At 38.4% G+C, this 144,179-nt stretch overlaps 6 protein-coding genes and 2 pseudogenes across 13 annotated transcripts in view; 3 read left to right on the forward strand and 5 right to left on the reverse strand.

Moving 5' to 3' along the window:
- LOC308395915 (F-BAR and double SH3 domains protein 2-like) overlaps positions 1 to 6,232 on the reverse strand; it is a 52,298-nt pseudogene extending 46,066 nt beyond the window's left edge. The window contains exons 1-2 of the transcript in view: positions 6,200 to 6,232; positions 4,886 to 5,020 (exon numbers count right to left, since the gene is read on the reverse strand). The product of the transcript in view is annotated as an F-BAR and double SH3 domains protein 2-like (transcript). The remainder of the gene's footprint in view (positions 1 to 4,885; positions 5,021 to 6,199) is intronic.
- An 8,294-nt stretch (positions 6,233 to 14,526) lies between these two features.
- Positions 14,527 to 17,688, forward strand: LOC308395917 (lysosomal alpha-mannosidase-like; the record flags this gene model as incomplete). The annotated part of the gene is made up of 5 exons (XM_080880967.1): positions 14,527 to 14,625; positions 16,362 to 16,535; positions 16,612 to 16,805; positions 17,242 to 17,374; positions 17,480 to 17,688. Exons 1-5 carry the CDS (start codon positions 14,547 to 14,549, stop codon positions 17,686 to 17,688), a joined length of 789 nt encoding a protein of 262 aa, XP_080737093.1. The 5' UTR covers positions 14,527 to 14,546.
- A 33,514-nt stretch (positions 17,689 to 51,202) lies between these two features.
- Positions 51,203 to 74,445, forward strand: LOC308395318 (serine protease 1-like; the record flags this gene model as incomplete). The annotated part of the gene is made up of 6 exons (XM_080880119.1): positions 51,203 to 51,251; positions 68,837 to 69,029; positions 69,162 to 69,338; positions 69,696 to 69,757; positions 70,022 to 70,164; positions 74,290 to 74,445. 6 exons carry the CDS (start codon positions 51,203 to 51,205, stop codon positions 74,443 to 74,445), a joined length of 780 nt encoding a protein of 259 aa, XP_080736245.1.
- Positions 62,422 to 65,006, forward strand: LOC308395618 (putative nuclease HARBI1). Its single transcript, XM_080880535.1, has 4 exons — positions 62,422 to 63,077; positions 63,154 to 63,266; positions 63,352 to 63,463; positions 63,544 to 65,006. Exons 1-4 carry the CDS (start codon positions 62,645 to 62,647, stop codon positions 63,924 to 63,926), a joined length of 1,041 nt encoding a protein of 346 aa, XP_080736661.1. The 5' UTR covers positions 62,422 to 62,644; the 3' UTR covers positions 63,927 to 65,006.
- Positions 70,735 to 74,119, reverse strand: LOC308395329 (uncharacterized protein). 6 transcript variants are annotated; one of them, XR_013971372.1, is made up of 4 exons: positions 73,906 to 74,119; positions 72,346 to 72,396; positions 71,990 to 72,085; positions 70,735 to 71,446 (listed from the first exon to the last, which is right to left on the reverse strand). XR_013971372.1 is itself a non-coding variant. In XM_080880123.1 (4 exons), exons 1-4 carry the CDS (start codon positions 73,567 to 73,569, stop codon positions 71,129 to 71,131), a joined length of 480 nt encoding a protein of 159 aa, XP_080736249.1. In that variant the 5' UTR covers positions 73,570 to 73,819; the 3' UTR covers positions 70,735 to 71,128. The 6 variants fall into 6 exon arrangements, 1 of the variants encoding a protein (XP_080736249.1); XR_013971373.1 differs by having other exon boundaries at positions 72,342 to 72,396; positions 73,906 to 74,096; XR_013971374.1 differs by lacking the exon at positions 73,906 to 74,119 and adding an exon at positions 73,568 to 73,820.
- Positions 74,446 to 81,595: 7,150 nt separating the features above from the next.
- LOC308395332 (ras-related C3 botulinum toxin substrate 2-like) lies at positions 81,596 to 83,581 on the reverse strand (annotated as a pseudogene). Its single transcript has 4 exons — positions 83,181 to 83,581; positions 82,987 to 83,049; positions 82,429 to 82,588; positions 81,596 to 82,122 (listed from the first exon to the last, which is right to left on the reverse strand). The product of its transcript is annotated as a ras-related C3 botulinum toxin substrate 2-like (transcript).
- A 25,486-nt stretch (positions 83,582 to 109,067) lies between these two features.
- On the reverse strand, positions 109,068 to 111,014 carry LOC308395918 (serine protease 1-like; the record flags this gene model as incomplete). Its single annotated transcript, XM_080880968.1, has 6 exons — positions 109,068 to 109,226; positions 109,307 to 109,449; positions 109,747 to 109,808; positions 110,258 to 110,431; positions 110,526 to 110,721; positions 110,975 to 111,014. The coding sequence occupies 6 exons, from the start codon at positions 111,012 to 111,014 to the stop codon at positions 109,068 to 109,070; spliced, it is 774 nt and encodes a 257-aa protein (XP_080737094.1).
- A 10,636-nt stretch (positions 111,015 to 121,650) lies between these two features.
- Positions 121,651 to 130,543, reverse strand: LOC308395026 (uncharacterized protein; the record flags this gene model as incomplete). Its single annotated transcript, XM_080879680.1, has 5 exons — positions 130,203 to 130,543; positions 127,360 to 130,101; positions 121,963 to 122,014; positions 121,754 to 121,837; positions 121,651 to 121,659 (listed from the first exon to the last, which is right to left on the reverse strand). The coding sequence occupies exons 2-5, from the start codon at positions 128,166 to 128,168 to the stop codon at positions 121,651 to 121,653; spliced, it is 954 nt and encodes a 317-aa protein (XP_080735806.1). The 5' UTR covers positions 128,169 to 130,101; positions 130,203 to 130,543.
- Between the last annotated feature and the right edge of the window lie 13,636 nt (positions 130,544 to 144,179).

A 144,179-nucleotide genomic window follows, 5' to 3' on the forward strand; every position in this document is an offset into this window, starting at 1 on the left:
AAAACAAGTCAAAGATATTTGCAATAAACAGACCTCAGTGCAAGAAAGTTACTTACCAGCAATACAAGACATAAGTACAAATATAAACATTATAAGACATAAAAAAAGGGTCAAAGATATTTGCAATAAACAGACCTCAGTGCAAGAAAGTTACTCACGAGCAATGCAACACATAAGTACAAATATAAACATTATAAGACATAAAAACAGGTCAAAGATATTTGCAACAAACAGACCTCAGTGCAAGAAAGTTACTTACCAGCAATACAAGACATAAATACACACATAAACATTATAAAACATAAAAACAAGTCAAAGATATTTGCAACAAACAGACCTCAGTGCAAGAAAGTTACTTAACAGCAATTGAAGACATACATACAGACATAAACATTATAAGACATAAAAACAAGTCAAAGATATTTGCAACAAACAGACCTCAGTGCAAGAAAGTTACTTACCAGCAATACAAGATATAAGTACAAATATAAACATTATAAGACATAAAAACAGGTCAAAGATATTTGCAATAAACAGTCCTCAGTGCAAGAAAGTTACTTACCAGCAATACAAGACATAAGTACAAATATAAACATTATAAGACATAAAAAAAGGGTCAAAGATATTTGCAATAAACAGACCTCAGTGCAAGAAAGTTACTCACGAGCAATGCAACACATAAGTACAAATATAAACATTATAAGACATAAAAACAGGTCAAAGATATTTGCAACAAACAGACCTCAGTGCAAGAAAGTTACTTACCAGCAATACAAGACATAAATACACACATAAACATTATAAAACATAAAAACAAGTCAAAGATATTTGCAACAAACAGACCTCAGTGCAAGAAAGTTAGTTAACAGCAATTGAAGACATACATACAGACATAAACATTATAAGACATAAAAACAAGTCAAAGATATTTGCAATAAACAGACCTCAGTGCAAGAAAGTTACTTACCAGCAATACAAGACATAAATACACATTTAACAGCAATACCAGACATAAATACACACATAAACATTATAAGACATAAAAACAAGTCAAAGATATTTGCAATAAACAGACCTCAGTGAAAGAAAGTTACTTACCAGCAATGCAACACATAAGTACAAATATAAACATTATAAGACATAAAAACAGGTCAAAGATATTTGCAACAAACAGACCTCAGTGCAAGAAAGTTACTTAACAGCAATTGAAGACATACATACAGACATAAACATTATAAGACATAAAAACAAGTCAAAGATATTTGCAACAAACAGACCTCAGTGCAAGAAAGTTACTTACCAGCAATACAAGATATAAGTACAAATATAAACATTATAAGACATAAAAACAGGTCAAAGATATTTGCAATAAACAGACCTCAGTGCAAGAAAGTTACTTACCAGCAATACAAGACATAAGTACAAATATAAACATTATAAGACATAAAAAAAGGGTCAAAGATATTTGCAATAAACAGACCTCAGTGCAAGAAAGTTACTCACGAGCAATGCAACACATAAGTACAAATATAAACATTATAAGACATAAAAACAGGTCAAAGATATTTGCAACAAACAGACCTCAGTGCAAGAAAGTTACTTACCAGCAATACAAGACATAAATACACACATAAACATTATAAAACATAAAAACAAGTCAAAGATATTTGCAACAAACAGACCTCAGTGCAAGAAAGTTAGTTAACAGCAATTGAAGACATACATACAGACATAAACATTATAAGACATAAACACAAGTCAAAGATATTTGCAATAAACAGACCTCAGTGCAAGAAAGTTACTTACCAGCAATCCAAGACATAAATACACACATAATCATTAGAAGACATAAATACACACATAAACATTAGAAGACATAAAAAAAGGTCAAAGATATTTGCAACAAACAGACCTCAGTGCAAGAAAGTTACTTACCAGCAATACAAGACATAAGTACAAATATAAACATTATAAGACATAAAAACAGGTCAAAGATATTTGCAATAAACAGACCTAAGTGCAAGAAAGTTACTTACCAGCAATACAAGACATAAGTACAAATATAAACATTATAAGACATAAAAACAAGTCAAAGATATTTGCAACAAACAGACCTCAGTGCAAGAAAGTTACTTAACAGCAATTGAAGAAATACATACAGACATAAACATTATAAGACATAAAAACAAGGCAAAGATATTTGCGACAAACAGACCTCAGTGCAAGAAAGTTACTTAACAGCAATTGAAGACATACATACACACATAAACATTAAAAGACATAAAAACAAGTCAAAGATATTCGCAATGAACAGACCTCAGTGCAAGAAAGTTACTTACCAGCAATGCAACACATAAGTACAAATATAAACATTATAAGACATAAAAACAGGTCAAAGATATTTGCAACAGACAGACCTCAGTGCAAGAAAGTTACTTAACAGCAATTGAAGACATACATACAGACATAAACATTATAAGACATAAAAACAAGTCAAAGATATTTGCAACAAACAGACCTCAGTGCAAGAAAGTTACTTAACAGCAATTGAAGACATACATACAGACATAAACATTATAAGACATAAAAACAAGTCAAAGATATTTGCAATAAACAGACCTCAGTGCAAGAAAGTTACTTACCAGCAATACAAGACATAAATACACATTTAACAGCAATACCAGACATAAATACACACATAAACATTATAAGACATAAAAACAAGTCAAAGATATTTGCAATAAACAGACCTCAGTGAAAGAAAGTTACTTACCAGCAATGCAACACATAAGTACAAATATAAACATTATAAGACATAAAAACAGGTCAAAGATATTTGCAACAAACAGACCTCAGTGCAAGAAAGTTACTTAACAGCAATTGAAGACATACATACAGACATAAACATTATAAGACATAAAAACAAGTCAAAGATATTTGCAACAAACAGACCTCAGTGCAAGAAAGTTACTTACCAGCAATACAAGACATAAATACACACATAAACATTACAAGACATAAAAACAAGTCAAAGATATTTGCAACAAACAGACCTCAGTGCAAGAAAGTTACTTAACAGCAATTGAAGACATACATACACACATAAACATTGAAAGACATAAAAACAAGTCAAAGATATTTGCAATACAAGACATAAATACACACATAAACATTACAAGACATAAAAACAAGTCAAAGATATACGCAATAAACAGACCTCAGTGCAAGAAAGTTACTTACCAGCAATAAAAGACATAAATACACACATAAACATTATAAGACATAAAAGCAAGTCAAAGATATTTGCAATACACAGACCTCAGTGCAAGAAAGTTACTTACCAGCAATCCAAGACATACATACACACATAATCATTACAAGACATAAATACACACATAAACATTAGAAGACATAAAAACAAGTCAAAGATATTTGCAACAAGCAGACCTCAGTGCAAGAAAGTTACTTAAGAGCAATTGAAGACATACATACACACATAAACATTAAAAGACATAAAAACAAGTCAAAGATATTTGCAACAAACAGACCTCAGTGCAAGAAAGTTACTTACCAGCAATACAAGATATAAGTACAAATATAAACATTATAAGACATAAAAACAGGTCAAAGATATTTGCAATAAACAGACCTCAGTGCAAGAAAGTTACTTACCAGCAATACAAGACATAAGTACAAATATAAACATTATAAGACATAAAAAAAGGGTCAAAGATATTTGCAATAAACAGACCTCAGTGCAAGAAAGTTACTCACGAGCAATGCAACACATAAGTACAAATATAAACATTATAAGACATAAAAACAGGTCAAAGATATTTGCAACAAACAGACCTCAGTGCAAGAAAGTTACTTAACAGCAATTGAAGAAATACATACAGACATAAACATTACAAGACATAAAAACAAGTCAAAGATATTTGCAACAAACAGACCTCAGTGCAAGAAAGTTACTTACCAGCAATTGAAGACATAAATACACACATAAACATTACAAGACATAAAAACAAGTCAAAGATATTTGCAACAAACAGACCTCAGTGCAAGAAAGTTACTTACCAGCAATTGAAGACATAAATACACACATAAACATTACAAGACATAAAAACAAGTCAAAGATATTTGCAACAAACAGACCTCAGTGCAAGAAAGTTACTTAACAGCAATTGAAGACATACATACAGACATAAACATTACAAGACATAAAAACAAGTCAAAGATATTTGCGACAAACAGACCTCAGTACAAGAAAGTTACTTACCAGCAATTGAAGACATACATACACATTTAACAGCAATACAAGACATAAATACACATATAAACATTATAAGACATAAAAACAAGTCAAAGATATTTGCAACAAACAGACCTCAGTGCAAGAAAGTTACTTACCAGCAATACAAGACATAAATACACACATAAACATTACAAGACATAAAAACAAGTCAAAGATATTTGCCACAAACAGACCTCAGTACAAGAAAGTTACTTACCAGCAATTGAAGACATACATACACATTTAACAGCAATACAAGACATAAATACACATATAAACATTATAAGACATAAAAACAAGTCAAAGATACTTGCAATAAACAGACCTCAGTGCAAGAAAGTTACTTACCAGCAGTACAAGACATAAATACACATATAAACATTATAAGACATAAATACACACATAAACATTACAAGGCATAAAAACAAGTCAAAGATATTTGCAATAAACAGACCTCAAAGCAATAAAATGACTTTCCAGCATTGATTCCTCATTTTCAGGGAGGGTTTTTTCATCTTGCACTTCGCTGACACGCATCAGCATCCAGTTCTTTATGAGAAAAGGGGAAGACTGAGGGAGGGATATACTCACCGTCACCGACACGCTGGGCATCAGTTTCCTGTGCTTCATCAGAAGAGATGGCGTTCGGGAGACTGTCATCCAGGATCCTGATGACTTGAGGAAGGCCTTCTTCTGCAGGACGCTCAACCACATAGTCAAGACAGTCTGTAAGGAAACAAGTTTAAAATAACATTAGGAATGTAATAAACAGCCAGTGCTAAAGCAACAGACCTACATTTATTAGTTTGAGCAGATGATGACAGAAGAGCATTTTAGGCTACATTTATGTCAGACTGAGTGACACTTCGACTTTTTCATGTGAGATCAAAAGATGTCAACTAAGTTCACATCATTAAGTGAAGCATCCATTTTTAATAGAAGAGCACCAAACCTCCACCAAGGCAGCTCACTCTGTGCACACTACACTTTTATGGTAACACTATTTTATTTTGTATACATTCATTTCTTTTTATTTGTCCTTTTTAAACCTTTATGCAAACACTACGTTGGAGTAGGTAATGGATAATAGGTACTCATTTGTAAATAACTGGACATAAATAGCTTGTTACATAAATATACTACAGGAAATGTATAACTAACTAGGCAGCTCATTCTCTTATTTATTTATTTATTTATTACGATTCTTTCATTAACAATGTAACACATTTTGAAACAGCATCAGAGGTTTAATGTACCAATTTCATGTCCTAAATGTTCCCAATACAAACAAAGGCAGTGGAACTCCAAGCACATATTTTTAAAATAAAACACAAAATAAAACACACACATAAAGGTTTAACTTCATGATTATTTTGACTATGCTTAATGTTTTCAATATTATTTTTATATTATTTTGTTTTGATTATTTTTTTTATCACTGCGTTATGTAGCTGGGAAAAAACGTTATAGTTTACCTAATGAAGCTTTTGATCCAGAGAAGAAAATGATGTCAGGAGCTACAGGGGATCTGGTGTGTTCACCTGCATGTTCTATCATTGTGACAAAATGCTGTTACCATAGAAACTGATTTTATTTTTATTCTTTTTTTGGGGAGTATTTTACTAATCTTTGTCCATTAAGCTAGTTTAACCATTTTATTGGGGGGCAGTGTCAAATTTGAAGCCTTCAATCAAAGTAACACCTTTTTTCACATTCATAGGCCAGTCGGTAATAAATTCTACAGCTGTCCCGCAAAATTTAAAGCATACAAACTATTTACCGGGAAAAATCTTGGAATACACATATTTTGATCACATTAAAAATTTGATATTCACACTGGAACTTGTTAAATTATTATAGTTGTCTAGTGACTCTTAAAATAATTGAAGAATCTTTGAAACGTACCAGCCAGGTGACTTTCAATGAGTCCGGATCCATGATGAGCCAGCCAGCTTTGCTGTTATGACGAAACACAAGTACAAACGACTCAGAAGTCGTTTGTACTGTCGCTTTCTAGTAAATTCCGCTTTCTGTAGAAATATTCTCCAAAAGTTATCTTTCCACAAGCTGAGTTTGGAGCAGGTCAAGACAAGTTCACGAGCCAGCACAAAAGAACGAATGGAACGTTGTGGAAGTGCATTTAAACACTCGCCTTGGTTACGGTTGCCAACTGCGTGTGCACGTAATAAAACTATAAGAATGGAGCTCACTGCAATGTAATTTACAGTTAATTTATGGTCATTTATAGTTACTGCCTTATCACCCTTTATGTGGGATGTAATATAAGCACGTAGGTATAGGTATATCCAGAAATAAACATAGATATTAGAAAGCAGCAAATCCGTAACTGAGATGTTTGCTTGAGTGAATAACATTAGCATATAGCTCATGGTAATATTACATCTTCACATTTTTCTTATCGAAGCTAACAATAACTTAGCGTTCTCGCTACTCACCATGCTGTAAAACAGGTATATGTTAGCAATGACAACATTTAACAGATATTAAAATGCTAGCCGCGCTAATTAGCCTTAGGATTGCTTGAGGTCTTGTTTTCAGCTCTAGTGGTCATAAGCGAACTTAGGCCTGTGCCAACCTTGAGCACGAACATCAATCTTGTAAAGCTCACTATTAAACTGACAAAAAGCCTTAGAGCCTAGAAACTATGATACTTACAACTCTGCTATGTTTGTGTCATAGCATATAGCAAGACCCCATAACGATAACTGACCTTTGACCTCTTCTCAAGATTAATCTTCAGGTCAAAGAGATAATGCTATATACAGCTATTTTAACACTATGTTTCTTACTGCCATTGTCTGACATAATATCCTTGAATCTTTTTCTAATTCAACACTTAATATAAACACTGTATGTTTATTTAAAAATTAAGAATTAAAAACGCTCCTTGTAATGCCAACTTTTGTTTTCAAATGTAAATAAAGTATATCAACTAACATACTGGACACTGTTCTGCTGAACAACACACATATTACGAATATTGTAGCTGGTGTTTTTTAGTAATTTATTATTTTATTTGTCATACAATTTAAAACTTTAATAACCTTTTCAATAAAACAAAGTATCAGATGTAATTATTCTGAAACTAAGTCTAAGCTTCCCATAACTTTTTATTGCAAGTTACATTACTGACATAATAAACATAAAATGTTTGTATTGTTCATCCACAAGTGCAGTCTCTGGCTCAAACAACACAGAAGCTTGGTGTGTTTGTTTCTCAGTCCAGGCATTACTGCTTGAATGCCTGTCATGAATTTAGGTAATTCAAATGCAATTGCCTAAAGAAAGTCTTTTACATTGTCCCAACTTCCCTTAAGCTGTACTGGGCTGGAGATGCAATGAAAGTAAAGAAGAGAAAACAATGTACAACGAGGGAAAAAAATAACCAACTATATACATGGTGTATGCGTAAGAAACATTGAAACAGAAACATTGTGGGTGTATACAAGGGCAGTTATATAATAAAATAAATAGGGGTGAAATGGTAAATGGTCTGTATTTGTATAGCGCTTTTCTAGTCCCTAAGGACCCCAAAACACTATACATCCAGTCATCCACCCATTCACACACTGGTGATGGCAAGCTACATTGTAGCCACAGCCACCCTGGGACGCACTGACAGAGGCAAGGCTGCCGGACACTGGCGCCACCGGGCCTTCTGACCACCACCAGTAGGCAACAGGTGAAGTGTCTTGCCCAAGGACACGACGACCGAGCCTGTCTAAGCCAGGTCTCGAACCGGCAACCTTCCGATTACAAGGCGACCTCCCAACTCTTGAGCCACGATCGCTGGCTGGATGGAGGGGCTATGGTCGTTTAGGGTGGTAATACCACTGAGATACCACTGAGACCAAAATATTGCACAGGACCATAAATATTGCACACACTAGAGATATGGCACATGAGCCTAAAATATTGCACAAAACATGGAAAGACTGAGATATTGCACATAGCTAATCAATAGCAGCATCACAGTGGATGAACTGGGGAAGTCAGTTCATACTTTTAGTTTGCATTAAGAGTTCTGACAGCACATGGGAAGAAGCTGTTCTTATTTTCTTCAATCAGTAATGAATAGTAAGATGTTCTAGCTTTATGGAGGGCTTTTTTAATAAAGCAGGCTAAATGATGATCTACTACATTTTTGCACACCATTTCATCTCCAGCTTACGAGTTATCTGTTAAATGTTCCGTTTCTATGTCGTATGTTAAAACAAGATCTAGAGTGTGATTAAAGTGGTGGGGGGGCTTATTTTACTTTTTGAGAGAAGCCAGTTGAGTCTGATAACAGATTACACGCTGTCATTTTGAGCAATACAAATAATAAAACATTTTAACTGTCAGATAATTTCAAATGCAACAAACATCAGTATCATTATTTCATATTCTGTATAGTTTTTCATATTTATATCCTGTTCATAGCTTGTACTCACTACAGCCTGTACATACTTATAGTTATAGAATATTCACAACATACTTCATACCGTGTACATTATAACATACCATAATAGACCCATTTCTGTAATATACTTACATATCTATCCATCCATCCATCCATTCGCTTATCCTTTTCAGGGTCGCGGGAGGCGCTGGAGCCTATCCCAGTTGTCATAGGGCGAAAGGCGGGGTACAACCTGGACAGGTCGCCAGTCTGTCGCAGGGCCAACACACAGGGACAGACAACCATTCACACCTAGTGGCAATTTGAATTATCCAATTAACCTATCCCCACAAGCTGCATGTCTTTGGACAGTGGGAGGAAGCCGGAGTACCCGGAGAGAACCCACGCAAACACGGGGAGAACATGCAAACTCCACACAGAAAGACCCCAGCCTGATGTTGGAATTGAACTCAGGACCTTCTTGCTGTGCGGCAACAGTGCTAACCACCGTGCCACCGTGCTGCCTCTTTTTTTTTTTTACCCATTCACACACACATTCACACACTGGTGATGGCAAGCTACATTGTAGCCACATATCTATATTATTGCTATTATATATTGTAATATATCTATATCACTAAAGCACTTCTGGATGGATGCAAACTGCATTTCGTTGCCCTGTACCTGTGCATGTGCAATGACAATAAAGTTGAATTCTAATTCTAATTCTAATTCTAAACACGAGCCCCACCCCCCACCCCCATCCCTATGTGATTGTGGAATATATATGCAGATGATGTTGTTTTGGTCCTGTCAAATCCTGAGCGATCTGTTCCTGTACTATTAGATCTGGTGAGGTTGTTTGTTATACAATTAACTGGTAGAAGATTGAGTTTGTGGCTTTAACTGCAAACCTGGATGTTGATTTCTTGAAAACTTTGCTTTTTAAAATTACAGACAGTAATAATTAAATGCACTTAAGAACAGGACGCAGCAACACTACATATGAGCGGGTGGAGGGAGGTTTGGGGTCTTCACTCACCCCCGTTCTGTTAACCGTCTGGGCAGGGGGACTGGGAGGAGGTGCTGGCCGTCAGATTGGGGTCTGGGATGCGGGGCCTCCCTGCTGCTGCAGATAAGGAGGCGGTTTGCTTTCCTCCACCCCAGAGAGAAGGGTTACATCTCCTGGGTCCGGGTCCGGTTTGCCCCTCTGAGGGCGGGGGTACCTGGACCTGAGATATAGAGTTAGACTCTTTGTGTCTGTCTCCACGTCGGGTGAGTTTGTGTATATGGGGGTGGGAATGCACCGTCTGTGTTTATATGTCAGCTTGGGTCTTAGACTCCACCTCTCTGGGAACATCTCAGGCTCTCCGAGGTTTGGAGGCCTATCTCCCCTCACTGCACTCCCTGCCAGTGGCTGATGCCCTCAGACGTTGGTGTGTTGGTGGTTCTTGGTGTCTGGGGCTGAGCGCTCATGTATGTGCCGACTCACTCCTGGTGGCCAACTGGCAGGGCCTGGTGCCCGTGGCCCGGCTGGGCCCCTTCCGGGAGGTGGGGTGCACTCAGGCCTCTAGCCTCTGGGCCTGAGGCCCAATTCTCTCTGGCACAGCTGGCTGCCGGCAGATCCCGCGGGCACGCCACTGCAACTCCCTCTGGCCTCTGCTCTGTGGCTGCTGGGTGACCTCTCGTTTAGGGCTCTCCTCAGCTCTTCCCAGGAGGGTGGCACGGTTGCACCCCTGGTGGTCCTCCTTGGGTCCTCGTATTCTGGGGCCTCTGAATGTCTGGGGGCTCCCCACACTCCCTAGCAGATCGTTACATGGAGAAACCTTTTGAATAGACTGTAAAATATTCATTAAGTTAAATGGAACACCAGAGCAGGCTAAGGTTCTAGTCATCAAAGAGATGACTGAACTAGAAAAATATAACTGATAAATGCAAAGCAGTGCTAAATATGATGTGACCGTCCAAGTGCACAACCAACGCAGATGTCTGACAATTTTCAACTAACAACTCATATAGATATTGAAAATAAGACATTGATGTATGACAGCAACATAGATCCTGATTGTAATTTCTTTAACAATAAGACAAATGAATGCAATTATTATACAAATGAGCAACTTAAAAAGGAATTCAAGGTAGAACAGGGTATAACAATGGTTCACTTTAATAGTCGAAGCTTATATGCAAACTTTCAATCCATCAAAGACTACATAACACAGTTTGAACAGCCATTCAATGTGATAGCCATATCGGAGACCTGGATAACTCCTGGAAAAGAAGAAGACTTTAAAATAAATGGATATGAATTCCTTCATGTAGACAGGATCAACAAGAAAGGAGGTGGGGTGGCACTTTACATTGATAAAAACCTAAAGTACAAAAGAATGGGAAGAATGACAACTGTTATTGATGGAGTGATGGAATGTTTATCAGTGGAAATAAGTATAGAAAAAAGGAAAAACCTAATTGTCAGTTGTATATATAGAACACCAGGATCTAAGATTGAGATATTTAAGGATAATATGGAGGACTTATTTACAAATATAAATCAGAAAAGAATGTTTATTTGTGGGGACTTTAATATTGACTTATTGAATCCAAATCATAATAAGAGTACAGAAGAATTTATTGATTCCATGTACAGCATCGGTTTATTTCCACTGATAACAAGACCGACCAGAATAACATCTCATTGTGCAACTCTATTAGATAATATATTTACAAATATAATAGAAGGAAAGATAAAAAGTGGGCTGTTAATCAATGATATAAGTGACCATTTACCAGTCTTTGCATCGTATAATTGCCATTATAAAGTGAACAACGATGGACATAAGATTATTTACAAAAGAATAAGAACAGAGAAGACCTTAAATTGTCTTAGAAATGAACTTTTAAAGCAAGATTGGAATATTGTATATGAACAAACAGAAGTTAATAAAGCTTACGAAGGATTTTTAAGAACATTTAACACATTACTTGATAAAAACTGCCCAGTAATTGAAATCAATAGGAAACACAACTATGCAGGAAGACCATGGATGACAAAAGGACTACAAAATGCCAGCAAAAAAAAGAATACCTTATATCGAGAATTCATAAAAAAGAGAACAATAGAAACTGAAATGAAGTATAAAACTTACAAAAATAAATTAACTAATATAATGAGATCCTGTAAAAGAGAGTATTACATTAAAAGGTTAGAACACAATAAAGATAACACAAGAGATATATGGAATGTATTAAACAGAATAATCAAAAATGAAACAAGGAATAATGATTACCCTGGGTACTTTATAGAAGGGACAAGAAGTATTAATAACATGGAGGAGATAGTAAATGGCTTTAATGAATTCTTCGTAAACATAGGGCCAAAACTGGCAGAAGAAATAAAGGTTGATGGAATAGAAAGGGACACTGGTGAAAATATTGAAAGGAATAGTAGCTCAATGTTTTTAAGAGCAGTGGAAGAGAAAGAGATTTATGACATGGTTAGAGGACTTAAGAACAAAACCAGTACAGACTGGAATGATATTGATATGGTAACGGTAAAGACAGTTATTGATGGTATCGTAAAACCATTAAAATATATATTCAACTTGTCGTTTCAAAAAGGAGTTTTTCCACAAAAAATGAAAGTTGCTAAAGTTATTCCCATTTACAAAACCGGTGAAAGACATCATTTTACAAACTATAGACCAGTGTCAATACTCTCCCAGTTCTCTAAGATACTGGAAAAACTCTTCATAAAAAGATTTGACAGTTTTGTGGAAAAATATGAATTAATGACAGATAGTCAGTATGGGTTCAGAAACAACAGATCAACAGCTTTGGCACTGATAGATCTAATGGAAAAGATAACGGAATGTATGGATAATAAGAGGTATGCGCTCGGAGTTTTCTTAGATCTAAAGAAGGCGTTTGATACTGTTAATCATGAAATTCTATTAAAAAAACTGGAAAAGTTTAGGGGAGTGGTTTTGGAATGGTTAAAAAGCTATGTAGGGAATAGGCAACAATATGTACAAATAAATGAATATAAATCTAATTTGATGGATATAGCTTGTGGAGTACCGCAAGGTTCAGTACTGGGTCCAAAAATGTTTATTATGTACTTAAATGATATCTGCAGAGTATCGGAGATTTTAAAGTTTGTAATATTTGCAGATGACACAAATATACTGTGTGCAGGTGGGGAATTGCCACAGGTTTTGGAAATGATCACACAGGAATTAACGATATTAAAGAAGTGGTTTGATATAAATAAATTATCATTGAATCTCGATAAAACCAAATTTATGTTGTTTGGAAACCAAAAGAAAAACATCGAAGTAGAAATATGTGTTGACAATGTATATTTAGAAAGAGTAAATGAAATAAAATTTCTTGGGGTGATCATTGACCACAAGCTCTGTTGGAAGCCACACATTACTTATGTTCGGGGGAAATTGGCACGGGGCATTGCCGTCCTGGGAAAAGCAAAGCATATGTTGGATCAGAAAGCACTGCACATTTTATACTGTGCTTTACTACTGCCATATATGAGCTACTGTGTAGAGGTCTGGGGAAACACATACAAAAGTAACACACAAACAATAACTATAATACAGAAAAGGGCCATTAGATTAATAAATAATGTAGGGTACAGGGACCATACAAATGCACTCTTTGTCAAAATGCAAGCTATTAAATTCCAAGACTTGGTGAAGCTTAAAACAGCGCAAATAATGTATAAAGTCAGAAATAAATTGCTTCCCAAAGAAATCTGTAAATTGTTCATAGAAAGAGAAGGTGGGTATAACTTAAGAGGGAAATGGAATTTAAAAATACAAAGTGCTAGAACAACTTTAAGAACTATGTCAATCTCAATTTCAGGAGTTAAATTATGGAACAGTCTAACAGAAGAAATAAAAGACAGTCAAAACATAAAACAGTTTAAAGTAAAATATAAAAACCTAATTTTAAATAAGTATAAGAATGAAGAAAACGGGGTTAACCCAGGATGGTAATGTTGCTGGTAATGGTGTTGCGGTTCTTTTTTGGTTGTTTTTTTGTTTTTTTGTTTTGTTTTGGTTTGTTGTTTTTCCATAACTTGTGTATCTGCAAATATACACATTCTGTATTTTTCATATGAAAGAAACTATACTGTGGTGGGGCTTGCTAATTTCTTGTTTTTGATTTATGTATGTTATGTTTTGTTTTACTTCATATGTTTATATGTTTCATATGTTGTTTGTTTAATTTAAGACAAAAAAAAAATTAAATGAATGACAGGTAAAACTTGAGGGGGTAGGGACAAATAAGTAAATACTTCAGCCTACTCCTTTTCAAACAAATAATGGAATGATATTTTGTAATGATTGTGAAGGCACATGTTTGAAATGTTTGAAATAAAAATGAACTGAACTGAACTGAACTGAATACAAGCATGCTGATCCACACAGGTGTGCACACAGGTGTGCACACAGGCGGACACACGGGTTTTCACAGACACAAACTACACCTTTCTTGGCTGCTACCTCAAAGCACATTGTGCGCTGTCGATCTTGCGTACCTTTCTCACCATCTCTTCTCCCCTCTATTTTTCTTTCTCCCCCTCTCTTTCTTTCATTCTTTCTCCCTGTCTTATCCCCCAGTCATGTCTGTCCCGTCTGTAACAACCGAAAATCAAATCAAATAAATACATATTTATAATTTAAAAAGAAAGAAAGAAAGAAAATATTTTTGGCAGACGATCACTTTTTGGAGTGAATATTTGTCGACATTATGACTCTTCCGACAGAGCAGTACAGCTGTATTCATAGAGTGTGTGTCTGTGTGCAGTCATGTCATGCCACCAAGCCGGGCATGTTGAATGTCCACCTGGTCCCGCACACACATGATGACGTTGGCTGGCTCAAGACTGTGGACCAGTACTTCTATGGAGGTCAGTGTGACACATACAGAAAAAACACTGTGAAGCTATTAGCCAACCTCCTGCTCTGTGTTTACTCTGTCAAATGTTTGCATATGTTTCTATTTACTCTAGTAGTTCTGCTGATGCAAGTTAATCTGCTCTATTGACTGGTACTAAATATCTTCCTGATTGCTGCTACAAGTGATTGTGGGTCTTGTGACCAGCAGCGTTATCCTCCTGCTTTAAAGCCCTATGATGTGTTTTAATGGTGGTTCATTCACATGATCTCTGGATTTGATTTGAATGTGAACTGGAGTGACAGCCATCACTCATGTTCGAACTACTGTCTGTTGTTGGGGCTGTGCGAAATGTGGAAATGTATCTTTTTTTTTCTTTTTTTTTGTGTCCTGTCTGGCACTGTAGCAATCAGAATTATTGTCTGAAGGCCAAGAAAAATGCCCAACAGATTTACTTTCCCAAGTGGGCCTTTTGCTATACTGGCCCACTTGATTGTCATAGTTTATTTGATCTTTATTAGTTATTTTTATTCTAAGATATTGTAATCAGGCCAGACTGGACTCGGGGATGGGAAAGAAAAACAAGAAGAAAAGTTCAGAAGAAAGTTAACAGAAGGAGAGGGAAAGAAAAAGGAGAAAAGAGATAGAGAGAAAAGACAATGAAAATCTGCTTCATCACCTTTTTTTTCTCTTTTTCTTTTCCTGGATCACCTGTTGAGAAAGAAAAAAGAAAACAAGCAGAAGAAGACTAGAACAATAGAATAAACAACATCACGATGATCTATGGGAATATAACAGTAAATACTAAATGTTAAACAATTTTTGTGCAGCACGTAAGATCGACAGCACACAGTGTGCTTTAAGGTAGGAGCCAAAAAGGGTGTAGTTTGTGTGTGTGAGCACTCGTGTGTACACCTGTGAGCATGAGCGCGCTTGTTTTTAAAAGGTTCCTTCATGTAATGATCTGCTAGAGGGTGTGGGGGGCCACAGCCCCGTCCTCCAGGGCATGAAGCAGGTATGGAGGAGATCAAGACTCCAGACATCCAGAGGCCCTCAGAGCACAAGAGACCAAGGAAGACCAACAGAGGGGCAGCTGTGCCACTGTCCCAGAAAGAGCTGAGGAGAGCCCCAGATGAGGGGTCACTCAGCAGCTGTGGAGCAGAAGCCAGGGGGGTTTGCAGTGACCTGCCCGTGAGCTCCGCCGGCAGCCAGCTGCGCCAGAGTGACCGAGCCCCAGGCCGAGAGGCCGAGGGCACCCCACCCCCGAAGTGGCCCGAGCCACTGTCGAAATGTACCAGAAGACGATATTAAAACACCTTCGTTTAATTTTATACTCTGTCGTGTATTTCACGCTGCCTCATAATGTACTGTTTACTGCAACAGTTTACTTCTTCATTGCTTTAGAGTTTTATGCTTTTAGTGGAATTGATTGTCGAGCTTGCATATTTTAATGTCACATGTTGTTTATAGTAAGTTGTAAGGCCAGGTGTTGTGCAGGTGACCGTCATCTGATATTGATTTCCAGTCTGGGTTAATATGTAAGCAGAACTCATCTGCAATGAGGGTGGTTTGATTGGGCATATGCATGAATGCAGATGAGCACATATACTTTCTTGCTGTTAAGATACGTTAGTGTAAATAAATATTTTTCAAACTGTGACACACAGCAACTAAATTCTGACCACTTCTTGAAGCATTGACAAAATAACGTCTCTTTTGTCCTAAATCTGTGCACATTTGTGCGCGTAGATCGTAATGACATCCAGCACGCTGGTGTTCAGTACATCCTGGACTCAGTTGTGGATCAGTTGTGGAAGAATCCAGATAGGAGGTTCATCTATGTGGAGACGGCCTTTTTCTACCACTGGTGGAAGAGTCAGAGCTCCAGCATGCAGCAGACAGTCAAACAGCTGGTTAATGAAGGTAAATACCCATTCAGTACTATACAGCTGCGTTAAGTGTTTCAGTGCATCCTTACCAAAAGCTGCTCCTCCCGCAGGCCGTCTGGAATTTGTGAATGGTGGTTGGTGTATGAGCGACGAGGCTGCCACACACTACAGCGCCGTCATTGACCAGATGACCATTGGTCTGAGGTTCCTTAATGAGACTTTTGGAGCCTGTGGCCGTCCCCGCGTCGCCTGGCACATCGACCCCCTTGGCCACGCCCGGGAACACGCCTCCATGTTTGCACAGGTAGCATAGCTCTTTATGTTTATTCTTCGAGTTTTGCACGAGTCACACTTCAGAATTGCTCAGCTCATTCACTGTCACACTTTCAAACGTTGGCCATGTTTAATATCAGCAGTATAGGGCAGAATAGAAGGATGAGCATAATTGGTCACCTTAAGGAAGGCCTGATTTCTAGTGAGACTTAAAATGGGAGAATTTATCAGTTAAAGAAGAGAGTTGAGGCTAATTAGAGTTAGAAGGTAGCACTCACGTCGAGAAAGACTCTCCGTTTTCTCATTACAAATTTTTGGCTGTATCGTCATTATCAGATTTGCTGCTCTGCAATGAATCAAATGGGCTTATTTCCAGAATGCTGCATTATTACATGAAGGCACACTTTAGTTCACTGGCTTTCCATTTGACTTTCCTTTAACCATTAACTGTCTGTCTTTTGCTGCAGATGGGATTCGATGGCTTCTTCTTTGGTCGTCTAGACTATCAAGACCGGGCTCGCAGGATGAGGAATAAGGAGCAGGAGCTTCTATGGAGAGCCTCCGACAGCCTCACTCCTCCAATGGCTGACCTCTTTACTGGTATGCAAAGTTTCTTTCTTCATCCCTTTATGTTAATGACTTCTGGACTCAGCAACAGGACGGTGTCACATTATTTTTTAACCGCTTGCCCCCGTTAACCAACAGGGATCCTTCCTAATGGCTACAACCCTCCTGAGGGCTTCTGCTGGGACCAGCTCTGCAGTGACCCACCTATCAGAGACGATCCTGATCTTGAAGACTATAATGTTGATGATGTGGTGGGACGCTTCCTCGTCATCGCCAACAGTCAGGTTGGACACAACTCCACACTGGCGCACAGAGACACTGATTTATCAGTCACGTGGTGTTCTTAACACCGCATGTTTAACTAACACTACGAAAAAAATGCTCATGTTAAATCAAAAGACATCAAACAACGCTTTCTGATTTAGAAAAAGAGGAAGCAGAAGGGATGCTGTGCTTTTTATCCCAGCCCATATACAGCTGTGACTAGCTAACATGACATGTAAAATTTCAGTAGGAACCTCTTGTTTCAAGTAATGTCAGCATATCTTCATGCAGGTCCCCATAATTTTTTTCTCAACCTGTCTGGTTTTATTTTATGAACCTGTCATGATCACAATAATAAAGACATCTACAGATAGTGTAATGCAATGTCCTCCTTTAATAATCCACATTCACCACTTTAGCCATCATATAAATGTGCTTTGAATAGTGTGAGGTGACGGAGCCGGTTGGGAGTTCGGTTTCAGGTTCGGTGGAGTTGCTGGAGGACTGGGATCGGGCGTCCAGCGCGGCCAGCGACTGCAGCATGCTCAGCAGGCTGTTGGAGGAGGGCAGCTGCAGGTATTTCTCCGGGACGTAGCCCACCTGTCCGCTACGGTTTCTGGCCTGGAAACACAGACAATGCACACAGACGATGACAACAGCCAAAAATGTTTCAACAGGAAAACTCCTAATGAGAAAAAATAAAATCAGATGTAAAGAGTAGGGCTGTAACAATATCACTGCATCGTCGCCAGAATTTAATAACAGCCACAAAGAGAATAATAGGAGAGCTTTTGTTCTCTCTTCCTGAATTAACGAGAAATCTAAAATCCTAAACAAGCCTCTGCTGAATTCATGAAGCTTGATTTCATGAACACCGGTGGCCTCCCCTTCCGCTGCTTACTTATTTTCATTCAGATTGAAAACACTCAGAGGTATTGGGATCTCTGTTGGGGCATGCTGTGGGGAATCACAGCACTAAAACAGATCTATATAAATGATATTGCTCACATTTTTATGTATGATTATATTCATTAAAATAAATACCCCATTAAAACACTATATCTGTATATGAAAAGATAATCACCTAAGTAAATATACATAAAATATTGGCTCAACACGTGGAGATGGTCTGTGCCTCCTGAGCCACTGCTCATAAAGGCTAACAGGGACAAAAACAAATACAGTAGCAGCGTTAAGTTCAAGCATTGAGTGCAAATGTACGGTTTTCTGTGTTTTTGTTTTGTTTTTTTTCATAGAAATGTTTTGTTTTGTTTTTGTTTGTTTTTTTTGTTGTCCGGTTTGGATCTTTAGCAATCAGAATTGTTGTCTGAAGGCCAAGAAAGATGCCAAGTGGATTTACTTTACCAAGTGGATCATCATGGCCTTGCCATATTGGTCCATTTGACTGACCTTTATTATAATTATGTATTTATTTTATTTTTGTTTTTTAAAGACGGGACAGACATGACTGGGGGATAGGACAGGGAGAAAGAATGACACAATAAATAAACAATAAACAATAAACTAGCTAACAATAGATACTTTTTTAATTTCACCTGCTGAGAATGAAAAAAGAAAACAAGCAGAAGAAAACGAGAGCAATAGAATAAACAACATCACAATGATATATGGGAATATAACTGTAAATACTAAATATTAAACATTACTGTGCAGCACGTAAGATCGACAGCGCACAGTGTGCTTTGAGGTAGGAGCCAAAAAGGGTGTAAAACACCAGTCAGTGTCACGCCGCCGGGTATATCAACTTCTCTTTTAAGCTGTGCTTTCTGCTTCATGCTCCGTGCCCACGCATGTAACAAGGGCTGCTACAAAGCCCTTTAAAACAGGAAGTAGCATGTGCTGCAGTGAGCTTGAATGGTGTCCCAATGCGCTGAGCAAGCACAGTGCAAGCATGCTAGCCAGGTGTGGTGCGTGATGATAAAGTGGTGACTAAAACTCTATAAAGGACATAACTAATATAACAGCAGGTCAGGGTTACTCTTACAATTTTCTCTGGTAAGAAGTCAAAATCCTTCATATAGAACTCTGAAGTTACCTGGAGAGATGAGATCCTGCTTCATAGTACAGGCCTCAGGGCAACATTTCAAAGTTAACGTGCAAAACAATCAATATATGTATTTGTATGTAACTGACAAAAAAAAGGAGAGAAAAGCGTCCAAACACTTCTTGTGTCATTCCAGAGTTGAGGACGCAGGTTATGGTGCCACCACTGGACTAGCTAATGAGAAAAGAAGTAAGATGATTTTTAACAAATTTGTTGTATTAAGAAAAAAGAAAACAAACCATCCAAACTGTTACTTTATTAGTAAAGAGATGTTGCAGATATTTGTACTGAAATTGTATTTTTCTTCATTTCTAATGTGTTCAAAGCAAAAACAAGCTTTTCCTGTGAGCTCAGACCATTTTATTTCTTTCTGCTGCATTTCTGCATAAAATACAAATCTGCATCATTTTTTAAAAAAGTGCTTTAAGCTGAACTAATTGTCCCTTTTTTCTAGAACCTGGTGAATCACCCTCTCTTCACTGTGCAGAGACTGAGGTTGTCAGCTGTACAGAGCTCAATGATATTTTACAGAAATAATTCCCCGAGGTCCACCGAGTCAGGAGCTATCAGCACTGGTTCTGTGGACAAAGTCCTGGGAAAGATATATGTCGAGTGAGTTTGCATGATCCCTCAGCTCACAGCTGCATTTATTAAACATTCAAAATACAGAAAGATTTTATAAACCTGGGAAACTGTATTTCTGTCTTGCAGGGAGACTCTGGTGGAGGAGTGGTTCATAATGGCAGGATTTATGGGGTCTCTTCTTTTGTGGGAGATCCAGACTTTGTATGCAGAGCACCGGCTGCCTTCATGGACCTCTGTGATCCTGAGTATGCAGATTGGATCAGGAAAACTATCAACCCATAAAAAGCTGTGAGGTGTGGATAACTGTAAACAAGCTGAAATAAATAATCTTTTAGAGTTTAGCTTTGGTTTCTTTTATTCTCTTTGATATAAGCAGTAGAGGATTTCAGAATTTCTGTGTTATTTGCCAAAAGACGTTTTTTCAGCTGCACCCACACACAGTTTCTTTAGATAACTTCAACTGCAGAAAGTAAAAGCTCAGCATTAAGTTTCAAATGCAGTTTTAAAGATAATAATATGGAGTCCCTGAAGAAAACACCCGTCAATAGAAAAAGCTGCAAAATCCTGCAAAATGTAACAGAAGTTGAATAAAACACAACGGAAATAGAAAAAAATGCAACAAGGCTGAAAAACTGAACAAACAAACAAAAAACAAACACAAATTACAACAGAAATAATAACAACGATATAAAAAAAATAGAAGTAGAAAAAAAACATTCTCATCCTAAAACTTGGTGACAAAGTGGAACATGGTAAGGAAACACTCACTTAAGTGCTGTCATTACTCAAAGGTTCCTGATAATCATGCATGAAGTGATTTCTGGAGGGGAATGAAACTTAACTGAACTGCTCCCTGTGACATTTTGACCTGTCAAACGCAGGCGTAACTCCTGTTATTCATCGTTGTATTGCAGGTCTGCTGTGCACGACGTCTGTGAATCTGAGTAATTTGGTACAGATGAAGGAATAAGACTGCTCAGATGCTTTGGGTGTCACGTAATGATCCCTCAGGTTTGGGTGTCTTTGGTGCCCTTTGATTTCAATCTACCTGCACATTGAACAGAAATCCTGCCATGACAGAACACACTAATGCCTTTTCAAGGGAGAACCGATCCGAATCTGAGCTGTCAGCCCCAAGTTCTCTGCAGTCATCAAATCAAGCATAATCTGGTTTGAACAGGCTCCCTGCCTCACTGCAAAAGCCTTTTTACCAGCTGCTGTTTGACAAATTGCAAAGCCTCTGAAGAGACTTTAGAAAGGGGGAAAAAGGATACGAAGAAAAAGCTGAACAAAAAGCTATCCATGCACTGTTTAACATTTCACTTGGAGTTTGACTGTATTCTATCTGTGGATTGCATTATAGCTTCTCTGAGAGCTTTGCTCCCTGAAGATTTTATGATCTGTGAACACTGAGTCTCTCTTGTGGCTGTAAACCAGTCTGCTCAGCATGGCACTGCATGGCAGAGTTTCTCTCCATTTTTTTGAATCACCTTTGCTCAGTTGTGCTCCTAACTGATCTCCTGAGTTTGGCTGTATTCCTGGACTTTGCCCTTTAGTTACTCTTCAGTCTCTTTGACACACAGGCTGCCAAATTTGAAATAACATTTTTAGTTTTGGAAAAAGAAGAGCGTGTCTAGCAAATTCTTGCACATCCTTGTTCTTAAATAGCACTTTTCTACTCAAGCACTCAAAGTACTTTATACACCTCATTCACCCACTCATACAAGCACTTTTCTGTACCTAAGTTCTTTCTATCTAACATTCATACTCTGATGGACACATGAAAGAGCAGTTTGGGGTTCAGTATCGTGTCCAAGGATACTTTGAGATACAGATCAGATCAGGCAGCGATCGAACCTCCAACCTTCTGATCGGTACTAATTGGACGTTTGCTGCTGCACATGTAGCATCACAGCTTAGAAGATGGTGGTGTGGAAATGTGTTTCCCATTAACAATTGACTAAGAAACTCTTAGTCAAGGGTTAACGTCACTAATGTCAGTATTTTCACTGACTCTAAAAAGGCACTGATCTTCATTAGATTAGATAAACATTGTGCCTTAAACCTGAGCTGTACAGGAAAATAGATTTCTGATACACATGTACATAAACAAATAAAGAGAGATGTTTCCCACCTGCTGAGAAGACAACAAATGCATAACCTGATTACCACCATTAATCTCACATCCACTGATTTCTGGCACCTATAAGTGAGATTGAGTTCACTGTCCTGCTGTCTTGGCCTTTAGGAGAACACAGTGAGACAGATGAAGCTTGCACCAGATGGTGGAAACACAATGATCGTGGTCTTAGACACAGCATCCACACTCTGTACATGATAGTGTGTGTGTGGTGCTGTTTGCAGGAACTTGATGAGGCTTTGCTTAAGTGGAAATCCACTGATGTTCAAGCCCCAGGGAAGTGGGCGGGGGGGATAGGACCTCTGGGGCCCTCTTCCTGATGGAGCCCTACCTGACTCCTTTCACTGCTAAAGCAAGAATGGTGCCACAGCTCATTGAAACAATACTTCATTTCATCAGAATCATCAAATGATTCTGTTAAAAACAACCGTCCAGTGTACTTGCATGGCAAACATCGTGATTAGATATTCAAGAAGAGCCTCTTAAAGATGAAGGTCTGTGTCTCTTGACCTAAACACATAATCCAGTTAAATCTGATTTATGTTCATTAATGCCCCTCACACTGTAACTTAAAGTAATAAATCGGTCACTGATTAATTACAGAAGTACGTCTGTGAGCATAAAGATTTAAGCCTTGGACCATCAGGATAAAATGTGGTTGGGAAACTTAACAAGCTTTGATAAAACTTCATCAGTAGCTCAAGCAAGACCTCAAAACCTTCGATCACCACGGGTGGTTAGCAGACTGTGGTTGTACCATGCAGCCTAACAACATGCAGTAAATTGCAGGTTAAAGCAGTCTGCTTACACATTGTTAAACGAGGGAAGGGAACTAATGTGGCTGTCACATTACCCTTTTGTCCCATTTCATCCCAGGACTTGATTAAATTGCTGCTCACTTTCTACAATACTTAAAACTGATCAGTAGGACCTGAAACTGCAAACATTCAAACATTCAGGCCAACAATCAGTTGGTGAACATATTAATCTACTACAATTAGCAAAAATGAATAAATAAACAGAAGAAAGTTGGAGTGATATCAGAGTCATGCAAGTTTTTGACCAGCAGGTTAAACTCATGCAAATTAGCTTCATCCAGGCTCATGAAAACACTGTCCTGCTTATAAACAGCAGATCATTTGTGTCAGTGTCAGGATGGTTTATATTTGAGCTTTTAGTTCACACAGAACAATTTTTATTAATTGTTTTTAGCGATTACGAAAGTCTGTGAATCCCCAAATTGTTCAGTTGTTCTCTTTGCTCCCCATGAGGTCACTTTCACCATGTGACAAAAACAACACCCCACTCTACACACTCGGGCCACCAGCAACTTTCTAAATCCTCAATAAAAAGCTGACAGGTTGCAATGATGTTCCAAAGAACTTATTAAGAAAACCACTAAATACATAGAAAATGTTATGAAACTTGGTTTATTTTATATCTCATAGTTTTAAATGATGCAATAAAAATATGTATAAAACATCACAAACTCTAATATTTTACAAATGCTTACGTCCTGCTGATGCAATGGAGACATCTTCCAGTGACAGTCTTCATCAGTGTGAGTGTGAGGAGGATCCTAAACCCACCGACACAGAAGTGCATGTTCACAACTCCCTCTGTGCAGGCGGGGTCAGGACCCTCCTCACCCTGGGTGAGGAGGGTTGGTGCTGTGGCCAGTCAGATATGAAGTGCTGAGAGTGGATCTTTGGTCCTCTGTGCAGCTCTGTCCACTCTCAGCTGCCCTGCAAAGCAATAACACAAGAAAGACGTCATTTTAACACAAAACAGCATTTTCATTGTTGGTAGCTGCAGTATGTTGTTAAAAAACTATTTTAAACCCAACGTATACACATGAAAAATATAAATAAAGCTAAACCTACAGTGCTGCTGACATAGGATGATGATTTATACCAACTATTGGAAGAATTTTGTCTTCAATACAGTTTGTTGTCAATGTGAGGTGATAACTTACATAGTTGGAACACAGCACCACTCTCCCGTTTTTCACTTGGTCATCCATCCTTCTCATCGGGTTGGTTGGGGTAAGGCTGTCTTCTGGGTGGGGTGTTTGCTCCATCTTGGACGTAACTGGAAGTAATAACAACTAAAAAACGACCTTTAATTCACAATGTAATATTAATATTAATGTCACATATCAAGAAAAAAAGAAATACATTTCACATGTGCGAGTCACATGTTCATATATCTGTAAAAACAAAAACACAAAGGCAAAGTTTAAAAACACGTTCTAACATAAACTAATCAGAGTCACTGTCATCCATGGAAAGGTTAAAAGGCCTCTCCCAGAAACGTCTGACTCCAAAACTACCTGAGGATGTTGAAGGGGCATCAAACTGGTCACTCACCTTGCACCTCTTTGCACTTACCTCTTCGGTGCAGATGTCTTCTCTGCTTCTCTTTTCTGAGGAAGGAGCAGCAGAGAGATCAGCTGAGGAAGCAGATGACAGAGCAGCTGAGAAAGGAGCAGCAGAGGGAGCGGCTGAGGAAGGAGCAGAAGAGGGAGCGGCTGAGGAAGGAGCAGCAGAGGGAGCAGCTGAGGAAGGAGCAGCAGAGGGAGCAGCTGAGGAAGGAGCAGCAGAGGGAGCAGCTGAGGAAGGAGCAGCAGAGGGAGCAGCTGAGGAAGGAGCAGCAGAGGGAGCAGCTGAGGAAGGAGCAGCTGGGGGAGGAGCAGCTGGCGGATCACCAACCTGGGCAACAACTCGAGGGAAGAATGGGGCATTGGCCTGGCCGAAAGGCGGCATGGGGATGGGGGCAGCACCTGGAGCAATAGGACGTTGCCAATCGTGCCAAAACGGCTCTGGAGGGTGCTCCCGGATGAGAGGGGAATCATCTCTCTCATCCATGGTGTCATACCCAGAGTCATCGCTAAGCCAATCCCCCCACTCTTCTGAGTCGCTCCAGTCAGATGAATTGTCAGTCTGTTCACTCACCTCTTCATCGTCTATAGGTAGGTAGGGGGGGTACTCACCATACTCACCTTGCTGTTCACCGTCATCAGCATCTGGTGCTTCATGAGAAGAGGGTGAGGGTGAGAAAGGGATAAAATACCTACCATACTCACCTTGCTGTTCACTGTCATCAGCATCTGGTGCTTCATGAGATAAGGGTGAGGATGAGAGAGGGATAAAATACTCACCATACTCACCTTCGCTGATACGCTGGGTATCAGTGTCCTGAGCTTCACCAGAAGAGGTGGTGCTCTGGAGACTGTCATCCAGGATCCTGATGACTTCAGGAAGGCCTTCTTCTGCAGGGCGTTCAACCACATAGTCAAGACGCCCTGTGAGGAAACAATTTTTAAAATAACATTAGGAATGTAATAGACACCCAGTGTTAAAGCAACAGACCTACATCTGTTAGTTTGAGCAGAGGATGAGAGAAAAGCATTTTATGTCAGACTGAATGACACTTCTACTTGTTCAATCTTTAAGTGAAGTTTTTTAATAGAAGACCACCAAACCTCCACCAAGGCAGCTCACTCTGTGTACTTTTAAGGTGACACTATATCAGGAGTGGGCAATCTCAGTCCACGAGGGCCGGTGTCCCTGCAGGTTTTAGATGTGTCCTCGAACCAACACAGCTGATTTAAATGGCTAAATTAGCTCCTCAACATGTCCTGAAGTTCTCCAGAGGCCTGGTAACGAACTAATCATGTGATTCAGGTGTGTTGACCCAAGGTGAGATCTAAAACTTGCAGGGACACCGGCCCTCGTGGACTGAGATTGCCCACCCCTGCACTATATTGACACTATAAATGTCACTGTATTTTGTGTACATTCAATTTGTTTTATTTGTTCTTTGTAAGCATTTATGCAAACACTATGTTGGAATAGGTAATGGATAATAGGTATTGATTTGTAAATAGCCGGACATGAGTAACTTATTATATAAATATACTACAGTACATTTATAACTAACCATGCAGCTCATTCTCCTGTTTTATTTACAATTCACGATGTCACACATTTTGAAAAAAGCTCATAGGTTAAATATGTGGATGCAAACCATAATGTAACATTTAGACCACATGTACCAATCGCATGTCCTAAATATAAAAAAAACAAAAACAAACAAATAAATATATATATATATATATATGTGTGTGTTTTTTTTATTTGTTTTTTTTTAAATAAAAACACAACCTCCTTGGCAAGAGTAAAAATTGCACACACAAAGCTCTGCAGGTATGTCTGAAAATGATGGTCAAGTGAAAAACAAACAAACAGAAACTCTTAACCCAGAATCCACATTTTTAGAAATGTGCACAAGGACTGTATCTGCCATAAGGACAGGTACATCTAATCTGTGGTAAACATGCTATCCCTGTGTAAATATCCCTGTGTACAATATCTCTCTCTGCTATCTAATAAGGTTAAAAGCATTACCGTAACAGAAGATGGGTCTTAATGCCATTATTACTACTGTTTTCATATTCTTTTGATATTATTTTATTTGCATTTTTTTATCTTTGTGTTTTGCAGCAGAGAAAAAATATAGTTTATGTCAATAAAGCCTTTGATCCGGAGAAGAAAAGGATGTCAGGAGGGGACCTGGATCTGTGTGTTTACGCCTGCGTGTTCTGACCCGTGACATCTTGAAGATGCCGTTACCACAGAAACTGATTTTTGGGCATTTTACAAATTTTAGTCCATTAAGCTATTTTTAACCATTTCATTTTAAAGAAAAGTGTCAAATTTGAAGCCTTCAAGTCAAAGTAACACCTTTTTTTCATATTCATACACCAGTCGTTAATAATTTCTACACCTCTCCCGGAAAATTTAAAACATACAAACAATTTACAGGAAACAGACTTGAAATACACATATTTGATCACGTTAAAACTTGATATTCACACTGGAACTTGTTAAATTATTACAGTAATTTACATTTAAAGAAATTTTCACACTTACCTGCAGCGAAGTCCAGGTGACAGTCGGGGAGTCCGGGTCCACGGCGAGCCATCTTCAAACTTGAAAAACAAAAACAAGTACAAACGATGAAGTACTTGTTCTGCTCTCAAGTTATATCCGCTTTTAGTGAAATAGTTTGCAAAACTTAGCTTTCCACAGGCTGAGGTTGGAGCAGGTCGAAACAAGTCCACGAGCAAGTGTAAACAGACGTTTGGAACCTTGTGCAGCATTTATATACCCTCGGCGGCCATGGTTACGGTTGTCAACGTGTACACGTGCACGGCATAGAACTATCCGGTTGTCCAGTCTGACCTCACTAGCCGTGTCTGGGTCTAAACTCCGCTGCAGGTCCATATATCAAACGATCACTATGGCATTACTGAGAGTTGAAAAACTGTCTAAAGTCTTTCATCTTTAATAAAATGATCAGCGTTCTGCTCTACCAGGTGTAACAATTGAGTTTAACATCCAGGCATCCATGAAAACGGAATTTATGGCATTTAACAGAGAAGTTAGCAGGGAGTTAGCTCGCTAGCTTCTATCTAAATACAATATAGCATGTCCTGACTGCAGGTTTTGGAAACAAATTCAAACGTACAGCTCTGCTATCACTTCCAGCATAAATGAAGACAGAAAACTAAACAGCAGTGACGTTTGTAGGGTTACTGAAGTTGGGCTAGCTGGTATATAATGATGTGCTACGTGACCGCTAGCGACACAGCTATGTTAGCATAATATAAACAAGCTAACTTTTTTCCACTCGATAAAAGTTAATGTGAGTGTTCTCGGTGGTCAGGAACAAATGTAATCGCATGGCAGGATGCTGTAAAAGGACCAAACTTCAGCCAGGAGGACAACTGAGATAATCCATCCACAATACGAGGTTAGTCATTCATATACTGCTGCATGGGCTGGGCTGTAGTTACATCCTAAGGTTTTAAAAACTGAGCTTAAATAAATGATTAGCGGTAATAAAAGCCGAGGGAGGTCAACAGTGATCACTGACTGTTTTAGGAGCTTTTTGAGATCAAATAGAAGAAAATACATAACATTAAACATGTTAACAATACAAAAGCCATATTAAACGCAGACTACTTTAGACCCGGAAGTACGATTCGTGTGTCATCACTGAACAGCTAAATTCGTAGGAATGTTTTAGCTTATTATTTGGATAACGACCGTCATTACAATAAATTAAATTTGTAGTCATTTAAAACACACAGGCCTACAATCAGCTGGCCTATATAAAAAACAAAAACAAAACTTGAACACAGTGCTGAGCTGCATCTCAAATGAATCTTCCAGCTCTCAGCTGACATGTATCAGAGCCCGATTGATGGATCAGTTGATCAGGATCATTGGCCTGATATAGGTCTATCATAGTGACGTGGCTCTTAATCAGTAGGGTTATATGTTTCCCAATATGATTTTTTTTTTTAAAGAACATAATGTGGATTGTTTTTATTTGTTAGCTGTATGGGCAGCATTTTTGTGTATGTGATCCCTTTTCTTAAATTACATTTGCTATATACACATATTTTGCTCTCTTAGTATTTTTAGAACCTGACTAATACTGAAAACTTTAGGGTGATACTGATAAAAAGGAGTTAAAAATTTAGATACTGATACATTGGTCGATACTCTTTTTACAGATAGTATACAGATTACAGAACTTAGAATGTATACAGAAATTCATGTTTTTTGCAATGATCGTTCAAAATTGGTTTACATTTGTAAATAAATACAGCAATATATCTGCAAGATTTGACCAAATTCACCACTCTTTTATACTATGCTAAACAATCAAAGATTAGCTCATGTCTAGTTGAATGATGTTTTAAAAATGTGTTTTCCTGTAGTGTTAATCACAGTGATGTTATGAAGTAATGTATGAACCTGACGTATGATAATATTTATCTCTACAGAGGAAACATCCATCGAAGATTGAGCAGTACAATATCACTGTGGCATCAACATCTCGTCAGCGAAAGACCACAGCCACACCAAACAAGCTCTCAGCAAATACACAAGCCAAGTTACCAGACCTGATGTTGAGAGCTGCAAACAAACATGTTCCACAAGCAACTGTTGACATGCTTGTCATCAATTTCATATGTGAGGGTCTACAGCCAGTGGTAGAACAGCCATCTTTCAAAGAATTGGTTACCACATTACAACCTCAAGCCAAAGTCATCTCCAGACCCACTGTCTGTGCCAGAATCTGTGAAGCTGCTGATCACATGAAGATGACTTTGGTTGCAGCATTGGATAAAGTCAAATTTGTTGCTACCACTACTGATTGTTGGTCAGCTCATCAGAAAAGTTACCTTGGAGTCACATGCCATTGGAGGAAGAGTCCCTGGAAAGAAGATCTGCAGCACCAGCATGCAAAAGATTGAGAGGGTCTCACACATTTGACATGCTTGCTGGTGCGCTTGATGATATCCATTGCCAATACAAGATTAGAGGCAAAGTTGTAAGAACCACAACTGATAGTGGATCCAACTTTGTCAAGGCCTTCCACATGTTTGGGGCACAAAATGATGCAGATGAAGCTGAAGATGAAGCAGACCCAGAAACTATTGACCTGACTGACCATATTGACTACCATGAGGCAAGTGCAATTCTTGATGAAGACTCTGGTTTGGAGTATCAACTCCCGCCTCATCAGCGATGTGCATGTCACCTGCTAAACCTTGTGGCAACATCTGATGCTGCCCTAGCAGAGAGCATGAATGAAACCTACAAGAGGCTCTCCCGTGCAAGCTTTGCAAAATGCCAGGCCATTTGGAACAAAACTCATTTGGCTAATGAAGTGGTAGAGGACAAGTGTGAACTACAGATCATTCGTCCCAATGCAACACAATGGAATTCAACCTACCTTGCCATTGAAAGGATAATACGCATCATTGATGAGAAGGGGGAAAATGCCATCAGGAGCATTTGTGAGGAGTTCAAGGTGAAAATGTGAGTAAAATTGGACACCTACCAATATGGTTGCAAATTTTGTGAATTTTCCTTAATGGATGGTTAAAAACGTGAGCAGACTCTTAATATTAAATCAGAAGATCCCTATTATAGTCATGGTGGGTTTTGTTGTTGTGTCTTACAGGTTGAGTCCTGCAGAAGTTGCATTCCTTAGGGAGTACTGTACCACCATGAAGCCACTGGTGAAAGCTTCAAACATTCTTCAGTCTGAGTCCACTTCCTTTATGGGATGGCTCCTGCCAGTAATCCAACAACTACTGTCCAAACTTAGCAGGCTGGAGACATCAAGCAAGACATGCGTGCCACTCATCAGAGCCCTGCAAAATGGCCTTCAAAAGCGTTTTGGAGCGATGATGGAGGATCCAGAGTTGGCTGCAGCTGCAGTCCTCTTACCCAAGTTCAAGACTTCCTGGACTGACAGAGCAGATGTAACAGAGGCTGGTAAGGATTCATGTGATCCCATTTTTGTGTGTTTTTACATTTGAACACATGCTTAAGTGAGTATTTCACCTAATACATTGTAAGTTATTGATGGTCTGTCCTGAATACTAAACAATCCTTTTTGAGAATTTGCCGTTTTTAAATTTGTGTTCAGGAATAATCACTGAAATGTAAATAACAAAATTGTGTTATCTACTTGCAATTACAGCCTTGACATACATCAAACAACATCTTGAAACGACAGAGCATGAGAGTGAGGATCAGCAAAGAGAGTCATCTGATGAAGATGAATTCTTCTCCAGACCAATCTCCAGAAGGCTGCAAAGTGCAGTTGAGCTTGATGGTTATCTTGCTTGTGCCACAGACACCATGGAGCTGCTGCACTCCTTCTCAGGTATCAAAAACCTCTTTCTTAAACTGAACACAGCTCTGCCTGCTTCTGCTGCGTGTGAACGACTTTTTAGCTGTGCTGGTCTACTCTTCACAGCCAAACCAAGTCGGATTGCCTCTGTTAATTTAGAAAACCAGCTCTTTCTGAAACTGAACAAAAGGTTCAAGTGTGACAGAAATGCTAAGAGTTTAAGACACTCACCTGCCTGTTGTTCAGTGTATGGGGAAAAGTTTAAACGGTTCTACGCATATTCAGAAACATATTTGTCATTGTTTTAACAAACAAAATTCCTTCTTTTATATCTACATTTATTTACAAAACAAGTTACCTTTCTATACCTTGTTCATCTGAGAAATGTGCTTTGAACATAAATATTTATACTGGTGAATCGAGTTGAATGCCTGCTATTGACGACAGAATAAAACATCAGTCTGTTAAAAAGTAATTAATACTCTGAGTAGTTTTTGAGAAGAGTACTTTGTACTTTTACTCAAGTATTTTTTAACACCAGTACCTTTTACTTGTAATTGAGTACAATTTAAGCAGTGTAACAGTACTTGTACTTGAGTACAAATTTTGAGTCACAGCAGGTGGATGAGGGAAAGGGGAGGAAGGAGGAGGAGAGACCCGCGGACCGGCCGCGCTTCGTATTGAAAAGGAACCCGATTTGTCCCGGACTTCAGCTTGAATGGAAAACAAATACACAAAGCTGGAGTTCTTCTGTGTCTTTACGTGGCCAGCTGCCTCTTCTTCTCCCATTCTCTCTCCCTCTCTCTCCTGTTGCTACTTAAATCATGAAACTGATCAATGATCAGCTGATCGCTTTTCTCTTGGAGATACTATATAGCTCATGCTTACGGAGCCCCTCTGATGACATCCTCCAAAAAATAAATAGATTGTGGTGACAAAATACTACTTCCTGCCCTCGAAATAGTATAAGTGCCCACGAAATACTTATTTGTGGCCACAAAATACTATTTCGAGGGCACGAAATAACGTGCGCACGAAATGCTAATTTGTGGGCACGAATTGGGTATAACGTGGCAACGAATTACGCATTTGTGGCAACAAATAGATGACGTGCGCACATCATATTGATACATTGGACAGCTGTGTAGAGACATAAGCATAAGAGTAGGCTAAACCTGTACAACATGGCCAGAGACAGTATGATTGAGTTTTATTTTTGTCATGGTCTGCGTGGCAGACCTTGGGTGTGTGGGGAAGGAGGACCCAAAATGCGTTTATTTACAGTGGAGTAAACAATACACAATAATAGGTCTATGTCCCTCAGACCCAGATCCCTGACAATTTTAGGCTGGGAATGAGCTACACATGCATTTTGAAAAGCCTGGCACTGAAAGGAACCATTATTATGGAGAGACAGTTAAACAGGATATTAAGAGCCCAGTTGCATTGCAGACGTAAGTACGACCCGGACGTTGGGATAGATTCTATTGTCAACCAACTGCAAGGGCCTGGGAAGGATCACGGTTATTGGTCAAGTGTTTCGTGCTCACAAATAAGCATTTCGTGCGCACGTTATACCCATTTCGTGGCCACGAAGTAGTATTTTGTGGCCACAATTTATTTATTTTTTGGACCATGTCATCAGAGGGGCTCCGTACATGCTAATATCACATCTTCACATTTTTTTTTAGAGGTAACAATAACTTTGCATTCTCGCTACTCACCATGCTCTAAAACAGGTATATGTTAGCAATGACAACATTTAACAAATGTTTTTAAAATTCTAGCCGTGCTAATTAGCCTTAGGATTGGTTGAGGTCTGTGAAAGCCTTTGGAACAAAATCAGTCTTGTAAAGCTCACTATTTTCCAGCTGAGCCTATAGCACATTTGTTAAAGTCAGTCCGGATTGTACAGCTTCTAATCAGAAACAATTAAAGTTTGTTTCTTTTTTTCTGCTCATCAATCTTTTTCTGTAACCAGGATACCTGTAAAGTCTTAAATAACTCATGTTAAAATGTTGCAGTGCTGTAGAGTGGGGTCATGTTAACAATCCATTCAAACTTGTGGTCTTCAAGGTCAACTTTAAGATTTATTGGTTGAAAATTGACAAAAAGTTTTAGAACTTAGAAACTATCATTCCTACAACTGTGCTGTGTATATGTCACAACATATAGCAGGAACCTATAAAGGTAACTGACCTTTGACCTCTCCTCTAAGAAGGTACATGTAATGTCTACAGTGATTAGACATACTTAATAAAACAGTGTGGGGCCCAGAGTATTGTTGTGCATCAGTGTGGAACATGTCAGTAACACTGAGGGTTACACACACTTTGCCAGGTACACCTGTTCACCTGCTCGTTAAACACAAATGTCTAGTGAACCAATCAGACGTCAGCAAATTAAAGTATTTAAGCATACAGACATGTTCATGATGACCTGCTGAAGGTCAAAGCAAGTATCAGAATGGGGGAAAGAGATTGCGTGGTTGTTGGTGCCAGATGGGCTGGTCTGAGTATTTCAGAAACTGCTCATCCAATGAGCTCACAAAATTACCTCCACAGTTTACAGACTGTAGTGGCAATCCAACCAGCAAAAGGCCACCTGAGGGAATTTGAAGTATTTCCAACTCATCCTGGTGATGAGGTCAAACACAACCAGTACTTTTAACATTTTATCAATTATTTACCAAATTAAAAAACAACTTGTGGTAACTTATTTTTAATTTTGCTGCAGACAAGTTGAATGAATGCTTACTGGATCTAGAACACCATTTAGATCATAACAGCTCCTGATCAGGATGAATTTCATTTTCAAATCAAATTTCATGTCGCAGTTTCACAATTTTGTAACATATTATTTCAAAGCTTGCTTATGGGCTCGTTTTGGAGCAGACCAACAGTCAGGCTCGTCTTCACCCTTACTGTCAGACTCTGAATTGATGGTTCTCCTATATCTCACCTGGCTGAGCTCTTGTAATTATTTTGTGATAAAACTTTTTCTATTTTGAGATCAAGATTCAAGTGGAAATCTTTGTGTGTCTGTCTCTCTCCCTTGGTTTCTGTAGAGGTACAGTGTGGGGGCGCCTGGATAAATGTTAAACAGAAGCTAGATGTAGTGTTCCTCCACTGTCCATTAAGGATATGAGGAAAAGAAATGGTCAAGAACAAAGTGTATGGTGTATTTATAAAAGAAAATGGCTTTTAAATTGTATACCAAAACCACCACCAGAAAGTCAACTACAACTTGTTACATAATCATCATGACTGTTGTATCAGTTTAACAGTTTATGGGTTGACTTCTTTCAGTTCATTCACTGTTTACATCATGAAGGAAAAAGAAGGCAACAGGCTGAGAAATGAAGCTGTTGTGTGTCTTTGTGGCCACACGGGGGCAGTGCTGCATAAATAGTAGAATCTCTTCCTGGACACTTTTTCTAGACCTCTTTTTAAATGACTAATAAAGACAACAACAAAATGAATTACATCAGGATCTGATATGGTTTTGTTTTTTTGTTGAGCTTTATATATTTCAGAATGCCTAGAGTTTGTTTGTTTCCCATGTTTTGTGATACAGAACATCTCCTCTCAGACGGCTGTTGTCTCATAATGGGTCATTACCTGGTCTGATGGGGTGTTTGTTCCATTTATAAATCAAGCGATTGATTTGTAAAATGAGAGATGGCCTCTGACCTGCTGACTGGTGTCTGATCTTCTCTGCTCCCCTCAAATTTGACAACTACTCAGCTGATGTGATGGTGGACAGGAAGTCACTAAACCTGGGACTCTGGAAACACATTTCTAGGGATAGAAAAGTTAATGTAGATCGTTTCAGGAGATAAATACGAAATAATCGATTTGGTGATTATACTAATATAGTAAGAAAATAATGCATGAAAAAAAGATTTTTTATCTATACACTTAAGCAACGACCAGAGTCTTAGAATTGCGCTTTCACCAGGTTTTACTTGACTGAACAACAGAACTTCTCTGTCTCCTTTATAAGGGGTCACATCCTGAGTTACACAATGAGTCTTTCAAATGTGTGCGATAACCCACTGCATGTGTAGTCGTGCTGAGACCGCGTGGTCTTACTTTTATTACCCCTTGATTCAGCTGTGACCTGCTTATCAAGTCTTTTTACAAGTACATCATAATTATCTGCTCTGTGCAGACATAAGTTGAGCAATGGTTTAACAAACTTTCCCATCAAAAACATGAAGGTTTAGCTTTAAGCTTATTTGTCCAAACAACAAAGGATAAACTGCCAGCACCTGGACTGAAACAGAACATAGTAGTGTTGGATGTAAGTAAAGGAAATACAAGTATAACTGTGACTATGGAACAAATCTCCTTCAATGTTAAACCTTAATGTTAACCTGATTGTGTTTATTAGAAAAATCAGCCATTACAGTGTCTGTGATTGCTTCACATAGTTAACTCTGGTTGTCTGTGGGTTTGTGTCAAACTTGGAGTGAACAAAAGCATAAAAACTGTGGAAGATGCAGACTGTGAAAGTCTAGTTTATTTCATGAATACAATTATTTTTTACAGTCGCTCGAACAAAGTAGCGTACATTCATGATAAAGTAAATACCACAACACAACATGGACAGTAAGAAGTAAACTGAATTGTCTTAGAACTTATTATATTCTTTAAGCTTAAAAGCAACACCCAGGATTAGACTGTTTGTGTTTTAAGCCTTTTATTCAAAGCTAGTATGTGTCAACACTTCTTTCTGCCAGCAGCATTATTGAAGTGACACTTTAACGACACTTTACCTGCTGATGCTTCACATCACAATCTTTATGACGAAAAAGCTCAGATGTCTGTGCTGTCACTTGTTATGAAAATGGACAGAACCTGGGCTCAGGCTTCCTCTTCTTCTTTCCTTCCTCTTTAATAATAACCATAGATCAGTAAAACAGCCATATTTTTAAACAAATGATTGTGATGAAGAGAATTTTTTTTTCCAGTGTCATGAACTCAAAATCTTTTAAGTTTAAATCTTTTTTGTTTACCAACAACTGGGGAAATCCAAACTTGATGTACCAGGTCAACTCAGCGAGCTCCTGTCTTGACCTCCCCTCTGCCGAGCGTGTACACACACGCGCGCACACACACACACACACGCACGCACACGCACACGCGCGCACACACACACACACACACACACACACACACACACACAGAGTATCATCATAAATGCCATGATATCTTTCTTGTTCAAATAGTTTATTCACTTAACAAAGAGGTAGCTCGGAAACTCAGTAAGAAGGAGGAAAAATAGTTTAAGGACACTTTCTCAAATAAAGAGGATTTCATCATCTTTCTGTACATAATGGGGCGATTGTGGCTCAAGAGTTGGGAGTTCGCCTTGTAACTGGAAAGTTGCTGGTTCGAGCCCCGGCTTGTACAGTCTCGGTCGTTGTGTCCTTGGGCAAGACACTTCCCCCGTTGCCTACTGGTGGCGCCAGTGTCCGGCAGCCTCGCCTCTGTCAGTGCGCCCCTGGGTGGCTGTGGCTACAATGTAGCTTGCCATCACCAGTGTGTGAATGGGTGGATGACTGGTTGTGTAAAGCGCTTTGGGGACCTTAGGGACTAGTAAAGCGCTATATAAATACAGGCTAAATAAAAGAAGAGATACATCAGAAACAAATCAGTAGATCCAGAAATTATAGAGGCAAACTCTTTTCAGCTGTAGAGGTACACTTCATGTACTCATTCGTCTACAGTTCAAATGCCTGTGTTAGGGTGCATTGTTTCAGTTTCATTGAGTCTTCTTGCAGTTACATGATAATTATTATGCTGGAGTGATCAAAGCTCATAAACACCTGAGTTACACAATGAGTCTTTCAAATGTGTGGAATATCCCAGCTGTAACCTTTGCTTTCAGTTTGGTTAAATTCATCATTCAGATCACAGACTAAACAACAAGTACAGTAGGTCTTCCACTCCGCAATTAAAAATAGCAACACTCATGTAAGGCTTTATTCTCCATAGAGTCAACATAAAGCAACATTAAATAACGGATCTTTCATCTGAAAAAATTACAGTTTGTATAAATTTACACCGAAGACCAAAATACACACACATACATAAAACCCATAAATCACTAAAACCTATTAAAACACATGGAAAATTACCTCATTTGTTGTGCTATTCAAAGATGTGTATGTCTGTGTATTCAGGCCAAGTCATAAAGAAAACAATAGAGGTCAATATACTTTATGTTCTACAGTCGCTGCAGATTAATGAAATATAGTGGAAACCTGAAGATCCTAGGTATAGTAGTTTGTGGGAAATAAATACAGTGACGTGACCATTTAGCTCTTGTGGCATGAAACTGCTTAGTGCATTATTATTTGCTTTTCTACAATATGATATTTGTTTAATAATTGATTTAGTGCATAAAATAGTTGATAAATAAAATGTTAAATATCTAATCATCATATCAAAAATCATATATTTGGAGGGAGTGTCTTTGACACATGCTGACTGCATTCTTCTTATAACCAGAACAGGAAGTGAGATCAGAGGAGAACAAGAGTGAGCAGTTTGGTGAAAGGAACAGGAAGGATGAAGAAGAGGTGAATATCCACACAGTTTAAAAGGAGACATTATGGCACAATAAGAGCACAAGCTCTAAGATGAAGACTGGTAATGATTAAAAACTGCACTAAATAGTATCATTCTGTGACTTCACACTTTAGGTAGTGCAAACATTTACCACTTTATATAAATTTTACTATATGTTTAAATAAATAAAAACAAATAACTTTAAAAGGTGCTGTTATTGAGTGAAAACTCAAAAGACTTCAGGGCTGTTGTAAGCCCTGTATGCTTCAAGATCCTAGCAACACCCTCGCCAGCAGCAGCAAACTGATATGGACCAGTTTATGCCTTTTATTTGGTTGTAAACTCTGATATACTTTTATAATTAACCTTTGGGTGACTGCACAAAGACTGAGAGGGGATGACAGAGAGGGAGGCAGATGGAGGAACTCAGCACATATAAGAAACAGGTAAGAGTGGACATGAAGTCAAAGTCAGGGACATGTCCGATAATAAAGACCTTCCACCTGGCTACATATATGTCACTTCTGCTTTGCCCACATTCATCTATGGTGATCGCTCATAACTAAGCAGGGTGCTATGCTCTTATCAAACGACGCCTTTAAAATAATTATTACAAGAATATATTTTTCGTTATTGTTTTAGTTGAATATAAAATGTTTGTGTGTGATTGTCAGTACAAAGAGGAAGCGCGGACAGAGAGACTGGAACTAACAGAGATCAGGTGGATTTTTCACAAAATCTACATGCATTAAATGGATGCGTTGTGTGCTTTTCAGTAGCACTCTGCTATTAATGTGAATAATAGCATTTAGCAGCATTCACATCACTGTAAACTTGAACAGGATGAATGCTACTATACTGATGTGACAGACTACAAATCTGTTCTCCACTCTCTGAATTGGTGTACACGAGTCTCTGTGCTGAGTCTGCTCAACAAAGTGTTTGGGTTTGCATGAATTCAAAAGCTGTCATTTAAAACCAGCTCTATTACCAGTTTGCTTCTTGTGCAGGTGGAGTCGCAGGGGGATTTTGAACTGTCTGTATTGTATAATGGTACTTTAAATACTTGATGATTTGGTGGACTGGCCTCTATGTGGTTAAGAGACTGAAACAATGCCGTGCAGGTTTCTCCTCTGATCTGCTTTTTCTTAAACTGTTTTTGAAATTTACTGGTCAACATGACTGTGCCATTGCATCGGGTTTTAAACTAAAGTGACCACCGTAAAGCTGATGTATTATATTAAAATCTGTTATTCTTAGACACTGCTGTAGGTCATCCAAAAATTACATTTCTTTTGAAGGCAACACTAAAAGCATGACATTAAGACTGAGCTGAGCCCTCCTAAAGGTTTGATGCTGGAGTCGCCCCTGATTGAGTGCTTCTCACACATTTATGATTTTGAACAATTTACAGTAAATAATATCAACAGTAAGTACTTTTAAAGATTAAACATATAATAATAGTTGCTAAATTCATGCAAGTCAAATAACTGATTGATCAACTACAGAAACAAAATTTTATTTCATGTGTTTCATGAGCACAAATCTTCATCTGTAAAAAAACAACTAAAGATGTCAGATAATTGTAGTAAGATAAGATAACCTTTATTAGTCCCACACGTGGGAAGTTAAATGTACCAATTTCCACTTAGAAGCAGCGGAGAAGAAGCCACAAATGTGATGGAAAGACCGATGTAATGCCTCTATCACCCCTGTCCTTGCCGACCTGCATTGGCTTCCCGTTAAGTATCGCATTCAATTCAAAATCCTGCTGCTCACCTTCCGAATTATTAACGATATAGCTCCAAGCTACCTCATTGAGCTCCTTAGACATACACCCCTACGGTGTAATTTTACATGTAGTTGTTTTTTTACTGTGTAATAATATTCAGCATTGCTATCAATACATTATTCAAATAATGCTTCTCTGTGCAAAATGGGATTAAAAACATAAACTGTGGGATAGTGTTATTCCGTGATTTGAACCGGGGGAACAAATCGTGGCAGGATCAGCCTGATATTTTTTGTATCGCACTCTAACTTTACTGTATAAAGAGCTAACATCTCCAAAATGTCAGGAGTAGTTAGTCATTACAAGTGTTTGTGAACTAAAAATCAAGAATGTGGGACACTGTTTGTCCGTGATTTGAACAGCCCAGCGCTGCTCCCGACGAAGGGAAAACCAATTCTGCAGGGGAGACCTACCTCAGCACTTGTGCAGGTGAAACCAAAGGGAAGATATGCTTCACCATATTTTCTCATCTTTGGCTTAGAATAAAGTTGGTTTGGAAACATATTCAGCGATGCTTCATCTCCTGCTTTGCGTTTGTGTAGGCGCCCCGTGCTAGCAGTGTCCAAGGATTTTGTTTTTTTCCCCTTTTCATACCCCCCCCGCAGCCTGCAATGGCTCTGCACCCCCCCCCCCCCCCCCCCCCCCACACACACACACTTTGGGAAGCTCTGGCCTAGCCCCATCTTATCTCTCTGAGCTGCTGCAGCCTTATACACCCACCCGCTCTCTCAGGTCAGCTGATCAGCTGCTCCTAAATGCATCTGACTGAGCGTAAACTTAGAGGAGATCGTGCTTTTGCTGTAGCAGCTCCGAAACTGTGGAACGATCTGCCTTTAGAGATAAGACAGGCCCCTTCTCTGCCTGTTTTTAAATCACTCCTGAAAACCCATCTATTCACCCTGGCCTTTCACTCCTTGTGAGATGTTGGTTTTTAGTTTTAGTTTTACTTCAGTTGTTTTAGTTGATTCAATGCTGTTTTATCTTGTTTTTAAATATAGGGCTGTTTTAATTTTTATGTATTATGTTTTATTTTTTACTGTTTTGTTTTATTCCATTGTTCTTAACTTATTTACTGTACAGCACTTTCATCCTGTGCCGGGTATTTTAAAGTGCTTTATAAATAAAGACAGATTGGATTGGACCGAAATAAGAAACAAACTTATTTGATGCTCAGGATGTGGCCCCATTATCACACTGTAATTAATTAAGTAATGCTGAATTCTCTCGCAGCTGCTCTATTCCCATGTTGTTGCAGTATATTAATGACTTACCTCGTTTTGTGGATGGATTATCTCAGTTATTCTCCTGACTGAAGTTTGATCTGTTTACAGCATCCTGCCATGCGATTGCATTTGTCCCTGACCACCAGAAACCCTCATGCTAACTTTTACAGCTTCACTGTGTTTCTATGCTAACAAAGCTGTGTCGCTAGCAATCATGTAGCACATCATTATATACCAGCTAGTCAGACTTCAGTAACCCTACAAAAGTCACTGCTGTTTAGTGTTCTGTCTTCATTTCCCATATGGAAAAGAAATAGGAAAAACTTATAAAAGACTTGCATCAGATTTGGCCTACTTTATATAGTGAGTCATATAAGGCTTATATGATTAACTCATGAAAGTGGCCACTTTCTCATTACTTTCATATATTGTTTTAGTAAGTATCCAAAACATACCAGTTTCATTTGTAGAATTTTTCAAGGGATCTTATATCTATTTTCACTCTTGTGTGCTTTTCATACAAGTTTCACACAAGACAGATACAAAATTTATAAGATTTATACATATATTTTCCATATGGGTTATGTTGGAAGTGATAGCAGAGCTGTACGTTTTATTTTTTTCAGAAATCTCTCAGTCAGAACATGGTATATCATGTTTAGGTAGAAACTAGCACACTAACTTCCTGCTAACTTCTAACTCCGTTAAATTTCATAAATTCTGTTTTCATGGATGCCTGAATGTTAAACTTAATTGTTACACCTAAGCAGCAACACAGATCATTTAATAAAGATATTAAAGCTATTGCTATTGCAGAAGCTTGGTATTGAATCTGCCCTGGGCCATTTTGTTTACAGCGAGCTTGAGAACATGTGCTGTTTGACTTAGAGATTGAAGAAGGTGATATCAGGGGAGGAAGAATACCAAGAACTAAAGTACAGACACATTACGCAGAAGTAAGAAGACGTTTTTAGAAAGAGGAAATATTCTGCAGTTATTCAGAGGTCATTTACATAAAATGGACAGATGTCTAGTTTACCACTAAAAGAATGTCAGAACAGAGGAAAGAGGAGCTGATGTCTGAAGATATCCAGAGGAGAATAAATACATCAGGAAAAATGCCATGGAGTTTGTTATGATGACATGACATTTTAAAACTTTGTATGACCTTTATTGACATATTGACAATACTCACCACACCTGTAAGAATCACTGTTTTTTTTAGTTATGATGCTTTTGTCCATTTGTGACCAATAAATGATCATGTAGATCTTGACAATCTCAGTGGAAGCAAAGAAAATTTTAATGCATTGTAAACATCAGCCCACTCTACATCCCTACAAGGTTTTATCAGAATTCAATCAAAACTTTTCCAGCTATCGTGTTTATAGGCAGAATGACACAGATGCTATGCTACCAAAAACATCACCTCATTGGCAGAGGTTATAGAGGGCATGATGTCAGCTTGATATAAGCGATCATTACATGATTACATTACATGTTTCTTCATCTTCATCATCTTCTTCACCAAATCACTCAGAGTCGTAAACATTTCACACAGCAGACATTTTGATTTTTTCAGCTCTTGTTGAAATCCCTCACCTAAAAGACTAGACGGGCATGGACTGTAACAGGAAGGTAGCAGCAGACAAAACCACCCTTTAACCTTCAATGACTCAGTTGTTGTAGCTTATTAAATAAGGAAGGCACAACAAAACAGTAAACAGCTTTAATCAATAAACAGATTTACTGAATGATGAGAATCCACACTGAATTACTGAAACCAACGGTTTCTCAAAACAGCAGGATTTACTGCTAACATCATCATCTCATTAAGAGCATCCTTTAACTTAAAGATCCAGTTTCATTTTTAATGTACCTGCAGTCATCTTGAAGTTATATAGAAAATTTCTTCCAAAAAATGAAAAATAAATCTATAGTTTTCTACAGTGAATCACTAGCTAGTTAGCAAGCACTGTTACTGTTAGCTAAAATGGTCGTTCACTCTGTTTTTTGCCGCTGCTCCTAATGAGTAACAAGGTATTTGTGTGTCACAGTGAATCACAATAACCTTTGTTTTATTTCAATGAAGATGATTTACAGAGAATGTGCTGTTTTGACTCTTCATCCTGACTTGCAGATCGAACAAACAGATTTCACATGAAGAAAAAGAAGAACAAAGAACAAAGAGTCACTCTCACAGAAGAAGTTGGCATTGAGCAGATGTTTGTTCTCATTGCAGAAGATTTTGCTGAGTCATCACCCAAATGTACTCAAATATTTACACATGCCAACAAATAATGAGAAATGCAATAAAAGGTTGTCAGTAAGTTCACCAATTGTATTGATAACTTCCGCTGCCATGTTATAACTAAACCAGAGTGGACACTAGTATAGATCACCTGGTTCAGCATGTGATCCATATGCTGTAAAGCTATTGCTATTGCAGAAGCTTGGTATTGAATCTGCCCTGGGCCATTTTGTTTACAGCGAGCTTGAGAACATGTGCTGTTTGACTTGCAGATTGAAGAAGGTGATATCAGGGGAGGAAGGATACCAAGAACTAAAGTACAGACACATTACGCAGAAGTAAGAAGACGTTTTTAGAAAGAGGAAATATTCTGCAGTTATTCAGAGGTCATTTACATCAAATGGACAGATGTCTAGTTTACCACTAAAAGAATGTCAGAACAGAGTAAAGAGGAGCTGATGTCTGAAGATATCCAGAGGAGAATAAATACATCAGGAAATTTGTTAAAGGAGTTTGTTAAAATGACGGTGAGCTGTAGGAACGTGTTCCCAATCTTTTGCTACTCCTCAGCCTCGTGTTTTCAGTAAAACCAAACAGCAACAATCAGAGGCTGACTTAGCCTCCCATGAAACCAAACTATGAGAACTTTGAGAGGACGACGGTTCACCAATGTGAGGCAGCAACGTTTTTCAGAGACTGTTCCATGTGAAGTCCAGCTGTGGACATAAAACGAAATGACTGATTGAGCGTTATTAGTTTAAGCTCCAACATATGCTAGCAGGGACAACAAGAAAACCACAGTTGTTGTTATGGGCACCAAAAGCACACAGCATGCAGCTAACATGCAGCTAGTGCACATGGTGTTTGTCAGCAGCAGAGCTCTCGTACAGAACTCGTTTGTTCCACTGTTACTTTTAATAAAAAGAAAAGACGCACTAAGCCAGAGGTTGCAAACAGAATATAATGGCTAATGTGCCTGGTTGGTCATTAAACAGGACATATCACACTTGTTGTTTCTGTAAACTGATTGTTTATTATGAATGTTTATTTTTTTCATTTACTTGCTAATTTCTTTATTTATCCAAACAATGTAAGAACACACATTTTGCCATGGTTCTGGGTCATTTTCACCCAGCTTTCTGAGTTTCTATTCTCTGTTTAGTTCCCTGTTTATTGGGTTTGCTTGTGTCTCTGTCCTCTACGTCCCTCTCTGTGTGTTCTTGTGGATTTCCTTGTGTCTTGCTTTCCATCTTCTGTTCCCGTGTTCCCCTCAGTGGGTTTCATCCATGTTTCTCCAGCTCGTCCTGTCTCTTTCATCCTCTCTCTCTCGTGTCCCCTCGCTCCCTCTCGTCTGCCTCTCCTCCACTCCTGTGTCAAGCTCGTGTGTCAGTCTTGCGTTCCATTGTCTCCTGTTTTATTTTGACAGTCTTGCGTCCCATATTCAGTGTGTCCAGTTTGCTTCCTCCTCCTTCCCATTACGCTCATTTATCCCAGCTGTGTTTCCTTTTCCCTCATCACCCTCGTGTGTATTTGTGTGTAGCTATCATTCAGTGATTGTCAGGTCATCTCTTATGTTCACGCCATGTCTCCAGGTTTCCTCGTATCCACACCTTTATCACTCTTTATCAGCCCAAAAAAACGGCTCACCTTCTGATCGAACTCACTCACACCTCAGTGTCTGCATTTGGGTCGTCCTCCTCTCACCACGTGACACATTTACAGAAGCAGCTGGTGTAATTATTAGCTATGTGCACACCATAAATCTTGTTTTTGTATATCACAAAAGGTCTAAACTCATCTATGTTTCAGGAAAGTTTCAGCAAAACAATATTTCAATATCACAAAATCCATCAATTTTAGGAGTATTTCAAGAACTTTTGGTGGTGTGCATGTTTCCTGAGGGGAAAAAAAAGTTTTTCTAATCGACTGAATGTGTGCCCATGTTAGAGTGAAGATGTGTCGGAAGGAGGGTCACTCTTTCAAGGGTGCCAGTGTTCACATTTTGGACAGAGAAGGCAGATAGTTTGAAAAAAGGAGTGAAACAAGCCTTTTTTGTCCACTGTGAATGACCATCTTAGAACAGAGGGGGTGGCCTAAAACACCAGCTGTCTGCCACTTATAATCCAGTTTTGAGATCCCTACCCAGGCACCTTAACACCCACTCACATCTTGTCTCAGTTGACCTCAGCAAGTCACATGATAGGGTGAGGCAAGGTCTCATAATGGTTTCACCCAAAACCTCTCTGCTGATAATGAACCACACCCTTTTTCACATCTTAAAATCTGGGACTCTCCACCATTTGTGTCATACGGCCCGAAGGCCACCTTGAGAAGTGCAGACACCAATGCAGGAACAGCGATCAGATTCACAAATCCTTACTGAACACACTATTTACAACACTAAGAATGTGTGGGAAATGAATGGGGTGAGGTAGACTGAACACTGGGACTGAAGAGAAGTAACTGACTTGTCACGGAGCTGGAGCAGAGAATGGCTAGAAAGCAGGGAAAACAGGATTAGTGGTGGAGTCCCAGAGTCTGGGACATGTTTGAGAGTAAGAGGTTGCTTCTTTGCAGTGGAGGATGTTCTCCGGCTAGAGGAGGGAATCGCAAACAGAGTGAGTAGCTGGCTGTGCAGTGAGTTTGTCTGTCCTGAGGTGGAGAACTTCCAGAGCTGACTGGAGAGCAGGAGGGCAGGCAGCTGAGGTGAAGAGAATCCTAAATTCAGACAGCGAGGCTAGACGGTTGATGTGGTGTTGTGCTGGAGGCAGCAGACTACTGTCGGGGCGAGTGGTAAAACCAGGACTGTGAACACAAGGAGATGAGTTAAGACAAATGCACATGAACCCAAAGAAAACACCTGAGGTATGTGGCCTGATACCACCATTAGTAGCTGACAGACTCTCAAAGGAGAGAAGACAACACCTGGGTTTATATGCAGCCTACTGATTGCAGCTGATGAGACACAGGTGAAACAGATTCTCCTGGGATCTGCCTCCAGGTGGATCCTGGGAAAACACAGCCAGCCTTGAAGGCACACCCACCACTCACTCAGATCATGACAATTTGGTCTAGAACTGAAGAAGTTTCTCGGATGAGACGTGAGATGTCCTAAGAAAATTCCAGTTGCTTTTCTTTCCAAGCTCCTTGGACTTCTAAAGACTTCAACTTTATTTATTTAGTCCAGCCAACATGTTGAGTGCCCCATTTTCTTTCCTAATGTCCTGTGGGTTTAGAAATATTTCCTGTGTGCAACATTTAGAGTTTGGCACATTTATATTTGTGTCTGATAACAACAGCAGACTCTGCCTTGCAGCTAATGTGCAGCACAGCTGATTCTTTCTAGAGTTTTTATTTATTTATTTGTTTCATTTTTTATTGGAGTCCCCTTCAGTCACAGTCTTGCTGTGAAACATTAACACATAAATGAATGTGCATTTAAAAATAAAATACATATTATTTATGTATTTATCTATTATGTATTTATTTAATATTTATGGGAAAAGTAGTTTATAATGTAATACTGTAATTTACTTGCACCTTCCATACTTTACACTTTCACTCTGACAGATCTACTGCCTGGAGCGAGGCCTGTGATCCCAGAGGAGCTATGAAGGAAACCGAGTTTAGGAGCTGGAGATGTTCCAGCAGTGATCATGGGTAACACGCGGTGTTTGTACAATAATATGAACACACTTGGTTAGCTGATTGATTTGTTTGTTTTTAGTTGCAGTAATTTATAAACTATTGTAATTAAATTGACCTATTTGATATCTTACATCTACTTTATTTATAACCTGTTTTCATGGTAAATTTGTTTTGCTCTTTTATCATTTTTATGAATGGAGTTACTGTGAGTATAATATGGCTTTTTTGACAAGAATGTGTGTAAGAAATAAAAATTTGTAATGTAATGTTAATTAAATCATTTAAATGATTATGTAAATTAACATCATGACATACAAACACCCCAAAACATGGTGATAGCAACTTTATTTATACCCAAGCATCAGACAGAGAAAGGCAAAAGGGAATACAATCATTTAAGTATGTATGAAGTTGAACTGTGTGTGATGCTGCTTAACATCCATCTATACAGGGACAGCTCCTAACCACCCAGTTTATTTATTTGGCTGGTTGGTTGGATGGATGGATAAGTTTCAGTCAGACAGTTTCTGATCAGTCTGTTGGAGGAGGGATGATGTCAGGACAGAGATGAGCTAGAATGAAAACAGGGGGAAGAGGAGGGGAAACATGCTATTTTGTACACTGTTGTAGACACTATTGAAAACAGTGTCCTGTCTTGTTCTGTTGCCTTGACCTCACACACGTGTGGCTCCATTAAAGTGTTTTCAGTGAGTAAAGTTATAAAAAGAAATTGTGAATGAATCCCACACACATAGAGACTGTTCAGGAAGTGATCCTGAGCTGCTGCTGTGAGGGTTTTTTTGTTTTGTTTTGGGTTTTTTTGTATTGTTTTTATTTTTTGGGAGAAATGTGCTGCTGGATCCTGTTCTTGATCCCAAGCAGATAACATTTTATATTCAATGTGTTGTACGCACAGGTGGCATATAAATCTCCCTAATCCCAACCTAATTCTAGCAAAAATTAAGTACTCTTAATATTTTAAAAAGAAGGCGAGTGACGGAAGAGAAGGCGAGTGACAGGTAAGTGACGGAAGTGACGGGAGAAGGTAAGCGAATTATGCGGTAGGTGACGTCAGACGCCGGAGATTTGGCGGAAAAAAGTAAATGGTAGCATAGAATTTAAAAAATGCTTTAAAACTTCAAGTAATCCAAATACACTAATCAATTGTCATTTAACTAACCACATTTGTCCAACTATCTCCAACACCCTGGAGGACAATGAGGAGAGTTTAGACGCTCTCCAAGATTTCATCGACCGGTGCTTCCACGACCTACTCTCAGAAAAATGATGATGTCTTCATGGTGTTTTGAATGAATAGAAATGTGACACATGAGAAAGCGTGTCTTTGACTGTTCCTGTATAACTTATTTTCAGACTAGTTGACAAATTATACTCCGGTCATTTGATGTTACCAAGATAGATGTTCTTTTGTAATATAGTAAATTTTCTTTGTACATTACATTTATCCACCATCATACATTAAGCCAAGAAGAGGTCATTATACTAACAAGTCGTGTCAACGCTGGGCACGTGGTTAAAATTTGTAATCCAGCCAGGGTGTAAATATCACTCAGCAGCCAGTCGTAGGGCTGAAGCAGGTAGCATCAACACATAAATCTACCCAGCTTAAATCACGACCACCTCTGACCGAAAAGCTGTAGATTTTTCTTGTTTGCACAAATTAATTCAGATTCACATTAATTCCTTTCACAGCTCCAACAAAATGAGGAAGAGGAGGGAGAAAAACAATTAGATTGAATTACAATTGGGTGGAAGTCGAGGACAAGGAGAAGGAAACAGGAAAGTCGTCTGCATAGAGGAAAACTGTAATAGCAGGCTTGTACAAAGTGAGGCTTTGTGCTCACATTTGCTGCAAACACTCGTTTTACCCTGTTTTGATGCAGAATTCAGTTGAAATCAGGCAAGAACTGGACTTGTTTTTTATAATGAACTTTTGCTTAACTATGTAATATCAGTTTGCTACTTCAGTATAACATCACCGTCACTCTTAATGCCTTAATTTGAATGTTTCCAAGAAAAAAGGTTAAAAATATTTAACCAACTGAAAAACCTACAGGCAGACGTTGTTTTATTATAAGAGACTCACTGGCCTGTCACAGGTTTGAATGAACTTAAAACACCTGAGTTTCCTAATGTGTTTTCAGCCTGTTATCATTCTAGACAAAGAGGAGTAGCAATTTTAATACAGAAAAATATTAATTTCACAACATTCGACACAGTTATAGATCCAGAGGGCAGATTCCTAATCCATAAACTATCTATACTTAATCAAAAGCTATGTATTGTAAGTTTATATGGTCCAAAGGTTGATGACCCCTCATTCTTCCACAGATTTTTTAGTGCACTTTCTGAACACCTAGATTGCACACTTGTTCTTGGGGGCGACCTCAAACTGGGGTTAAATGAAGAAATCGATAGGCTCAATACAGCAGGAACTCAGTGCAATTGGCAATCCACAAATATAATCAAACAGTATATAAGCAACCTTGGTCTTTTCGATGCATGGCATTCCCTTCACCCCAACAGTAAGGAATATACTTTCTTTTCACATGTCCATCACTCCTACTCTCGCCTGGATTATCTCCTAGTCAGCAGCTCACTGCTGAGTGACATTTCAGACACTGAGATTCACCCTATACAGGGCTCGCAAAATTCCCTTCTACTGCAACGAGCCGGTCTGCTTGCCTCCACCCCAGAGAGAAGGGTTACATCTCCTGGGTCTAGGTACGGTTTGCCCCTCTGGGGGCAGGGTACCGGGACCTGGGATATAGAGTATGTTTGTGGAGTGTGAATGTGTGTACATTTGTGTCTGTCTCCACGTCAGGTGAGCACCGAGTATTTGTTTGTGTATATGGGGGTGGAAAGGCACGTTTGTGTCTGCGTGCGCCTGTTCATCTGTGTCTATATGTCAGGTTGGGTCTTAGACTCCACCCGTCTGGGAACATCTCAGGCTCTCCGAGGTATAGAGACTTATCTCCCCTCACCACACTCCCTGCCGGTGACTGATGCCCTCAGACATTGGTGTGTTGGTGGCTCTTGGTGTCTGGGGCTGGGTGCTCATATATGTACCGCCTCACTCTTGGTGGCCGATTGGTGGGGTCTGGCGCCTGTGGCCCGGCTGGGCCCCTTCCGGGGTGTGGGTTGCCCTCAGGCCTCTGGCCTCTGGGCCTGAGGCTTGGTCCTCTCTGGCACAGCCGGCTGCCGGCAGAGCCTGCAGGCACATCACTGCAACCCCCTCTGGCCTCTGCTCTGTGGCTGCTGGGTGACCTCTCGTTTGGGCCGTGACTTCTCAGAATAGAACCAAGGGGGGAGCAGATATAAAGAAAAGAGGAGGGTGCCTAGAACTGAGCCCTGTGGTACACCACACAAGAGAGCAGCGGAGGATGACACATGGTCACAGAGACTGACACAAAAAGTTTGCCCCACCAAGTAGGACATGAACCACTCCAGCGCAGTTCCTAATGCCCACCCAGTGCTCCAAACAACAGAGTAAAATGGCATGATCCAGTGTATCAAACGTAGTTGTCAAATCTAAAAGCACAAGAACAACATAGTTCCCAGCGTCAGTAGCTAAAAATATGTCATTAAAGCTTATTCAGTGCTATGAAAGGGTTTAAAACAAGATTGAAAAACCTCTAAAACATTTTGCTTTCCCTGGAAGGTCATTCATTGGCTGTAAACTATCTTTTTAAGAATTTTGGAAAGAAAAGGTTTGGAGATGGGCCTGTAATTTGCTAGAGTCATTGGATCAAGAGCAGGTTTTTTAATCAGGGGTTTGACTACAGCATGTTTAAATTTTTCCAGGGACTACACCTGACATCAAACTGTGGTTTACCAGCTCGAGAACCAAAGGTCCAACTGTAGGTAACACCGCTTTTAAGACTCGAGGAGGGACAGCATCATTTGGAGACCCTGCAGGCTTAGAACGACCAACAGTCTCCTTTAAAGAGGACAGAGTGGCTCAAACCTGTCAAAGACAGCAGAGCAGGGGTCATGAGCACAAGGACAGATTTGGACCCTGGTGGAGGAGACCTTCTCACTACAAAAGTGTAAAAAATTTTCACAGGCTTCAGACGAGGGCTCCATACAGTCAGTACGTGGTGCACAAAGAACAGGATTAGTGGTTTTAAATAAAACACGCAGCTTGTGGCAGTTTGACAGAATAATGTCAGATACGCCCAGCTCGACAGCACTCACGTGTGACAGCTCGGGTCGTGTCGTTCAGCCAGGGCTCAGATTTAGTTTTAGGGTGCCTGGTTTTTAATGGAGCCACGATGTCCAAAGCAGTCTGGCAGGTGGAATGAAACCATGAGCTTAGTTTCCCAGTCTGGCTGTATAAAAACTCCAGGTTAATTACCTTCTTTTTTCCGGGAAGAAAAGCAAGGTAATTAACGAGGAGCAACACATTAATTTTTTTAAAAAACAAGACATATTCAATATTTGCATGAAGAACGTTCCAGCCAATGGAGTGTTGTTGATAAAGTTCTTCTCTGTGATTGGTGACTCCATGACCACCAGTACAGTGAGAAGAGGTTTAAAAAGTCCCAGCACAGCATTCACTGCAAGCTGAATGACAGCAATGGCTCATCTGAAGTTCCTCCTTCTCCTTTTGTGGGTTGGTGAGTCAACAACAGCACTTATTTCGTATGTGTGTGTGTTTGTTTTTAAAAAACTGTTCCTCGGGTAATCAGATATCTGCGTTAACCAAGTTTTGCTGTCATGGTTCCAGGTTTCTGTGAGTTTTTTGTTTGTTTTTTTAATTATTAGAGATTTTTTTTCATTCAGGAGACTTTTTACAGCTTTTCTTTTAAAAGCTCGTTGTCTGGTCCCAGTGCTGCTATCAGGGACTCTGAGCTGTGTGAAAGAAATAGCACGTTGTGCCTCACCACCGTAGTATTGCAAACCATGCCAATCCTTAAAGTATAACACTGCACAGACATGGATCATTACTCTGCTTAGATGAGTAGATTTATTGATAATGACTGATATGAAATGTAAGAGATGTGAAAGCCTTTTTTTTACATTTAAATGTTTTTAATGATAACTTTATTAGATGTTTTGTTTTGTGTTTATTTTTTGTGGGGTTTTGTGGGGATTTTTCTTTTGGTTTTGTTTGGTTGTTTGTTTTTTTACGTACCTCACACCAAATACGAATATAAAGAAATATGTGTGAACTTTTCAAATTTAAATCTAAATTCAAATTCTCATCTATATGGTGGTGCAAAAGAATGTTTTACTGCTTGGCAAAAATCACTTAAGTAATCCCTTTAATATCAATTTTCAAACATTGTCTAGCAATGTGAAATACATCTCTGTCTTGAGACCTAGTGGAACTCAAATGGGTTTTAATCTGTTTTAAATGAAAGGTCTCCCCACCTGCAACAGTCACAGTGTGCAAAATGCTGCTTCTTCAGATATCAGTGGCTCAGCGTCTGGAGTGTAGGTATGAGTAGATTGGACTGAGGCAGCTAAGCCTGAGCCAGAGGTTTAATGTCTTTATCCTGGCAGCAGGTCAGGGTAAGTGATTTAGTATTTATATGTACAAACCGGACGCCAGCATCGATTACACGGTGGCTACAAAAAGAACAAAATATTTTCTGCTAGAAGTAGAAAGAAGTGAGCTAACTAATACTGGGAAAGTCAAACTTTATTTTATTTGGGCTTTGCTACGAGTTTAATTTCCACCTGTCTCTCTTTTCTTTTTTGAAACCCAGAATTCACTTTTAACCAGAGTTGGCAAAAGTACAGACATTCTGTACTTAAATAGAAATACAAATACTACTTTTAAAAAAATACTGCAGTATAAGTTGAAGTACTGATTCAACTCTTTACTCAAGTAAAAGTAGAAAGGTACCAGCTCTGAAATGTACTCATGTAAAAAGTATCTTTTTCTATGTGCAAAGCTAAACGAACTGTATGTAATAACATAACATCAGTTGATGGGAATACAAACTTTAGGCTAACTTTTTTTCATTCTAATTATACTTAGCTTGAATCTGAAGAGTAGGGAGTAAAAGTAAAAAGTAGTCAGAAAAAAAGAACTACTTAGGTAAAGTACCTCAAAATTGTACTTAAGTAAAGTTAAAAAAAACAATTTATTGTACTGTACTGTATTTCAGGTGTCACAGTAAGCACCGTGGTGGATTTGCGCAAGAGAATCTATGGTGGTCACGACTGTCAAAATGAGCGTCACTATCACGTGAAAGTTATTTCACAAAAGGATGGAATAAAGGGCTACTGTGGCGGCTCACTGATCCATCCACGGTGGGTTTTGACTGCAGCTCACTGCCAGGAGAGTGGATGGTGAGAAATCTACAGTTTTTACATAAAGAAAATTCATTAACAAATTGTCCTGCAATGTGTCTTAAAATACTGAAGCAAAAATAATTACCAATAATTTTTCATAGCAACAATAAGATAATAACAACATTCATCATTCTCATATTTTAATAGTACAGTCACTATTTCTCTTGTGCAGGACTCTGAGTGTGAAAGTGGCAAAGAAAAAGCCCTATAAACAAGGCATCTTTCACAGACTGAAGACAGCTTTCTTCAATTTCTTTAAGACAAACATATGGAAGACAAATATCTTTAATAGAAAGCATGACATCATGCTACTGGAACTTTCTGAGCCACTGACTGGGATTCAGCCTGTAGCCTTACCTGACTGTAACAAACCGCCTAAAATGTGAGTTTTCATGAAATTACTGTGTATTCATCCTTGAGATGCTGATATAAGATGTTTCAGGTTCTTATGTTAATGTTTTGATTTTTTTCTACCCAATGATTACCTGTGCCAGATGACTGTTTTTTTTTATTTGTTTTTTAATTAAATGTCACAATTTCATATTGGTAATTCTTTAACTTTGTATTGCAGTAGTCAGAATTCCACATACTGTTTTTAACCCAATCACACAACTTCAATAACATTTCTGTATTTTTAGCATATTATTATGAAGTACTGGGTTGGCAGCCTTTTCAGAATTTAGTCTCCCTCTTCTGGGCGACTGGCTTCAGAGTGGTGGACAGTGAAGCACGGTTAATCTGTTAGTGATGCACGCTGAGCCCAATTTCTAAGTTTTCAGTGTTTCAGGTGGCTCTCTTGTTACCTGGTAAGATCACCATGGAAATATGCTCCTGTTGAGATTATGTTCAGAGTTTTCGTGTAAAATGAGCAGGAAGCATCAAATTTTCATTAGTTATTTAATTTATAGTATGCTTTAAACATGACATAGATTGTCTGCTGAACTAATAAGTTTTATATAAGCAACTTGTTAAGACATACATTACTAACACCATCAGTTTAGGAGCAAACAGGTTTGGTTTGAATCTGCTCCTCAGTCTGCTTCACACTGCTGGAAATACAGCTAATAGAACACAGATTAGAAAATGTATCAGTAACATTTGTAAACTATTTATCAGCTGTTCAATCTACAAATTTCAATTTGATCTGGAGCCAAAATAAAGTGACTTCCTGACCTTCTTTATTAAGCTATGGGCATTGAAAACAGTGAGTGACCTGTTTTAAATGTACGCCGTTTAAAGTTTCAGATCTCCAATGTGTGGCTGTCATGTTAGATTAAAAACAGCAGCACCGATAGCACAGTGATGATCAAATCATAATGTTTCTGCAACTTTTCTTTGATTTGCCACACCAGTGTTGTATTTTGCTGTTATATATTTTTATATTATTTATAGCACACACACACACACACACACACACACACAACCATCTCTAGGGTATACAGAAAGTGGCATGAAAAAGTATAATATCCACTGAGTCGCAGTTTTCTGGATGAAAATGCTTCGTCAGTGCCAGATATCAGAATGGCCAGCCTGCTTTGAGTTGATGGGAAGGCAACATCTCGAACACTTAAAATAAAATCGCAGGAAGGTTAAGAGCCTCTGTAACCACATGTATCTTTGTTTTGTTTTTTTAAACACCATCTAATATGCTTACACAACTTAACACATTAGACATAAAGACATAACTCAAAGCAACACTGTAGCAAGATCTGCAACATCTCTTCAACTTTTATTTTGAGTGTATTTTTACATTTTGAGTAGATGTTTGCTGGGTTTCTGCTGACGTCAACCCATTTTTGCGATCATACTAATTTGCCCTGTCTAACTAATGCTGACAGTCTATGGCTGAGAGGATTGCGCCTAATTCATGGATTCTGCATTGCTTGAGAACTGTTTGCTCATCAAGATGACCAAATCCCAAGACTGTAAAAAAACAGCTCTCAATTTGTTCATTCTTGTGTTATAAGCAGACCTTGACTAAAAAATAGTATCTAGTATCTTGTAGCCCATACAAATGGAGCCAAGCCATGAGGCAGTAGCAGGTAAATGACAGTGTGTTGTTAATGCAGCAGAAAGTGTCAGAATTTTCCTTGTGAATCAAACATGTTTATAAGCTTCTTAGTAAAGCTGTGTGGAAGCGACTTGATGACCAGAAAAAAAACATAGTATAGATCATTTTGAGAATAAAGTTGAAATTTTGAGATTTATTAATTTATTTGATGTTTAAAACACATGGATGGACCTGAAAGTAATTGATTATTATTTATTGGTCTGTTTCTAGAGGAGACGTCGTTCAGGTTACAGGACTTGGTGGGTATAGGGTAAATGCGACAGGCCACACACGTAAGAAAGTTTTTTGATGAATTATTTCACAGTTTATGCTAGACTTTATTTTGGTTTCTGTGTCTGTTTTACAGTTACATTCACGTTTTATTTGACTACTGTAATATAAACAAAGATTTTATATTTTATAGTAGATATACTGTATGCCAGGTTCCTTGTTTAAAAATCATTTGGAAACATCCAGAAAAAAGACAAAACATCAATTTCCTCAAGATTTTAGTTTTTGAAAGGTTATGAATGACTTTTGTTCTTTGGCTTTTTTCTCCAGTCCCTGGCCAACCACCTCATCTCCAGTGTGCAAACATGCATGTTGCTGACTGTGAGCCTACCAGATACTCTCAGTGTACTGCATATGTGCCATATAACAACAGGCTGTGTCTGGAAGAACCTAATGTAGATACACGTAAGGTAAGTTGACTGCTAACATCACTGTATATCATCTCTGTATGTTTTAGATCTTTTGGAAGAAACTTGAACACAAACTATATTTTTCTCTCTCAGGGTGATTCTGGTGGTGGAGTGATTTACAACAACATGATTTATGGTGTAATCAGTGGCAGTGGTGTACGTGTCTGTACTGTACCAGCTGTTACTGTGAATGTTTGTTCTTACATGAAATGGATAAACCAGACAATTTATCCAAAAAGTAATGGAAAATAACTGAATGAAAATAACATCCAGAATAAACAATCATCTCTACATGAAACTTGTGTGCTGTGTGTTGTTTCTGCTCTAGAATATCTTCATGTTAACTGCAAATTGTGAACCTTTTTGTTTGGTCTAAATTATTGTGTTAGATTTGCAGCTTGTGTGTGTTTGAATGTGGTGTCAGGTGTGTAGCAGCTCATGCTGTTGTTCAGAAACTCTCAGACTCACACTGTGAAGATGCAGAAAGGCTTTCTGATCAGACATGCCACCAACCAGCTGCAGGGCCTGAACATGATAAACTTCATAAATCTGAGTTGATTGTTGAGGCTGAAAATGTTTACGTGGAGGCTGTTGGCTCATTGGTGGCAGATAAACTTTTCTTTTAATCACTTCACTATACAGGGCATTAAAATAAATACAGTAACTATCAAAATACGTTTTGTTGATAAAATGCATTTTTTGAAACTGTCCATTGTTTTGTCCCAACTCTAATCACACAACCCCCACCCCCAAAACAGAAAATAAATAAAATAAAATCATAATACATATGAACATATGTATTTTATATCTCATAATACATTGTTTCCATCTTATCTTCAGTCCTGCATTTTTATACTTCTAAGACCAAAGTGAAAACTAATCTTTTAATATTCACAAAGCTCATGGACACTATTACTCAAACCAGATGTCGCTGTTACACAAAACTATTTCACTCTAATGCTTCTCGCGTAAACACTGTCATAACTATTCTCATAACCAATAAACTGAGAATGTGTTTCACCTCATCAAAGCTCTATAACATATAGTTTTTAAAAAAATATTTATATTGCTTATTGTCACTGGAGGTTTTTATTTTTAGACCTGTAGAACATTAAAAGAAAATTAATATGAGAATAGATTTCAGGATTTCATCATGATTCATTTTCCATATTAGGCAGCACGTTCAAATTTCCTGGGAAGTAGTGAAAACATTTAAAAGTAGATATCATTAAATGCTAATTAAAACAACGTCTTTTAAATTGCATCAATATTTTCCTACTGAGCAGTAAAAGCACACAGAGCTCTTTTAACGTGAAGCAGCAAAGTGATGTTTAAATATTGTTTATTATTACAATAAGAGACTAAATTAACTCGTTTTGAACTCCTCAGTTTTCTCTTTCAATGCTGCTGTTTGTTTCCTCCTCCACTTGTATTTTTCTTAACGTCAGGGAATGTGCATAGCGCCCTCTGCTGTGTGTTTGAGAGCACTGCACTGCATGGTCATTAAATTAAACTGCCCGGAGGTATAACATGAGCAAAGGAAGCTCATGAAGTGAAGACGTTTCTTGGATAAGAAGTTAAACATCATCCAGAACCTTAAAGAAGTAAAGTCGCTTTCTTTCCAGGCTCCTTAGACAACCATGACCTGGATGACTGAGAACCTACAAACACACATGAGCAGCAGTTTATTTAATGTGGAGGTGAGCAGTGCACAAACCAACAACCAACAAGTTTTATTGAACCCTACTTCAGCCAATCAGCTGTGTGTGTGTGTGTGTGTGTGTGTGTGTGTGTGTGTGTGTGTGTGTGTGTGTGTGTGTGTGTGTGTGTGTGTGATTATATTGTATGATATTTTAATCGTGCTCTGTTACAATGTTACTGTTTTGGTTGTGCTGCATGAAAGACGTTGAGTGTGTATTAGGGAAGGTTAGTTACCGGAGCTGGAGATGAGTTATTCAGGCAAACTCTCGACAGCATTAACTGTCCTGTTAATGTAAAACCTTAATAAACCACGGTGAAGCAAAATGTCTTGTGCTTAAGACTCTTTTTTTTTTTGGTCCCGTTTGGATCTTTAGCCATCAGAATTGTTGTCTTAAGGCCAAGAAAGATGCCAAGCGGATCTATTTTACCGAGTGGATCATCATGGCCTTGCCATATTGGTCCATTTGATTGACCTTTATTATAATTATGTATTTATTTTATTTTATTTTCGGTTGCTACAAACGGGACAGACATGACTGAGGGATAGGACAGGGAGAAAGAATGAAAGAAAGAGAGGGAGAGAAAGAAAAACAGAGGGGAGAAGAGACGGTGAGAAAGGGGGGAAGAAAGAAAAACAAACAAAACACCTGGATCACCTGTATGGAGAGAAAAAAAAACAGAAGAGAAAACAAACAAAACACAAAAAATGATAAATACAGCACCATCACAATAAACTAGCTAGCAGTAGATAACAGTAGATACTAAATATTAAACGCTATTGTGCAGCACGCAAGATAGACAGCGCACAATGTGCTTTGAGGCAGCAGCCAAGAAAGGTGTAGTCCGCTCAGATGTAGTGTTGCTGTGTGCTGTTCTAAAGTGCATGCTTTACTAGCTGACTCTACTTTTCCAAGCGATATTTAGAATAGATAACACTCTAATCGAATTTTTAAGTTGTTCCATTCTCCAGGAGAGCATGGTCCTGCTTCCTATCAGAGAGTAGCACGGCTCCTCCCGAAAACCCTGTGCTTAAGACGCTACATGAAAGTTACAGTGAAAATTAGAGTATATATGTTCAGTGCAGATAGGCATATAGTGTATATAGTTAGATAGTTATACATATCATACAAAAATCCACCACAAACTATTAACTATTTTTCTTCCTCACTCCCTTTCCTCTTCATCCACTTGCTCTCTCAACCAAACCTGTTTTATTCTCTCTTCATTCATTTTCCTCAGTGAGGAAATGAAAGATGATATCTTCTAGAAGTATTGAACAGACTGTTAGTGAACACAGGCTTGTAATTGTTACTTTTTATTGGCATTAATCACAACAGAGAACAGAGTAAACTTCAGACTAGTTGCGATCAGGTTCTAAACCTGCAACATAAAGTAGAGGCCAACACAGCAGTTTACAACAATAAGAGTTTCAGTTCAAGAAAATAACTGAAGATAAAATGTTGGGGATGAAGCACCAAACAGACTTGAACTGCCTTTAGTGACTTTTTACTTGATACATGACCTGAAATATTGATTTGAAATCTCAAACATGATTTCACATCGTCATCGACTTGTCTGAACTTTTCTCAGCTGACCTGATCCAAAACACTGAAAACATCATAAGTTCATAAATTCAAACAATGTTTTGGAGTATAACTAACAAAATAGTAAGAGTGCTTTAAAAAAGTGCTGAACTTTTTAGCTCACAATGTCACACAACATCATTGGTCAAAATGATTTATTCTTATGATCCTAAACAGAACAATCAGAGATAAAAAGACAAATGGATACACCACTACGAAAAGTCAATAAGAAATTCAACATCAATATTTAACCAGTTCATTTAACCCTTTAAAACCGGTCAGAGCGGGCACGCTCCGTTTTGCGTAACTATTTTAAAATCCCGGTAGCACTGCAACCACGTGAGCTAGCGTGGTAGCGTGGTAGCGCAATAATTGTTTTTGCATATGAAACCGGAGGAGTTGTACTTACATCTTATGGCATCAGCTTGTCCTAGGTCACAGTTTCCTTCCACATAAAGCTTTGCAAAAACTGCATAAAAAGCACTTGCAGCAAAAAAACCCATAATATTCCAGAAACAGGCTTTGCCGATCCGATCAGCTGTTCATAACACTTCCTACGTCCATCAGCACAAACTATCGCATGTCCGTCATGTCCTGCCCGAAACCGGAAGTGACGTCATTGTCGCGGAAATGTAGTTTTTTTTACCACCAAGGCCTCATGAGCCTATACTGGTGTTTTTAAAAGTTATGTTTGACTTTATGACTTTCTGTGTCGTTTCTGGGAGGCTTAGGACTCATATTGCACTGCTGGAAATAGTTTATTTTGATGCATATGCTGCTTTTTTGCAAATTTGCACTATAATATTTATTTTCGTTTTTCCTGCAGTGTATAGAAATTGGTGTATTTCAAAAATAAAACTATGAAGACACTCAAAATAAATTTCCTGTGGTGGGAAACTTGTTTGTGCAACTTTTTTGTATTTACAGTTTTGAGGGATAAGCCTCTTAAATTTCTCTAACTAGAAATATATGTTAAAAAACAAAAACGATTTTCAATTTTTTTGTAGTTTATTGCAATTTTTTGCAATTTATGTAATTACTATGCACTTAATGCATGCATATTATTAACATTTAGGCTGTAATGGTTGTATTGATGTATAGCAACTTGAAATGCTCCCAAAAATGGCACTACAACATGTAAAAATATAATATAAGCTCTGGCAGACTTGGTTCTGTGGTAGGTCTTAAAGGGTTAAACACTTCATTCTGCCCAGACTGAAGGGGACACTTAGGCTACGTTCACACTGCAGGTCTTAATGCTCAATTCCGATTTTTTGATCAAATCCAATTTTTTTGTCTGCGTGTTCACACTACAAATAAAATGCGACAGCAAACGCGCTCTAGTGTGAATGCTAAAAGCGGCCCGCATGCGCAAAAGAAGACGTCACACACAACGCACTCTGGTTATACCCTGAGCAAACAATATTGTTTGACTGATGGCCGTTAATATAAAGACTTCCGACTTTACGTTTCCCAATTTTTGCTTTAAGTTATTTTGTTATTTACATAATAATGTAGATAACCTAATAATTATCCTTATTGCTGTTTTAGAGGAGCGGTGCTTCAAAGGATAGTTGCAGATTTCTGTCAGAATCTACAGATTATACAGTACAAATAAAATGTTCACGTTTCTCCAACGTTGTCTTCCCAACAGTTTCACTAACATCTACACTGGATGGCCAGGAAGCGTTCGCAATGTCTTATCGGGCGCTTCTCCGACGCTGATAATTGGCGTCTGTCTTGTGTCAGTGACGTAAAAGACGGATTTAATGCGAAATGACCATTCACACAGCAGTCGCTTTCTGAAACATCGGATATGTATCGGATTCAGTACCACATACGAAAGTGACCCAGATCGGATTTGAAAATATCGGATTTGTGCCGTTCACACTGTCATACCATGATCGGATATGGGTCGCATAGGGTCAAAAAAATCGGATTTGATGCGCTTTCGCCTGCAGTGTGAACGTAGCCTTATTTCCTGTCTGCTAATTTTCACCAGTCCAGCTGAGGGAGACATTGTTGAACAATATGACTGAGGACACATCATCACTGTAACATCAGCACATTCAGTTTGTGTTAAAGCTTGTTTTTCCTGAAGAAACATGCACACCATCTTTCAAGTATTATGGCATCGGAAAAGATCACAAAATCTTGAGATGCTCCAAAAAGATGCAGACAAAAACACAACAATGTTTGTCATATTCTCTAAGGTCTCCCAGGCTTGAAATGGATTCTTGTATAACAGCATTTTAGTGCAAATATGGTTAAATGAACAGATATTGTGATAAAGCTTAGAAATAGAAAATGGTGCTAAATAATGCAAAGTTTAATGAGAAACACAAACTGTAAACTAATAATGGAAGCTGTGATTCATCCCAGAGTGTGACAGAGAGCAGAGACACTCTACATATTAGAAAACACAGAATTTGACCATCTGGAATGCAGGTGACAAAAAAAGGCATCAAAACTTGAAGGCTGGTGTCCTGAAATAACATAATACTAATACTACTAAAACTACTACTACTAATAATAATACATTTTATTTAAGAAAGCGCCTTTCAAAACACTCAAGGACACTGCACACAAGCAATAACAACAACAAACATAACAATTTACAAAATAATAACAACAAGTTATTAGAAAAGTTAAGTAAAAAATAAAAAAATTAAAGTAGCGGGATGGAAAAATTGATGTGGAACAGGCTAATGTGAATAGGTGAGTTTTGAGTCTGGACTTAAAAAGAGGGAGGGAAGTGATGTCATTAGCAAGACTATAGAACTTGACTGCACGCTGAGGTGTTCAGGTCAGGTTCAATACCAGGGGTGGGCAACTCCAGGCCTCGAGGGCCGGTGTCCCATCTTTAGATGTGTCCTTGAACCAACACAGCTGATTTAAATGGCTAAATTAGCTCCTCAACATGTCCTGTAGTTCTCCAGAGGCCTGGTAATGAACTAATCATGTGATTCAGGTGTGTTGACCCAAGGTGAGATCTAAAACCCGCAGGACACCGGCCCTCGAGGCCTGGAATTGCCCACCCCTGTTCTATACAGTCTTGCTAATGACCTTCTAATTGTATTCAGATGTGTTGCAGCAGGGGCACATGTAAAAGTTTCAGAACACCGGCCCTCGAGGATTCGAGTTGGACACCCCTGATCTAGATCCACTGAGTAAACACAGCACTGCAAACACAGAAATTTCAAATACAAGATACTTTTACTCAAATGTTTGACTCTCACTTCTCCTCCACCTTGTGCTGTTTAGTCTTAAATGTCTGACTGTGCTGAGAATATGTGTCAGCTATAGTCAGTGTTTTACATGAAGTTTATGATGTGGTGATGAGGAAAAAGGTGGATCTATCTCTAAGTTCGATCTCTTAGGAATAACTCAAGTGCTTTGAATATATTATATGATTTGAAAACAAATAATTGACATTAGAGCCCAGGGCCCTGTTTCAGGAAGCCGGTTTAGTGGAAAAACTGAGTAAGTATACCCTGAGTTAACGAAAACTCTGGGTTTTCGGTTTCACAAAGCGAGTTCAGCTGCAGCCTGAGTGAGTCACTATGACGACACACTCCGTGAAGCTAACCTGCCCCCTAGCAGGTTTACTACAACTAACCCTGACTGTCTCCGCCCCTTTGTCGGAAACCTGACAGTAGGAAGTGTCGGACATGGCGTGCCACTTCCTTGAAGAGCCAGTAGATGTTGAAGCCCAAATTCTCCGCAGAGCTCTCCGCCGGGAGAGAGTGATCAGAGCGCGTTTGGACATTTTATCATTTCCTGATGATTTTCTGTGCGAACGTTACCGTTTCTCAGCACAATCTATAATTTATTTGGATAACATCCTCAGGCCATATATTACGCATGTGACACATCGCGGACATGCTCTCAGTTCATTGCATATTATTTGTATTGCACTTCGGTTTCTTGCAAACGGGAGCTTTCTGTATAATATTGGTGACGCTGAGCACGTTTCCAAGGCTACCGTCTGTCGGGCAGTCAGGAATGTTACAGTTGCACTGAAACGTCTCCTGTACTCGTCTGTGGTGTTCCCCGGTCATAGACCCACAAGATTTATCAAAGAGGGATGCCACAAAATTGCAGGTATCAGGATGACCAAAACTTAATGTATGATGTGGTGATACTTGGACTACTACTTAAATTGCACATTTATTTTCAGGGTTCCCAGGCGTGATTGGCTGTACAGATGGCACTCACATTCCAATCATTGCTCCTTCAGTAAATGAAGGAGACTATGTGAACAGGAAGTCTTTCCACAGCATTAATGTGCAGGTACATAGTTCCCTGTAGCATGTCAAACTAACAAATTATTTCATTATAGTAATGGATGCTAATTTGTGTTCTCTGCACTGTGAAGATCATATGTGATGCTGCCAACATTATCACAAATGTGGAAGCCAAGTGGCCAGGCTCTGTCCATGACTCACAAATATTCCGTGAATGTACACTGAGCACAAAATTTGGACATGGTGAGTTGAGAATACTTTAAAATATATAAAGACCAATTGCTTCAGGGACATTTGAACTGAAGTGTACCCTTCTGTCTTAGGAGAGTTCACTGGCTACTTGCTTGGTGATAGGGGGTATCCATGTTTACCCTATTTGCTTACCCCTTACCCTGACCCTGAACCGGGCCCACAGCAGCGATATAATCTGGCTAATTGCAGGACAAGAGCCAGAATTGAAATGACTATCGGAATGCTTAAGGCCCGGTTCCAGTGCCTGCAAAGACTCAGGGTCACCCCAGAAAGGGCATGTGACATTATTGTGGCATGTGTGATTCTTCACAACATTGCCACAATTAGAGGAGAACACTGTCCTTCTGAACCAGACATCAGCAGTGATCCAAACCATGAACATCCTGACCCTCCCACGGACATACAAGATGGAAGAGCAGTCAGAGACACCATATGTCACAATCATTTCCTTTGACCCATCACCTCAACATGTTGAAAGAAGAATAAACAGATTTTTTGTTCAACTGGCTTTATTGGTCGCCTGTATTTCCTGTACACAAAGTATTAAAAGATGTAAACCTCATAAAGTGTCTCTGTTGCTTCCTCCTCTGTAACAGCTGTCAATGTTTCTTCATTATTTTCCTGTAGTAAAGAAATTAACAACATTGCTGTTCTACTGTAAACTCATATAATCTGTGGAGTATTACTCACAACTGCATGTTGGTCTGGCTCAACAGGAGGCTGCACCAGATGCAGTACACCATCACCATCAACTGATAGAATATGAGGTTTATACAGGTCACTTATAACTTACAAGGGACCAAATGGCAATTAACAAACATACCAATCACCTTACACTTCATTGTCATTATGCTCTCAAAGACAACCAAGACTGAGGCAAGGCAAAATCAGTAGGAAAATAACTTCACTACAAAATAATCCATTATGGTAAAGAGTTTATCAAATGAATGAGTCGCACTGCAAAGGTGACTGTGAAGAAAGGATGTATGCACATCATGTATTATTTTGAATTTACCCCCTATGTAGGCACTTGTGTCTTGCGGGGTTATTGACTCAGAGGATGTCCCCGCAGAGATGCCTTCGGCCACAGGGCGCCCACTGTTTTGGCTGAGGGCCAACTGCTCAGCCTCTGTGAGTGGTGGTGGTGGAGGACCCCCACCTGTTTTTCGGGCCTCCGCTTTTTTTCTGTTGGCTATAACGGGCCACATTTGAGCATACAGAGTAAGCAAATATGTACTTGTAATGTGCTCAGATAATTTCAATAAGTGCTTACAGAAAGAAAATTAATGTAGCCTCTAACTGCAATTGATTTACATGGGACAAACAGACCAAGCACTATGGCTCATAATACAATTACACCTTACCTGTTTGGACTATATTTTTATATTTCATTTTTACTTGCTGCCAGGCACGTTTGGGGCCTGTTGGGTTGCACCTGCGCTCACATCACATCACAAAATAAAATGTATAAAATAACAAATAAAATAACATATGATAAAATAACGTGTTAAATGGGTGGAAATCCCTAGATCAATGTTTAGATTAACACTCACGCATTGACTCTGTCGGCTATGTTTTGCCATGCATGCTCACTTTCTTTTGCAGCTGAGGCTGTGTTACTTTTTTCCGCGGAATTTGCATGTTATCGGCATATGCTGCCATCAGAATTTCGGCCTCAAGCGCTGTGAAATACATTGACCCCGCCTTCTTTCCCTCCGTCTCCATGGTGACTCGCTTAATCTGTGCTCCGCTTATCAGGGCTTTATGTATCCTCGTCCGCGCGCTTCACTTGGGGTTAAAGCAACTCCGCGTTGACTGAACTAATTGTTATCAGCCTTTCTGAAACCGAATATTCCGAGTTGGACAGTTCGGGGTTACTCAACCGTGAGTGTCGTTTTTCACTCTGAGTTTTCCAAACCGGCTTCCTGAAACAGGGCCCAGGTTTCCTGTCCACCATCACATTAGCTGAGTAGATGGCAAATCTGTGGGGAACAGAGAAGATCAGCCATCAGTCAGTCAGAAGTTTCTGTTTTTTGAAGAAAAAAAAATCAGTTGATTTCGACTACAGACACTCCATCACACTAATGCAGGGACCCATTATGAGACATCAGTCCTCTGAGATCTGAGAGGAGACGGTTTGTATCAAGTAAACCAAACTGACAACTGACCACAGAGCATATAATTAAACTCATTTTGTTGCTCTGTTGGGCATTTATAAAGAGACCATGCCTGGTAAGATAACACAACATTTATACAGCACTGCCCCTGTGTGGTCACACTGAAACACAACAGCTTCTCATTTTCTTTACTAATCACTGCTGAAAGTGTAATTTTAATCATCCCTTCACCAAAAACAAAACAGTAAGATAAAAATAATGAAACTAATCAAATGAATTAACTCTTGATGATCTTATTATTAGTTTCTATTATCCACCTACTTTCTTACTGCCTCATCTCACATCCACCCTCTCTACTCAGCATCCTCCAGTTTTTATTTGTCTGTCCTTCCAGAACAATCAGTCAATATAATCTGTCATCACCAATAAAATCCTGAAAGTTTATATAAGAAGAACTTACAAAATACCTTTGTAGTATTTTGCAAGACAATCCAGGGATCAGAGTCAAGCTTTTAAAAATGGGTTAAATAAAATTATGTGGCCACATGTTTGTAGTCAAAGTAAATCATTGTGTTTGTGTGCAAAATCCCAGTCATAAAAAGAGCAGCTTATAATAACGTGTTTAAAACTAAAATAATGTAAATTTAATCAAACACAGATTGAGGGAGTATAAGTTAACACAATGCCAGTGTCACGGTCCTCAGTGGCTGACCGTGTGGAGAGCGTTTGGAGGACCCAGGTGTGGACACAGATGAGCAGACAAAATTAACTTCAAACAAAAGGCGAGCCTTTATTTGAGGCTGGAGTACATGAACTAAACTAAACGAGAGCTGAAGAGGACAACAACTAAACAGGAACCTAAACTGGAAAGAAACTAAGAACAGTGAGACTATAAACAAGACTGTGCCAGAACATGAAGGAACTATGAAATATATGAATAAGCAACATGAGTCATGACCTGCACAGAGACGTGGAACCTGACATGAAATAGTGGGTGGAACACAGACGACGCAACACAGACTGAATGAAACACAGAGACTGAATACATATAAGGGATGATCAAGGGAAGTGGCCACACATGGGAGCACAGCTGACACACATGAACCTGAAGACCGGACAGGAGAAGTGAAACTAAATACACTGACATTGGACACAGACTTTCAAAGTAAAACAGGAGACATGGAGATTAGACATGACGTGAACTTAACATAATCACACAGACATGATGCATGACAGGTAGACGCACGAACCAGGGAGACTGAGTACAGGAGGAGATGACATAAACAACTAAGAAACAAAGGACTAAACAGCAACCTAGAAATTAACTAGATGAACTAAACTAGGGCACAAATGAATACCAAAGATATAAAAAAAAAACTCAAACACTGGGTCACATGACCCAGGACCATGACAGCCAGCTTGCTTCTGTTTGATAAGCCAATGGCAGGAGAAGACATTTTACTAACAGAGATAAACATAAGCACATGCTAACCATCTGCAGCCTGACTGGAAGTAAAACAGCTCCTGCAAACCCAAAACTTGCCACTGTTTTACCTTTTTATATAAGTGGCACAAAAATGTAAAGAGACTAAATTTAACTTCACTTGTAAACTGTTGTTTTTGTTAGTCTGTGAGCTTTGAGTGCAGAAACAGTGAGTATCCTCAAACCACAAAACACATACTGTGCACACTTTTTTCTTTCTGCTGCATTAATAAACGTGCTTGACATGAATTCTCCTGGTATCATGTCTTGACCACAGCTCTGACTTACAGCTGGAATTGAGTGCCAACTTCGCAGTAGCTCCAGTAGTGATTGCAAAATGCATGGACGTGTCTTCTCTTTCAAAATATTGTATATAGTCAGGGCTGGACTGGCCATCGGGCATACCGGGCATTTGCCCGGTGGGCCGCTCGTGATTTTTCGTTTTTATGGGCCGATGGGGTTTTATTTCTTTTCTTTTTTAACGATATAAATAAATGGTGGTGGATTGGCCAGTTGGTCATGATCGACTCTGGGCTTGACCAGTTACAGCAGAGGAGGTCGAACTTTAAAGTTGAGGTGAAAAGGAACGCGATTTCATAACTACTTCAGCTAGAAAGATGCTAATTCAATCATGAAACTGATCAATGATCAGCTGATCAGCTTTTCTCTCTGCGCCAGAAAGAGGGAACCAGCAGATGTCGCGCTAAACAACAGCAGCACGTTTAAGCTGAATAAGAAATACCAACAAAAACTTAGAAAGTAGCAGCTGACCACTAAAAGAGGCACAGAGAAAGGTTTTAAGGCTGTTACCACAACTGATATGTGTTGCTTCTTGAAAATGTTGCTTCTCATAAGCAAGTATTGAACTGAACAGGAAATTCTAAGGCCCCGAGTTTTGTGCTCAGTGAGCCAGACGTAGTTGTTCAGCAGTATCACTTATTAAAATACAGGAAAGTGCAATACAAAATACAAACAAAAAAGAAAATAAACACATTGTTAAATTAAGTCAGTCAATATCTTGCTAATTGAAGAACAGATGTTTTATAGTTTTTCCTTTATGCTACTCTTAGAAAAAGATATACACACACCCTAAAAAGTTGTGTGTGTATAAATTAACTTAAACTTTGAAATTATTCTGTTAAAAAACAACTTATTTTAACAAATGCAGTATCATTTCCTGGAGTATGTGGATGACAAAGACTACAAATAATGAGGACACTTTTTTGTTAAGATGAAGAGATGTTCAACATTTGCATGAAAACTGTCCTAACGAACCAATGGGGTTTTGTTGATAACATTAGGCTCTTTGATTGGTGGATCCATCACTAACTAAAAAATGAGGCTTAAAAGGGTCCCAGCACAGCATTCACTGCAAGCTGAATGACAGCAATGGCTCATCTGAAGTTCCTCCTTCTCCTCCTGTGGGTTGGTAAGTGAACTACTGCACTCACTTCCTGTGCTTGTTTGAACTTTGTCTGTTTGAACTGTTCCTTAGGTTATGACACATCTATGTTAATAAAGGCTTGTTTTGCTTGTTTTGTGTTAATATCATGTATGTCCTTCTAATTCTTTGTTTCTCCTTTGATATCAGTTTTGTACATTTGTCAGAATTTCCCAGTATCAGGAACACTCGCTCATACAATATGTTTGAATTTCATCAGTTATTTATGATAAATCTTTTTAGCCTAACAACTGGCTGAGAAAGATAATGTTGTTCAGACAGTGAAGCAACTATTTGTAAGTAAATTACTGGGCTTATTTCAGGTGTCACAGAGAGCGCAGTCCTGGATTTACACAAAAGAATCTTCAACGGTTATGACTGTGAAAACACCAAGCATCTGTACCATGTGAAAATAACTGCAACCAAAGGAACAGCTGTTTCTCGATGTGGAGGCTCTCTGATCCACAGAGAGTGGGTTCTAACTGCAGCTCACTGTTGGATAGATCAACCTGGATGGTGAGAAAATGAGAATTTCACTTAAAACTTAAGATTAGACAGAATCGAAAAGGCCAGAGGCAAAAATCATTACTGATATTTGTTCTTTATTTTCATAATAAAGACTTTGTTATAACCATTTCCATTGTTTAGGACTATGTCTGCATATGTAGGAATTCATCCAGGTCCAGGAAGTATGGTTACAATTAAGGATCACCAAATCTTTGAGGACCAAACAGGAAAACATGACATCATGCTACTGAAAATCTCACCGGCATCGATCAGGACTGACCTTGTTCAGTTACCTGATTGTTCCATTCCTCCGAACATGTGAGTTCCAACACAAGCATGATAGGTTTTCTTTTTAAACTGTTGTTGTAACCTGAATTATTTAGATTTTCTTACATGCTTAAAGCAAATCTGCAAGTATGCTTTAGAATGAGAATAAGACTCTTTACTTTAGGAGATGCATTCATGACCCAGAGTAAAGGACAATAAAATATGAGAGTGGCATAAAATTCAGAGAATAATCAGAAATTTAATGTTTAATTTTTGAATCCTCAAAGTTAATTTAGCTTTAGTCATAGTGAACTGGAAATACCCAGCCTGTGGACTCCAATCATATGAATTTATCTTGTACTCACAACACATGGATGGACTAATTAATTATTATTCTTTAATTTGTAGAGGAAATGAAATTAAAATTGCAGGCCTTGGTGGTTATCTAGTAGATCTACAGAACATCGCACGTAAGACCTATTTTATTTTATTTTTTCATTTTTCTAGCTTACTTTAGAATTTGATTTTGGCTTGTGAACCTTTTTAATTTTACAACTGTGATGACATGCAGTATTTATTTGATTTTATGGTGGATATACTCTCAGTTTCCCTCCTTTTTAAATGCTGCTCAGCTTCACACATTTTGTTCCAGAAATGAGTGAAAGCGTGTTTCTGATCTGATTTCATTGCATGAAACACTGAGTAGCTTTTGTTCTTTTCCTCTTTTTTTTTAGTCCCTGATGAACCGCCTCATCTCAGGTGTGCAAAGATGCATGTTGTTAACTGTGAGCTTAATCTCACTCCATGTGATTTACCATTATTATGGCCAAATGGAAACACGATGTGTTATGAAGAAGCTGGAGTGGACACATGTCCGGTGAGCTGCCATGCTGCTAACGTTTACTCTCCATTATCAGATGTTTTAAAATAAACCTACACTGTAAAACCTAATAAGTTCACAGAACTCAAAAATTGTTGTGTAACAGATTACACAACAATTTTTTAGTGATGTTTTTAAAAGTTTTAAGTTTAACTAAAATAAAAATTATAGTTGCAGTTGCCTTAAATTACCTCAATGTTAACTCATAAATGTTGATATTCCTCAACTTATAATTAGGGAGTAATAAACTCAAAATGTTCAATTTTTTCAACTTAATTAAGGTGGGAAATGCACTCAAAATATTTTACATATTGCAACTCATACGATGTGGGAAATAAACTCAAACTTTTTCATATTTTCTAACTTATAATATGGGAAATAACACTTAAAATCTTCAATATTTTTTAAAATACTGTGGGAAATACACTTACAAATAATTCTAAACTGTTTACCCAGTAAATTATAATCAGCTAAAAGTGTTAGAAAACATGAAAGTAACAACACTAACAATTTAACAACTTTTTATTAAACACAATGTGCTTTTAAAAAGGCACAAACAGAGCTCACTCATAAAAAAGTGCTTCATAAATAAAACAAGAGAAAAAGACTCCAAGGGTCTCCATCTCAATTCTAAAATTCAATAACATTTTCAGTATTAACAGCAATTGCAGCTATTAGAACATTGATGCATTTAACACTTACTGTACCTTGACAGCTGCAGCTCACTTTCTTTTTTTAAAAATACATAAAAAAAACAGTACTGGTTTCCACTGCTGTACTTATAGGGAACAAACATCAAGGCAGTGCATTTACGTATTAGGCAACAGAACATTAAACATGAATAGTGAACTGAACAGTCATTCATCTTAAATGTGAGGTAGAAGAGGCAAATGATTAGGAAAAAAACAAACAAAAAAGCTTCCTCAATACTCAGCTTAACAAGTAGTCCATTCTGAATGATTCACTCATTGAACAAATCATTCTTCAGCATCAGTAGACGCCCTTTCAGTGGTTTGTTGTCCTCAAGGCACATCACAACCTTCTGGATAAATGTGAATGTAAGCTCAAGTTTCTTTGGGTATTGTAGGTCTAATGCATAGATGTACCCAAAGAGCAGGAGAAATGACTCAGCCAGATTTGTGGGACCATTCACAAGTATTTCATCCTCAACGACAATGCAGATGCTTTCGGGACTGAAGAGGGCCGAATCAGTAGTGTCATCCGTGACAACTGTCAGCAGAGCCACAGGAGTGTCAGTGAGGTCTGGACCATCTGCTGACTGCAAAACAAAAATAATACAAGAATGAGTTCAGCCCCACAAGGACACAAATCATGCTATTGATTAGAGGTGTGAATCTTCATAAGTCGCACGTTTCTTTTAGGATTATAATGTCAACGATTTAATTTGATATTGCGATACATCATGATGCATTACAATAATCTTAATTTGGGTTTGGTTTCAAAACATATGTGTAAATAAATGTTTTCAATAATAAATATATGCCAAGATATTTGTTTTTGTTATTTACCAAACATTTCTCTGACCACAACATGGCACCTCCAAAAAAATAGAACACTTGAATTTTAAAAAGGGAGATAGTTTTTATCTGCAGATTTTTTTTGTATAATAATCTTTCAACTATTTTCATGTTTTCTGGTTTATGCGTAACAATCTTCTTGCAATCTTATTCAACAATAGTTGATATATGGGAGAAAACAAGTCAGATGAGGACTGTGTTGAACATCCTTCCTGATATACACCCTGGTTCTCCTTGAGTTCTGAGCGATGTCATATGGTTGATGCTGAGGCCAGTACACTTACATCACAAGTCCTGAATAACGTGGAGGCATCTTCACGCAGGTACACAGGAAGTGCACGAAGGACGAGGGCCCGTCTTGTATTTACATCATGCTGTTCCTAGATGAACACACAATATCTATTAGAATAGTATTTACACAAATGCAGAGTAAAAACAAAGTGTTGGATAGCCATGTTCTGATTGTCATTGTTATAGATCAGGGGTGTCCAAACTTTTTGTGTAACGGGCTAAACCTGTCAATCTAGAAGGGTAACCCAAAAAAAATCTAAAAATTTTGAATAATTCAAGGCAAAATTCTCTAGTTTCTTTGTATTTATTTTTTATTTAAATTGGGACACAAATTATAAAACTCACCCACTGACAACTGGTGAAATGTTGACTCTCTGTAGCGCTCTTTGCAGTCTGATATCTGTAAACAATATGTGCACAAAGACGACTTATTAATGTTCAAAAACATTTTTTGCACAGCACACACACACAAGTAGTCAGCTGATCTCATCTGATGCAGATCTGCTCCTTGATCAAGTGACATTTGTCCGGATTTTTGGCACGAGTGACGTCGAATCAGCACCGCAGCTGGATGGCCCGATTTACATACCCAGCGCAGCTGATACTCACCACAATAATTTACTAAGATTATATGCACTCCTGTTATTAAGTCCAGTTCAGTCTGTTAATGTTAACCGTTTCAAACTAATGTTGATAGGTGTGTTGCTAAGCTTAATAACTTAAATAACAAACTTGAAATTTACCCGTCCTATTTTCCCTTTTATTGTTTTTTCTCTGTGCTGTAAATCTTCTGTCTAAGAAGAAATCTGAGGCTGCTGTTCTGAAAATAAGCTACCAAAGCTTTTTCTGAATGAATCAATAAAGATCCATTTATGGAAAGCTGTGATGAAAGCAGTTTTGTCTTTAATTATATTCAACAATATAACATATTCGACCACTTTTAAGTGATTTTGTGATCTTTAATACACTTTAATACACTAAAGTTAAGGTTATTTACCTAATTTCTAGTAAGTAGCCCTCAGTGAAAAAAGTTTGGACACCCCAGCCTTACAGGTTAGGGAGTATTTGTGATCCGCACAGTCTGCATCAATGATTCTTTCTTAGCCTGGGAGCAGAACGCGGCTCTTTATTTTAATTTCATTTCAATTTATCTAGCAAAGATCGATAGGGTCTGGCTTAAAGGTGTCAAGGAGGCGCCTCAGTCTGGCTGGTTGAGCCTTGTCGAATTAGCGCGAACAATTTAGCTGAACTTCGTTCGTAGCACCGAGTTCGACCAGTGTATAATGTTAGGCTGAATCAGGCGATGCATTTTTCCGCAAGCCTTGACTTGTAGAGCTCGCTTAGTGGAATACCCCTCTAAACTGTTAAAAGGATTTCGAGATTATCTCACAACCACACATTTGAGACTACGAAAAAATACAAACGTGTCTAATTACCATCATGATAACACACTCATGTTGTTTATTATTGTTCGCTTCATGCTAGCACACACACACAGCTCAACAGCGTAAACTACTGACTGTGTAACACGGACACTTATTGAAATAAGTATACTCACAATACGCACGTACATTACCGGCGAATACGACAACCAGTGGAAAGTTTTAGTAGAAAGTTCAAATGCATGGAGCTAGAACTGCCACCGTCAACTTCCCGGGCAAGAATACAATGCATTATGGGAAATGTTGTCCCCCACGGAAAACCGCCAAAACGTTACATCATTCTAATTTGAAATAACATTACGTATTTGTCACATTAGAAAACTTCTAAAATTACAATTACTTGGATTCGAATTCATTTATAACAAACATTCACTGTGCACAAAGTACGAATATATTTCCAGTAAAAAATAAAAAAAGAATGTTTATCGAAATTAAATTTAAACAAAACAAAAACACGTTAGACTTACCAAATTTAGGGCAGTTGATGAAAAAAAATAAGGTGGTGGTCGTGGTGGGTTGAAGTTGGGGACTCTTAATCCACACGGGCTGGCCAAAACTTCCCCGTATCAAGGTAAATTCAAGATGGCTGACTAAGCTTTCCTGAGGGAGCGACAAGACTCCACCCACCAGAACGTCACTAATATATGCTTCTTAAACTTTTTGAGCGTTCCAAAAAATTTAGCTAAAAAATATTGAGCCCTATTCAATTAAAGCTGCATAAAAGCCAACAGAGCTCAATACTTTATAGTTTGCTCAACTACAAAACGACATTTGAGTGTTATGAGCTTATTAGTTATGAGCTAGAACAACTGTTAGGGATTACAGTGTATGGATTATATTTTCTTTCTCAGGGTGATTCTGGTGGTGGAGTGTTATTCAACAACATGATTTACGGTGTTCATGTTGGAAGTGAGGAATGTGTCTGTAGTGGATCAGCTGTTTCTCTGAAGGTCTGCTCTTACATTGGTTGGATAAAAAACTTCATTACACCAAATAATGGAAAATAATTCAATTAAATAAGATTTCAAGAAAAAAAATTAAACAATCAGCTCTACAAGAAATATGTGTGGTGTGATTTGTTTCTATCCCAGAACTACTTTTTCTCAGAAATGTAAATTTATGTGTATAAAAAAATATGTGTGGTGTGAATATAGTTTCAGATAGTAGATCATTTTGTTCTTCAGAAACTGTGAAATTGACACTGTGAAGATGGAAACCGGGTTCGTGACATGCCATCAATCAGCTGCAGGACACCTAATGATGAAACACCACTTCATAAGTCAGAATAACATTTTGGAAAGGATGGACTGGACGGAAAGGAAAATTCGGAGGTCATCAAGAGTCACCTCTAAGTCCTCCAGCGCATCATCTGTGAGCGGACAAGAAACTGCTGCTAAAATCGCTGCAGCTCAAGCAACATTGAAAATCATACATGAACAACAGTGTCAGCAAGCAGAGCTTCTGCAGCTGGAAGCTGAAAATAAAAGACAGATTGCAGAATAAACAGCTGAGGCCTGTAGATGATGTTTAAGGATGGAGGAAGAAGAAGCACAGTTGCAAGCAAAACTTGAGGTTGAAAATGCTGCCAGGCGAAAGGTTTTGGAAGAGAAGTGCAAGGAACTGGAGTGATTGGAAGCACTCAAACAGTTAAGGCTGCTAAGGCATCCATGCAAGTGTAAAAGCAAGAGCAAGATGAAGATTCAGGAGAAGAAATTAAGCAGTTACTACTTGCATGAAAATCTGAAAGGGAAAAGGAAGGAGACTCAAGTCATCACACAAGTCACATATGTAACTCACATATGTGACAGATGTTCACCACAACAAGCTATTATACAGCCACAGCATGACGGTAGCATTGCAGCACTTGCCATAGCAGATTCTATTAGTGCTAGTCATCTTCCTATGCCAAAGCCAACTACATTCAGTTGTGACCCACCAAAGTATAAGAACTGGAAAGCTGCCTTTCAAACTTTGATCAAAAGAAAAAAACACACCAGCCTCTGAGAAAATCTACTATTTGTGCAAGTACGTTAGTGGACCAGCTAAGAAGGCTGTTGAAAACTATTTCCTGTTAGGCACTGAGGCTGCTTATAAAGCACCATGGGAAGTTTTAGATGAGAGATTTGAAAACTCTTTTCTTATTGTCAAAGCCTTTAGAGATAAACTTAGTGCATGGCCTAGAATTGGCTCCAAGGACAGTTTAGAACTTAAGTGTTTGTAGACTTCCAGCGTAGCTGTGAAGCTGCTGAAAGCCAGATTAAGGGTCTACAGGTCCTTAATGACTATAATGAGAATCAAAAAAATCCTCTCTAAGCTTCATGATGGGCTGACTTCAAGGTGGAACAGAAAGGTCTCGATGATAGAAGAGAAGACTTCCAAGCTTAGCCAGTTTGTGCAGTTTCTCATAAGGGAGGCCAGGATTGCATGTAATGTTGTGATTTCACTCCATGCCTTGAAACAGTGTGATGGAGAAGGCCAAAGCACAGTGGCCGGGGTGGGTATCTTGCTGTCTGTGCGTTGGAGTTTTTCCCAATGGGAGAGAGGAACAGGTCCTGTGCTTTTGGTTCAAGAAAAGGGTCCTGACAGTTGTCTGTGTGCCGAATGACAGTTCAGAGTACCCGGCTGTCTTGGAGTCCCTGAGTGGGCTGCTTGAGGTTGCTCCACCTGGGGCCTCTTATATCTTATTGAGAAACTTGGGTGCTCATGTGGGCAATGACATGAGCACCCAAATAAGGGCTATGGTTACCGTGATCATTTACAAATATCTCTAAATCACAGAAAATACTAAAAACTCTTAAATTTTTTATCGCATAAAAGTGATTTTTGAGTAGAAATAAAAAGATGGTTTTTGCACTAGGATTTGTAGTGGTCTGAAACTTACACAGACTGCAATTTTCCTCATTATGACACAATGCCAAATCTTACACTTCAAAACCCTTCGTTTAGGCTGACTGGCATCTGACTATTTAGACCTGTTTTCTCTTGTATTTCCCTGCCTAAGGTTTCTGACCGAAAAGAAGAATCCTGATACAAGCCGCAAGCAAACATGTATATGAATCTACAGCCTGCAGAAAAGAGTGATGCATGCATGCAGTACAGTAACATTCAAAAACACATGGACTGCTCAGGATTAACTGACTAAAACCACAATGCCAGTTGCTGGGATAGATTGTAAAAAAGTACTCTGGATTCACCCCAGTGTCATCTCCCTGGTTTCAGTATGATGGCTAAAAATGATTTGTAGATGGATGGATAGATATCTCTTCACTGATGTCAACATCATAGACTCAGATGATAAATGGTAAATGATCTGATTGGTATATAGTGCTTTTCTACTCTCCAAGAGCACTCAAAGCGCTTTATATAACATGCCCCATTCACATATTCATACAAGCACTTTCTCCTATTCTGAAGTGCATTGTATTTAACATTCACACACACATTCATGCTTCAATTGATACATCGAAGAGCAACTTGGGGTTAGGATCTGGGTCAATAATGAAGAAAATTGTTGTCCTTCGCATGATTAAAAAAAACCTCTGATCATTCTGGCAAAACCTCACAAAATAACTAAAGTTGTATCTTTGCTGAAAGCCACACATCTTCATGATCGCAAAGAAACAGTAAACATGATAAGCATTTATGAGCTTTCAGCACACAACAAAACTGCAAATACAGTGGACATATAGATCATGTGGACAACTGCTGCTGTTTGCAAGAACTGGAGGACACTTTGAAATAACTGTAAATTTGTTACCTGATCAAATTTTTTTAGCTATACATATTTCAAAAAATTAAAAAAACATAAAACTTATTAACAAATCATATAAAAAAAAACATTTCATTCACAAAGAGATGAATTTCATTCCTTTGTGTGTGTGTGTGTGTGTGTGTGTGTGTGTGTGTGTGTGTGTGTGTGTGTGTGTGTGTGTGTGTGTGTGTGTGTGTGTGTGATATGATGTAAGTGCTCTATGTGATTTGATTTTTATTAAGCTATTTCCAAGGTCACAAACAGAATTTTAGGCTTGCAGACTAATGTTAAAGTTTAACTTTTTCTAACTGCAAGTATGCTTGTATACCATCTGTAGGAGGGACAATGGGTTGGCCCTGCTATAATTTTCTTGAGCAACTGTGTGTTCAGAGGCCCAGGCTGACTGGCTGCCTATGCACCATCCCATTAGTTAAGTAGTTGTGAGGCATTGTGGGGATCAGAGAAGGACAGTCATCAATCAATCATTTCACAGAATTACTTGATTTGTAAACACAGTAGGGTTCTGAGACATTATGGTAAATGGCCTTCTTCCGATATTGCACTTTTCTACTCAAAGCACTCTATACAAGATAAGCAATTTCTTTCTGTGCTTAAGTGCTTCCTATCTACCATCCTAACAACATAGCTAGGATGATTGGGATGGGTATAAAAAAACAGAACTAAGTTAACCGCAATCTGCAATCTACTGACATCCAGTGGTGAAAATTTTACACACCATAACATCAGTGAACTCAGGAACACCGCATGCAGAACACCGTTCCAGAAACATATTTTTGAGGTCAGACACTGATGATGGATGAGCTTGAAGTCTCTGCTCTAATTCATCCCAAAGGTGTTCTGACGGGCAGAGGTCAGGACTCAGGGTGGAGCCCAACTCCACAAAAACAACCCCACGTCATGAGCCCCGCTCCACCAAACTTTACACTTTGCACAATGCAGTCAAACAAGTACCATTTTCCTGCTAACTGCCAAAAGCAGACTCATCTATCAGATTGCGACATGGAGAAGCGTGAGCCCGGGGTAACAAGCACTGAGTTATCTAAGAACTGTCTTCTGTTCACAAAAGGAATCTACACTTCCAACTGCAAACATGTCTTGAACACACACACACACACGTACACCAACATATACTTTTATGGTATTACATAGATGTGCTTGTCTGTCAAATTAAACTGTTATATTCAAATGGGCTCAATCTCAAAAAATGTTATTGTTTGACAGTAGTTTATCTATATTGCCTCTTTCATATCAGATTTTGTATGTTAACTGAATTGTTTTGTGTCCTTTCTTAAACCGATGGTGATTTGCTAATAGGGTCATTTTGTCTCAACTCAAACAATTTTTAGAATTTTTCCTGGTCCTTCCAACCATGAAATTAAATCAGGATCTGTCATCAGGGAAATGTACCACAAAAAATTCTAGGTATGGTCTAGTTAAATTATATTATTAAAAAAACTTATTTAAGATAAGATAAGATAAGATAACTCTTTATTGTCATTGCACAGTCATACATAGTACAGTAGTACAATGAAATTGGAAAAACTGTCCTACGTCGGCACTACATATAACACAACACGACACGATATGACACATCACAACGTAACAAACAACACAACACAGTATATTAACTTAGTATAAAAAAAGAAGAATAAGTGTATGTGTATTGCACACTGTTATTATTGCACATTAATTATTATTGCACCTTGTTATAAATATAAATATTATTGTTATCGTTTTAAACATTGTTACCTCCCCCTAAAAAGTCCAGGGAGGTATCCAGTCAGGTCAGCTATTTACATTGATCAGGGCTATTGCCCTGTTGTAAAAGCTGTCCTTGAGTCTATTTGTTCGGGACCTCAGCAGCCTGCACCTCCTGCCAGACGGCAGCAGCTTAAACACCCGGTGTCCTGGGTGTGTGCAGTCCCGTAGGATGCTGCGTGCCCTCTTGAGACAGCGAGTGCTGTACAGGTCCTTCAGGGAGGGAAGAGGATGTCCAATGATTTTTGGGGCCATGTTGATGACCCTCTGGAGTGCCTTTCTGTGTGCTGTGGTGCAGCTGGAGAACCACACACCGATGCAATATGTCAGCACACTTTCAATGGAGCAGCGGTAGAAGACGGTCAGCAGCTCCTTCTTCAGGTCCATTTTTCTGAGGATTCTCAGAAAGTGGAGACGCTGTTGGGCCTTCTTTAAGACCGCAGAGGTGTTAGAGCTCCATTGGAGGTCCCATATTTGAGCAAACACCAAAAAGAATTTGAAAAGTACTCTACATGTTTTATTTTGTCCATTCGTCCATTGTCTTCTGTGTATCCTTAATAGGGTCATAACTATAAACCATTCAGAAAAAATTACCAAATGTTTTGCAGTGTGGCGGTCCACGTCCATGTTGATTTCTTGTCTATGGAATCAATTTCTGTTACTGTCAGTCTCCTGAAAATTACAATACCACTACAATACAATACTAACTGGCAAGAGAAAATATTTTGTGAATGAAACATAATTCATTATTATTATTACATGAATGCCTATACTTTCATTGATATTTGGAAAAATATAAAATATAAAATATTTTTTACTACTACTGTATAGTTAAGAGTTTAATGATAATGTATTATCATATATTATTGCTTATTTATTTTTACAGTATCCACTAGAACAGCGGCATATGGAGCCTCTTGCAGAAAGGCAGAGAGGATGACAGTCATCATCCTGGCAAACTAACCACAAAATATCAAAGTTAACCTAATAATTCAAGAGGAAAATATTCCACATCAGTTTTATATGGACTAACATTACTGTTCTGTTATGAGTTTAAGATTGAGCTTCTTTTAAATGCTTTATATTCAGTTTAATCTTCAGTCGCACTGGGGATTAATAAAGTAAACAATCTCTCTGTATGCCTGTGTAGCTATCTATATTATAAGACATTAAACTGTATTAATTAAATAACAAATAAAATCACAGCTGAGCACCATGTGACATGATTAACTGTTGATATCCGCAGGATTACTAAAATGATTGAAACATGAAGGTGTTTTGGCAAAAAAGCTGGTCAAACATTAAACTGCAAAACTGAAAGTGCTGCTTGAGTCTGAACATTTTCAACTCACCACCAGAAAAAGATGCTGTTCTCCACAATATGTAAATAAGGATAGAGTATAGGCGATATCAGCAGCTGGATCAAAATGAGAATTTTATATCCCCCATAGTTGAGTATAGGCATTCAATCCAAAAGGTCACATGTTGTGGAGAAATAATGTGAATCTTTTGTGCAATCAAATGTTTTATTTTTATTTTAATAGCACAACAAATAATACATTTGTTAATAAATCTTATTCAGACACAAGTTTGCTTGTTGCTTGCTTCCTCACAAACGACCATTTCTGCTCCTTACATTCATCACCCTGAAAACAGCACAGTGAACAAATCATACTGAAACACTGTGTTTATTTCAGTTACAAAAGTTATTTTTATTTTAGGTTTCATGAAACACATATATATTGTTGGCAGGACTTTAGATGAAGGCAGCATGCTGCTCTCAGACTTACACTTAAACTCAAAGGGTCTATAATCTCTAAACTGATATATTTTACAAAGAAATCCTGTCTGGGCAGCGTCTGGATTTGGACTTAAGAGCTCGTTGGCATTTCTAAAACAATAGCAAACCTGCACACCATACATTGTTTTGTTTTTTGTGTGTGCATGTGAAACTTTTCTGTCTTGTGTTGTGTTCATTTATGTCTTTTCTTTTCTCTTTAATGTTTCTGTCCATTATATGTGCAAGAACAAACTTCTGAATCACCTCTTAGTGATAAGTGTCTACAGTTTCCTTTCTCGTTTGGCTCTGGATGAAGGCAGTCGCACTTTTCTCCTCTCCCTCTTCCTTCTCTTTCCTGCTTGGCTTCTCAATGTCCTTGTCTAGTCTCGTCTACTTTTCTACTTTTGCCCTGGATGACTCTCACGGTCTGTTACAACCTAAAAGAGGAATTATGGATTTGAACAACTGGTCCCTGAATGCAATTGACACGCTCTTCTCAACGAGAAGCCTGGGCTTGAGTAAGTCCGAGTGTCCTAGAGGGACGTTCCCCTCTGGATACACAATGGACGGGTGGAGGAACTGGAGGGTCGTGTGCCTGGCGGGACTGTCAATCGAGGACATTGTAGACATCTACCTTTTCGGAACCATGATAACAGGGTTCTTGCTGTTCGGAGTTGGCTTGGCCCTGGCTTATCAAAGATAGCAGAATTGGCTTTCCAAAACCCCACAAGGCTGCCCGCTGTGATGGAAATGATGGGACGGGTCGTGACTTCTCAAAATGGGCTCATTGAACGCAGCACGGATACGATCTTGGAGAAGCTCACGGCAGTCTCTGCTCTCTGAGCACAAGATTGATAACATCTCAGAGAAGCTCTCCAACGGGAGACTGAGAGACCAGTTAGACCAACTGTGAAATTGACATGCAGTTGTTCGCACTAAAGGAAAACCACCATCATTTCATGCAGCTACCATATCGGTGTCAGCTGTGGTCTCAAGGCTGGAGCTGATACGTATGTATGTTCGGGGGGTCCAATTTCACTGCAGATGTAAACATTGCATGTGACAAATAAAAGGCTTGATTGAATAGCTTCAGACTTATGTTCAAAGAAAAGAAAAGAAGCCCTCAAACCTCTACTCTACTTTATGTGTTCATTTAATGAGCGAGTTCACTTTGTTTCTCTCTTCTCTCAAACGTCTAATCTCTCCTCCTCCTCTTCCTCTGTGTTTTATTCAGTCGTACCGTTTACAGCAGCGAGCAGGGCTTCTTCTTGACCTTGGCGGGCTGAGGGCAGAGGACGGCACGAATGGCCTCATCAAACACAGTCTTCAGACCACGCTGGGTCAAGGCTGAGCACTCCAGGTATTTGACTGCATCTATACATGCGAAGACACATATATGTTAATAAAAGAAGAGAAAGAACTACAAAGACAAAGTAAGAGAAGAAAGGTTTGCTGGTAGTGGAGAAGAATAAGTTCAACTTTCAAAGAACACTATAGTCAACTACAGCTACTATACTTTTACTGTGATGCCAGGAAATGAGGGGAATAACAAAAATTTGCAGAGGCAGTCAGGCTACAAAGTTCTCTAGCATCTTCATCTGCTAGTTTCATATCTTCACTGGTGAGGAGAGCTTCAAATCTTAAAGTGCTTTTCAAGCAAATAAAGTAAGAGTGACTGACCTATCTCCTTAGCCAGAGCTAGGCCCTGTGGATAGGTGATAGGCGCCAGCTTCTTGTCCTTCAGTTTCTCAATGGTATCCTTTTCATCCCTCAGATCCAGCTTAGTGCCAACCAGGATGATGGGCGTGGAGGGGCAGTGGTGACGGACCTCAGGGTACCACTGGCAGAATACAGAGTAAAGGAAAACTAAATAAGAGGCAAGAAAGGGGAACACGCAAAATCAAGGAACGTGTTAGAGGCAAAAAACAGAATCAAAGGTGGAGGGAGATGAAGCTCTGATGCCAGGTGTTACAGAAAGGTGGATGAAGGCATGAAAAACAAATGATATGCTGTAGCTATTAAAGATGAGAGAAATACATCATCCAACTTTCACCCACAGCATCAATCATTCATTCACATCAATTATTAGACCTGTTTAGGCTTTTTCTCCATTTTGTAATCCAAGTACCTATTTTTTTTCTCTATAATAAATTACTGCTTTTGTTCTGTTTGTTCTTTTTTACATTTTGTTCCTCGGCAGCTGAGAGACAGGCCTCATAAAAAACAGCCAAAACTCACCTTAGCTCTGACGTTCTCATAGGATGCCGGGCTAACCAGGGAGAAGCAGATTAGGAAAACATCCTGGATGGAGAGACAAGGAGACAAAGAATTAGAATAGCTGCTGCAGTTTTAATTAGCTGACATGTTATACAAGTTCTGTCTCTGTAACTTTATGTCCATTAGTTACTGTGTGTGCCTGTGTGAGTCTGTACCGTCTGTGGCTAGGACAGTGGGCGGAGCCTGTCATAATCTTCCTGTCCAGCTGTTTCCCAGAGGCCCAGGTTGACCGGCTTGCTGTCCACCATCACAATATTTGTCGAATCTGTGGGGAGAGTAGAGAAGGTCAGCGATCAGCCAACAAGTCATAGGCAACCTTTCATTTCATTGGTTATTCATTCATTCAACAATCTTTCAATTCACTGATTGTTTAACCAGTGAAACTCCTGTAATGGAGAAAAAAACAGGACCATACTTGAAATACCACTGTTCACAAAAACATTAACCAACAACATTACTTTGGTTAGTTTGACACAAAAGCCATCCTAACCATGTCTAGTAAGAGAGAATAATACATAATAAGGCAGGGCTGCCCCCGTGTGGTCTCATAGTAGAATAACAGTTTAATTTCTCATTTTTAAAAACTTGAGAAATTTCATCCAAAATGTATTCAGGCTCAAATGAAACTGATAACACAAATGTTTGCAGACACAGATGTTTTTTTTACAGAAAGAAAGAGACTAGTGTACCAGATTAATCCTGTTTTATGGCCTGTCCGAGGTCTACCCCGCCCTTTGCCTAATGACAGCTGGGATGGGCTTCAGCCTCCTTAATGACCCAGTAGTTAAAAAGATGGATGGATTTCCTGAAATAGAAAAGTCACTGAAATAACGTTAACTGTCAAACATAGAACAACTATGACAAACAGTCAACACTATCTGAGATCCTGCTGGTGGTTAGGGAGGATATACGTGATTCTGTTTGTTGTTTAAACATATTTATAGAGTTAAGAGTTCAGATTGCTGGAAGAACAACATTCACGCAGTCTGATTGCTGTTTTTCTCCCAAAATGTAGAAACACCTGCTAACCATGGCACACTCTGCTTTTCCATTAGGTCTGTGCAAATACTACTTAAGTACACTCATCCTCCTGTGCCATTAGTGATATTAACAGAGTGTATTTTTTGACATATATAATATAGTTAGTATAGTTATTATACTAGCCGTAGCTGCCCCGCTTATTTTAGACATTCACAATAAAAAAGTAAGCGATAATATTTCAATATCAAACGTCATAATTAAGGTCAACATCTAAATAATGCTGTGTACAGACTCACACAGGTGTTAAATTACAGCATAAACTTACCTTAGACCTTCCTCCGTCATTCTCCTCCTAATTGTGCTCGGAGACACAGAAAACATATCGGCAATTACCCCGATGGTTATCCAGGACAGCACTAAAGTCCTGAGTGCTGCAGCCGGGATTTCAAGACGTGGACGACCAACATTTGAAGACTGTTCTTCCTCGGCGTATTCCAAACGAACACGGTGCTGAATTGATCTTAAACTTTCGACAATGCTGTCATCGATGCTAACATCTTGAAGAGCAATTATCATCCCAAGCATTTCAGAAACATCATCTAAACGACTCAAAACAGTATCTACAGGTAAATGATCCCTCTCTATCTGATCTGCTAAAATGAGCAGAATTGACTGAAGTTCACACCAGTCCGCCATCCTCCCTGACCTTTGACCTAGCACGTTTTTGCTACCTGTGGCAGCCGTCCGCGGAGCAGGTATCCAGGAAAACTAGTCGATAGTAAACGATCAGCCAATAGGCGCAAAAGTCAAGCCCACTTGTTGTGTGCCCACCTTATTACTAAATTAGGCAGAGCACTCTGAATTGAATCAGGACATAAAGCACGGTCTTTATGTTGCTTTATTGAACACTGTCCATCTTACAACTAGCCACTTAACGGGGCTTCCTTCGGACAACCACATCCGGTTCAAAGGTCATCACATTAAGACATAGCCATATCAATACATGACATCCCCCTTTTCCTTAGATTCAAACTTTAGTTGTAATAACTTTGATGTCTTTTTTTCCCCAACATTGAACATTCTTCTTGTCTTACTTTCTAACAATTATATAATCTAAATGTCTCACCACACATGTACCTTTCTTTTTTCAATATATACATGTCGAAATACACATATGAACTTGAAACTTGCCAAATGTAAGTTACCTCTTCACCTTAACATATTATAGTTCATTTCACCACAAAATCACGAAACCTCTCGGGTATCTTTTTAGCCCTCTGTGATCTACTTGGTCTCTCTGGCCCCTGGGAGCCCTCTTGTGGTGTTGGAGTGAAGGTGTCAGTCTTTGTGGGTGTTTCACCTTCCTCCCTTTCAGGTATTGTGTCATAGTGTCCTTCTCTGGTCTCATTTGTCTCGTATTTCTTCACATGTGTGGTATTCCGGTGATAGCGAGCTCCTGTTGGTGATTCAATAATGACTTGGTTTCCAGTTCTGCTTACAACTTTGTGTGGTGTTGCGTTGAATGGTGTTGTAAACTTGTCCACTTTGTCTTGTTGAACCAGCACTGTGTCTTCCTATTTTTATTTATTTTTATTTTATTTATTTTTATTTTTATTTTTCTTTTATTTTTCTGAAATTACACACGTTAGCAACCGTAACGTGTGTAATTCCAGAAAAATAACAATCTCACCTGTCCTAAGGTTATTTTTCTCACCTCCTATCACTTCCTGTTCCAACACATGGTTGTGTTTTTGTGTAGCTTATCTGGATAGCCGAAATAACTAAAAACTTATAGATAACTTCTTATTTCATAGTTTAATCTTCACTTTTTTCATCCGAAGCACACTCTCTTGTATTCACTCCCTGTATTTTTAGGAATTCGCTACCTTAGCTTAGCTAAGCCAAATAACACACACCAATTAGTTAAACTACATGAATGTCTCAAAGCCATAAAGACCTGGATGACCTCTAATTTCTGCTTTTAAATTCAGATAAAACTGAGGTTATTGTACTCGGCCCTTAAAATCTTAGAAATATGGTATCTAACCAGATTCTTACCTTGGCCTCCAATAACGCTGTGAGGAACCTTGGAGTGAATTTTGACGAGGACATGTCCTTCATTGCACATATTAAACAACTATGTAAGACTGCTTTCCTCGATTTGAGCAACATCTCTAAAATTAGAAATATCCTGTCTCAGAGTGAAGCTGCAGTTATTACTTCCAGGTTGGACTACTGTAATTCATTATTATCAGGATGTCCTAAAAACTCCCTGAAAAGCCTTGTAGTACCATATCACCCTATTAGAGCACTTCACTCTCACACTGCAGGCTTACTTGTTGTTCCTAGAGTATTTAGAAGTAGAATACGAGGGACAGCCTTCAATTTTCAGGCCCCTCTTCTGTGGAACCAGCTTCCTGTTTGGACAGACACTATCTCTACTTTTAAGATTAGGCTTAAAACTTTCCAAAATATATAATTAGGGCTGGACCAGGTGACCCTGAATCCTCCCTTAGTTATGCTGCAATGCGGTGGGCTGCTGGGGGATTCCCATGATGCACTGAGTATTTCTTCTTCAGTCACCTTTCTCACTCACTATGTGTTAACAGACCTCTCTGCACTGAATCATACTTGTTATTAATCTGTCTCTCTTCCACAGCATGTCTTTATCCTGTCTTCCTTCTCTCACCCCAACCGGTCCCAGCAGATGGCCCCGCCCCTCCCTGAGCCTGGTTCTGCTGGAGGTTTCTTCCTGTTAAAAGGGAGTTTTTCCTTCCCACTGTCGCCAAAGTGTTTGCTCAACTGAAAGGCAGTTGTTAGAGGGTGAATGGCAGGAACACTGTGTCTGCTGCCTCTTCTCTTGCCTCTGTGTATCAGTGAGTATTCAACAACAGTTTCTATATTTAACTGCAGGTTCTTACTGCATAATTCTGTCTGTATAATATGAAAATGATTCAATGCATCGAGTTATGCCAAACCTCACAGAAACTGTGCATGGTGGGTATTCTGAATTGCTGCTCGGCACATATATGCAGACCACAGTCAGAGCCTTACCCTCTGCTGCTTGAAGTCACACAGAGGTAACCCACTCGCTCTCTGTCAGCACGCAGTTGCAGACTCGTGAGCGAGGTTTTTTTTTTCTTTTGTTTTGCTCTTCTACTCTTAAGAGCTCCATTAGCCACACAGAGGGCACAATATGTTCTGCATTGCTTCTCAAAGTTAGCATTGGTTAGTGATCATGAGCTGTTTTAGGTTTATAAATCATTGGTTTACACCATATTCCTCTGAATTAATGTCACAAATTGACAAACTGACAGTGAGATACAGTGAAGCGTGTAGAAAATGTAATTCAAATCAGAGCACGAGCAGAACAAGAGCATGAAGCTGAGATCAAACTTCATTTGCTTCCATCTATAAGGTGCAGGTCACTGAGGTCTTCTGACAGAAACCTGCTGGTGGTTCCTCGTTCTAGGCTGAAAACTAAAAGAGACTAAGTGTGTCTTCAAGGCTGTTGGCTGATAATCTATGGAATGCACTAATATTACATTTGATCTCTGCGGTCTGAATATTTGAAAGAGCAGCTCTACTTATTTGTACACGCTTAATTTTAGGTAGTGGATATTATTATTGTCTTTTAATGTTTGTATTTATTTTTTATTGATTATTATTGTGAAGCACTTTCTCTATAGAAACATTTTACCTTCATTTCCCTTCTGTCACTTTATGAAAGCCAAAAGCAAAAAGAGACGATAAGTAACTTTGCATAAATGTGTGGAGCTTTGCAGCTTTGCAGTTGATAAAGCTTCATAATGACACTATGTGACTATGCAGTGTCCAATATTCAAACTGAAATGCAGTCATTAGAGAGTGAATGGCAGCAACACTATGTGTGGTGCCTCTTCTCTTTTCTCTGTGTATCAGCGAGTGTTCAGCTACAGTATCTATATTTAATGGCTCTGGTGTTCACTGCGTGGTTCTGCCTTACTTCTGAGAGCAGATATTTTACAGGTACAAAGAAAAACTGGCAGTGACCTGGTGGGGCGGGGGATTCCTCTTTCAGGTGTGACGGCGAACACAGAGGTCGCTCTGCAAAAGAGAGTCATTGGAGGTGATGAATGTGAGCGACAGTATCATGTACAGCTCAGAGCAGTTTATCCACATGGACCTTCCAGCTTGTGTGGAGGCTCTTTGATCAGCGACCGCTGGATTCTGACTGCAGCTCACCGTCTGAAGCCAGGAGGGTGAGGAGATCAGAGCAGCAACTAAAACTTGTTAACCCAAGGAATGTCTAGTAGCCATGTTTTTGCTATTCAGTAAAAAGTAAAATACATTCAGACAAGATGAGAAATAGAATATGGTGACCATCAGTAATCATGTTTTATGTTTGCTGTGCACATGCAGGACCATGTTTGCAAATCTAAGTGTGCATCAAGGGGGTCCGAACAAGAAGTGCAGATAACAGCAGAAGCTGAGATCTATACAGACAAAGACACCAGCACAGGCAGAGTTCATGACATCATGCTGCTGCAGCTACTAGCAGCTCTGATATCCAACCTATAAAACTACCTGACTGTGAGTTGTGGATGTTTCTGCTTCAGGTTCATGTGTTCTGACAGATACTGACACGTCGTGCTAACTTCAGTTTTAGATTCAAATGATACTTTGATGTTCCTGTGGCTCAAAGTTTCTTGCTTTGAAGTTTTTTTTCTTAAAGTTTCTTCTTGACCTGAGCTCTGTGCTGTGAAGTGAGTTCAGCATATGTAGAATATATTTCCTTTATCTTATCCCAACAGTGGGAATCAAATACTCACAGGAAGCTGCTTATCAATTGAAAGCCCTGGTTATCAAGTTAACCAGGGCTTTCAATCCTAACGGATGTGGATAAATTATACTGGCAGTGCAGGTTTTAAAAAGGAAGATAAAACTGTAATATTAGAAAAATATGAAGGGTTTAAATGCATAATACAGACTGAAGGTAACAGCTGCTGCAGAAAAACCAGTGTTGTGTGTGTGTGTGTGTGTGTGTGTGTGTGTGTGTGTGTGTGTGTGTGTGTGTGTGTGTGTGTGTGTGTGTGTGTGTGTAAAATTGCTGTAGGGTAGCTTAGTAGTAAAAGCGCAAGCACTTCAGATGCTTTGTTCAATAAGACTGGATGAAATCTATATCAATAAAGTCTAGCCCATTTGGAGACAAGCAAGAAAGACAGCAAAAATCCTGACTGACATCACGGCCTATCATTACACAGGAGAATCTGATGGATCATTAATCAAGTATTTCATTTAATTAATGTTTGAAAGACAGTTTCAGCTTTTATTCTGTCAGCTACAAACTTTCTGCTGTTTATTAGTTTAAGAGAAAATAAAACTTAATATAACAACAGAATTTAAACATAGGCTGCAAACTGAAAAATGTCTATGAAAAAATGCTATTGAAGAATTTTAGCCCCTCCCACTGTCCATGTAGTACAGTAGGAGGGTCTAAAGTTGAAAGTTTCAAGGGATCTTCCAGGAATGGTGATGCTGCTTTTCTGGACAAATGATCTCTAAACTTGAACTTAACCAGAGGGATATAGTACAAAGAAAATTTAACAAGGCTTGGCTTACTTTGTGTTAGCTGGCTTGAGAAAACGTAAAACACCAGTCAGTGTCACGCCGCCGGGTATATCAACTTCTCTTTTAAGCTGTGCTTTCTGCTTCATGCTCCGTGCCCACGCATGTAACAAGGGCTGCTACAAGGCCCTTTAAAACAGGAAGTAGCATGTGCTGCAGTGAGCTTGAATGGTGTCCCAATGCGCTGAGCAAGCACAGTGCAAGATATATGTCGAGTGAGTTTGCATGATCCCTCAGCTCACAGCTGCATTTATTAAACATTCAAAATACAGAAAGATTTTATAAACCTGGGAAACTGTATTTCTGTCTTGCAGGGAGACTCTGGTGGAGGAGTGGTTCATAATGGCAGGATTTATGGGGTCTCTTCTTTTGTGGGAGATCTGGACTTTGTATGCAGAGCACCGGCTGCCTTCATGGACCTCTGTGATCCTGAGTATGCAGATTGGATCAGGAAAACTATCAACCCATAAAAAGCTGTGAGGTGTGGATAACTGTAAACAAGCTGAAATAAATAATCTTTTAGAGTTTAGCTTTGGTTTCTTTTATTCTGTTTGATATAAGCAGTAGAGGATTTCAGAATTTCTGTGTTATTTGCCAAAAGACGTTTTTTCAGCTGCACCCACACACAGTTTCTTTAGATAACTTCAACTGCAGAAAGTAAAAACTCAGCATTAAGTTTCAAATGCAGTTTTAAAGATAATGATAATATGGAGTCCCTGAAGAAAACACCCGTCAATAGAAAAAGCTGCAAAATCCTGCAAAATGTAACAGAAGTTGAATAAAACACAACGGAAATAGAAAAAAATAAATGCAACAAGGCTGAAAAACTGAACAAACAAACAAAAAACAAACACAAATTACAACAGAAATAATAACAACGATATAAAAAAAATAAAATAAAGTAGAAAAAAAACATTCTCATCCTAAAACTTGGTGACAAAGTGGAATATGGTAAGGAAACACTCACTTAAGTGCTGTCATTACTCAAAGGTTCCTGATAATCATGCATGAAGTGATTTCTGGAGGGGAATGAAACTTAACTGAACTGCTCCCTGTGACATTTTGACCTGTCAAACGCAGGCGTAACTCCTGTTATTCATTGTTGTATTGCAGGTCTGCTGTGCACGACGTCTGTGAATCTGAGTAATTTGGTACAGATGAAGGAATAAGACTGCTCAGATGCTTTGGGTGTCACGTAATGATCCCTCAGGTTTGGGTGTCTTTGGTGCCCTTTGATTTCAATCTACCTGCACATTGAACAGAAATCCTGCCATGACAGAACACACTAATGCCTTTTCAAGGGAGAACCGATCCTAATCTGAGCTGTCAGCCCCAAGTTCTCTGCAGTCATCAAATCAAGCATAATCTGGTTTGAACAGGCTCCCTGCCTCACTGCAAAAGCCTTTTTACCAGCTGCTGTTTGACAAATTGCAAAGCCTCTGAAGAGACTTTAGAAAGGGGGAAAAAGGATACGAAGAAAAAGCTGAACAAAAAGCTATCCATGCACTGTTTAACATTTCACTTGGAGTTTATTGACTGTATTCTATCTGTGGATTGCATTATAGCTTCTCTGAGAGCTTTGCTCCCTGAAGATTTTATGATCTGTGAACGCTGAGTCTCTCTTGTGGCTGTAAACCAGTCTGCTCAGCATGGCAGAGTTTCTCTCCATTTTTTTGAATCACCTTTGCTCAGTTGTGCTCCTAACTGATCTCCTGAGTTTGGCTGTATTCCTGGACTTTGCCCTTTCGTTACTCTTCAGTCTCTTTGACACACAGGCTGCCAAATTTGAAATAACATTTTTAGTTTTGGAAAAAGAAGAGCGTGTCTAGCAAATTCTTGCACATCCTTGTTCTTAAATAGCACTTTTCTACTCAAGCACTCAAAGTACTTTATACACCTCATTCACCCATTCATACAAGCACTTTTCTGTACCTAAGTTCTTTCTATCTAACATTCATACTCTGATGGACACATGAAAGAGCAGTTTGGGGTTCAGTATCGTGTCCAAGGATACTTTGAGATACAGATCAGATCAGGCAGCGATCGAACCTCCAACCTTCTGATCGGTACTAATTGGACGTTTGCTGCTGCACATGTAGCATCACAGCTTAGAAGATGGTGGTGTGGAAATGTGTTTCCCATTAACAATTGACTAAGAAACTCTTAGTCAAGGGTTAACGTCACTAATGTCAGTATTTTCACTGACTCTAAAAAGGCACTGATCTTCATTAGATTAGATCAACATTGTGCCTTAAACCTGAGCTGTACAGGAAAATAGATTTCTGATACACATGTACATAAACAAATAAAGAGAGATGTTTCCCACCTGCTGAGAAGACAACAAATGCATAACCTGATTACCACCATTAATCTCACATCAACTGATTTCTGGCACCTATAAGTGAGATTGAGTTCACTGTCCTGCTGTCTTGGCCTTTAGGAGAACACAGTGAGACAGATGAAGCTTGCACCAGATGGTGGAAACACAATGATCGTGGTCTTAGACACAGCATCCACACTCTGTACATGATAGTGTGTGTGTGGTGCTGTTTGCAGGAACTTGATGAGGCTTTGCTTAAGTGGAAATCCACTGATGTTCAAGCCCCAGGGAAGTGGGCGGGGGGATAGGACCTCTGGGGCCCTCTTCCTGATGGAGCCCTACCTGACTCCTTTCACTGCTAAAGCAAGAATGGTGCCACAGCTCATTGAAACAATACTTCATTTCATCAGAATCATCAAATGATTGTGTTAAAAACAACCGCCCAGTGTACTTGCATGGCAAACATCGTGATTAGATATTCAAGAAGAGCCTCTTAAAGATGAAGGTCTGTGTCTCTTGACCTAAACACATAATCCAGTTAAATCTGATTTATGTTCATTAATGCCCCTCACACTGTAACTTAAAGTAATAAATCGGTCACTGATTAATTACAGAAGTACGTCTGTGAGCATAAAGATGTAAGCCTTGGACCATCAGGATAAAATGTGGTTGGGAAACTTAACAAGCTTTGATAAAACTTCATCAGTAGCTCAAGCAAGACCTCAAAACCTTCGATCACCACGGGTGGTTAGCAGACTGTGGTTGTACCATGCAGCCTAACAACATGCAGTAAATTGCAGGTTAAAGCAGTCTGCTTACACATTGTTAAACGAGGGAAGGGAACTAATGTGGCCATCACATTACCCTTTTGTCCCATTTCATCCCAGGACTTGATTCAATTGCTGCTCACTTTCTACAGTATTTAAAACTGATCAGTAGGACCTGAAACTGCAAACATTCAAACATTCAGGCCAACAATCAGTTGGTGAACATATTAATCTACTACAATTAGCAAAAATGAATAAATAAACAGAAGAAAGTTGGAGTGATATCAGAGTCATGCAAGTTTTTGACCAGCAGGTTAAACTCATGCAAATTAGCTTCATCCAGGCTCATGAAAACACTTTCCTGCTTATAAACAGCAGATCATTTGTGTCAGTGTCAGGATGGTTTATATTTGAGCTTTTAGTTCACACAGAACAATTTTTATTAATTGTTTTTAGCGATTACGAAAGTCTGTGAATCCCCAAATTGTTCAGTTGTTCTCTTTGCTCCCCATGAGGTCACTTTCACCATGTGACAAAAACAACACCCCACTCTACACACTCGGGCCACCAGCAACTTTCTAAATCCTCAATAAAAAGCTGACAGGTTGCAATGATGTTCCAAATAACCTATTAAGAAAACCACTAAATACACAGAAAATGTTATGAAAATTGGTTTATTTTATATCTCATAGTTTTAAATGATGCAATAAAAATATGTACAAAACATCACAAACTGTAATATTTTACAAATGCTTACGTCCTGCTGATGCAATGGAGACATCTTCCAGTGACAGTCTTCATCAGTGTGAGTGTGAGGAGGATCCTAAACCCACCGACACAGAAGTGCATGTTCACAACTCCCTCTGTGCAGGCGGGGTCAGGACCCTCCTCACCCTGGGTGAGGAGGGTTGGTGCTGTGGCCAGTCAGATATGAAGTGCTGAGAGTGGATCTTTGGTCCTCTGTGCAGCTCTGTCCACTCTCAGCTGCCCTGCAAAGCAATAACACAAGAAAGACGTCATTTTAACACAAAACAGCATTTTCATTGTTGGTAGCTGCAGTATGTTGTTAAAAAACTATTTTAAACCCAACGTATACACATGAAAAATATAAATAAAGCTAAACCTACAGTGCTGCTGACATAGGATGATGATTTATACCAACTATTGGAAGAATTTTGTCTTCAATACAGTTTGTTGTCAATGTGAGGTGATAACTTACATAGTTGGAACACAGCACCACTCTCCCGTTTTTCACTTGGTCATCCATCCTTCTCATCAGGTTGGTCGGGGTAAGGCTGTCTTCTGGGTGGGGTGTTTGCTCCATCTTGGACGTAACTGGAAGTAATAACAACTAAAAAACTACCTTTAATTCACAATGTAATATTAATATTAATGTCACATATCAAGAAAAAAAGAAATACATTTCACATGTGCGAGTCACATGTTCATATATCTGTAAAAACAAAAACACAAAGGCAAAGTTTAAAAACACGTTCTAACATAAACTAATCAGAGTCACTGTCATCCATGGAAAGGTTAAAAGGCCTCTCCCAGAAACGTCTGACTCCAAAACTACCTGAGGATGTTGAAGGGGCATCAAACTGGTCACTCACCTTGCACCTCTTTGCACTTACCTCTTCGGTGCAGATGTCTTCTCTGCTTCTCTTTTCTGAGGAAGGAGCAGCAGAGAGATCAGCTGAGGAAGCAGATGACAGAGCAGCTGAGGAAGGAGCAGCAGAGGGAGCAGCTGAGGAAGGAGCAGCAGAGGGAGCAGCTGAGGAAGGAGCAGCAGAGGGAGCAGCTGAGGAGGGAGCAGCAGAGAGAGCAGCTGAGGAAGGAGCAGCAGAGAGAGCAGCTGAGGAAGGAGCAGCTGGGGGAGGAGCAGCTGGGGGAGGAGCAGCTGGGGGAGGAGCAGCTGGGGGAGGAGCAGCTGGGGGAGGAGCAGCTGGGGGAGGAGCAGCTGGCGGATCACCAACCTGGGCAACAACTCGAGGGAAGAATGGGGCATTGGCCTGGCCGAAAGGCGGCATGGGGATGGGGGCAGCACCTGGAGCAATAGGACGTTGCCAATCGTGCCAAAACGGCTCTGGAGGGTGCTCCCGGATGAGAGGGGAATCATCTCTCTCATCCATGGTGTCATACCCAGAGTCATCGCTAAGCCAATCCCCCCACTCTTCTGAGTCGCTCCAGTCAGATGAATTGTCAGTCTGTTCACTCACCTCTTCATCGTCTATAGGTAGGTAGGGGGGGTACTCACCATACTCACCTTGCTGTTCACCGTCATCAGCATCTGGTGCTTCATGAGAAGAGGGTGAGGGTGAGAAAGGGATAAAATACCTACCATACTCACCTTGCTGTTCACTGTCATCAGCATCTGGTGCTTCGTGAGATAAGGGTGAGGATGAGAGAGGGATAAAATACTCACCATACTCACCTTCGCTGATACGCTGGGTATCAGTGTCCTGAGCTTCACCAGAAGAGGTGGTGCTCTGGAGACTGTCATCCAGGATCCTGATGACTTCAGGAAGGCCTTCTTCTGCAGGGCGTTCAACCACATAGTCAAGACGCCCTGTGAGGAAACAATTTTTAAAATAACATTAGGAATGTAATAGACACCCAGTGTTAAAGCAACAGACCTACATCTGTTAGTTTGAGCAGAGGATGAGAGAAAAGCATTTTATGTCAGACTGAATGACACTTCTACTTGTTCAATCTTTAAGTCAAGTTTTTTAATAGAAGACCACCAAACCTCCACCAAGGCAGCTCACTCTGTGTACTTTTAAGGTGACACTATATTGACACTATATATGTCACTGTATTTTGTGTACATTCAATTTGTTTTATTTGTTCTTTGTAAGCCTTTATGCAAACACTATGTTGGAATAGGTAATGGATAATAGGTATTGATTTGTAAATAGCCGGACATGAGTAACTTATTATATAAATATACTACAGTACATTTATAACTAACCATGCAGCTCATTCTCCTGTTTTATTTACAATTCACGATGTCACACATTTTGAAAAAAGCTCATAGGTTAAATATGTGGATGCAAACCATAATGTAACATTTAGACCACATGTACCAATTGCATGTCCTAAATATAAAAAACAAACAAACATATATATATATACACATACATATACACACACACACATATATATATATATATATATATATATATATATATATATATATATATATATATATATATATATATATATATATATATATATATATATATATATATATATATATACACATATACATATACATATATACATATATACATACATACATATATATACACACACACATATATATTTGTTTTTTTTATTTGGGTTTTTTTTAAATAAAAACACAACCTCCTTGGCAAGAGTAAAAATTGCACACACAAAGCTCTGCAGGTATGTCTGAAAATGATGGTCAAGTGAAAAACAAACAAACAGAAACTCTTAACCCAGAATCCACATTTTTAGAAATGTGCACAAAGACTGTATCTGCCATAAGGACAGGTACATCTAATCTGTGGTAAACATGCTATCACTGTGTAAATATCCCTGTGTACAATATCTCTCTCTGCTATCTAATAAGGTTAAAAGCATTACCGTAACAGAAGATAGGTCTTAATGCCATTATTACTACTGTTTTCATATTCTTTTGATATTATTTTATTTGCATTTTTTTATCTTTGTGTTTTGCAGCAGAGAAAAAATATAGTTTATGTCAATAAAGCCTTTGATCCGGAGAAGAAAAGGATGTCAGGAGGGGACCTGGATCTGTGTGTTTACGCCTGCGTGTTCTGACCCCGCCATGACATCTTGAAGATGCCGTTACCACAGAAACTGATTTTTGGGCATTTTACAAATTTTAGTCCATTAAGCTATTTTTAACCATTTCATTTTAAAGAAAAGTGTCAAATTTGAAGCCTTCAAGTCAAAGTAACACCTTTTTTTCATATTCATACACCAGTCGTTAATAATTTCTACACCTCTCCCGGAAAATTTAAAACATACAAACAATTTACGGGAAACAGACTTGAAATACACATATTTGATCACGTTAAAACTTGATATTCACACTGGAACTTGTTAAATTATTACAGTAATTTACATTTAAAGAAATTTTCACACTTACCTGCAGCGAAGTCCAGGTGACAGTCGGGGAGTCCGGGTCCACGGCGAGCCATCTTCAAACTTGAAAAACAAAAACAAGTACAAACGATGAAGTACTTGTTCTGCTCTCAAGTTATATCCGCTTTTAGTGAAATAGTTTGCAAAACTTAGCTTTCCACAGGCTGAGGTTGGAGCAGGTCGAAACAAGTCCACGAGCAAGTGTAAACAGACGTTTGGAACCTTGTGCAGCATTTATATACCCTCGGCGGCCATGGTTACGGTTGTCAACGTGTACACGTGCACGGGATAGAACTATCCGGTTGTCCAGTCTGACCTCACTAGCCGTGTCTAGGTCTAAACTCCGCTGCAGGTCCATATATCAAACGATCACTATAGCATTACTGAGAGTTGAAAAACTGTCTAAAGTCTTTCATTTTTAATAAAATGATCAGCGTTCTGCTCTACCAGGTGTAACAATTGAGTTTAACATCCAGGCATCCATGAAAACGGAATTTATGACATTTAACAGAGTTAGAAGTTAGCAGGGAGTTAGCTCGTTAGCTTCTATCTAAATACAATATAGCATGTCCTTACTGCAGGTTTTGGAAACAAATTAAAACGTACAGCTCTGCTATCACTTCCAGCATAAATGAAGACAGAAAACTAAACAGCAGTGACGTTTGTAGGGTTACTGAAGTTGGGCTAGCTGGTATATAATGATGTGCTACGTGACCGCTAGCGACACAGCTATGTTAGCATAATATAAACAAGCTAACTTTTTTCCACTCGATAAAAGTTAATGTGAGTGTTCTCGGTGGTCAGGAACAAATGTAATCGCATGGCAGGATGCTGTAAAAGGACCAAACTTCAGCCAGGAGGACAACTGAGATAATCCATCCACAATACGAGGTTAGTCATTCATATACTGCTGCATGGGCTGGGCTGTAGTTACATCCTAAGGTTTTAAAAACTGAGCTTAAATAAATGATTAGCGGTAATAAAAGCCGAGGGAGGTCAACAGTGATCACTGACTGTTTTAGGAGCTTTTTGAGATCAAATAGAAGAAAATACATAACATTAAACATGTTAACAATACAAAAGCCATATTAAACGCAGACTACTTTAGACCCGGAAGTACGATTCGTGTGTCATCACTGAACAGCTAAATTCGTAGGAATGTTTTAGCTTATTATTTGGATAACGACCGTCATTACAATAAATTAAATTTGTAGTCATTTAAAACTCACAGGCCTACAATCAGCTGGCCTATATAAAAAACAAAAACAAAACTTGAACACAGTGCTGAGCTGCATCTCAAATTAATCTTCCAGCTCTCAGCTGACATGTACCAGAGCCCAATTGATGGATCAGTTGATCAGGATCATTGGCCTGATATAGGTCTATCATAGTGACGTGGCTCTTAATCAGTAGGGTTATATATTTCCCGATATGATATATTTTTCAAAGAACATAATGTGGATTGTTTTTATTTGTTAGCTGTATGGGCAGCATTTTTGTGTATGTGATCCCTTTTCTTAAATTACATTTGCTATATACACATATTTTGCTCTCTTAGTATTTTTAGAACCTGACTAATACTGAAAACTTTAGGGTGATACTGATAAAAAGGAGTTAAAATTTTAGATACTGATACATTGGTCGATACTCTTTTTATAAATAGTATACAGATTACAGAACTTAGAATGTATACAGAAATTCATGTTTTTTGCAATGATCGTTCAAAATTGGTTTATAAATAAATACAGCAATATATCTGCAAGATTTGACCAAATTCACCACTCTTTTATACTATGCTAAACAATCAAAGATTAGCTCATGTCTAGTTGAATGATGTTTTAAAAATGTGTTTTCCTGTAGTGTTAATCACAGTGATGTTATGAAGTAATGTATGAACCTGACGTATGATAATATTTATCTCTACAGAGGAAACATCCATCGAAGATTGAGCAGTACAATATCACTGTGGCATCAACATCTCGTCAGCGAAAGACCACAGCCACACCAAACAAGCTCTCAGCAAATACACAAGCCAAGTTACCAGACCTGATGTTGAGAGCTGCAAACAAACATGTTCCACAAGCAACTGTTGACATGCTTGTCATCAATTTCATAAGTGAGGGTCTACAGCCATTTGCAGTGGTAGAACAGCCATCTTTCAAAGAATTGGTTACCACATTACAACCTCAAGCCAAAGTCATCTCCAGACCCACTGTCTGTGCCAGAATCTGTGAAGCTGCTGATCACATGAAGATGACTTTGGTTGCAGCATTGGATAAAGTCAAATTTGTTGCTACCACTACTGATTGTTGGTCAGCTCATCAGAAAAGTTACCTTGGAGTCACATGCCATTGGATAGAGGAAGAGTCCCTGGAAAGAAGATCTGCAGCACCAGCATGCAAAAGATTGAGAGGGTCTCACACATTTGACATGCTTGCTGGTGCGCTTGATGATATCCATTGCCAATACAAGATTAGAGGCAAAGTTGTAAGAACCACAACTGATAGTGGATCCAACTTTGTCAAGGCCTTCCACATGTTTGGGGCACAAAATGATGCAGATGAAGCTGAAGATGAAGCAGACCCAGAAACTATTGACCTGACTGACCATATTGACTACCATGAGGCAAGTGCAATTCTTGATGAAGACTCTGGTTTGGAGTATCAACTCCCGCCTCATCAGCGATGTGCATGTCACCTGCTAAACCTTGTGGCAACATCTGATGCTGCCCTAGCAGAGAGCATGAATGAAACCTACAAGAGGCTCTCCCGTGCAAGCTTTGCAAAATACCAGGCCATTTGGAACAAAACTGGCCGGTCTCATTTGGCTAATGAAGTGGTAGAGGACAAGTGTGAACTACAGATCATTCGTCACAATGCAACACAATGGAATTCAACCTACCTTGCCATTGAAAGGATAATACGCATCATTGATGAGAAGGGGGAAAATGACATCAGGAGCATTTGTGAGGAGTTCAAGGTGAAAATGTGAGTAAACTTGGACACCTACCAATATGGTTGCAAATTTTGTGAATTTTCCTTAATGGATGGTTAAAAACGTGAGCAGACTCTTAATATTAAATCAGAAGATCCCTATTATAGTCATGGTGGGTTTTGTTGTTGTGTCTTACAGGTTGAGTCCTGCAGAAGTTGCATTCCTTAGGGAGTACTGTACCACCATGAAGCCACTGGTGAAAGCTTCAAACATTCTTCAGTCTGAGTCCACTTCCTTTATGGGATGGCTCCTGCCAGTAATCCAACAACTACTGTCCAAACTTAGCAGGCTGGAGACATCAAGCAAGACATGCGTGCCACTCATCAGAGCCCTGCAAAATGGCCTTCAAAAGCGTTTTGGAGCGATGATGGAGGATCCAGAGTTGGCTGCAGCTGCAGTCCTCTTACCCAAGTTCAAGACTTCCTGGACTGACAGAGCAGATGTAACAGAGGCTGGTAAGGATTCATGTGATCCCATTTTTGTGTGTTTTTACATTTGAACACATGCTTAAGTGAGTATTTCACCTAATACATTGTAAGTTATTGATGGTCTGTCCTGAATACTAAACAATCCTTTTTGAGAATTTGCCATTTTTAAATTTGTGTTCAGGAATAATCACTGAAATGTAAATAACAAAATTGTGTTATCTACTTGCAATTACAGCCTTGACATACATCAAACAACATCTTGAAACGACAGAGCATGAGAGTGAGGATCAGCAAAGAGAGTCATCTGATGAAGATGAATTCTTCTCCAGACCAATCTCCAGAAGGCTGCAAAGTGCAGTTGAGCTTGATGGTTACCTTGCTTGTGCCACAGACACCATGGAGCTGCTGCACTCCTTCTCAGGTATCAAAAACCTCTCTCTTAAACTGAACACAGCTCTGCCTGCTTCTGCTGCGTGTGAACGACTTTTTAGCTGTGCTGGTCTACTCTTCACAACCAAACCAAGTCGGATTGCCTCTGTTAATTTAGAAAACCAGCTCTTGCTGAAACTGAACAAAAGGTTCAAGTGTGACAGAAATGCTAAGAGTTTAAGACACTCACCTGCCTGTTGTTCAGTGTATGGGGAAAAGTTTAAACGGTTCTACGCATGTTCAGAAACATATTTGTCATTGTTTTAACAAACAAAATTCCTTCTTTTATATCTACATTTATTTACAAAACAAGTTACCTTTCTATACCTTGTTCATCTGAGAAATGTGCTTTGAACATAAATATTTATACTGGTGAATCGAGTTGAATGCCTGCTATTGACGACAGAATAAAACATCAGTCTGTTAAAAAGTAATTAATACTCTGAGTAGTTTTTGAGAAGAGTACTTTGTACTTTTACTCAAGTATTTTTTTAACACCAGTACTTTTGCTTGTAATTGAGTACAATTTAACCAGTGTAACAGTACTTGTACTTGAGTACAAATTTTGAGTCACAGCAGGTGGATGAGGGAAAGAGGAGGAAGGAGGAGGAGAGACCCGTGGTGGCCGCCGGACCGGCCGCGCTTCGTATTGAAAAGGAACCCGATTTGTCCCGGACTTCAGCTTGAATGAAAAACAAATACACAAAGCTGGAGTTCTTCTGTGTCTTTACGTGGCCAGCTGCCTCTTCTTCTCCCATTCTCTCTCCCTCTCTCTCCTGTTGCTACTTAAATCATGAAACTGATCAATGATCAGCTGATCGCTTTTCTCTTGGAGATACTATATAGCTCATGCTTACGGAGCCCCTCTGATGACATCCTCCAAAAAATAAATAGATTGTGGTGACAAAATACTACTTCCTGCCCTCGAAATAGTATAAGTGCCCACGAAATACTTATTTGTGGCCACAAAATACTATTTCGAGGGCACGAAATAACGTGCGCACGAAATGCTAATTTGTGGGCACGAATTGGGTATAACGTGGCAACGAATTACGCATTTGTGGCAACAAATAGATGACGTGCGCACATCATATTGATACATTGGACAGCTGTGTAGAGACATAAGCATAAGAGTAGGCTAAACCTGTACAACATGGCCAGAGACAGTATGATTGAGTTTTATTTTTGTCATGGTCTGCGTGGCAGACCTTGGGTGTGTGGGGAAGGAGGACCCAAAATGCGTTTATTTACAGTGGAGTAAACAATACACAATAATAGGTCTATGTCCCTCAGACCCAGATCCCTGACAATTTTAGGCTGGGAATGAGCTACACATGCATTTTGAAAAGCCTGGCACTGAAAGGAACCATTATTATGGAGAGACAGTTAAACAGGATATTAAGAGCCCAGTTGCATTGCAGACGTAAGTACGACCCGGACGTTGGGATAGATTCTATTGTCAACCAACTGCAAGGGCCTGGGAAGGATCACGGTTATTGGTCAAGTGTTTCGTGCTCACAAATAAGCATTTCGTGCGCACGTTATACCCATTTCGTGGCCACGAAGTAGTATTTTGTGGCCACAATTTATTTATTTTTTGGACCATGTCATCAGAGGGGCTCCGTACATGCTAATATCACATCTTCACATTTTTTTTTAGAGGTAACAATAACTTTGCATTCTCGCTACTCACCATGCTCTAAAACAGGTATATGTTAGCAATGACAACATTTAACAAATGTTTTTAAAATTCTAGCCGTGCTAATTAGCCTTAGGATTGGTTGAGGTCTGTGAAAGCCTTTGGAACAAAATCAGTCTTGTAAAGCTCACTATTTTCCAGCTGAGCCTATAGCACATTTGTTAAAGTCAGTCCGGATTGTACAGCTTCTAATCAGAAACAATTAAAGTTTGTTTCTTTTTTTCTGCTCATCAATCTTTTTCTGTAACCAGGATACCTGGAAAGTCTTAAATAACTCATGTTAAAATGTTGCAGTGCTGTAGAGTGGGGTCATGTTAACAATCCATTCAAACTTGTGGTCTTCAAGGTCAACTTTATGATTTATTGGTTGAAAATTGACAAAAAGCTTTAGAACTTAGAAACTATCATTCCTACAACTGTGCTGTGTATATGTCACAACATATAGCAGGAACCTATAAAGGTAACTGACCTTTGACCTCTCCTCTAAGAAGGTACATGTAATGTCTACAGTGATTAGACATACTTAATAAAACTGTGTGGGGCACAGAGTATTGTTGTGCATCAGTGTGGAACATGTCAGTAACACTGAGGGTTACACACACTTTGCCAGGTACACCTGTTCACCTGCTCGTTAAACACAAATGTCTAGTGAACCAATCAGACATCAGCAAATTAAAGTATTTAAGCATACAGACATGTTCATGATGACCTGCTGAAGGTCAAAGCAAGTATCAGAATGGGGGAAAGAGATTGCGTGGTTGTTGGTGCCAGATGGGCTGGTCTGAGTATTTCAGAAACTGCTCATCCAATGAGCTCACAAAATTACCTCCACAGTTTACAGACTGTAGTGGCAATCCAACCAGCAAAAGGCCACCTGAGGGAATTTGAAGTATTTCCAACTCATCCTGGTGATGAGGTCAAACACAACCAGTACTTTTAACATTTTATCAATTATTTACCAAATTAAAAAACAACTTGTGGTAACTTATTTTTAATTTTGCTGCAGACAAGTTGAATGAATGCTTACTGGATCTAGAACACCATTTAGATCATAACAGCTCCTGATCAGGATGAATTTCATTTTCAAATCAAATTTCATGTCGCAGTTTCACAATTTTGTAACATATTATTTCAAAGCTTGCTTATGGGCTCGTTTTGGAGCAGACCAACAGTCAGGCTCGTCTTCACCCTTACTGTCAGACTCTGAATTGATGGTTCTGCTATATCTCACCTGGCTGAGCTCTTGTAATTATTTTGTGATAAAACTTTTTCTATTTTGAGATCAAGATTCAAGTGGAAATCTTTGTGTGTCTGTCTCTCTCCCTTGGTTTCTGTAGAGGTACAGTGTGGGGGCGCCTGGATAAATGTTAAACAGAAGCTAGATGTAGTGTTCCTCCACTGTCCATTAAGGATATGAGGAAAAGAAATGGTCAAGAACAAAGTGTATGGTGTATTTATAAAAGAAAATGGCTTTTAAATTGTATACCAAAACCACCACCAGAAAGTCAACTACAACTTGTTACATAATCATCATGACTGTTGTATCAGTTTAACAGTTTATGGGTTGACTTCTTTCAGTTCATTCACTGTTTACATCATGAAGGAAAAAGAAGGCAACAGGCTGAGAAATGAAGCTGTTGTGTGTCTTTGTGGCCACACGGGGGCAGTGCTGCATAAATAGTAGAATCTCTTCCTGGACACTTTTTCTAGACCTTTTTAAATGACTAATAAAGACAACAACAAAATGAATTACATCAGGATCTGATATGGTTGTCTTTTTTTGTTGAGCTTTATATATTTCAGAATGCCTAGAGTTTGTTTGTTTCCCATGTTTTGTGATACAGAACATCTCCTCTCAGACGGCTGTTGTCTCATAATGGGTCATTACCTGGTCTGATGGGGTGTTTGTTCCATTTATAAATCAAGCGATTGATTTGTAAAATGAGAGATGGCCTCTGACCTGCTGACTGGTGTCTGATCTTCTCTGCTCCCCTCAAATTTGACAACTACTCAGCTAATGTGATGGTGGACAGGAAGTCACTAAACCTGGGACTCTGGAAACACATTTCTAGGGATAGAAAAGTTAATGTAGATCGTTTCAGGAGATAAATACGAAATGATCGATTTGGTGATTATACTAATATAGTAAGAAAATAATGCATGAAAAAAAGATTTTTTATCTATACACTTAAGCAACGACCAGAGTCTTAGAATTGCACTTTCACCAGGTTTTACTTGACTGAACAACAGAACTTCTCTGTCTCCTTTATAAGGGGTCACATCCTGAGTTACACAATGAGTCTTTCAAATGTGTGCGATAACCCACTGCATGTGTAGTCGTGCTGAGACCGCGTGGTCTTATTTTTATTACCCCTTGATTCAGCTGTGACCTGCTTATCAAGTCTTTTTACAAGTACATCATAATTATCTGCTCTGTGCAGACATAAGTTGAGCAATGGTTTAACAAACTTTCCCATCAAAAACATGAAGGTTTAGCTTTAAGCTTATTTGTCCAAACAACAAAGGATAAACTGCCAGCACCTGGACTGAAACAGAACATAGTAGTGTTGGATGTAAGTAAAGGAAATACAAGTATAACTGTGACTATGGAACAAATCTCCTTCAATGTTAAACCTTAATGTTAACCTGATTGTGTTTATTAGAAAAATCAGCCATTACAGTGTCTGTGATTGCTTCACATAGTTAACTCTGGTTGTCTGTGGGTTTGTGTCAAACTTGGAGTGAACAAAAGCATAAAAACTGTGGAAGATGCAGACTGTGAAAGTCTAGTTTATTTCATGAATACAATTATTTTTTACAGTCGCTCGAACAAAGTAGCGTACATTCATGATAAAGTAAATACCACAACACAACATGGACAGTAAGAAGTAAACTGAATTGTCTTAGAACTTATTATATTCTTTAAGCTTAAAAGCAACACCCAGGATTAGACTGTTTGTGTTTTAAGCCTTTTATTCAAAGCTAGTATGTGTCAACACTTCTTTCTGCCAGCAGCATTATTGAAGTGACACTTTAACGACACTTTACCTGCTGATGCTTCACATCACAATCTTTATGACGAAAAAGCTCAGATGTCTGTGCTGTCACTTGTTATGAAAATGGACAGAACCTGGGCTCAGGCTTCCTCTTCTTCTTTCCTTCCTCTTTAATAATAACCATAGATCAGTAAAATAGCCATATTTTTAAACAAATGATTGTGATGAAGAGAATTTTTTTTTCCAGTGTGCATCAACTCAAAATCTTTTAAGTTTAAATCTTTTTTGTTTACCAACAACTGGGGAAATCCAAACTTGATGTACCAGGTCAACTCAGCGAGTTCCTGTCTTGACCTCCCCTCTGCCGAGCGTACACACACACACACACACACGCACACACACACGCACACACGCACACACGCACACACACACACACACACACACACACACACACACACACACACACACACACACACACAGAGTATCATCATAAATGCCATGATATCTTTCTTGTTCAAATAGTTTATTCACTTAACAAAGAGGTAGCTCGGAAACTCAGTAAGAAGGAGGAAAAATAGTTTAAGGACACTTTCTCAAATAAAGAGGATTTCATCATCTTTCTGTACATAATGGGGTGATTGTGGCTCAAGAGTTGGGAGTTCGCCTTGTAACTGGAAAGTTGCTGGTTCGAGCCCCGGCTTGTACAGTCTCGGTCGTTGTGTCCTTGGGCAAGACACTTCCCCCGTTGCCTACTGGTGGCGCCAGTGTCCGGCAGCCTCGCCTCTGTCAGTGCGCCCCTGGATGGCTGTGGCTACAATGTAGCTTGCCATCACCAGTGTGTGAATGGGTGGATGACTGGTTGTGTAAAGCGCTTTGGGGACCTTAGGGACTAGTAAAGCGCTATACAAATACAGGCTAAATAAAAGAAGAGATACATCAGAAACAAATCAGTAGATCCAGAAATTATAGAGGCAAACTCTTTTCAGCTGTAGAGGTACACTTCATGCACTCATTAGCCTACAGTTCAAATGCCTGTGTTAGGGTGCATTGTTTCAGTTTCATTAAGTCTTCTTGCAGTTACATGATAATTATTAGTTTGGTTAAATTCATCATTCAGATCACAGACTAAACAACAAGTACAGTAGGTCTTCCACTCCACAATTAAAAATAGCAACACTCATGTAAGGCTTTATTCTCCATAGAGTCAACATAAAGCAACATTAAATAACGGATCTTTCATCTGAAAAAATTACAGTTTGTATAAATTTACACCGAAGACCAAAATACACACACATACATAAAACCCATAAATCACTTAAACCTATTAAAACACATGGAAAATTACCTCATTTGTTGTGCTATTCAAAGATGTGTATGTGTGTGTATTCAGGCCAAGTCATAAAGAAAACAATAGAGGTCAATATACTTTATGTTCTACAGTCGCTGCAGATTAATGAAATATAGTGGAAACCTGAAGATCCTAGGTATAGTAGTTTGTGGGAAATAAATACAGTGAAGTGACCATTTAGCTCTTGTGGCATGAAACTGCTTAGTGCATTATTATTTGCTTTTCTACAATATGATATTTGTTTAATAATTGATTGATTTAGTGCATAAAATAGTTGATAAATAAAATGTTAAATATCTAATCATCATATCAAAAATCATATATTTGGAGGGAGTGTCTTTGACACATGCTGACTGCATTCTTCTTATAACCAGAACAGGAAGTGAGATCAGAGGAGAACAAGAGTGAGCAGTTTGGTGAAAGGAACAGGAAGGATGAAGAAGAGGTGAACATCCACACAGTTTAAAAGGAGACATCATGGCACAATAAGAGCACAAGCTCTAAGATGAAGACTGGTAATGATTAAAAACTGCACTAAATAGTATCATTCTGTGACTTCACACTTTAGGTAGTGCAAACATTTACCACTTTATATTAATTTTACTATATGTTTAAATAAATAAAAACAAATAACTTTAAAAGGTGCTGTTATTGAGTGAAAACTCAAAAGACTTCAGGGCTGTTGTAAGCCCTGTATGCTTCAAGATCCTAGCAACACCCTCGCCAGCAGCAGCAAACTGATATGGACCAGTTTATGCCTTTTATTCGGTTGTAAACTCTGATATACTTTTATAATTAACCTTTGGGTGACTGCACAAAGACTGAGAGGGGATGACAGAGAGGGAGAAAGAAACAGGTAAGAGTGGACATGAAGTCAAAGTCAGGGACATGTCCGATAATAAAGACCTTCCACCTGGCTACATATATGTCACTTCTGCTTTGCCCACATTCATCTATGGAGATCGCTCATAACTAAGCAGGGTGCTATGCTCTTATCAAACGACGCCTTTAAAATAATTATTACAAGAATATATTTTTCGTTATTGTTTTAGTTGAATATAAAATGTTTGTGTGTGATTGTCAGTACAAAGAGGAAGCGCGGACAGAGAGACTGGAACTAACAGAGATCAGGTGGATTTTTCACAAAATCTACATGCATTAAATGGATGCGTTGTGTGCTTTTCAGTAGCACTCTGCTATTAATGTGAATAATAGCATTTAGCAGCATTCACATCACTGTAAACTTGAACAGGATGAATGCTACTATACTGATGTGACAGACTACAAATCTGTTCTCCACTCTCTGAATTGGTGTACACGAGTCTCTGTGCTGAGTCTGCTCAACAAAGTGTTTGGGTTTGCATGAATTCAAAAGCTGTCATTTAAAACCAGCTCTATTACCAGTTTGCTTCTTGTGCAGGTGGAGTCGCAGGGGGATTTTGAACTGTCTGTATTGTATAATGGTACTTTAAATACTTGATGATTTGGTGGACTGGCCTCTATGTGGTTAAGAGACTGAAACAATGCCGTGCAGGTTTCTCCTCTGATCTGCTTTTTCTTAAACTGTTTTTGAAATTTACTGGTCAACATGACTGTGCCATTGCATCGGGTTTTAAACTAAAGTGACCACCGTAAAGCTGATGTATTATATTAAAATCTGTTATTCTTAGACACTGCTGTAGGTCATCCAAAAATTACATTTCTTTTGAAGGCAACACTAAAAGCATGACATTAAGACTGAGCTGAGCCCTCCTAAAGGTTTGATGCTGGAGTCGCCCCTGATTGAGTGCTTCTCACACATTTATGATTTTGAACAATTTACAGAAAATAATATCAACAGTAAGTACTTTTAAAGATTAAACATATAATAATAGTTGCTAAATTCATGCAAGTCAAATAACTGATTGATCAACTACAGAAACAAAATTGTACTTCATGTGTTTCATGAGCACAAATCTTCATCTGTAAAATAACAACTAAAGATGTCAGATATTTGTAGTGAAGTTAAATGTACCAATTTCCACTTAGAAGCAGCGGAGAAGAAGCCACAAATGTGATGGAAAGACCAAATAAAATAAAATAAAGTACAAATTCCTTACATTTGTACTTTACTGTAGTAATTGTACTTAATATCATCTGGCAAAAAGGACCCAACAACCTTCATGCAAACTTCACAGTTTCTGAACAACTGAATGATCTACTTGATGCCTGAAACTACATTGAAAACACACATGACATATTTATATTTTAACAATCGAAAGTTCACATGTAGAAACAATTCACACCGAAGCAGCTTCTTGCAGAGCGGACTGTTTATTTTGAATGTTATTTTAATTTTATTATTTTCCATTACTCCGTGTAATGACTTGATTTATCCAACCAATGTAAGAGCAGACCTTCAGAGAAATAGTTGGTCCGGTACAGGCAGGTTCACAACCACCAACATGCACACCATGAATCTTGTTGTTTTTGGCCATCACTCCACCACCAGAATCACCCTGAGAGAGAAAACATAAATATTTTGTACCAAAACATCTGATAATGATACAGATAAAATGTTGGCAGCATGGTAACTCACCTTACATATGTCCACTCGAGGTTCTTTGTAACACATCGTGTTTCCATTTGGCCATAAGAATGCTGAATTACATGGATGGAGGTTAAGCTCACACTCAACAACATGCATCTTTGCACACTGGAGATGAGGCGGTTCATCAGGGACTAGAGAAAAAAGGAAAATAACAAATGCTACTGCATGTTTCATGCAAGGAAATCAGATATTGAAAGAAACATGCTTTGCCTCATTTCTGGAACAAAATGTGTTCTTTAAAAGAAGCTGAGCAGCATTTAAAAAGGAGGGAAATTGACAGTATATCCACAAAAAAATGAAATAAATACTTTATGTCATCACAGTTTTCAAATAAAATGAAAAAGTAACTATAACAGGCACACAAGACAAAATCAAGGTATAATATAAACTAAAAAATTGTGAAATAATCAAAACAATACTGGTCTTACGTTTGTTGTAGTTTACATCAACCGTATAGCCACCATGGCCTGCAATCTGAATGACATCCATCCTACAAATTAAAAAATAAATAAAATTCCATCTCCATGTCTGCAGGCTGAGTATTTCCAGTTCACTCTAAGTCAGCTAATCTTTTCAGATTCAAACATTTTATTAAAACATTACATTTCCTTCCATTTCCTCATGCTCGTGTTTTATTGTCAGTTATTATAGATCATGGATGTAGCTCCTAAGCAGGTACCTAAAATCAAAACCAGAACCCTCTGCTCAATATTCAAGTCTCAGTTACATTATTGTTAATAAAGAAGCTCTGCAGTCACTAATGGGGGTTTGTAACTTCAAAAGCATGATGTCATTTTGTTCATAGACTACAGATGTTGCTACATTTTTTTGCTCTTCCTGGAAGTTTAAAAAACCAACCAACTAAACAAGAAAAATACATATTATGTCAACATATTCCAGAATTCAAACTTTACACTTAAAAGGTTACTCAAAACTCACTTTTTGCGACGTGTACATTTAGGGAAGACAACAGGCTTAATCTTATTCTCTGGTGGGTCGATTTTCAGAAGCATGATGTCATGTTTTCCTGTTTGGTCCTCAAAGATTTTGTGATCAATAATTGTCACCATTCTTCCTGGACCTGGATGAATTCCTACATATGCAGACATAGTCCTAAACAATGGAAATGGTAAAAGAACAAAATACCAGTAATGATTTTTGTCTCTGGACTGGTTTTTTTTAAATATGTGAAACAGTCATTTCTCACCATCCAGGTTGATCTTTCCAGCAGTGAGCTGCAGTTAGAACCCACTGGCTGTGGATCAGAGAGCCGCCACATAGATGATGGTAATGTGTTCCATGGGTCAGAGTTATGTGCACGTGATACAGACGATCATTTTTCTCACAGCTATGGTCGTGAAAGATTCTCTTGTGCAAATCCACCTCTGTGCACACCGTGAAACCTGAGAGAAGAGTAATATACTTACAGATGGTTGGCTTACCACCTGAACAACATATTGTGCAGCAACTATACTCGCAGTCCCAATTGTTCTGTTTCACAAACTCTTTGCCTTTTTCAGTGATATAGATGCAAAGCTCAGTGACAGTTATTTATTTGCTTCAGTAGCTCATTAGGGTCTGTCTCAAACTTTTTATAAAAGCAGTATAAAAAAAGCATGAAACATCAGTTGTTCAGTTAATGTGATATTGGCTCACTTGATATAACAATTTCTTTTCTTTTATTTGTCTTGTACATATCGTTATTGCACTTCCATAAGTGACAACATTGAACACCGATGTTTGACAGAAACGAATCCACAATGTCTCATTCACTCAGTACAAAACCTTGAGGCTGTTTTCCTGCCTTAGTGAACAAAGATATGAAATGCTATTTGATTATGAGTAAGCTCAAAATGAAGTTCATTGTTCTGTGACATACAGCTGTCTTACAGCCTTAAAACTTTTTGTGTGGGCCTCTTTCAGTGGTCACTTATTGCACTCTTAGTTGTTAATACTCAATATTCAGTTTTTCCCCATGCAGGTTAATCAGTCATGTTTGCATGGTTGTAAAATAAACATATTCATTGTTAATTATTGATAATCAATAAGTACATAACCTAAGAAGTTGTTTCACATCCTCCTGAATCATATCTTGATATTGTTACCTTTTTAATAATAGCACAACTTTAATCAATTGAATTCTTTCACCTCAGGTGTCTATTTCCAAATCCACTCTAAGCTTCTTCAGAGCGGTTGGTGTGTGTGTGTCCAGGTGGCAAAGACCTTAAGGTCAGATTTGTGATATTTGGCTGTATAAATTAAAATATGCATACTATGTGATGTGATTGCAGAGAGATTCAGATGGTGCAAGAGGAGATTTAATGGTTCATTACCTGGACACAATTTAAACTACCATTTATCACAACTACCACCACCATCACCCAGGACCTGAAGTGGGAGCCCACCATCACCTCCGTCATTAAGAAAGTCCAGCAGAGGATGTACTTCCTGAGGCAGCTGAAGAAATTCAACCTGCCAACACGGACGATGACGCAATTCTACACTGCAATCATCGAGTCCATCCTCACCTCCTCCATCACTGTGTGGTACGCTGGAGCCACTATCAGGGACAAACAGAGACTGCAGCGTGTTGTGCGCTCTGCTGAGAAGGTGATTGGCTGCAGACTCCCATCTCTGCAGGACCTGTACACCTCCAGGACACTGGGGCGTGCAGCTCGGATCACAGCTGACCCTTCTCACCCTGGACACAGTCTGTTTGACCTGCTCCCCTCAGGCAGGAGGCTCCGGTCCATTCGCACCAAAACCTCTCGCCATAAGAACAGTTTCTTCCCCTCTGCTGTCGGACACATGAACAATAACCGTATGACTGTTCCCACCACTAACACATGACCCTACGCTGTGTTCACTGCATCATTCCATGTTTGGCACTGATCACCACCTGCACTCATGTATATATCATGTATATATCTATCTACTTAGCACTTTTAATTCTTACTCTTATTTTTATTTTCATGTCTATTTAAACGTAATTTATAACAGTATGTTTGAACTGAAGCACCGCAGCAATTTCCTAATGTTGTAAACCTGCTCAACATTTGGCAATAAAACCCTTTCTGATTTCTGAACTAGCTTGTAGCAGTATTTCTCTCTTTCTCTTTCTTTCCCACACATGCATGAGCGTGCAGTGGCGTGTGAGCACCTACAGAGTTAGTTTTTCGAATATATTTCAAATATGGACCCAAATGCAGAACTCAGGAGACAAAGGATGAACTCAAAGATCAGCTTCAATGCAGTAGCAAAAAATACAAAAACACAGTGGCAGGGCAGCAGCAGGGAAACTGGATACTAGCAAAAGCAGGGAAACACTGAGGAAGGAAACAATACAGAGAGGGAGGACACAGCAACCAATTAAGACAAACTGAGGGAGTAAATACACAAGGAGCTCAGGACAAACAGGAGACACCTGGGAGGGCAGCTGAACCTAAATAAGAAAACGAGACAAGCGACGTAAAACTAAATAAAAACCACAAGAGACAACAGACTAACACAATAAGTAACTTGGTGTGCAAGAACAGAAACACAGACGTGACACAGAACGCAGGACAATGGAGGAAAATAAACTCACTGAACTATTTTTACAAATTACAAAAGGAGATAGTCTGAGAAATAAGCTCGAGGCTACAAAATTCAAAGTAACCAGAACAAACTAAGCATAAAGATGAAAGGTGAAAATTTAAATCACAAATAAACTAAGAAACAAATTGAAACTATTTAATAATAACAGCAGTATCTTGGGCTACGTCCACACGTACCCGGGTATTTTTGAAAACGCAGATTTTTCTATGCGTTTGCACCTTTCGTCCACACGTAAACGGCGTTTTCGGTCACTGAAAACGGAGATTTTTAAAAACTCCAGCCAGGGTGGATATTTTTGAAAACTCAGTTTTTGCGTTTACGTGTGGACGAGAAAAATGGAGAAAACGCAGCGTCAAAGGTGTGCGCATTTTTTGACGTCACACTGTGCGCCAGGTTATTGTTTCGGTGAAATGAATTTCTACAATGGCGGACTTACACAAAATACCATTACTGTTCATTTTACTCTCTGCAGTGTTTAAATGCTTACACAGTTACTGTCCCTCCACACATAGGACTCAGTTCTGCTTCTATGCGCCATCTTTGTTTACTCTTTCCCACCCAGGCTGACTTCTGATTGGCCAACATTTCTACATGGATAGGAATATAGCGCCATCTGCTGCTTTGGCATGTTCCTAGCAGCGTTTTCCTTCGTCTTTGGCTTTTACGTGTGGACGGGATTAAAAAAAAAATGAAAACGGAAAATCTCCGTTTTCAAAAACACCCGTGTACGTGTGGACGTAGCCTTGTTTTGTGTTTCTGGCTTCTAGGGATTCTAGAAGTGGAAAAATGTACTTGATGGAAGGGAAGAGCAGTCATGCTGTCAAAATGTAAAGTAAAACATGAGTTGAATCTATTAATTTACACACTTTTCTTATTTGCCTTTCCATCATACTGTGTCATAATGTGCTATTTCTTCTCTGCTGTGCTGAATTTCACAATAGAAGACGACCATTTGGCAGCCACTGTGCAGAGCTGTGGCCCAACTCCAAATGTGACCAGAGCTCTTATCCATCCATTTAGTGGGTTTATCAGCAGTGATCAGTCCCATAGATATGGGCTAGTCGGGCTTTCTACACCTGCTAGTCAGTTCAGAAGGTTGTTATCATCCATTCAGATGGAGGATCACTAACAGGAGGATGGGAAGACTCCAGAATCCATTCTCACTGATCTCCGGTGGATACGGCAGTGTTTACAAGTGAGATGATTTAAATGGACAGCATTTATAGAGTGACTATAAAAAGTCAGCGAGTCTGTGTCTGTGCTGAACCATTTAGAATCAGGTTTTGAGTCAGGCTGCATTGAGTGTGGGACTTAAAAGCATTAGGCTTGAAGATGGTATGAAAATCTCTACTTACCTTCTACGCTATATTTTTGTTACTGATTTATTAATACATTTTACATTGTTTCTTTTGTTTATCAGTAGAGAGAACACAGATTTCAGAGGCGCAAAGAGAAGCACTGTTGCTTCATACTTAATACTTTAAAGCTGCATTAGGGGAAGACAAGAAGCAGAAGTACTTCCAGGCACAGCCACAGTGAGGGAGCAGACACCTTACACTGAGTTCGGTGCTGGACCAAGGCCAGGAAGATCGTGAAGGACCTCAGCCATCCCAACAACAGACTGTTCTCTCTGTTGAGGTCAGGAAAGCGATTCCGCTCCCTGAAGACCAACACAGAGAGACTGAGGAGGAGCTTCTTCCCGCAGGCGATACGGTCTCTCAATCACACCACCACACAGTACTGACCCACACATACAGTTCTTACACACACACTGGACTTTCTGGACTTTGGTTTTGCACAACACTGGTCACTATATTCTTCATTTCCGGTTAATACTTGTACAGCTGCTGTTATTGTGTATATATTTATTTATATTTAGATTTCTTCATACATTCTTATATAGTTCTATATTGTGTATTTTGTTGTACAGTTATTTTATTTTCAACTTTAATTTATATATTTATCTTTATCTTATTCTTCCCAGTTAAATTTACCCTTCATTCTAATTTGTGTTGTACAGTTATTTCATTTTTAACCTTAATTTATATTCTATTCCTTCCTAGTTAAATTTACCCTTTTTAATTTTTCATATTTATTTCCTATCTTATTCATAGCCTTTCCTTTTTTTGTTTTCTTTAGGTCACGAGCAGTTGTCCAAGCATTTCACTACATATCGTACTGTGTATGACTGTGTACGTGACAAATAAAATTTGAATTTGTATTTGTATTTTGAATTTGTATTTGTATTTGAATTTGAGTTCAGAGAAGTCAGAATTTCAAGAAGCGTCTGAAACAGCTCAGGTTTGGAAAGAAGCCTTTTATGTTGGGTGTTATAAAAAATATACACATATTTATAATAACAACTGTAATATTATTATAAATAGTAGTTATTCTCTTATTATTATAAATAAATATCAAACATTTCAGTTGATTTTCTATCACATATATTGTGTTAGCCCTGTGATAAACTGGCAGCCTGTCCTGCTTTTGCCCTGTGGCAGCTTCAACCTCCCACTGTCACGATCCTGGGTCTTTTGACCCAGCGTTTTAAGTTTTAGTTTATTTTTGATGTTTATGGTTTATTTTTAAGTTCATCAGGTTATCTAAGCTCATTTGTTTATTTAGATTCCTCTTGTGTCTTCTACCCCTGTGTTTTAGTCTCCCTTTGCCCTCTTATGTTATCAAGTTTATATTGTCTTGTCTGCGTCTCATGTTTCCTGTTTTATTTTGAAGGTCTGTGTCCTATTTCAGTGTAGTCAGCTTTGCTTCCTTTGTCTCCTTATGTCAGAGTAGTGTCAGCTGTTTCCACTTCCCCCTAATCACCCTTGTGTGTATTTATTCTGTGTGTTTCTGTTCATTCTTTGTCAGGTTGTCTGTTGTTCCATGTCTCCAGGAGTGTCCATGTTTATGTTTTTGCAACGTTCAAGGTTTTGTTCTTTGCATTTAGTTTTCCCAGTTTACTTCTAGTTAGGTTCTTTCTTGTGTGCATCTGCCTTTTGTTTTTGTACTCGTTTATCAGCCACATTAAACGGCTCGCTTTTAACCTGACCGTGTTTTACCCAGCAGACATTTATTTCAGTGACTCTTTTGAATTTAACGGACTTTGGATTATTTCCTGTGCAGGAGGAGGAGAAGGAGGCTATTCGGGCTCAGATGACCCGGATAGCCACGGCTAACCCAAGGTTTCTGGATTTTCTTGCCTGATGATTTAAAGAACTTTGTTACTGCCTCAACCTCAGTAGTAATATAACTAGTTTAGGAGCATTTCACTTTTCTTTTGTGCTCTGAAAGACACAGAGGCTAATAGTTTTTAAAACAGAGTACCACAAACAACATGTATCCCTTTAGAAATAAACTTTTCTTGTGATACTTCTAAAAACCACATTCTTAACTAGCCACAATAGCACTGTATCGACCCCCCAATGTTCCTTTAATACACAGGTGTCAAACTCTGGCCTGCAGCCTAATTACATTTGGCCCGCGAAGCCATACCAAATTACTATTAGAGCTGGCCTACTGGTATTATACAGCTAATATATATATTGTTTAGTATTAAGCTTTGCTTGTTCCATATTCAGGTTTCCAGCAAAACTTATTTGAGTCCATAAGAAAATATTCATTCTTATATCTGGAGGAAGATTTTTTTTTTCAATAAATATTAATGTTAGCCCACGACTTTGTTCCAGTTTTGAATTTTGGCCCACTGTGTATTTGAGTTTGACACCCCTGCTTTAATACAACCTATAATTGTCTAGTAGCCACACAAACGCACTGCAACAGTAAGACTTGATGATTAGACAGAGGGGGTTACAGGTAGGGCCCCAACAGTCAGCAAAACAAGTCATAAAACAATAAAAGCTGCATACTTATCAAGAGCATCCCAGCACACACATCCCAACTGTAGTTCCATAGTTTCCACCTTTTTTCTTTACAAACTGCTCTTTTCATCTCTCCATGTCAGAGGTCAACTGAAACCAAGTCCACCTATATAAAAACACCCCATCAGACACACAGTATTTTCCTCAGCACTTCACAACTTTCGCAAGGTATATCGTTTTAACTTTTTTTTTCGGACCCCGGACACAGCGCTGTGAGGTAGTTAGCACACAATTTGGCCATGTAGAAAGCATCGTTTGTTTGGAACGCGTCATCACTGTTCATAAGAGTTTAATTTAATCAAACCTCATTTCAGGATCTACGTGGCTCCTCATCACTCGCCGATTCATCATTTTATTTAAATATCTGAATTTTCAGAATGGTGATCCAAGCGGGACACAGAGGCTGCTAGTTTTAACGCACCAGAATGCCGCAAATATAAATAAAAGTCTGATTATCCCGAGAGCCTAGCCGCAGCGACACCTTTCTTTCAAATGGATGCCTGCAGGTGCGTTGGAGCCGACTTTGCTACCCGCACAGAGCGTTTCTGACAGTCGGGCGCTGCTTATGCAATAAAGAAAAACAACAATACAGCATGTTTCTCTGCTCCAAGACATCCGCGGTCCTTTCACACGGTAAGCATGTCTGTTATACCCAGCGCATAAATGTCTGTATGTCAGCGCTGATTAAACCCTGTTTAAAAAAAAAAGAAATGTTTACGTGGAGGCTGTTGGCTCATTGGTGTCAGATGAACTTTTTTTCAATCACTGCACTGAGGGCATTAAAATAAATACAGTAACCATCAAAATAAGTTTTGTTGATAAAATACATTTCTTGAAACCGTCCATTGTTTTGTCCGAACTCTGAACACTGAATCCAATTTTCAAACTAAAAGCAGTGCTTTCAAAATTTACACTAAAGCAAAAAACCTACAAGAACAAAAAATAAACAAAATAAAATTATAGTACATAGTGACATATGTGTTTTATTTCTCATAACACATCATTTCCATCTTGTCTTCAGTCCTGCATTTTTATACTTCTAAGACCAAAATGAAAACTAAACTCTTCATATTCACAAACACTATTTGTTTCAGGATTTCATCATGATTCATTTTCCATATGAGGCAGTGCTTTCAAATTACTTTTGAAGTAGTACACAGAAATTACTCTTCTCCTCTTCTTTTAAATTGCATCAATATTTTCCAACTGAGCAGTAAAAGGACACGGAAGTCAAACATGAAGCATCAACGTGATGTTTAGATGTCGATTAATATTACAATAAGAGACTAAAGTAACTCGCTTTGAACACTTCAGTTTTCTCTCTTGATGCTGCTGTTTGTTTCCTCCTCCACTTGTATTTTTCTGCACTTCAGTGAATGTGCATAGCGCCCTCTGTTGTATGTTTGGGAGAACTGCACTGCATTGTCATCAAACGAAACTGTGCAGAGGTGGAAAATGAGCAAAGGAAGCACATCAACTGAAGAAGCTTCTTGGATCAGAAGTTAAACATCATCCAGAACCTTAAAGAAGTAAAGTCGCTTTCTTTCCAGGCTCCTTAGACAACCATGACCTGGATGACTGAGAACCTACAAACACACATGAGCAGCAGTTTATTTAATGTGGACCTGAGCAGTGCCCAAAACAACAACCAAACAATTTTTATTGAACCCTACTTCAGCCAATCAGCAGTCTTTATCTCTTTCAGCATCAAACACAAACCACACCTTGAAGAGAGGTGACAAATCCACAAACACCTTCAAATGTAAACACACATCACACATGATGAACATGGATCCTAACATAGTTGATACTTTTTTTTGTAAAGCCTGATACTAAATGTATGCAGGCCACCTGAACTGCTTTGTCTCGAGTGCCGCCCACTGGGTTGGTCACTAGAACTGTGTGTTGCCATCACTGGAGCCGTGGTTGGTCTTTTAGATTATTTAGACTGGGACTGTTTTTTGTTGATTAGGCGGCATGGTGTCCTGACGGCTGCCTCTGTTGTTTTTTTTCCCAGGAGGAGGAGAGTGGAGCACAGGTGGACAGCAGCCACGGAGCAGAGAGCACAGAGTTTTGGGTGAAGACATGACACAGGAGTCGAGGGAGCTCAAGAGATTATTGTGTTGTCTTATTTACTCCACTGTAAATAAAGAGCACTCTCCATCGCACGAGTCCTGCTTTTGGGTCCTCCTTCCCCACTTCACAAAGACTGAAACTAATTATACAGGTAATAATAAAGGAACCAAAAGTTCACATCTATAGCTTTAAATTTGGACAAATCTGTCAACACAACCATCAAGAATAGAATAAAATACAAACAAACACTGAAACTAATGAAAAATTACACATGATATATGAACTGTGGAAACTAACTGAACAATAAAACTCAGAATAAACAAATTCAAACATTATATGAAAGGTATAAACTGATTTGCATCTTATTGATTTGCAGGCTCACTTTGCTCCAGGACTTGACGACTGGCCCAACCCGTACAGTCTTTGTCTCTTAATACTGAATGTTGAAAACTGATACTCATGGACACCTTATTTCAGCCTCTTTACTTTGCATAAGAGACCCAAAGCTTTACATCAACATGATGTTGTCTAGTGGACCAGCACGTCCATTACATGTTTTGCCGTTATTGCTGTTTGTTACGAGTTCAAATATTGAGGGTGAGCACAAAACAATAATGGTCCAGAAGAGCTTCGGTCAAACAATGATTTTAATAAACACGTGCGTGGGGAGATGAACACTGCCCACAGACAGCATCGATCTCCGCCCAATGATACACAAGCAGTTGTTTTATACCATCAGGGTTTACTTTTATGACGCCCCCTCATGCGTCAAGCAGATACAACACAGGCATAAGTTTCAAAACCACAAATGTTCTGTTGACGACTTTGGACACATTTAAAAGGACATCTTCTCCGTCTGGAGGCCAGGTGCTTCCTATTAATCTTCTAACTCTCGCTTATCTCCTGGAACAAACTGTCCCTTAGGCAGACACAATTTTGCAGTCACAAGCTTTTGCAAACTATTATTTGAACTCTTACACCAACAACGCCGTTAAACTCGCCCTCCCAGAAGCCATCGTCCTCGTGGGTCTCTCTGCTCAGGATGGGGATGATGGCGCCTTCTGGGAACGACAGCTCATCTTCCGTTTGTCCCGCGTAGTCGTACAAAGCCTTTGCGAATGAAACTGCAACACAGACAGTGGCAACGAGGGTATTAAACAAAGCAGGAAATCAAAACTCCGATATTATCTGGTGGAGGCGGATCTCACTCCTCGAGTCTCCGTTGACGGAGCCGGTTGGGAGTTCGGTTTCAGGTTCGGTGGAGTTGCTGGAGGAATGGGATCGGGCGTCCAGCGCGGCCAGCGACTGCAGCATGCTCAGCAGGCTATTGAAGGAGGGCAGCTGCAGGTATTTCTCCGGGACGTAGCCCACCTGTCCGCTACAGTTTCTGGCCTGGAAACACAGACAATGCACACAGACGATGACAACAGCCAAAAATGTTTCAACAGGAAAACTCCTAATGAGAAAAAATAAAGTCAGATGTAAAGAGTAGGGCTGTAACAATATCACTGCATCGTCGCCAGAATTTAATAACAGCCACAAAGAGAATAATAGGAGAGCTTTTGTTCGCTCTTCCTGAATTAACGAGAAATCTAAAATCCTAAACAAGCCTCTGCTGAATTCATGAAGCTTGATTTCATGAACACCGGTGGCCTCCCCTTCCGCTGCTTACTTATTTTCATTCAGATTGAAAACACTCAGAGGTATTGGGATCTCTGTTGGGGCATGCTGTGGGGAATCACAGCACTAAAACAGATCTATATAAATGATATTGCTCACATTTTTATGTATGATTATATTCATTAAAATAAATACCCCATTAAAACACTATATCTGTATATGAAAAGATAATCACCTAAGTAAATACACATAAAATATTGGCTCAACACGTGGAACATTTGCACAATGGCTCACAGGAAAGCCAGACTTACACAATAAACAAAAGTAAAACAGCAACAATGCACAATGTTCCTTCAGGGAAATGATCTGAAAACAACCACACACAAAGTACACAATGACTACACACCAGCAGCTCTGCAGAGGCGTTTATAAAAGAATGACTTCACACAATGATGGGAGCATCCACAGCTGACATTTCTACATTTAAGTAGACACCACTGACCACCCGAAAAATGTCCTCAAAGACTTCTCAAATTTTCTCCCAAAGGTCCAGGAGCAACTTTGTAACAGTCTGTGACAAACAAAGTGAAAATGACAACTAAGTAGCTGGGAGATCATCAAATTAACATTTTATATCCATGACCAGGTCACTCCGCAGATCTCAAACTGATCAAGAGTCCACGAACCGCTGTTAAAAAGCAGAAGCTGACAAACTGTGATCAAACCGGAGCGCTGCTGAGGCAGGATTGGATCACCATCAATCAGGATTTGGTCCAGATTTTCAGTAGCTGCACTTAAGGTATGAATTTAAAAACTGCCTCATTCATGAATTATTGCATTCACAAACTTGGGTGCCATGCCCGCCCACCTGCCTGCCCGGCTGCGTGATGAGAATCTCCCATCAGCCCTTTACGGCTGCGGGGCCAAAAAAACGAAGCAGAGAACTGTGTATTTGTACATTTTTTGATTTGTCTTTATGTTCAGCAGAGCTTCTACCACCCAGGCCAACCTGACCTGCCTCAATGCACCGCACGCATTTTAGTTGAATTATTCTAATTCCTGAAGCCACATCAGTTCAACTGATCCCAGAGAAACACTAAAACGTCCAGTAGATAGTCTGTACCGGTGCGAGGTCTTATAAAAACTGAAACTAAATGTTTGTCAAACAGTCTAAGAGCCAGAGAGTGAACTAATACACAAAACAACCAACCCTCAAACATGAGAGTGCTTCTGCTACATAACTGTGTTTGTGTTATTTTTGTACCTTGACCCAGTCCTCCATGTCGCCATCATCGATGACCTCCAAGATTTCCTGCTCCTCGATGGTCAGCTCGTCTGGCTGAGAAGCCTGCAGACAGACAAACACGTTCATTCAAATTAAAGCTGCGATGTAACAGTTTAACCATCTTCATTTCACCCGTGATGTATATTTTTCAAATACCGCCACACTGGTGAACGGACAAAAATGCTCACTGTGGCTTCAATAACATCAGCCAGAACACTGAAGAAAACACTGAGACCATGCCTGCATTTATACCACACTTTACTCAGGACTCAGGTAATATAAAACAACTAATACTCCAAAGCAGCACAAAACTCAGACTTAAACTAGAATTTCTGTACAAATTCAAAGAGCAGGTGTTTTAAACCTGGACACAGAATCATTAGTGCCACAAAGTTTGGGAAAGTAAATCTAAATGGGGGTTAAACACGACTGGAACTGATTAAAAACAGCCAAAACAAAAAGTGGCTTCACTTCAAAGTCAGAATTATAACTGGTATCCCAGTATTCGCTGCCTGTCTGTTGTCAGACGCATTTGTGTGACCATAAATACCACTTAAGTGGGAAAAGGAACTTCTGGTCATCTCTGCTTGGACTGCTGACTCAAGTGTCAAAAAATGATTTGATAGAGGAACTTGTATTGGAAAAAAGAGGAGCAGGGTATTGATCCCTGTTGATTTACCCGTCAGTCTACAGTCATAACTTTACCTATGACTAAAATCTGACACAAATGAGCATCTTCTGAAGGATGTCACCAGTCCTTCACCTGGTGACATGTTAAAGATCCACGTCCAATCCAAATATTTAATTAAAAGTGGAGGTTGTGCATTTATTTAGGAAGATAAACAGTCTGATAAAGTCGGAACAAACACGAGCTGGAAATAGTCCCACGGTGAGGAAATGAGACGACACATCTGTAAATAAAAACTAAAAATGGGAAATAATCTAAGTTCCTGTGCAGGGCAAGGAGTACAGTACAAAGTTCACTGTTCTGCCTTCAGGCTCATAGTTCAGACTAACAAAGATAAAGACCAATCACGCAGGACTTATTATGTTTCCTGCTTTGACTTCTTACCCAGACTGTTCCATAATGTGTGTGCAGCACTTTTGTGATTAAAATCTATTTAAATTAGTTGTTTATTTCAGTGCAGACAGATTATTGACACTCAAACAATGGAGCTACTTTGTCTGTTACTTACAATTTTTTAGAAAATTAGAACATTTTTTCCTGCTTGTGTATCAATTTAGAGGAAAGGTCATCACCCAGCTTCTCAAGCTTCATACTCCAGTGATCATGAATGTCTAAAAAAAAAAAAATCTTTTCTGCATCTGGTATTGTTGAGATGTTTAACTCTGGACCAAAAAGGTGGATCTGCTCTGCCTAAAGCCGCTTTGAGCATCAAGGTCCTGAGCCGAGTCCAGTCCGGGCTTTTGTGGCCACGGCCAGCTCAGCTTTCAGGATGCCCGTGAGCTGCTTGTTCCACTCGTCTGATTTTGTATTGATTGTTGTCTAAACAAATTAATCTGTCATCTGTTGAGCTTTGTTCCACTTCTCAACAATCTCCTCTGATCTGTGTTCATTACAGCATTTTACCTGTGGTTTCCAACCTGTGCAGTTCAAACCTGAAGGATCCACATTTCACTTCACTTTTCTGTAGAAATTGATTTTCCGGTAAACTGATTAACACCTCCTGCCAACTAAATTAGTCAAACACGAACCTTATTTTATGCTACAAAATTTGTATTAAAAGCAACCCAAACACTTTGAGATTTGGATTTTAATAGTTTCAAAAATTATTCTTCAAGTTTTACTTGAACATTTTAGAGAAATCATGTTAAGTTCTAAATTTTTAAGGTTGGGGATTTCATTCCATGCATAATAAATACGAGTTTATTTTCCCCAATAATCACTAAAAGCAATCGCATGTGATATTTTATGCATTTAATAATGAATAAAAAGAGAAAAACATCAGTATTTACCGTACTGCTTGCTGGAACGCCATGTTCTTCTGCACAAACAGCTGCTGGTGAAACTCCTGCAGAACCTGCATGCGTTTCAAGGGAACAGACAAAAATATACATATATACTTATTTAAGGTTTATCACAAGCTTACAAATCAGCCCATGTCTAAACCTGCATAATTAACACTTAGTAAAGCCTTTAGGGTTCAGGCTTGCTCCCTATTTAGTTTTAATTTCTTGCCCACATTTATTTCTATTTAAAATTAACTTTGAAAAAAAAAAAAGACCTCCAGCTGAATGAATTGTGGCCAGTGATCCGTGTAGCTTAGGGCCACATTTATAATTTTTTATTTTCCATTACTCTGTCAGTTTATTTCTGTTGTATTAAGTTATGTGATTTGCTTATAAAATGAACCCAAATCAGCTTTTTATTATTTTAAACAAGTCAAATAAAAGAAAACGCCAATAACAATTAAGAGAATGACCATAAAGCCGTTTCTGGTTACTATCAGCTGATCTGAATGCTGATGACCACTCTGGTGTTTGTGGTCACAGCCTGACATTAAAAACGTATCACAGGCTCGAGTTCACCGCCTGCCTATTTTCACACAGACTATTTTTAACTCTCCAGCTGCTGAAAGCTTAAAGAGACAGTTAACAAATGACATAACATATCACTGTAAGTAACACAGGTGAAGGTACAAACAGTTTTAATTCTAATTTCAGGTTTTTTCTAAAGCCAGCTAAAGCAGCCGGGGACTGGACCACAACCTGGACCACAAAGCTCTCTGCCCACCCGAGGGAGGACGAAGTACCTGTGTGGATATTTTAAGCTGAACTCATGGGGCACAGCTATTAGCTGTTCTGGAAAACAAAGAAACCTCCCCAGTACTGGTCCCAGGCTAGTAACTTTGGTCTTTTGAATTGTACTTAAGTTTGGCCCCTCATCAAGAACCAGTTGCCTTGGGGAGACCATACCAGGGGACAGCATAGCTTCTCCTCCTCAACTGCGATCATTCACAGAAAGGAAAGGAGCCAGTGTAGGTGGTTTGACTGGCATCTGAAATAGGAGGCCTCCAGAATGTCTCCTAGACGAGCTGGTAAGGGCAGACCAAACACACACTGGACACATTATGTATCTCGGCCGGCTCGCCGTGGTATCCCAGTATTCGCTGCCTGTCTGTTGTCAGACGCATTTGTGTGACCATAAATACCACTTAAGTGGGAAAAGGAACTTCTGGACATCTCTGCTTGGACTGCTGACTCAAGTGTCAAAAAATGATTTGATAGAGGAACTTGTATTGGAAAAAAGAGGAGCAGGGTATTGATCCCTGTTGATTTACCCGTCAGTCTACAGTCATACCTTTACCTATGACTAAAATCTGACACAAATGAGCATCTTCTGAAGGATGTCTGACCTCTGCCTTAGAAACACGATGAAGAGCTGAGTTATTTGGAAAGCTACTCGTTTACACCGAAAGGCACCAGAGTGGCGGCTCACTGTTCTCCAGGAAGAGCAGGAGTAGGTGGCTGGGGAGGGGGACGTCTGGGCATCATGACCGGACTCAGATAAGCAGCAGAAAATAGATGGAAGGAAATCAGGTTTAGTAATATCAGTTTTATATTCTTTAATCTTGTACACCGTATAAATGCCTAACATTTTAATCAGGCTTCCTGTAGAAACAAGATGCTGCTGCGTCTCTGCTCACATGGAGAGGCAGAGGTTGAGGTTGTGTGTGAGAAATATATTACTATGAATTACTAGGCTAACAATTACACCAAACTGCCAGGCTTGACACCATCTGAAAAGTAAAATGAGCATAAAATGAGCAGCTTACCCAACCCAAGTTAAATAGTATCCCACAAGTAGCTCATTTTACTTTTGCTCCCCCAACTTATTTAATCAACCAGCCACAGTGTGGAGCTGACATTCCAATCAAGCTTAATCAAACAATTAAGCTCTCTCTTTCATAGATATAAATAACTGCTGCTAGCTATGACGTTTAAGGAGTGAATAGTGAACTTCTTTTAATGGTGTGTTTAATTAATTTTATTTAATAACTTGTGACCTTTGAGTCCCTTCCTTGCAAGAATTATGGCCAATGACGGAAATGTATGTATTACATTTAAATCAAATCAAATCACTTTTTATTGTCACATCACATGTGCAGGCACACTGGCACAGCACATGCGAGTGAAATTCTTGTGTGCGAGCCCCACAAGCAACAGAGATGTGCAAACACAACAACACAAACGAGCAAAATACAAGAATGGCCAACCTGAAACTAATAAATATATGTACAATATATAATAGTGTATGCATTTCTGGATGTGTATACTAAATATTTTCCTACGTGTGTGTGTGTGTGTGTGTGTGTGTGTGTGTGTGTGTGTGTGTGTGTGTGTGTGTGTGTGTGTGTGTGTGTGTGTGTGTATACACATTTTTACAAATTAAATAGTAAAAAAATAAAATAAAATAATAATAATAATAATAAAATATATAAAATATACAGAGTTGAATATGTGCAAAACAAGTGGCATTTATATACAGTGTGGAGTGCATAATGTTGAAGTTCCAGTAGTGAAGCTGAGGTGTCTATGACGTGTTCAGCAGTCTGATGGCCTGATGGAAAAAGCTGTCTCTCAGTCTGCTGGTACGGGACCGGATGCTGCAGAACCTCCTTCCTGATGGAAGCAGTCTGAACAGTTTATGGCTGGGGTGACTGGAGTCCTTGATGATCCTCCCCGCTTTCCTCAGGCACCGCTTCCTGTAGATGTCCTGGAGGGAGGGAAGCTCACCTCCAATTATCCGTTCAGAGCACCGCACTACTCGCTGGAGAGCTTTGCAGTTGTAGGCGGTGCTGTTGCCATACCAGGTGGTGATGCATCCAGTGAGGATGCTCTCAATGGCACAGTGATAGAAGGTCCTGAGGATGCGGGGGCTCATGCCGAATCTTTTCAGTCTCCTGAGAAAGAAGAGGCGCTGCTGCGCCTTCTTCACTGTTTTGTTTGTGTGTACTGACCACGTAAGATCCTCAGCCAGGTGTACGCCAAGGAACCGGAAGCTGCTCACTCTCTCCACAGCAGCGCCGTTGATGGTGATGGGGGTGTGTACTTCTCTGCACCTCCGGAAGTCCACTATCAACTCCTTTGTCTTTGCGACGTTGAGGGTGAGATGGTTGTCTTGACACCAGTGGGTCAGGGCGCTGACCTCCTCCCTGTAAGCCGTCTCATCACCGTTGGTGATAAGACCCACCACTGTAGTGTCGTCCGCAAACTTCACAATGATGTTGGAGCTGTTAGTGGCTGTGCAGTCGTAGGTGTAGAGTGAGTACAGGAGAGGGCTCAGTACACACCCCTGTGGAGCACCAGTGTTCAGTGTGATGGGGGATGAGGTGATGCTGCCCAGTCTGACCACCTGGCGTCTGTCAGACAGGAAGCTAAGGATCCAGCTGCAGAGGGAGCTGCTCAGTCCTAGATCCTGCAGTTTCCTGTCCAGCTTCGAGGGAACGATGGTATTGAATGCTGAGCTGTAATCTACAAACAGCATCCTCACATACGTGTCTCTCTTCTCCAGGTGTGACAGGGCAGTGTGTAGTGTCAGGGCTATGGCATCATCAGTGGACCTGTTGTGGCGGTATGCAAACTGTAGAGGGTCCAGTGAGTCGGGTAGTGCAGAGCAGATGAAGTCCCTGACCAGCTTCTCGAAGCATTTGCTTACGATGGGGGTCAGGGCTACAGGTCGCCAGTCGTTCAATGAGGAGATGGTGGAGGATTTGGGTACAGGGACGATGGTGGCCATTTTGAAGCAGGCTGGGACTACAGACAGAGAGAGGGAAAGGTTGAAGATGTGCGTGAACACTCCAGCCAGCTGAGCCGCGCATGACCTGAGGACGCGGCCGGGAATCCCGTCCGGACCAGTAGCTTTGCGCGCGTTCACCTTCCTGAAGCACTTCCGCACATCCTCCTCAGACACAGTGTGCGCACTGACGTCATCCGCGGTGCGCACACTGTCCGGTCTCATGGTGTTCGCTGTGTCGAATCTAGCGTAGAATACGTTTAGATCCTCACACAGAGAGGCCGTGGTCTGCGGTGTGCTGGTTTTCCCTCTAAAGTCTGTGATCGTGTTTAGTCCCTGCCACATACTCCAAGGGTTGTCAAACTGTTGCTCCACCCTGTCCCTGTACTCACGTTTGGCTGCTTTGATCGTCTTCCGGAGTTGGTAATGTGCGTGTTTGTAGTCCGATGTGTTCGCGGAGGCAAAGGCGGTGCTCCGTGCCGCCAGTGCCACGCGAACATCTCCGTTAATCCAGAGTTTTTGATTTGGGAAGGATTTGACTGTTCTGGATGGGACGACATCTTCCACGCATTTCCTGATAAATCCACAGACTGAGTCTGTGTATTCATCAATGTCTCTGGCAGCCACGTGAAACATTTCCCAGTCCGCGTGATCAAAACAGTCCCGCAGCGCAGACTCCGATTGGTCCGTCCAACAGTGCACCGCCCTCCGGGTTGGAGCTTCCTGTTTCTGTTTAAGATTGGAAAACAATGTTAATGCCACAAACGTGAGTTGTCATATACATCTGTGAGTTAATCTGCACAACCGTGTGCACATGTGCTCTGTGCATGTACACACACAAAGAATTGACCTTCGTTCCTTAAATTTGTAGCATTGCCTCTGTGCTGACTGATGGTGCTCAGTGGCTTTTGCTTCTTGCTTTTAAATCAGATGTCACTCTCAACATAAACACAAGCTACAGCAGCCAAGCAGTCTTAGCTGAGGAAACAAAGATACATTTCCTCATTTAATGTAAAATATTGTGGTGATGTTATGTTATATTAGGCAGGCAGCTGCCCAAATAACACTGTGACAATCAAAAGTATATCTATTTTGAACGCCTCAGCTGGAAAAATTCAAAATGGTTTGTAAAGTTGGCCACAGGTCTGTATGTAAATGGGAGTTAAAACATTGCTTCATATTTGGATATGTATGATGTTAGTGTTTCTAAAATACTAAAAAATGTGTTTATTAACAAAGTAAACTAAAAATAGACATTATTAAATTTTATGCTTTTAACTACTGAATTGAACATAATATGAAATAATGTGTTTCCACTGTGGGAATGATGGATCCAATGACAAATAACTTTCAGATTAGTAAAGCTATATTTTTAATCTTTCTAGTTTTCCATTTCTATTTAGATGGTTTATATTTATATTTAAAAGGAACAGGATCATAACAAAATAACACCACTGCAAGTGTAACAAAAATATGTTGAAATCAAATGGTATGTTATTTGAAATCAATATGAAACAATGACACATGCATTTTATCCAATTTTTTTTATTTATTTAATTTTTCCCAATTGTCCAAATTAGTCTGTGATTTGCCTTATTGTCCAACAAATCATATTTATATACAAATATATGTGACTCTCAAATATGATTTAAATGGATCATTCCTCACTTGATGACGAATTATCCATTTAAATATTTGCAGAGTCCTAAACTTGATGCCAGTGAACTTATCAGCGGTTGGTTTTAAGAAAAAAAGCCCAAAAAATCCCCTATGAGCAAGCACTTGGCGACGGTGGGGAGGAAAAACTCCCTTTTAACAGGGAGAAACCTCCGACAGAACCAGGCTCAGGAAGGGGTGGCCATCTGTCGCTGCCGAGTGGGCTTAAAATGTTCACTGTCCATCCTCCTTCTGACAGGAACTTCCTACAGACCAGGTATGAAGGATGCCTGAGTGGACATACAAAACTCACAAGTTCCTGGCTCTCACGGCTCCTCTGCAGAGGGTTAGTCGAAGAAGGAGGGGCATCGCGAGGGGCGTCGGGGGACGGGGGACTGTGCCTCACTGCCCTCCCCTTCTCCAAGAAACCCGTCTTCAACCGAGCCGAGAGAGCCGGGAACTTGTGAGGTGTGCATGTCCTGGTGAGCCTCCACCGTTTTATGGGTGGGTGCAGCCTCGACTGTACAGAGACAGACCAGACCAGCTGCACCACACAGACACTTCAAACCTGATCTGTGGACAATAAACAGACACACACAGACAGACAGACAGACACACACACACACACACACACACACACACACACACACACACACACACAGGCAAGGTACTCTTTGTGTATGTAGACGTCGTATGTTAATGAACCTATGCATATTCATGTAACCTCAATAAAAGGACAGTGTATGGGAGAACGGACGAGAGCTACTGGGATCAAGCGAAGGGACGGCGCTCTGTCCAATCTCTCCCGTGCACGAGTACCATGAAGAAGTTTGCCTACTTGCTTCTTGCTTGCAGTGTAATTATATTGTCTTAACGTTCCAGCGAATAGGTTCAAGCTACAAACCTAACAGACCTAAGTGCAAGAAAGTTACTTACCAGCAATACAAGACATAAGTACAAATATAAACATTACAAGACATAAAAACAGGTCAAAGATATTTGCAACAAACAGACCTCAGTGCAAGAAAGTTACTTACCAGCAATACAAGACATAAATACACAGATAAAAAATTACAAGACATAAAAACAGGTCAAAGATATTTGCAACAAACAGACCTCAGTGCAAGAAAGTTACTTAACAGCAATTGAAGACATACATACAGACATAAACATTACAAGACATAAAAACAGGTCAAAGATGTTTGCAACAAACAGACGTCAGTGCAAGAAAGTTACTTACCAGCAATACAAGACATAAATACACACATAAACATTACAAGACATAAAAACAGGTCAAAGATATTTGCAACAAACAGACGTCAGTGCAAGAAAGTTACTTACCAGCAATACAAGACATAAATACACACATAAACATTATAAAACATAAAAGCAAGTCAAAGATATTTGCAACAAACAGACCTCAGTGCAAGAAAGTTACTTAACAGCAATTGAAGACATAAATACACACATAAACATTATAAGACATAAAAGCAAGTCAAAGATATTTGCAACAAACAGACCTCAGTGCAAGAAAGTTACTTACCAGCAATACAAGACATAAGTACAAATATAAACATTATAAGAAATAAAAACAGGTCAAAGATATTTGCAATAAACAGACCTCAGTGCAAGAAAGTTACTTAACAGCAATTGAAGACATACATACAGACATAAACATTATAAGACATAAAAACAAGTCAAAGATATTTGCAACAAACAGACCTCAGTGCAAGAAAGTTACTTACCAGCAATACAAGACATAAGTACAAATATAAACATTATAAGACATAAAAACAGGTCAAAGATATTTGCAATAAACAGACCTCAGTGCAAGAAAGTTACTTACCAGCAATCCAAGACATACATACACACATAATCATTACAAGACATAAATACACACATAAACATTATAAGACATAAAAACAAGTCAAAGATATTTGCAACAAACAGACCTCAGTGCAAGAAAGTTACTTACCAGCAATTGAAGACATACATACAGACATAAACATTATAAGACATAAAAACAAGTCAAAGATATTTGCAACAAACAGACCTCAGTGCAAGAAAGTTACTTACCAGCAATTGAAGACATACATACAGACATAAACATTATAAGACATAAAAACAAGTCAAAGATATTTGCAACAAACAGACCTCAGTGCAAGAAAGTTACTTACCAGCAATGCAACACATAAGTACAAATATAAACATTATAAGACATAAAAACAGGTCAAAGATATTTGCAACAAACAGACCTCAGTGCAAGAAAGTTACTTAACAGCAATTGAAGACATACATACAGACATAAACATTATAAGACATAAAAACAAGTCAAAGATATTTGCAACAAACAGACCTCAGTGCAAGAAAGTTACTTACCAGCAATACAAGACATAAGTACAAATATAAACATTATAAGACATAAAAACAGGTCAAAGATATTTGCAACAAACAGACCTCAGTGCAAGAAAGTTACTTACCAGCAATACAAGACATAAATACAAATATAAACATTATAAGACATAAAAACAGGTCAAAGATATTTGCAATAAACAGACCTCAGTGCAAGAAAGTTACTTACCAGCAATACAAGACATAAGTACAAATATAAACATTATAAGACATAAAAACAGGTCAAAGATATTTCCAATAAACAGACCTAAGTGCAAGAAAGTTACTTACCAGCAATACAAGACATAAGTACAAATATAAACATTATAAGACATAAAAACAGGTCAAAGATATTTGCAATAAACAGACCTCAGTGCAAGAAAGTTACTTACCAGCAATCCAAGACATACATACACACATAATCATTACAAGACATAAATACACACATAAACATTATAAGACATAAAAACAAGTCAAAGATATTTGCAACAAACAGACCTCAGTGCAAGAAAGTTACTTACCAGCAATGCAACACATAAGTACAAATATAAACATTAGAAGACATAAAAACGGGTCAAAGATATTTGCAACAAACAGACCTCAGTGCAAGAAAGTTACTTAACAGCAATTGAAGACATACATACAGACATAAACATTATAAGACATAAAAACAAGTCAAAGATATTTGCAACAAACAGACCTCAGTGCAAGAAAGTTACTTACCAGCAATACAAAACATAAATACACACATAAACATTATAAAACATAAAAGCAAGTCAAAGATATTTGCAACAAACAGACCTCAGTGCAAGAAAGTTACTTAACAGCAATTGAAGACATACATACACACATAAACATTAAAAGACATAAAAACAAGTCAAAGATATTTGCAACAAACAGACCTCAGTGCAAGAAAGTTACTTACCAGCAATTGAAGACATAAATACACAGATAAAAAAGTACAAGACATAAAAACAGGTCAAAGATATTTGCAACAAACAGAAGTCAGTGCAAAAAAGTTACTTACCAGCAATACAAGACACAAATACACACATAAACATTACAAGACATAAAAACAAGTCAAAGATATTTGCAACAAACAGACGTCAGTGCAAAAAAGTTACTTACCAGCAATACAAGACACAAATACACACATAAACATTACAAGACATAAAAACAAGTCAAAGATATTCGCAATAAACAGACCTCAGTGCAAGAAAGTTACTTACCAGCAATACAAGACATAAATAGACACATAAACATTATAAAACATAAAAACAAGTCAAAGATATTTCCAATAAACAGACCTAAGTGCAAGAAAGTTACTTACCAGCAATACAAGACATAAGTACAAATATAAACATTATAAGACATAAAAACAGGTCAAAGATATTTGCAACAAACAGACCTCAGTGCAAGAAAGTTACTTAACAGCAATTGAAGACATACATACAGACATAAACATTATAAGACATAAAAACAAGTCAAAGATATTTGCAACAAACAGACCTCAGTGCAAGAAAGTTACTTAACAGCAATTGAAGACATACATACAGACATAAACATTATAAGACATAAAAACAAGTCAAAGATATTTGCAACAAACAGACCTCAGTGCAAGAAAGTTACTTAACAGCAATTGAAGACATACATACAGACATAAACATTATAAGACATAAAAACAAGTCAAAGATATTTGCAACAAACAGACCTCAGTGCAAGAAAGTTACTTACCAGCAATACAAGACATAAGTACAAATATAAACATTATAAGACATAAAAACAGGTCAAAGATATTTGCAACAAACAAACCTCAGTGCAAGAAAGTTACTTAAGAGCAATTGAAGACATACATACACACATAAACATTATAAGACATAAAAACAAGTCAAAGATATTTGCAACAAACAGACCTCAGTGCAAGAAAGTTACTTAACAGCAATTGAAGACATACATACAGACATAAACATTATAAGACATAAAAACAAGTCAAAGATATTTGCAACAAACAGACCTCAGTGCAAGAAAGTTACTTACCAGCAATTGAAGACATACATACCTACATAAACATTATAAGACATAAAAACAGGTCAAAGATATTTGCAACAAACAGACCTCAGTGCAAGAAAGTTACTTACCAGCAATTGAAGACATACGTACAAATATAAACATTATAAGACATAAAAACAGGTCAAAGATATTTGCAACAAACAGACCTCAGTGCAAGAAAGTTACTTACCAGCAATACAAGACATACGTACAAATATAAACATTATAAGACATAAAAACAGGTCAAAGATATTTGCAACAAACAGACCTCAGTGCAAGAAAGTTACTTACCAGCAATACAAGACATAAGTACAAATATAAACATTATAAGACATAAAAACAGGTCAAAGATATTTGCAACAAACAGACCTCAGTGCAAGAAAGTTACTTACCAGCAATACAAGACATAAGTACAAATATAAACATTATAAGACATAAAAACAGGTCAAAGATATTTCCAATAAACAGACCTAAGTGCAAGAAAGTTACTTACCAGCAATACAAGACATAAGTACAAATATAAACATTATAAGACATAAAAACAGGTCAAAGATATTTGCAACAAACAGACCTCAGTGCAAGAAAGTTACTTAAGAGCAATTGAAGACATACATACAGACATAAACATTATAAGACATAAAAACAAGTCAAAGATATTTGCAACAAACAGACCTCAGTGCAAGAAAGTTACTTACCAGCAATTGAAGACATACATACAGACATAAACATTATAAGACATAAAAACAAGTCAAAGATATTTGCAACAAACAGACCTCAGTGCAAGAAAGTTACTTAACAGCAATTGAAGACATACATACAGACATAAACATTATAAGACATAAAAACAAGTCAAAGATATTTGCAACAAACAGACCTCAGTGCAAGAAAGTTACTTAAGAGCAATTGAAGACATACATACACACATAAACATTATAAGACATAAAAGCAAGTCAAAGATATTTCCAACAAACAGACCTCAGTGCAAGAAAGTTACTTACCAGCAATACAAGACATAAATACACACATAAACATTATAAGACAAAAAAACAGGTCAAAGATATTTGCAATAAACAGACCTCAGTGCAAGAAATTTACTTAAGAGCAATTGAAGACATAAATACACACATAAACATTACAAGACATAAAAACAGGTCAAAGATATTTGCAATAAACAGACCTCAGTGCAAGAAAGTTACTTACCAGCAATACAAGACATAAATACACACATAAACATTATAAAACATAAAAGCAAGTCAAAGATATTTGCAACAAACAGACCTCAGTGCAAGAAAGTTACTTACCAGCAATACAAGACATAAATACACCCATAAACATTACAAGACATAAAAACAGGTCAAAGATATTTGCAATAAACAGACCTCAGTGCAAGAAAGTTACTTACCAGCAATACAAGACATAAGTACAAATATAAACATTATAAGACATAAAAACAGGTCAAAGATATTTGCAATAAACAGACCTCAGTGCAAGAAATTTACTTAAGAGCAATTGAAGACATACATACACACATAAACATTACAAGACATAAAAACAGGTCAAAGATATTTGCAATAAACAGACCTCAGTGCAAGAAAGTTACTTACCAGCAATACAAGACATAAATACACACATAAACATTATAAAACATAAAAGCAAGTCAAAGATATTTGCAACAAACAGACCTCAGTGCAAGAAAGTTACTTACCAGCAATACAAGACATAAATACACACATAAACATTACAAGATATAAAAACAGGTCAAAGATATTTGCAATAAACAGACCTCAGTGCAAGAAAGTTACTTACCAGCAATACAAGACATACATACACACATAAACATTAGAAGACATAAAAACAAGTCAAAGATATTTGCAACAAACAGACCTCAGTGCAAGAAAGTTACTTACCAGCAATGCAACACATAAGTACAAATATAAACATTATAAGACATAAAAACAGGTCAAAGATATTTGCAACAAACAGACCTCAGTGCAAGAAAGTTACTTAAGAGCAATTGAAGACATACATACAGACATAAACATTAAAAGACATAAAAACAACTCAAAGATATTTGCAACAAACAGACCTCAGTGCAAGAAAGTTACTTACCAGCAATACAAGACATAAGTACAAATATAAACATTATAAGACATAAAAACAGGTCAAAGATATTTGCAATAAACAGACCTCAGTGCAAGAAATTTACTTAAGAGCAATTGAAGACATACATACACACATAAACATTACAAGACATAAAAACAGGTCAAAGATATTTGCAATAAACAGACCTCAGTGCAAGAAAGTTACTTACCAGCAATACAAGAGATAAATACACACATAAACATTACAAGATATAAAAACAGGTCAAAGATATTTGCAATAAACAGACCTCAGTGCAAGAAAGTTACTTACCAGCAATACAAGACATAAATAAACACATAAACATTATAAAACATAAAAGCAAGTCAAAGATATTTGCAACAAACAGACCTCAGTGCAAGAAAGTTACTTACCAGCAATACAAGACATAAATACACACATAAACATTACAAGACATAAAAACAGGTCAAAGATATTTGCAATAAACAGACCTCAGTGCAAGAAAGTTACTTACCAGCAATACAAGAGATAAATACACACATAAACATTACAAGATATAAAAACAGGTCAAAGATATTTGCAATAAACAGACCTCAGTGCAAGAAAGTTACTTACCAGCAATACAAGACATACATACACACATAATCATTACAAGACATAAATACACACATAAACATTATAAGACATAAAAACAGGTCAAAGATATTTGCAACAAACAGACCTCAGTGCAAGAAAGTTACTTAACAGCAATTGAAGACATACATACAGACATAAACATTATAAGACATAAAAACAAGTCAAAGATATTTGCAACAAACAGACCTCAGTGCAAGAAAGTTACTTACCAGCAATACAAGACATAAGTACAAATATAAACATTATAAGACATAAAAACAGGTCAAAGATATTTGCAACAAACAGACCTCAGTGCAAGAAAGTTACTTAACAGCAATTGAAGACATACATACAGACATAAACATTAGAAGACATAAAAACAAGTCAAAGATATTTGCAACAAACAGACCTCAGTGCAAGAAAGTTACTTAACAGCAATTGAAGACATACATACAGACATAAACATTAGAAGACATAAAAACAAGTCAAAGATATTTGCAACAAACAGACCTCAGTGCAAGAAAGTTACTTACCAGCAATGCAACACATAAGTACAAATATAAACATTATAAGACATAAAAACAGGTCAAAGATATTTGCAACAAACAGACCTCAGTGCAAGAAAGTTACTTAACAGCAATTGAAGACATACATACAGACATAAACATTATAAGACATAAAAACAAGTCAAAGATATTTGCAACAAACAGACCTCAGTGCAAGAAAGTTACTTAACAGCAATTGAAGACATACATACAGACATAAACATTATAAGACATAAAAACAAGTCAAAGATATTTGCAACAAACAGACCTCAGTGCAAGAAAGTTACTTAACAGCAATTGAAGACATACATACAGACATAAACATTATAAGACATAAAAACAAGTCAAAGATATTTGCAACAAACAGACCTCAGTGCAAGAAAGTTACTTAAGAGCAATTGAAGACATACATACAGACATAAACATTAAAAGACATAAAAACAACTCAAAGATATTTGCAACAAACAGACCTCAGTGCAAGAAAGTTACTTAAGAGCAATTGAAGACATACATACAGACATAAACATTAAAAGACATAAAAACAACTCAAAGATATTCGCAATAAACAGACCTCAGTGCAAGAAAGTTACTTACCAGCAATACAAGACATAAGTACAAATATAAACATTAAAAGACATAAAAACAAGTCAAAGATATTTGCAATAAACAGACCTCAGTGCAAGAAAGTTACTTACCAGCAATACAAGACATAAATACACACATAAACATTACAAGACATAAAAACAGGTCAAAGGTATTTGCAATAAACAGACCTCAGTGCAAGAAAGTTACTTACCAGCAATACAAGACATACATACACACATAATCATTACAAGACATAAATACACACATAAACATTAGAAGACATAAAAACAAGTCAAAGATATTTGCAACAAACAGACCTCAGTGCAAGAAAGTTACTTACCAGCAATGCAACACATAAGTACAAATATAAACATTATAAGACATAAAAACAGGTCAAAGATATTTGCAACAAACAGACCTCAGTGCAAGAAAGTTACTTAACAGCAATTGAAGACATAAATACACACATAAACATTATAAGACATAAAAACAACTCAAAGATATTCGCAATAAACAGACCTCAGTGCAAGAAAGTTACTTACCAGCAATACAAGACATAAATACACATTTAACAGCAATACCAGACATAAATACACACATAAACATTATAAGACATAAAAGCAAGTCAAAGATATTTCCAACAAACAGACCTCAGTGTAAGAAAGTTACTTACCAGCAATACAAGACATAAATACACACATAAACATTATAAAACATAAAAGCAAGTCAAAGATATTTGCAACAAACAGACCTCAGTGCAAGAAAGTTACTTAACAGCAATTGAAGACATACATACACACATAAACATTATAAGACATAAAAGCAAGTCAAAGATATTTGCAACAAACAGTCCTCAGTGCAAGAAAGTTACTTACCAGCAATGCAACACATAAGTACAAATATAAACATTATAAGACATAAAAACAGGTCAAAGATATTTGCAACAAACAGACCTCAGTGCAAGAAAGTTACTTAACAGCAATTGAAGACATAAATACACACATAAACATTATAAGACATAAAAACAGGTCAAAGATATTTGCAATAAACAGACCTCAGTGCAAGAAAGTTACTTACCAGCAATACAAGACATAAATACACACATAAACATTATAAAACATAAAAGCAAGTCAAAGATATTTGCAACAAACAGACCTCAGTGCAAGAAAGTTACTTACCAGCAATACAAGACATAAATACACCCATAAACATTACAAGACATAAAAACAGGTCAAAGATATTTGCAATAAACAGACCTCAGTGCAAGAAATTTACTTAAGAGCAATTGAAGACATACATACACACATAAACATTACAAGACATAAGAACAGGTCAAAGATATTTGCAATAAACAGACCTCAGTGCAAGAAAGTTACTTACCAGCAATACAAGACATAAATACACACATAAACATTATAAAACATAAAAGCAAGTCAAAGATATTTGCAACAAACAGACCTCAGTGCAAGAAAGTTACTTACCAGCAATAGAAGACATACATACACACATAAACATTAGAAGACATAAAAACAAGTCAAAGATATTTGCAACAAACAGACCTCAGTGCAAGAAAGTTACTTACCAGCAATGCAACACATAAGTACAAATATAAACATTATAAGACATAAAAACAGGTCAAAGATATTTGCAATAAACAGACCTCAGTGCAAGAAATTTACTTAAGAGCAATTGAAGACATACATACACACATAAACATTAAAAGACATAAAAACAACTCAAAGATATTTGCAACAAACAGACCTCAGTGCAAGAAAGTTACTTACCAGCAATACAAGACATAAGTACAAATATAAACATTATAAGACATAAAAACAGGTCAAAGATATTTGCAATAAACAGACCTCAGTGCAAGAAATTTACTTAAGAGCAATTGAAGACATACATACACACATAAACATTACAAGACATAAAAACAGGTCAAAGATATTTGCAATAAACAGACCTCAGTGCAAGAAAGTTACTTACCAGCAATACAAGACATAAATACACACATAAACATTATAAAACATAAAAGCAAGTCAAAGATATTTGCAACAAACAGACCTCAGTGCAAGAAAGTTACTTACCAGCAATACAAGACATAAATACACACATAAACATTACAAGATATAAAAACAGGTCAAAGATATTTGCAATAAACAGACCTCAGTGCAAGAAAGTTACTTACCAGCAATACAAGACATACATACACACATAATCATTACAAGACATAAATACACACATAAACATTATAAGACATAAAAACAGGTCAAAGATATTTGCAACAAACAGACCTCAGTGCAAGAAAGTTACTTAACAGCAATTGAAGACATACATACAGACATAAACATTATAAGACATAAAAACAAGTCAAAGATATTTGCAACAAACAGACCTCAGTGCAAGAAAGTTACTTACCAGCAATGCAACACATAAGTACAAATATAAACATTATAAGACATAAAAACAGGTCAAAGATATTTGCAACAAACAGACCTCAGTGCAAGAAAGTTACTTAACAGCAATTGAAGACATACATACAGACATAAACATTATAAGACATAAAAACAAGTCAAAGATATTTGCAACAAACAGACCTCAGTGCAAGAAAGTTACTTAACAGCAATTGAAGACATACATACAGACATAAACATTATAAGACATAAAAACAAGTCAAAGATATTTGCAACAAACAGACCTCAGTGCAAGAAAGTTACTTAACAGCAATTGAAGACATACATACAGACATAAACATTATAAGACATAAAAACAAGTCAAAGATATTTGCAACAAACAGACCTCAGTGCAAGAAAGTTACTTAACAGCAATTGAAGACATACATACAGACATAAACATTAAAAGACATAAAAACAACTCAAAGATATTCGCAATAAACAGACCTCAGTGCAAGAAAGTTACTTACCAGCAATACAAGACATAAGTACAAATATAAACATTAAAAGACATAAAAACAAGTCAAAGATATTTGCAATAAACAGACCTCAGTGCAAGAAAGTTACTTACCAGCAATACAAGACATAAATACACACATAAACATTACAAGACATAAAAACAGGTCAAAGGTATTTGCAATAAACAGACCTCAGTGCAAGAAAGTTACTTACCAGCAATACAAGACATAAATACACACATAAACATTACAAGACATAAAAACAGGTCAAAGATATTTGCAATAAACAGACCTCAGTGCAAGAAAGTTACTTACCAGCAATACAAGACATACATACACACATAATCATTACAAGACATAAATACACACATAAACATTAGAAGACATAAAAACAAGTCAAAGATATTTGCAACAAACAGACCTCAGTGCAAGAAAGTTACTTACCAGCAATGCAACACATAAGTACAAATATAAACATTATAAGACATAAAAACAGGTCAAAGATATTTGCAACAAACAGACCTCAGTGCAAGAAAGTTACTTACCAGCAATACAAGACATAAATACACATTTAACAGCAATACCAGACATAAATACACACATAAACATTATAAGACATAAAAGCAAGTCAAAGATATTTCCAACAAACAGACCTCAGTGTAAGAAAGTTACTTACCAGCAATACAAGACATAAATACACACATAAACATTATAAAACATAAAAGCAAGTCAAAGATATTTGCAACAAACAGACCTCAGTGCAAGAAAGTTACTTAACAGCAATTGAAGACATAAATACACACATAAACATTATAAGACATAAAAGCAAGTCAAAGATATTTGCAACAAACAGTCCTCAGTGCAATAAAGTTACTTACCAGCAATACAAGACATAAATACACATATAAACATGATAAGACATAAAAACAAGTCAAAGATATTTGCAACAAACAGACCTCAGTGCAATAAAGTTACTTACCAGCAATACAAGACATAAATACACATATAAACATGATAAGACATAAAAACAAGTCAAAGATATTTGCAACAAACAGACCTCAGTGCAATAAAGTTACTTACCAGCAATACAAGACATAAATACACATATAAACATGATAAGACATAAAAACAGGTCAAAGATATTTGCAACAAACAGACCTCAGTGCAAGAAAGTTACTTACCAGCAATACAAGACATAAATACACACATAAAGATTACAAGACATAAAAACAAATCAAAGATATTTGCAACAAACAAAACTCAGTGCAAGAAAGTTACTTACCAGCAATACAAGACATAAATACACACATAAAGATTACAAGACATAAAAACAAGTCAAAGATATTTGCAACAAACAGACCTCAGTGCAATAAAGTTACTTACCAGCAATACAAGACATAAATACACACATAAAGATTACAAGACATAAAAACAAGTCAAAGATATTTGCAACAAACAGACCTCAGTGCAATAAAGTTACTTACCAGCAATACAAGACATAAATACACATATAAACATGATAAGACATAAAAACAAGTCAAAGATATTTGCAACAAACAGACCTCAGTGCAAGAAAGTTACTTACCAGCAATACAAGACATAAATACACACATAAAGATTACAAGACATAAAAACAAGTCAAAGATATTTGCAACAAACAAAACTCAGTGCAATAAAGTTACTTACCAGCAATACAAGACATAAATACACACATAAACATTATAAGACATAAAAACAAGTCAAAGATATTTGCAACAAACAGACCTCAGTGCAAGAAAGTTACTTAACAGCAATTGAAGACATACATACAGACATAAACATTATAAGACATAAAAACAGGTCAAAGATATTTGCAACAAACAGACCTCAGTGCAAGAAAGTTACTTACCTGCAATACAAGACATAAATACACACATAAACATTACAAGACATAAAAACAAGTCAAAGATATTTGCAACAAACAGACCTCAGTGCAAGAAAGTTACTTAACAGCAATTGAAGACATACATACAGACATAAACATTATAAGACATAAAAACAAGTCAAAGATATTTGCAACAAACAGACCTCAGTGCAAGAAAGTTACTTACCAGCAATACAAGACATAAGTACAAATATAAACATTATAAGACATAAAAACAGGTCAAAGATATTTGCAATAAACAGACCTAAGTGCAAGAAAGTTACTTAACAGCAATTGAAGACATACATACAGACATAAACATTATAAGACATAAAAACAAGTCAAAGATATTTGCAACAAACAGACCTCAGTGCAAGAAAGTTACTTACCAGCAATGCAAGACATAAGTACAAATATAAACATTATAAGACATAAAAACAGGTCAAAGATATTTGCAATAAACAGACCTAAGTGCAAGAAAGTTACTTACCAGCAATACAAGACATACATACACACATAATCATTACAAGACATAAATACACACATAAACATTAGAAGACATAAAAACAAGTCAAAGATATTTGCAACAAACAGACCTCAGTGCAAGAAAGTTACTTACCAGCAATACAAGACATAAATACACACATAAACATTATAAAACATAAAAGCAAGTCAAAGATATTTGCAACAAACAGACCTCAGTGCAAGAAAGTTACTTACCAGCAATACAAGACATAAATACACACATAAACATTACAAGACATAAAAACAGGTCAAAGATATTTGCAATAAACAGACCTCAGTGCAAGAAAGTTACTTACCAGCAATACAAGACATAAATACACACATAAACATTACAAGATATAAAAACAGGTCAAAGATATTTGCAATAAACAGACCTCAGTGCAAGAAAGTTACTTACCAGCAATACAAGACATACATACACACATAATCATTACAAGACATAAATACACACATAAACATTAGAAGACATAAAAACAAGTCAAAGATATTTGCAACAAACAGACCTCAGTGCAAGAAAGTTACTTACCAGCAATGCAACACATAAGTACAAATATAAACATTATAAGACATAAAAACAAGTGAAAGATATTTGCAACAAACAGACCTCAGTGCAAGAAAGTTACTTAAGAGCAATTGAAGACATAAATGCACACATAAACATTATAAGACATAAAAACAACTCAAAGATATTCGCAATAAACAGACCTCAGTGCAAGAAAGTTACTTACCAGCAATACAAGACATAAATACACATTTAACAGCAATACCAGACATAAATACACACATAAACATTATAAGACATAAAAGCAAGTCAAAGATATTTCCAACAAACAGACCTCAGTGCAAGAAAGTTACTTACCAGCAATACAAGACATAAATACACACATAAACATTATAAAACATAAAAGCAAGTCAAAGATATTTGCAACAAACAGACCTCAGTGCAAGAAAGTTACTTAACAGCAATTGAAGACATAAATACACACATAAACATTATAAGACATAAAAGCAAGTCAAAGATATTTGCAACAAACAGTCCTCAGTGCAAGAAAGTTACTTACCAGCAATGCAACACATAAGTACAAATATAAACATTATAAGACATAAAAACAGGTCAAAGATATTTGCAATAAACAGACCTCAGTGCAAGAAAGTTACTTAACAGCAATTGAAGACATACATACAGACATAAACATTATAAGACATAAAAACAAGTCAAAGATATTTGCAACAAACAGACCTCAGTGCAAGAAAGTTACTTAACAGCAATTGAAGACATACATACAGACATAAACATTATAAGACATAAAAACAAGTCAAAGATATTTGCAACAAACAGACCTCAGTGCAAGAAAGTTACTTAACAG

This window comes from Rhamphochromis sp. 'chilingali' (genome assembly GCF_963969265.1).
Source record: "Rhamphochromis sp. 'chilingali' genome assembly, chromosome: 4".
In the NCBI taxonomy this organism is placed as follows: Eukaryota; Metazoa; Chordata; class Actinopteri; order Cichliformes; family Cichlidae; genus Rhamphochromis; species Rhamphochromis sp. 'chilingali'.

What these genes read in the sequence shown, in the direction of transcription:
- LOC308395329 (XM_080880123.1), bottom strand. An exon ending in CAACATTTCACCAGTTGTCA is followed by an intron (nt 72,086 to 72,345) that starts GTGGGTGAGTTT and finishes GTGTTCATCTAG; the next exon opens with GAACAGCATGATGTAAATAC. An exon ending in CGTTATTCAGGACTTGTGAT is followed by an intron (nt 71,447 to 71,989) that starts GTAAGTGTACTG and finishes TTTGTTTTGCAG; the next exon opens with TCAGCAGATGGTCCAGACCT.
- LOC308395618 (XM_080880535.1), top strand. Translation starts at nt 62,645, where the DNA reads ATGGCGTGCCACTTCCTTGAAGAGCCAGTAGATGTTGAAGCCCAAATT. An exon ending in TCCACAGCATTAATGTGCAG is followed by an intron (nt 63,267 to 63,351) that starts GTACATAGTTCC and finishes TGCACTGTGAAG; the next exon opens with ATCATATGTGATGCTGCCAA. An exon ending in GAGCACAAAATTTGGACATG is followed by an intron (nt 63,464 to 63,543) that starts GTGAGTTGAGAA and finishes CTTCTGTCTTAG; the next exon opens with GAGAGTTCACTGGCTACTTG.